Here is a 144,179-nt window from a genome sequence, read left to right as displayed (position 1 = left end):
TGTATGACGAGTCGATAATTTCATTGTCACAATTTTCATCTAACTGAGTGAGCTCTCGTTCTTGGCGGGCCAATTAGTTCTTTTTCTGCCAATCAGTAAGAGTTGTGGAGTTTGGAGTGAGGGGATGGTAAGCTGGCCAAGCGTGCAAGGACCTCCTTGCAGGAGGGAGGGAATGCTGGCCCACATTCTATCCCCACCGATCAGGAACATGCCCCGGGGTAACACTCTGGAATGATGGGGTGGAGGCAGAAAGTGTGCTGCTGGTGTAATTGCACCTATCAAATTGATTGTATTTTGTCATTTGGTGATGCATCTCTCATATAAGTAGATTTTTGATATTTTGCAGCAGGCCATGGCTTACCTGGTGGGCAGTAGTAAAACTTAATACAATATGTGGCATTGGAAGACCCCAAAAGCTCCAATTCTTGGGGCTCCTCTGGTGCATGCGGCAAAATCCTCGTCCACTCGTCCCATGTGTCCACCAGACTGGGCTCCTTCCCTGTGAAGGGATACTCGTTGGGCTTCAGGGGAATCCCCACCTGTCGCACGTCCCAGCTGGATGGTGACATGGTGGGGGCAGGAGGGCAACAGTTCCCCTCTCTCTGGCTCCACAGAATCCCAGCTACCAGTGGAGGCACAGTGCAAAACAAAAGGACAACAGCACGGACCTGGGGTGGCACTAGGGTTACTTTATTTGATGGTAAAACTCCCCGAGTCCAGGGTCCCAGGTGCCAAACTGGGGGCAAAAGACAGCTTATAAACTGGGGGAGGTCTCAGGGTAGGATACAATCTCTAGCTAATCAGGAGAGCTGGGGGGGAAACACAAGACAAGGCATACAACGTGTAAACCAGTGAAGGATTTCGAGGGAGGGCAACAGCTTGGGATAGGAAGGGTTAACAACTGGATAGGGGGAGGGGGTTTGAAATTTGGTAAGGAAGTAGCTAAGTAACAAACATATAAACCGACACCTGGCTCAATTAAATAACAAAGGCAGGTCTGTGTCACTCTAAAAACGGGGAGAAAACCACAAAAGGACTATCAAACCACAAATCAATAAACGTGCCAAATAAAAAAACACAGTACAACACCTACTAGGCATGATGGAAGGGGATTGGTGGCACTGCCCATGGACAAGCACGTGTCGTTCTGTTGGAGAGACTTTGCGAGGGTGATCCATACGTTCTCCTTGGGCTGTGCTGCTAGACAGGCATCCATGGTTGCCATCATGAGAAGCATCCAGTGGGTCAGGAACTGCGAATGGGCTCTGTTTTCCATGGTACCGAGTAGTTGGGTCATCTGTGGGAGGGTTGTTTGTCTCTGTCCCGCTGGGAGCCTCTCAGGAACCCCTGGCCAGCCCCGAGTCGGCAGGCAGCGGGGAGGCAACCCCGACATGGCTGACAGTGGGGAGACAGTCACTCGTGCCCCGAGGGTCCTGAGGGCAGCTAGGCCAGTTGCCTTTGCAGCACAAGAGACACCAGAGACATAGGTAGACGATAAAGGGCGGACTCTTAGCAGGGGTTAATCCAAAGTTTTACTCAGGGGCTCCGGCGAGCTCCTACACCTCAGGGGGCTTCCTGCAGAGAGCCCCAGGAGATGTGCCAAGATCACATGTAAAGGGAGGTGGAAACTGAAAGTAGGTAACATTTTTCTAACCAGTAAGTGACCCTGAGGGATGGGTATGGGGGGATAGACATTTAGGACAGTGTATGAGGCAAGGCTTGGGGGACTGACCCCTAGCCTCTGGCAATCACTCAAATGTCCTGGACCAAAGCTTCTAGATGGAGTGATTGACAGAGAGCCAGGGTGGGGATTTGGGGATGATCTCAGCAAGGGAGAGGGATTGCACAGGTAAAGGGAGGGGGGTACAATCTATTTGAGAAAAATACAGGAATACAAAAATGAAGCTACTTCAAAATATTACAAAGTATAAAACACACTACAACAGTTGTTAACGACTGTTAGTCTTGAAGGGGGAGGGGGGCTCCTACGTTTAATTCTCCCATTCTCCTCCCTTCTTTTATAAATTTATAACTGAGTAAAACCCAATGTTAGTAATAGGATAACAATTAATGAGGTAGATGATGGCCGGTGGGACCGTTTTGTGCAGTGGGGGCATATAGTCAAGCATCGGCTGTTGCAGCTTGAAAATGGCTTGCATTGGTGCGTTGGCATCATTAATTGGTGGATGAAGTGATGAGGGAGTGGAGGAGAATGAGGACAAAGACGATAGAGAGGGAGGGTAATTACTGACTATATGAATGAGGAATGTGGCAGTGTGTGGCTGCAATGACGAGATCATGTCCAGGGAGGCCACAGCTGATGGCAGGAGAAACAGATAAGACAAGTTTCTTCCTTGTTTAGCACAGGAATCCATTTTATTTCCCCCCCACCCTGTGCCCGGGGGAGGAGGGGTCAGGAGGCGGAGGCCTGGGAGCCCAAACAGAGCCCCAGAGAGCCAAGAGCAGAGAGAAAAGAGAGCAAAGCAGACCCGTGGTGGGGGTTTTATCAGGTATCCCATGGGAGGAGTCTTAGTATCAGATTACAGCCGCCTCAGAACAGGAAAACTCCACAGAGGAATACTGAACTGGGAGAAAGGGTATTTGCTGCGGTGCTGAGATGGTGAGATTGCCCGGCTCACGTTCAGCCCCGATCAGCAATGGAGGGGCGCTTGAGGAGCCCGAAGCTCCTATCGCGCCTATGGGTCCTGAAGAGATCCACGAGACGAGAGCGAAGGAGGGCGGCAAACGCAGGGAGGCACAGGCAAGGAAAGAGGGACTCAGCCTTCGGGAAGGGTTGGCAGATTTATTGAAGGGAGGTCGGTCGGGGAGACAAGCAGGGTGAAGGAAGAAGGACTGAGCCCCGAACTGAGGGCGAGCAACAGCTTATAAGGGAGGGGGGAGGGCCTGGGAAGGGCAACACGACAGCCAATGAGGGTACGAAAGAACAGATACATAGTTTGATGAACACATGAAACTGACAAATCGGCAAAAAACTGGGGAGGGGTCCCCGCCCTTGCCCAATCACTCGACACCCTGGGGAGAAGGTTCTAGAAGGAGAGGCAGGGCTGCCGAGTGATGGACAAAGGGGCAGGGGTGGGGACAACAGGGTACATTTGATGGGCAGGGGAGGGGAAACGTGATGGACAAATAACGACTAGAACTTGGGGATTTCCAGGGAGAAGGGGGGAGCCTTTCAGGACGAGCCAAACTAAATTGAAACAACGCTACACCACGCACCACCACATCTCCCCCTTTCGCAAACAAACAAAAAAGGAAAGGGGGGGACGGGGGGACTAACTTATTATTTTGTTTAAAACAACATTAATAACTATCTGAATTAATGCTTTCAAGGTTCAAATTTGCTGTCCCCAGGGCTCTCTTCATAGGACAGTTCTTGGTCCACGGGCCCCATACTGTCTTCTTCGTCAGGGTCCTCCCAAGAGTTTTCCTCCGGTAAGTTGGGGGGTGCTCGGAGTCGGAGGACTTCCGGAGAGGAGAGGGCTCGGTTAATAAAGTTTTTCAGTACTTTCCACAGTATTGAGGCAGCGAGCAACACAAGTATAAGTGAGAAACATAAATAAACGGTTGGTTTCAGGATGGCCACTGCCCAGTTTGACAGCCCCCACCCGCGGAACATGTCCCCCAGCCAGTCGGTAGTTTGCGCTTTGATATTTTCTAGATGATCTTGCATGCGCTCAATGGAGACCCTCGCGTCTTCAGCCCTGGATGAGAGGTTGAGGCAGCAGAGACCTTCAAACTCCTCGCACTTGTGCTGGTGTAACAGGAGGAGGAAATCGATGGCGGCTCTGTTTTGGAGTGTGGCTTGCCTCGTGACTTTCTCATCATAAAGGAGGTCCGTTAGGGCGGCTGACGTAAGATTGGCCTGTTTTACAACCCAACACTCTAGGCGCCCCAATTCGCCTAGCGACTTCGCGATCGCTACCCAAGGAAGTAAAACTGTGAGGGCAGTCGCTTTTGTACGGTCCCAATGTTCAATCACAGAGTCGCAGCCTTCATCTAAATTCTTTAGATCTCTTTTGGTACGTTCCGAATCGGAGGTCGAATTGAGGCTTGCGCTCTTATTCTGCCAATCGACAATATGGGTCAGGTTGGGTGTAAGCAGGGACAGCCGGCCTAATGCACATGGTCCCCCGATAGGATTAGATGGGATTCCCGCCCAAGCTCGGTCTCCGCAAATTAAGAACAGACCATGGGGAAGGGTCACTGCTTGGTCATTCGGGGTGGTGGCTAGAGGGATTTTTTCAACACGTTTGCACCATTGGTTTGGAAGATAGGAGGCATTGGAGGGGTTCAACAGGGTCAGAGTACGTGGATATCGGAGCGAGGCGGAGGGGGGGTGTCGGGAACCTGGGGCTTCTCTAAAATATAAAGGATTGCCGGGGCTGGGGATGTATCGGAAAATGAGACAAACTGGGGCAAGTGCGGAGCCGAGCAAATGGAGCTCTGGAGGGTTCACATCAAGAGTGGGTTGTAAGCGGAGGTGGTCCCTCCAGGCGCTCCAAAAAGCAGTGGGGGATTCCGGGGTGGTTTTGAAGGAGTAAACATAATTGAAAGGGGAGGGAAGTTGGGAAGGGGGGAGCGGGATCCCCACGAGGCAAGACGCCATCGGGTCTTCTGCTGCCGCAGTGTTCAGGCAAAGGTGATCTTGCCCCAGGGCCTTCGCGAGGGTCCGCCAAACATTAGGTTTCGGCTGGGGGAGAGTCCATGCGGAGCAGCAGGTGGTGAGCGTGGCCCAAAGGAGGTAGGTGGCAACTGGGCGTGTCTGGGGCTGTGCCATACCTGAAAAACTAAAAAGGGACAGTATCAGGGAAGGAGAACTGGACTTTAAGAAATGTGAACTAAATATTCGAATGGTTCTGGCTCGTCACTGAATAGAAAACAGATAGGCGGAAGAAGGGGGTCAGGGGGCTTTCTTCGGCGCCTCCAACTGGCGACACGGACTTGTTGCTCTTTCGCCCGGTGTTTCGCTTCCCTGGGCACAAAAGGCCGAACCCACTTTGAGGGCACCCACTTGGGACCAGAAGGAGTGAGGACGCAAGCGTACCCTCTCCCCCAGGTCACCAAGTCAAAGGGCCCCTGGGTCTGCCAAGTCTCCGGGTCCTTAATGAGGACCGGAGGCTTGGCTGTAGGTTGCAGCGCGTTGTGGCTCCCGAAGTGTCTAACCATGGGCGGGTTCAGACTCTCAAAGGAACAGTTCAAAAAATTCAAAGTAAACATCGCCTTTGAGAGTCTGATGTGAGGGGGCTCTACTTTTGTGGTGGATTTCTGACGTTCTAAAATCTTCTTAAGACTTTGGTGAGCCCTCTCCACCATGGCTTGGCCTGTCGGGGAATAGGGGATGCCTGTTCGATGTTCTATTCCCCATTGCTGCAGGAACTGGCACAGTTCCCTGGACTTGTACGCAGGCCCATTATCAGTTTTGAGCAGCCTAGGGATGCCCAGGACAGCAAATGCCTGAAGTAGGTGTTTTTCGACATCTGCTGCCCTTTCCCCCGTGTGGGCGGAGGCGAATACCGCGCCGGAGAAAGTGTCTATCGAGACATGAACAAAGTTCAACCGGCCAAAGGAGGGAACATGAGTGACGTCTGTTTGCCACACTTCACAGCTTGAAAGTCCTCTAGGATTTGTTCCCAGGCCCAATGATGGAAGCTGGTGGGACTGGCACTGGGGACATGTCGCCACGATAGCTTTGGCTTGTTCACGCGTTAGATTGAACTGGCGAACAAGGCCAGGCGCGTTTTGGTGGAACAGCTGGTGGCTTAGCTTGGCCTGACCGAAGCGATCAGGGAGCGGGGCCACCTGAACAGGAGCGGCAAGGGCATCAGCGCGCCTGTTGCCCTCCGCAATGAACCCCGGCAAATCGGTGTGTGACCTAACGTGCATTACGTAGAAGGGCTGCTCTCGGTGGGAGACTAAATTTACAAGTTTGGAGAGTAGCTCGAAGAGGCGAACGTTCGAAACGTCCTGGAGGATTGCTCCCTCCGCTCTGGACACTACACCGGCTACATATGCCGAATCAGTTACTAAATTGAAGGGCTCAGAGAACCTCTCAAAAGCTCGGACGACTGCATCTAACTCAGCCACTTGTGGCGATCCTTCCACCACAGTGATGTCTGCCTCCCACCGCTGAGTTTGAGGATCCCGCCAAGTCATCACTGACTTGTGGGATGCTCCAGATGCGTCAGTGAAAACGGTCAGGGCATCGAGGGGTCTCTTGCTCTGTACTGACTTGATGATGAAAACAAATTCTTGATTAAACAATTTGTGGGCCGGCCGATCTATCGTAATTTGGCCCGTGTAGCTGTCCAGAGCTAGTTGTAAAAGTTCGTTCGTCTGAAGGACGTTCTCAAACATTGCTAATTTGAGGTGGCCCGTGCCGAATTTAATGGGAAGATGAATGCACGTCAAGTCCTCACCTGCCAGCTCCCTGATCCGTGATCTCGCTTTCCGGATCAGGTCAGCCACCAGCTCCAGTGGCGATGTCATTCTTTTGGACCTATGGTGGCTCAGGAATACCCACTCTATGATCAAGAGAGGGTCCTTCGCCCCGCGGTCCTTGCTCTTCCCGATGACTCCGTCCCACTGGAAGAGCATGCCGTGAAGGTGTGGCAGTTTTCCCAAAACGATGAAACGGAATGGCAGGCCCGGTTGGTACCGGTGGGCCTGCCTGGCCGAGATTAAACTCTGAATTTTCTCCAGAGCGGTTTTGGCCTCCGGGGTGAGGGTCCTGGGAGAACTCAGCTCCTCTCCTCCCTTCAACAAATTGAAGAGAGGGGCTAGGTCTTCCGTGGGAATACCCAGCCAAGGTCTCACCCAATTTAAAGAACCACACAGTTGGTGGGCATCTGCTAGGCTTTGGATATTATTTTTTATTGCCAATTTTTGCGGAACAATGGTCCGCTTGGTAATTTCAAGGCCGAGGTACCGCCAGGGTGGCATCCTTTGAATCTTTTCCTGCGCCAGCTCAAACCCTGCAGCAACCAACGCTGTGGTTGTCAGGTCAAGCGCATGGGCCAACAGGTCGTCATCTGGCGCACAAATCAAAATGTCATCCATATAATGATGGATGACGGCTGACTCCACAGCTGCACGAACAGGGGTCAGCAGGGAAGCGACATACCATTGGCAGATCACCGGGCTGTTCTTCATGCCTTGTGGCAATACTGTCCAATGATAGCGCTTGCCTGGGGCTTCACGGTTGATGGATGGAACCGTGAAGGCGAAGCGCGGCGCGTCATCAGGGTGTAGGGGAATTTGGAAAAAACAGTCTTTTATATCAACAATTGCCAAATTCCAATCTTTAGGGAGCATCGCAGGGGACGGCATCCCTGGTTGGAGGGGTCCCATATCTTTGATAACTGCATTGATTTGACGGAGGTCATGCAGGAGTCGCCATTTGTCTTTGTTGGGCTTTTTGATGACAAAGATGGGAGAGTTCCAAGGCGACATGGACTCTACTAAATGCCCTTTCTGTAGTTGTTCCTGCACGAGCTCGTTGAGCGCCGCTAATTTTTGTTTGTTTAGCGGCCACTGCGCCACCTGTACTGGTTCATCCGAAAGCCAATCCAGCTTCCAGGTGGGGCGCTCAGCAGTGGTCGCTGCCCGAAAAACCTGGGGAGCCACTGGTAGGTCAATTCGGGCTCCCCACTGGGCCAAGAGATCCCTCCCCCACAGGGGTTCCGTATAATCTAAAACAAACGGACGAACAGAAGCCAATTGTCTGTCAGGCCCCGTAATTTGTACGATGCTCTTCGATTGCCTTGCCAATTGAAGCCCTCCTACACCTCTGATGTGGCCAGGGACGCTTTGCAATTCCCAACGCGACGGCCAATCCCGAGAGGGAATGACCGTGACGTCTGCCCCTGTGTCCAGCAAGCCGCGTAGAGCGACTTGCTCTCCCCCCTTTTTTAATTTGCAAATAAGTTTGGGCTTTTCGTGCCCAAGAGCTTGAGCCCAGGCCACTGTAGGTATGTCTGGAGCCTGGTTTGCTGATTGAAGTTCCGGAGGTGGTAAAGCGGAAACAGTAGACGATTGTGACACGATGAAGAATTGGGCTACTATTTGCCCCTTAGGTAGGAAGAGCGGGGGGTGGACACAATGCAGCATGAGTGAGATTTGTTCCGAGCCAGCGGGAAGCAGGCTCGGGACAACACTCACTTCTGGTGGGGTCGCCTTTGTGTCACCTAGGACGAGGAGACTGTGGCTTTGACGTTCCCAGTTTGTCAGACCCTCCGGGAGGACAGCAACGTGGTGGAAACCGGCGGAACGGAGATGTAATGGTTCCGCAAGCTGTAACCTACGGGAGGAAACACAGGATGAAAGAGCATGAGTATTAATGGGTGGTGTTTGTGTCAGTCCGGCATGAAAGTCAAGTCCAGTTGGAGGCATTATTTCACTGTTCTCCCTCTTCTCTCGCCAGGACGGATGGTGCGAACAGGCCTCCGCATTTGTGTCCTGGCGCAGGGGGCCGCTGCGCTGTTTCATTAGTTTTTTTGAATCGTTTGCCCGTGGGTCCCCTGCACGGACTTTCTAAACTCATAAAATTGCTGTTTGAGGGGACATGCGGGCATCCAGTGCCCCAGCTTCCCACACAGGTGACACGGTGTGGCTGGAGGCTTGGGCACCGGGGTCGACGTTGTTGGCAGCGGCTGCGCGGTAGTGGGACAGACGTCGGTGGTGGATGGGGGCTCCTCGACGGCGGCGGCGGCAGGGCGGAAAGGTGTTCTCAGGCGGGCGGCTGCGGCAGGTGGTGGTCCGGTACCTGATGGGACTAATACCTTTTTCCCACACACCAAAAGCATGTCCCGCAGGGTGGGAGATGGCTCCAGAGGGAGGCTGTTGATCGCATCCTTGCAGGCCGAGTTGGCATTGAGGAATGCCATCTCTTTTAACAGCTCGGCCTGCAAGTGTTCTCCTTCAACTTGATAGTTGATGGATTTTCGGAGCCGCTCCACAAACTCGAGGAATGGTTCCTCGGCACCCTGCAGGACCTTGGCATATGGGACCTGGGGTGCGGCCGCTCGCAACCCCAAGAAGGCCTTCTCGGCCGCCCGGGCAGTTTGCTGCAGGACCTCTACGGGTATGGCTCTGGCTTGGGTTGCTCCGTCACTCCAGTTCCCCGTCCCAAGCATATGGTCAATGGAAATGACCTCTCCGTCTACACCCGTCCGGGAGTGGAGCAGCGGCCAGGAAATGAGTGAAATGCCCAGGCTAGGAGAGAAGTCCAGCCGGTCTCCAGCCAATAGGGCACTGCCCAGACTCGAAGTCCAGGCCCTGTGCCCAAGCGATGTTAGGCTTGAGGGCAGTTGGTCGCAGGTGGGAAAACTCCGAGGCTGCAGGCGTGGAAGAAAGGGCGACTCAGATCTTCGTGGGAAGGAAGGTTTTATTGGAAGGGGTAGTGATGGGTCGGGGAGCCGAAGTCTGAGCCCCGAGGCAGGGAAATGCCTCGGGTTTTATAGGGAATGGGTGGAGCCAGGAACAACAAATCAGAAGAGGGGTACAAAAGATACATTGAAGACTGACAAACATAAACAGCCAACTGGAGAAGGTTGCGGGTGGGGCCTTGGCCCCTGAACCAATCACCCAACACCCCAGCCAGAAGCTTCTGGAAAAGGAGGCAGGGGTGCCGAGTGACGGGCAGGTAGCCAGAGGAGGGGACATGACAGGTTACTAGGGGAACAGGGGAGGGGTACAATGACTGACAAATACCCGAACACTGGACTAGACCATAGACTTGAACCAAAGGGGGAAACCAAACAGGCAAGTGCAAACCACAACATCTCCCCCTTTTTTGTTTAAAAAGAGAAAAAGGAAGGGGGGGAACAAACGAGTCCTTTAAAACTAAATGGCTGTCATCTCGCGTGCTGTCTCAGAGTCCAAACTTTCGTTGCTCGCACTGTCAGAGCCCATCACTGAGGCAAGGTCCTCCTTGACCTCCTGGAGCTCCAACTGATTTGCGCTGATTGTTGTTGCCTTTAACAAGAGTCTCTTAATCAGTCCCCACATTAAGGAACAAGCGGCAACGATTACAGCCACAACTAAAACTACATACAGAACGGATCTGAGCACGGACCCAGCCCATCCCGACAGTCCCCAGCCTTTAAACAGATTCCCCAGCCAGTCCGATGTTTCATTCTTAATCTCATGGACGAGTTCTTTCATCTTACGTATGGAGACCCTCGCATCTTCGGCTTTAGATGATAGGTTCAAACAGCACAGGCCCTCGAATTCCTCGCAGCTATGGTGGTGAAGCAGCAGGAGGAAATCGATGGCCGCCCGATTTTGTAGGGTCGCCTTCCTAGTTATCTCCTCGTCTGTGAGGAGGTCAGTCAAAGCAGCTGAGGTAAAATTTGCTTGCTTCGCCACCCAACACTCTAGGCGGCCCAATTCGCCCAGAGACTTTGCGATTGACACCCATGGCAAAAAGATGGTGAGTGCAATCGATTTTGGTCTGGCCCAATGTTCGATTTTGGAATCACAGTCTGGGTCAAAATCTCGGAGATCTCTTTTGAAAACGGCCAATTCAGACTGCGATTTTTTGTATTTCCAATTCCTAATTTGGGTAACGTTGGGGGAAAGCAGCGTCAGCTTGCCGGAAGTACAGACGCCTCCGGCCAGACGAGGGGGGATGCCTGCCCACGCCCGGTCTCCGCAAATAAAAAAGGTTCCTCTGGGCAGCGCTAATGGTTTTGTGCCAAGGGTGGAGGCGAATGGCAACCTGATGGTGAAGTTGCACCACCGCGCTGCCTGGTACTCCGGACTAGATGGTCTGATGTCCGAGTACCGCGAGGAACCGAACAAGGGGGCATACTGAAACCAAATACAAACAGAAGATTTTGCGGAGCCAACTAAATGAAGCTCTGGAGGGTCGGACTGCAGGGGGGTCAATTTCCTGAGTCCATCCCTCCAGGCGTTCTGGGCGTCAACCATTAAAGGAGGGTTGCGATGAAGTAAGGAGCTTAAAGTAACATTAAAAGGAAAGGGAAACTCAAAAAGAGGCAGAGGGATCCCCACTAGGCAAGACGACATCGGGTCTTCAGCCGAGCCAAGGTCCAGGCAGATGTGCTCCTGGCCCATGGCTTGAGCGAGGGTCCTCCACACGTTCGCCCTTGGCTGGGGAACTATCCAGGGATTCGCGGATGGTGGTAGAGTCCCGACGAGGAGGACTATCGGGAGAGCCACAATGACCATCGGGTCCATGCGGGCGGAGAAACAACTAAAAGCAAACAGAGATCAAATGTGAGAAGAGGTTGAAACAGGAGGTGTCTAGTCCAGGATGATGGAAACTGAAATCAGGGTGGTTCCTTTCCTATGGCTTCCGCCGCCGCCGCCAACACGCTTCACTGACTTGGTTCACTTTTTCTGGTTTCGGACCCCTCTCAGGGCGGAAGGGCTTCACCCATTTAGATGGAATCCATTTCGGACCCGAGGGAGTGGACACGCAAGCGTACCCCCTTCCCCAGGTCACGAGATCAAAGGGCCCTTCCGTTTTCCAGGTCTCCGGATCCCTAATGAGGACAGGAGGCCTGGCCCTGGGTTGCAGCTGCTCGTGCTTCCCGAAATGTCGCACTATGGGTGGATTTAAATTTTCGAACGAACAATTTAAGAAATTGATCGTGAAAAGTGCCCGTGCGAGACGGATGTGGGGGGACTCCACCTTCACAGCCGAGCGTTGTTGTTCTAAAACTCTTTTTAGGCTCTGGTGGGTCCTCTCCACCACGGCTTGGCCTGTCGGGGAATAGGGGATGCCGGTCTTATGCTCTATTCCCCATTGCTGCAGGAAGCTTCGCAGCTCCCTGGATTTGTACGCTGGGCCATTGTCAGTTTTAAGAACCTTCGGGATGCCCAGGACAGCGAATGCTTGAAGCAAATGCTTCTCACAATCCGCTGCCCTTTCCCCTGTGTGGGCGGAGGCGTAAACTGCGCCGGAGAAAGTATCCACCGATACATGAACATATTGAAGACGGCCAAAGGAAGGACAATGAGTGACATCCATCTGCCACACCTCGCAGCTGGATACGCCTCGGGGGTTCGCTCCAAGGGGGATGGTCGGGAGCTGGTGGGACTGGCAGTGGGGACATGTGGCCACAATGGCCTTGGCCTGTTCGCGCGTGAGATGGAATTGCCGAACCAGACCAGGCGCATTTTGATGGAAACGCTGGTGGCTGATCTTCGCTTGACCAAAGAGATCAGGAAGCGGGGCGGCTTGAACAGGAGCGGCAAGGGCGTCAGCACGCCTGTTGCCCTCCGCAATGAACCCCGGCAAGTCAGTGTGCGACCTGACGTGCATCACATAGAACGGTTGCTCTCGGTGGGAGACTAGATAAACAAGTTTAGAGAGCAAGTTGTATAAAGGAATGTTTGCCACCTCCTGCAAGATAGCATTTTCAGCTCTGGATACCACACCGGCGACGTAAGCCGAATCAGTAACTAAATTGAATGGTTCAGAGAACCTCTCGAAAGCCCTGACGACTGCGTCTAACTCGGCAACTTGAGGCGAGCCCTCTACTTCTGTGACATCGGCCTCCCACCTCCGAGTTCGAGGATCCCTCCAAGTCATTACCGACCTGTGGGATGCTCCAGACGCGTCCGTGAAAATGGTCAGAGCCTTCAAAGGGGTTCTGCTCTGAACAGATTTTGTAGATAAAGCAAATTCTTGGTTAAACAATTTATGGGCCGGCCGATCAACTGCAATCCGGCCGGTGTAACTATCCAAAGCTAGCTGCAACATTTCGTTGGTTTCCAGGAGATGGTCAAGCATTTTTTGTTTTAGTTGGCCCGATTCGAATTTCAGAGGGATGTGAATGCACTCAAAATCGACACCTGCCAGCTCCCTGATCCTTGATCTAGCTTTTCTGATCAGCTCCGCCACCAGCTCGGCGGGCCTCGTCATCCTTTTGGACCTGTGATGGCTAAGGAACACCCACTCTATGATCACGAGGGGATCCCTTAAGCCCCGGTCCTTGCCCTTGATGTTATTGTCCCATTGAAAGATCACCCCGTGGAGGTGCGGCAGTCTTCCTAAAATAACAAATTTGAATGGCAGGCCCGGGTGACATCTGTGGGCCTGCCTGGCCGAGATGGACTTTTGGATTTTCTCCAGAGCAGCTTGGGCCTCTGGGGTGAGGGACCTCGGAGAACTAAGCTCCTCTCCCCCTTTCAATAAATTGAAAAGGGGGGCCAGGTCTTCAGTTGGTATACCCAGCCAAGGCCTCACCCAATTCAAGGACCCACACAGCTGGTGGACATCTGCTAGGTTTTTTATGTTTGTTTTAATAGCCAATTTTTGGGGAACAATGGTCCGCCTGGTTATTTCAAGACCCAGGTACTTCCAGGGTGGCATCCTTTGAATTTTTTCATGCTGGAGCTCAAACCCTGCAGCAACCAATGCATTGATTGTCAGGTCAAGCACGTGTGTAAGTAGGTCTGTGGTCGGGGCACACACCAAGATATCGTCCATATAATGGTATATGATTGCGTCTTTTGTGGCTGCGCGAATTGGGGACAGCAGGGAAGCGACGTACCATTGGCAGATCACCGGGCTGTTCTTCATGCCTTGCGGAAGAACCCGCCAATGGTAGCGCTTGCCTGGGGACTCACGGTTGATGGCGGGAACCGTGAACGCAAAACGCGGGGCATCGTCCGGGTGTAAGGGAATTTGGAAGAAACAATCCTTAATATCTACAACTGCCAAATTCCAATTTTGGGGGAGCATCGTTGGGGACGGCATCCCTGGCTGGAGGGGCCCCATATCTTCTATAATATTATTAATTTGACGGAGGTCGTGAAGGAGCCGCCACTTATCCTTGTTGGGCTTTTTGATGACAAAGACTGGGGAGTTCCACGGGGACGTGGTCTCCACCAGATTGCCCTTAAGTAACTGCTCCTTTACGAGCTCGTTGAGCGCCGCCAATTTTTGTTTGTTGAGCGGCCACTGTACTACCTGTACTGGTTTATCTGATCTCCAATTCAGCTTCCAGGTAGGGCGCTCATCAGTGACCGCTGCCCGAAAAACCTGGGGAGCCACTGGGAGGTCAATTCGGGCTCCCCATTGGGCCAAGAGGTCTCTCCCCAACAAGGGCTCCGTATAATCTAAAATGAACGGGCGCACTGATGCCAATTGCCCATCCGGCCCCGTAATTTGCACGATGCTCTTCGATTGCTTAGCCAATTGTAAACCCCCGACACCGCCGATGTGTCTTGGCGCGTTTTGCAACTCCCAATGTGACGGCCATTCCCGAGAGGGAATGATCGTCACATCTGCCCCTGTGTCCAACAAGCCTTTGAGCGGCTTGCCTTCTCCCCCTTTTGAAATATAACAACTAAGGTGTGGTCTCTCTTGTCCCAAGACTTGGGCCCATGCTACCATAAGATTTTGGTCAGGTGGTGGATGACCAATGGCCCAAGTCACTTCAGGGACAGGGATTGCTTGCGCAATCACCTGCCCTTTGGGTAGGAAGACGGGGGGTTGGACACAATGCAGCCCGACAGCGAACATCTCCGGGTCCGATGGCAAGAGACCCGGGATGATGTTCACTGCCAGTGGTGTGTGCTTGGTGTCGCCGACCACGACGTACCTACATCTGATCCGTCCCCAGTTACCTGGGCATTCCGGGTTCACAGCAACGAGACGAAGGTCGGAGTTTTGAAGGTGTAGCGACTCCGAAAGCTGCAACCTGAAAGGTCCGAAAGCAGAAAAGGTGGTTAGGATCGGCTTAGCCTGAAGTGTGTTTGCAAAAGTCACGTCCGGTAAAGAAATGTCTGATTTTGCAGGCGGCGGTCCCTGATTTCTCCCTTCCCTGCGCGTTGTTACATTCCCCGCCTTATTTATGTCTTGGCGCAGGGGGGCGCTGCGCTCCGCTTTTAGTTTTTTGGCGGGAGTGTCCCCCTCTGTCCCCTAGCTCTCTTAAACTCGTAAAATTCCCGCCGCAACGGGCAGTCTGGCATCCAGTGCCCGAGCTGGCCGCACAGATGGCAAGGTGCGGTGGCAGCGGTAGCTCCAGGGGTGGGTTGACGGCTAGCGGCTCCGGCGAAAGCGTCTCCCGGTGTCTCCTCTGCGGCGCTGACTCGGGGCGGTGGTGGTCTTCTCCTCTCTCCCTCTCTAGCTGGTATGATGTGGACCTTCCGGGCGCAGACTTCGAGCAGGTCATGCAGCGAGGGGGCCGGGTGCACCGGGAGGCTAAGGATGGCGTCCCTACACGCGGTGTTGCAATTGGAGGACGCCACCTCCCGGATGATGTGTTCCCGGGCACCTTCGTCGGCCACCTGCTGCTCGACAGCTCTCCTCAACTTCTCAACGAAGTCGAGGAATGGCTCTTCTGCGCCCTGGAAGATCTTTGAAAATGAGAGAGAGGGGGCCGCCCCCGGCAGCGCCAGGAACGCTTTCTCGGCCGCACGGGCCGTCACCCGGAGCGCCTCCTGGGGTAGGGTACTCGCCTGCGAGTGCCCATCTTCCCAGTTCCCGGTCCCCAAGAGCTGGTCAATAGCCAGGACATTGCCCATGAGGTCCACTCCAGTATGGGGTTGACCCCATAGGCCCGGGAGAGCCTCTGTCACTCCCCTCTTCCAGGCAGCCTCCCACATCGCCCGCTCGGTAGGATTGAGCAGGCATGTGAAGAGGCGCCGGATGTCATAGGGGGTGACATCGGCCTCGGAGAGTGTCGCCTGCAACACTCCCCGGAAGTACTCGTTGTCCCGGCCATAGTCTTTTTGGGCCTTGACCAGCTCTTTGATTTGAGTATGGTTAAGGGGGACCCACTGCCTGCGCACCCCACCGTCCCCCTCAGGGTGGTAAACGACTGGGGCTGCCGATGGTATGGCAGCAGACCCCGGTCCCTGGTTCCCAACCCCCCCCCCCCCCGGACCCCGGACCGTGGGAATCGGAAGGGGGAGCGCGGGAACCGGAAGTGAGGGAGGCAGGGGCGTGGCTGGGAACCTGGGGAGGGAGGTCAGATGTTGAAGGACCCTCCCAGGAGGCGGAGTCAGGAGGTAGGACACGTTGATCGACAGGAGGCGGAGCGACAGGGGGTGGAGTCATGGGAGGTGCCAAGGGAGGAGCCATGGTGGGAAACGGGGGAGGAGAAATGGGTGGGTAGGTGGGAGGAGGAGTGGGAGGTACGGAGGAGGGGTTTGGGAAGGAGGAGGGACTAGGAAAGGGGCAGGACAGAAAGGCGGGACTATGGGAGTGGCTGAGTGGCAGGAAAGGGTTGGGACTCTGTAGGAAGGGGTTCTGGGAAGAAGAAGGGGGTTTTCCCGCCAACTCAGCCATGTGGTCGCCTCCATCTTGGGCTCCCTGGGAGCCATTCTGAGTCATTGGAGGCAACCGGGGATAAACCGGGGATTTAGCAACTGGGGAGCCTGAACTTGGGGAGCTAACAACCGGGGGCTGTGAACACGGGGGACTAAAAACTGGGGATTTCGGGACAGGGACTGGGGAACCAGGAGAAGATGAGGAGTCCCTAGGAGTCTGGCCAGGACTCTTAGGGCGGGGGGACGGGGAATTCCGAAGGGGGCCAGGAGACGACTGAATCCCCTGCGCCTGGCTGGAAAGGCGAGCTGCACCCTTCAGAATCCCGGACTTGCTTTTAGGGGGATGGGGAGGAGGGTTAGGGGTAGAGGGAGCCGAACTTGAACTGGGGAGACAACTAAACGTAACTTTTGGTCTCTCTGAGTCCCCTTTTGCTCTCAAAATGTTTTTAATTTGAGCTGCCAAAAATGCCAATTGGGAGAGCGAGGCGTCCCCTGACCTGACCAACTCCGAGAGTCTCTTAGAGACTCTCCGCCAAAAGGCAGGATCTTGGATCAAGGCAGGGGAGACCTCGGGGAACTCAGAGGAGATCCATTTAACTAATTTCTTAACTTCCTTTTTATTAAACGAAACACCCCCCCTAACAAGGACACCCGCAACTTGGAAAAAGAGCCCTTTCTGGGCTGCTGAGAGCTTAGCACCCATAGCTCTATAAGGTGTTACAAATCAGCAGCCTCAGCCAAGCCTTCCCCGCACCAGTTAAGGAAAACAAAAAAGCAAAAAGGGTGCTACCCACCGGCCCCTGTCTGGAACACTAAAGGGAAGGTGACAGAACACCGGGGAAGAAAGGAGGCGACAGGGAGAGAGACAGAACACTCACCAGTCCGGGGGGTGGCAAACAGAAAACCGGGGCGGAGAAGGTCCTGCAGCAAGGACGACTCCGGGTGCTGGAGCTGCCGTCCGGGGTCCCCGGGGAGCGCTGCCTCAGAAGTGAGGTCTGCTCAACCTCGGGGTAGTTCCGCGACCAAGGGATTTTGTAAATCCTGCCCGTGGGGTCCGCGGGCCGATGGTCTTCTGAGCTCTACTGACTCTGAATGCTGGTCAGGAGCTGTTCGACGTGGGGGGCCCCACGTTGGGCGCCAGAACTGGAGCAGCGGCCAGGAAATGAGTGAAATGCCCAGGCTAGGAGAGAAGTCCAGCCGGTCTCCAGCCAATAGGGCACTGCCCAGACTCGAAGTCCAGGCCCTGTGCCCAAGCGATGTTAGGCTTGAGGGCAGTTGGTCGCAGGTGGGAAAACTCCGAGGCTGCAGGCGTGGAAGAAAGGGCGACTCAGATCTTCGTGGGAAGGAAGGTTTTATTGGAAGGGGTAGTGATGGGTCGGGGAGCCGAAGTCTGAGCCCCGAGGCAGGGAAATGCCTCGGGTTTTATAGGGAATGGGTGGAGCCAAGAACAACAAATCAGAAGAGGGGTACAAAAGATACATTGAAGACTGACAAACATAAACAGCCAACTGGAGAAGGTTGCGGGTGGGGCCTTGGCCCCTGAACCAATCACCCAACACCCCAGCCAGAAGCTTCTGGAAAAGGAGGCAGGGGTGCCGAGTGACGGGCAGGTAGCCAGAGGAGGGGACATGACAGGTTACTAGGGGAACAGGGGAGGGGTACAATGACTGACAAATACCCGAACACTGGACTAGACCATAGACTTGAACCAAAGGGGGAAACCAAACAGGCAAGTGCAAACCACAACACGGGAGTTCGGGGAATCCCATAGGGACGGGAGCACCTTCAAGGCTTCTTTTCTCCACGCTGCCTCCCAGAGCACTTGCTCGGTGGAATTGAGGAGGCAGCGGAAGACTCGGCGGAGGTCGGCAGGTGTAATGACTGACTCCGCCAGGACGGCCTGAAGGAGTCCCCGAAAATATTCGGAGTCCCTCCCGAACTCTTTCTGTGCTTTGCACAGCTCCTTCATGGACGAATGAGAGAAGGGGACCCATTGAGCCAGGGCTGTCCCATCTCCCGCGGGATGAAAAACGACCGGGGCTGCTGATGGGACTGCAGACAGCTCCGGTCTCCGGCTCGGGACCCCCTCCCCGCTAGCCCCCAAAGCGTGGGAACCGGAAGGGAGGGCGTGGGAACCAGAAGCGGGAGAGGGAGGGTCCCGGCGTGGGAACTGGAGGGAGGGTCCTGCAGCAAAGTGCCTCCCCTTATGGGAGGGGCCCATTGACGTCGTTGCGGAGGCGGGGGGTGGTGGGAGAGGAGGGGAAGGGGGAGGAGTTGCAGGGGGTGAAGGCGGGGGAGGAGGGGGAGGAGTTTCGGGAGCAGGGGGCGGAGGAGGAGGGGGAGGAGAAGGGGGAGGGGGAAGGGGAGGGGACGTGGGAGGAACCCGCGAGGGAGGAAGGGGAGGGATTTGGGGAGGGGCTCGGGAAGGAGTGGGGGAACTCTGGGAAGGGGAAGGGGGTTTTTTAGGATTGAACACGCGGTCCCCTCCATTTTGAGATGATTTGACACCATCTTGGCGAGGGGACTGCGGAGAGTTGAACCGAACTTTGGGTTTAACAACTGGGGTCGAGGGGGTGCGGGAAGAGGGAACAGGGACAGTCTCCTCCGGAGGTTGGCCAGACCTCCGGAGGCTCGGGGACCGGGTCGCCCGCGAGGAACTCAGGGACGGGTGACTCCCTGGCGCGGGGCTGTCGCGGGCTGCTCCCCGCAGGGACTCGGTTCGGGAAGGAGGGCGCGAGGAACGAAGGGCAGGTGCATGGGGACGGGGAGAACTGGGGTATAACTGGGGGTCCGCTGGCTGGGTCCGGGAGGAGGGTTTAACAGTGAGGGCAGAAATCAAAAGGGATATTAAACAAAAATGGCTCTGAAAGGATTTGCTGCCAGCTTGGATCTCTCTCTGAAGGCGGGATTGGACCCGCCTCAGGAATCTGGGATCCAAGACTGACTCGGCATTTAAATCGGGGTAGGTATGGGTCAGCCAGCGGACTAAACTTTTAACTTCCCTTTTATTAAACTTATAATTCCCACCCCCCAGGGTACCCACAACTTGGTAGAAAACCCCTTTCTGAGTGGCCGACAGTTTAGCACCCATAATTGCTGATAGAACACGCAGGGGTCAGCCACTCGCTCTACCACTAGCAACAGGGAAAGCGAAAAGAATCTGAAATAAAACTAAACGGGGTCCCCACTGACCCTGACCTCCCCCTCCCACTGGCCGAGGAGAGGACCGGGATGCCTACGCCAGGTTTTCCGTGGGGTCAGGTGGTGGGCTGTACAACACAGCCGAGAGACTCACCAGTCAGGGGGAACGAAACAAGGCTGCTGCTAGCGGGAGCTGCCTGTGCCGAAGGCGGCCTCTTTAGGGTGCACTGGGAGGGTGTCGCCTTCTTCTCTCCGGAGCACCGCGCCTCCCGAAACGAGGGCGTGCTACACGGAGAGCGGTGAGTCGCCCAGAGGATTAAAACAATCCAACCCGCGCGTCGTGGGACTCCTGCTCCGAGATACAGTCCTCCGAACGGTGTTCCAGGATCCGCAGACTGCCTCAGATGCAGAGGTCTTCACGCCACGCGTTGGGCGCCAAACTTGCTGCGGTGCTGAGATGGTGAGATTGCCCGGCTCACGTTCAGCCCCGATCAGCAATGGAGGGGCGCTTGAGGAGCCCGAAGCTCCTATCGCGCCTATGGGTCCTGAAGAGATCCACGAGACGAGAGCGAAGGAGGGCGGCAAACGCAGGGAGGCGCAGGCAAGGAAAGAGGGACTCAGCCTTCGGGAAGGGTTGGCAGATTTATTGAAGGGAGGTCGGTCGGGGAGACAAGCAGGGTGAAGGAAGAAGGACTGAGCCCCAAACTGAGGGCGAGCAACAGCTTATAAGGGAGGGGGGAGGGCCTGGGAAGGGCAACACGACAGCCAATGAGGGTACGAAAGAACAGATACATAGTTTGATGAACACATGAAACTGACAAATCGGCAAAAAACTGGGGAGGGGTCCCCGCCCTTGCCCAATCACTCGACACCCTGGGGAGAAGGTTCTAGAAGGAGAGGCAGGGCTGCCGAGTGATGGACAAAGGGGCAGGGGTGGGGACAACAGGGTACATTTGATGGGCAGGGGAGGGGAAACGTGATGGACAAATAACGACTAGAACTTGGGGATTTCCAGGGAGAAGGGGGGAGCCTTTCAGGACGAGCCAAACTAAATTGAAACAACGCTACACCACGCACCACCACAGGTATTATAGCATTGAGATTTGGAATTGGGATGGGGAGGTGTCACCCTGGTTTTTTAAGATTTTCTACGCCTTCTGATGTTTACATTCTTGTAGTGAACTTTCTCACACACTTTCTGTAAATAACTCATTGTTGTGCATTCCTTTATGGAGGAGGAGACGGTTAATGGACTGTTGGTTTGACCAGTGTTGTTGGAGAGGTGGCATTGTCACCCTCCAATCCACCGTCCCTTTTGGAAAACTATAAATGTTGGAGTCAGAAAATAAACTTCCCTTTTTTCCTTCACCTTGAGAACAGCGGTGTGCGCTTGTGTTCTTTTGTGTCCTATAGTGACAGGGAGGGGGTTTCACGAGCTTTGCTTGTCTTGGGAAGTGTCGGCGTCGTGGTGGCTTGGTCTTGTTTGGGAGCTGGTGACAGGTCCATTGGCTCTCAGGGGCAGTGTTCCCCTGCGGCCCATCCTGACAAACCCCATGCAGGAGAAGATGTTCCCCTGCCAGTCTGCAGTCTCCTCTTTCAAGTCTCGGACCATATCTTGCATTTTGTCAATCATCTTCTGCACGTTCTTGGTCTTGGTGTCAGGTTTAGACAACAAAGAGCTTCAAACTCCTCGCACTGATGGTTGTGCAGTAGGAGAAGAAAGTCAATATAGGAATAGGAACAATATAACAATCGGAAGCTTTGGAAGAACCAAGTAATTTAAATTCTAGGGGCTCATTATTTAGTGGGGTTACTTTTCAGACCATGCTTCTCTAGCCAGTCATTGGGTGAGCTACAGAACTTTTACTTCTTGCATCATGAAGGAAGATGCAGCTCTTTGGGGGGACTGGGGAGTCAGGGAATCAGCTAAAAAAGGGGGAAACTCATTCAGTTTAAAAGGGATTCCCCACAAGGCAGGTTGACATAGGGTCTTCTGCAAGGTGGCGAGGCAAATGTGGTCCTGGCCAAGGACTAGTGCGAGAATCCTCCAGACATTGGCCTTTGGCTGGGGAACAATCCATTGGTTTGTAGGGTGGATGTTGGACCACAGGATAACGATGAGGGCAAATTCCGCAGTTCAGATCTGGGCCATTGGCTCAGGTCACTAAACAAAAGCACAGGAAGTTAAAAGGGTAACTTAAAAGGACTTGGTTCTGCCATTGTTTAAAGGGATTAGGGTTTGCGCCTCCTTCTCCACCAGGCCTCTTCTACCTGCACCACAACTCTGATTTCAGGCTGTTTCTTAGAGAGGTACGGTTTGACCCATTTGGAGGGGACCTCCTTCAGTCCTGAGGGGGTGGGCACTCAGGCATACCTCCTCCTCCAGGTAACCAGATCGTAGGACCCCTCTGTCTTCCAAGACTCTGAATCTTTCACCAGGACTGGAGGCCTGGCATTCAGGTGCAACTGAGAATTTTGTTTGAAGTGCTGGGCAATGAGTGGGTTTAAGTTGTCAAAAGAGCAGTTTAGGAAATGTAAAGTGAAAAGTGCTTTGAAGAGCTGGACCTGAGAGGATTCCACTTTCATTGTCTCTTGTTGCTGTTGGAGGGCTCTTTTGAGACTCTGGTGAGCCCTCTTGACCATGGCTTAGCCTGTTGGGGAATTGGGGATGCCGGTCTTAAGTTTAATTCCCCATTGCTGTAGGAAGCTCTGGAACTCCCTGGACTTGTACACAGGCTCGTTGTCCGTTTAGATCACCTTGGGACACCGAACACGGAGAAAGCCTGCACGAGATGTTTTTTCATGTCAGCTGCTTTCTCCCCTGCATGGGCTGAGGCATAGACAGCGCCAGAGAAGAGTGTCCACTGAGACGTGGACATAGTTGACTGCCAAAAGACAGATGTGAGTGATGTCTGTTTGCCACACCTCGCAGCTTTGCAGCCCGCGGGGGTTCATGCCTGAGCTTAAAGATGGCAACTGGTGGGACTGGCATGAGGGGCATGTGGCTACAATCACCCTGGCCTGTTCTCAGATTAGGTGGAACTGCCGAACCAGGCCAGGGGCATTCTTGTGGAAAGAGCTGGTGACCAATGTTCACCTGCTGGAATACCTTGGGGAGTGGGGCCATCTCGACAGGGGCAGCAAAGGCATTGGCTCTGCAATTGCCCTCTGCAATGATCCTTGGCAGGTCTGTGTGCAACCTGACATGCCTTACATAGAATGGTTGCTCTCGGTTGGAGACCAGAGCTACTAGTTTTGAGAGCAACTCGAAAAGAGGCGTGTTGGAAACCTCCTGCAGTACCGCGTTTTCTGCTCGGGATACTCCACCAGCTACATTTGCTGAATCTGTTACCAAATTGAATGGTTCAGAGAACCTCTCGAAGGCCCTGATGACAGCGGCCATCTCAGCTACTTGAGGTGATCCTTCCACCTTGGCAACATCCGCCTCCCACCACTGAGTTTGAGGATCCTTCCAAGTCATTACCAACTTACGGGGTGCTCTGGACGCATCGGTAAAAACTGTCAATGCCCTTAGAGGTGTTCTATTTTGAATGCCTTTTAGAGATAGGGGAAATTGAACATCCGAATCAAAGAATTTGTGGGCTGGCCAATGAAGGGAAATTTGACCGGTGCATCTATCCAATGCAAACTGTAGGGCTTCATTCTCCTGAAGCAAATGTTCCACCATTGCCTTGTTTAGTTGGCCCGAACCTAATTGAAGTGGCAAATGGATGCAGTCAAGGTCACATCCTGCTAACTCCCTGATCCGTGATGTTGCTTTGTGGATCAATTCTGCCACCAGCTCTTGTGGCTGTGTCATTCTTTTGGACCAATGGTGGCTGAGGAAAACCCACTCTTTGATTAAGAGTGGATCCCTCTGGCCCTGGACATCCTTGTCCTTGGATGTTGTGTCCCATTGAAAAATCATCTGATGGAGGTGTGGCAATTTCCCCAGTACAATAAATTTGAAAGTCAAGCCTGGCTGATACCAGTGGGCCTGCCTGGCAGAGATCGTTTCCTGGACATTCTCCAGTGTGGTCTTTGCCTCCTGGGTAAGTGTCCTAGGAGAACTGAGCTCCTCTTCCCCCTTCAATAAATTGAAAAGGGGAGCTAGGTCGTCAGTGGGTATGCCTAGCCAAGGTCTCACTCAGTTCAAAGACCCACACAGTTGGCAGATGTCCACTAGGGTCTTGATGTTAGTTTTGATAGCCAATTTCTGCAGAACAATGGTCTGCTTTCTGATTTCAAGGCTAGGTACTTCCAGGGTGGCATCCATTGAATCTTCTCTTCCTGAAGCTCGAACCCTGCAACAACTAACACATTGATTGTGAGGTCAAGCACATGGGTAAGTAGGTTGTCATTCTGAGCACACACCAAGATGTCATCCATGTAATGTAAAATCACGGCATCCTTTGAAGCTGCACGGATGGGAGACAGCAAGGAGGAGACATACCACTGGCAAATCACTGGACTGTTTTTCATCTCTTGTGGGGAGGACTTTTCAGTGGTACCTCTTCCTTGGGGCTTCTCAGTTGATGGTAGGAACCGAGAAGGTGAACCGTGAGGCATCCTCAGGGTGTAGGGAAATTTGGAAAAAACAATCTTTGATATTGAGAACGGCCAAATTCCAGTTTTGGGGGAGCATCGTGGGGGACAGCATCCCAGGTTGGGGAGAGCCCACGTCTTCGATTATGTTGTTAATTTGGTGGAGGTTGTGGAGGAGCCACCACTTGTCTTCGTTTGGTTTTTTAGTGACAAAAATGGGAGTTCAATGTACTCGTGGTCTCCACGATGTTTCCTTTGCGCAGCTGCTCCTCTACAAGCTCCTCAAGCACCTTTAATTTTTATTTATTGAGTGGCCACTGTTCTACCCATACTGGTATATCGGTCTTCCAATTCAGTTGTTGGGTAGGGTGCTCTTCAGTGGCCACCATCCCAAAAACCTGGGGGGGTCTTAGGTAGGTCACTTGTGGCCCCTCACTGGGTCATGAGGTCTCTCCCCCACAAGGGTTCTGCATAATCTAAAATGGATGTATTTGCGTGTGGCCAGAGTAGCTTCCCCAGGCAGGTGCTGTTGGGGTGCCTGCAGCACTGAGAGCGTCTCCACTTCAGGCTGCCTTGACAGCTCCCCCAGCCCCCCAGATGCCTGAGCCCGGATGGTGAAATCAAAGCCTTACCAGAGAAAACAAGAGGACTCCTCACATAGCACATCCAGCTGGGTTCATTAAGGGAAAATCCAAGGGTCCAGATGAGGTGAGGGTGACGAGGGAACCAGGAGCAAGCAGGAACACAACCTCTGCTGAAGGGAACCAGGGACGAAGAGCCAGGAGCAGGGGTGGGGCCGGCCAGAGTATATAGCTGGGGGAGGGTAGGAGGGGTCAGGGTACCAGTTATCCAATGGGGAAGGGAGTCAGGGCTGGAGTTAAGGTGGGGTGACACGGGACGCACCAATGGGGGAGCAGAGTGGGAGGGGTCTCACAGGGAAAGCCAATGGAGGAACCAGGAGCACAGAACTTTCTGGAACTGGGGGACAAACAGCAGTCGATTGACAACAGCACATTAACATTAACAAGCAAAGAACCATGGAGAATTGTGCCAGTCTCTCACCCTAACTTAAACAGTGATGTCCTCCCATGGCATTCTAGGTTTCTCTTCTCCATGGCTGTCTCCCACATGTATTGATGCCAATTGCCCTTCTGGCCCATCAGTTTTATACGATGATTTTCAATTGCTTAGCTAATTGAATGCCCCTTATACCTTGCACACGACCAGCCACGTTTTGCAGCTCCCAATGTGACGGCCACTCCCAGGAGGGAATGATCATCACATCTGCTCCCATGTCTAGAAGTCCATCTAGGTATCTATGTTCCGCACCCTTCTGCATTCCGCACTTAATGCGGGGCTTCTCTCTCCCCAGCACCTGAGCCCATGACACAGTGTGATGAATGTTTCGTCAGAGCAGATGGGCTTGCTCTGGATCCCAGGTCAGCTCAGGCACTGGTATGGCTTGCGCTATTATCTGGCCTTCTGGGAGGTAGGTGGGGAGGGCGGGTCAATACAGCCCAAGAGAGAATTATTCTGGGTCTGATGTTAGGAGACCCGGAACGATGTTGATTTCTACCGGTGTGTATTTTGCGTCTCCGATGACAACATATTTAAATTGGATCTGGTTCCAAGTACCTTGAGATTCCGGGGCACACCGACACAAAGTGGAAGTCGGAATTCTGCAGATGAAGCAGCTCCATCAGTTGCAACCTGAAAGGTTCAAAATTAGAGTGGACAAAATGGGTCTATGTTTAGTAGTTGTAAGGTGAGACAAGTCCTGGTGTCATCTTATTGCAAGAGTCCTATACCTTCTTGGTATACCTTTCTCATAGGCACCTCCTCACAGCACTAACTCCTTCACAGCACAGCCAACAAACTCTTAACTCTCTCCTCACCCAGCTAACTCACTCTTTTCTAGCACTCGTCTTCTTGTTGGACACAGCTGTGACCTATTAAGAGCAGGCCTGTTCCTAATCTTTGGTGATTAGTACAGCTGCAACTCCTCAGGTGTGAGACTACCTTCTGCACTATATTTTCTTACTTCTATCCCTCCACAAAGTCTGGTGAAGTTGTGGTCACAGGTAGGCTCTGCTTCTTAACATTTTCTCCTCTGCTCCCCCTCTGTAGTGTAAATGAGCCCACCTCATTTATATCACGGCACAGGGAGGGACTGCGCTCTTTAGTTAGTTTTTTTGTTGGGCCTCCACAGGAGCCTTCTGCCCCCTTTTAAAGTCTAAAAATTGTTGCCTCAGTGGGCAATCAGGCATCCAGTGTCCCTTGTTCCCACACAAATGGCACAGTTTGTCTGGGTCAGTTTCCTGGGAGGTTTTGGGACGCGAGGCTGATGTGCGGCTGGTGTCGGTGCTGAACCAGCAGTAGACTTGACAGCGGTGACCCTCCAAGGTGGCCAAATCTTGTTGTCGTGTTCCTCCAGGTAACTTTGTGAGCACAGACTTCTAACGTGTTGCAGAGTTGGAGGAGGATCCAGGGGCAGACTCTGGGTGGCGGCCTTGCATTTTGCATTAGCATTGGCCAACACCACTTCCATCAGGATCTCGCGCCGGATGTCCTCACTCCACACCTGCAACTCAATCGCCCTGCAGAACCTCTCAAGAAAGGTTAGGAAAGATTCAGCTGGTGATTGCATAATTTTAGCGTAACTGCAAGCCGGTGCCTCAGGTCTCAACATGAGAAAAACTTTCTCTGCTGTCTTGGTGCTTTCCCGCAACACCTCCCTGGGAATGGATCGCGCCTGTTTGGAACCCTCTGCCCATTCTCCTTGCCCACAAAGATGATCTATCGAGATGGTATCGCCATTAACATCAGAGGCCATGCAAGGATTATCCCATAATGATGGGAGAATTCTCCACAGTTCTTTTTTCCGTGCTGCTTCCCACATTGGGAACTCGGTGGGGTAGAGCAGGCATGAAAATAATTGTTTGAAGTTGGCTGGGGTGACCTCTGATGCTGATAACGTTGCCCTCAGGAGCCCCTGGAAGTATTCACTCTGCTGGGAAAACTCCTTTTGGGCCTTACACAACTTCCTAGTCATGTGGTAGAGGAATGGGTTCCACTGGGGCCTACAATCTCTCTTCCCTCTTCAGATTGTGTGTGACTGGAGATACAGACAGTGTGGGAATGGGCCCTGGATTCCTATCTCCTGACACCCTCCCAAAGACACTGAAGAATAGGAACCGGAAGTCGAAGGGGAAGAGGAGTGGCTGGGAACCTGGGAGGGGACACATGATGGGCAGGTCCCTAACTTTGGGCATGGTCAGGAGGCAGGTCTTGGGAGAAGATGGGAGGAGCTGAAGGAGGAGCCAAAGGAAGAGGAGGGACATAGGAAGAGGAGGGTTCACGGGAGGTGTCTGAGGACAGGAAAAGGTTGGCAGACTGACAAAAAAGGGATTGTGGGAAGAAGAAGGGAAAAAGGCGGAAAAAGCCATGTGGCCTCCGCCTTGTTGAGCTCCATGGGAGCCATTTTGTGGGGAGCTGGAGACTGGGAGACTGAACTGAACAGAGGGTTTTCAGGACTGGTTTCTGCTAACTGGGTAAGTAGGGGAAGGGGAAGGATCCTGAGAAGTCAGGCCCGGACTCTTTGGGCAGGGGGTTTGGGAGGCTTGAGGGGAGCTGGGGAGGTGGTGGCAACCCCGCACTGAGCAGGAGCAGGCAGCTCCTCTCAAGAGCCCAGAGTGAGGGGGAGCAGGTGAGGGAAAAGGGCTAGGAGAGGGAGAAATGGGGAACAGGTTGTCAGAGGATGGCTGTTTCCTCACTCTCACAGTGGATTTTCAAACAGTTCTAATTTGAAAACTCCAAAATGTTTTGTTCCCTGATTTGCCTAGTTCTGCTAACTTATTTCCCACCAAATCCCAGAAATGCAAATCAAAAATTTGTTCAGAGGATGCTTTGGAGACATGAGAAAACAGCCACCTGATAAACTGCTTTAACTCCTGTTTCAAATATGGAACTCTTCCCCCTGCAAGGACACCCACAACTTGGACAAAAATTCCTTTTTGAGCTGCTGACAGCCTAGCACCCATGTCTGAGATGATAAATTGAGCAGCCCAAACCAACCTACCACCCTGGAAAAGGAGAAAGAAAATCAAAACCCCACTGCCGGTTACCACCAAGAAAGAGAAAGCTGCGCACCAATGGGCAAGAAAAGGAGAGGTCCTGGCCCTATACACACAAAAAGGCACTAGGACAGATTTCCTCAACAAGAGAAGTTTAAGAAAAGGCAGGGAAAAGACCCACCCCATAGAAAGGGGGATTAACAGGGTAAGTCACGTATCCGGCACTGAGAAAGAAAATCTGAGGGTGATGGCTCCTACCATGGAACAACTCCTGCGGTGCCTCCAGGAGCTGCCATTCTCATCCCCCAGGAGTGACACCCGCTAAAACTGGGTCTGTTCCCACTGGGAGTAGCTTGCTGACCAGGAGGCTTCAAGGGCACTCCAAGGGATAGATCCAAACTCCAAAGCAGTGTCCAGAGTCTCGCCCGTGGGGTATGGTGCTGGCCTCAGGCCCTACGTTGGGCGTCATCTGTCGCTATGCCCCTCCAAGTGTCCCCTCGGAGTCACCCCGGCTCACTCTGGCACGGGGAGTGGTGGGGGACTCTCTCCCATTCCTCAGGAGGCCAGGAGAGCAGCTAAGGCTTTTTGCCTTGCACGGACAAGGCTCTTTGCCACAGCAGCAGAAGAAGGAGTGGACTCCTGTTGAGGGTTCAGTCCGGGTTCATTGGAGAAGCACAGGAAAGGGTCCAGTCAACCAAAGAGCCAGGGCTGAGCTGTGCACCATTTTATAAAGAGGGGAGTAAACGAGAGGGATTTGCCCACGAGCCAACGGGGATATAGGAGGGTATGGGGAGCAGGGAAACAGGCAGTTAGGGGAACCAATGAGGGTAATCCAGGGGAGGGGCCCTGGTGCCTGAACCTATCACTCAACGCTCTTGGTGTAAGTTTCTAGAGGGAGGGGATGGGCTGTTGTGTGACGGACAGGACACTGGGGAGGGGTTGGGGGAATGACACAGCAATTTTATGGAATTAGGGGGAGGAGGCAGGATGACTCACAATGAAAGGGAGAGAAGAGGCAACAGGGGCAGAACCATTACAATGGCGGTGGGGAGGGGGAAACTGGAACAAACCAAGGCATAACTTATTACAATTAAAATATACAAAAACCACAGGATAACATCCTTCCACAGCAGGTATTCAGCTGGGGACAGAAGGCAGGAGAACTAATCTTTAGGGCTTTGATCAGTCCCTTAAAATATTCACTTTCACTCCTGAATTATTTTTGGGCCTTTGTGAAAGATGGTCTGAAGTTCTCCTCATCTGTCTCACAACCAAGGGCAGACATCGGGACCCTGAGGACCCTGATTGGAATTCTGGCCTGCTGGTGGTGGATGAACACCAAAAATCCTGAGGCCCCTGAGCCAAGTCCTGGCCTGCCAAGTGATTGTTCACAGCTGTGTCTACAGTGACTGCTTCTACCAGGGCCTGCCAAGGGGCAATGCGCCCTATATGCTTGCACGTGCGACAATAGCCCAGGAGTTTTCCCACCTCTTGGTCAGATGAACTTGCTGGGGCAACTTTGGTAGCCCCCCCCCATGGAAAATCCTTCATCTGCTCCACTACCACCATGATGGATGGAGATTGAAGCCCCCTCCCAAGGACTGAGACCCCCGTAATTCTGATCTAGGGGTGCTGGCCTGAGTGAAGCAGGATGCCTGCTAAGTGTTGCCTGCAGATGTGTTCCCTGGACCTAGACTGGTTTCCCATGGAAACGAGTGCTGAAACAACGAAGTCCCACTCACTGCTGATATTGACTTATCCTCCTGAGAATGTGGACTGTCTGTACCTGTCTTGAATACCTTTTTCCCCTGCCTGCAATTTCAATAGACTCATTCTTTTTTGTATCTGTTCCCCCTCAATGATTTCAAGATCTGTTCGCCCCTCAGCAATGGACTATAATATGAACTACTGTCTCAAGTGCCTTCAATCCAGACACAGAGAAACCAACAACTGGTACTGCCACACTGCGCAAACCTCCCAGCATAAGGGAAGGCATTCAGGGAGGCAGGGAAAGGGGTAACTGGGGTAGAACTGGGCTGTGGCTGTTTCTCTACTTCCCCCTTCTCAACTAAGGCACTCCCCATTAGCCAAATTAAAAGATAAAATTTTGACACTGAGGTGTCTCCCTGGTTTAACAGAGATGAAGCCTTTGCTCCCACTCTGTCCCAAAAGGGGGCAAAGACAACATCCATGGGAGACACCTGAGGGAAGTGAAGAAACAGCCACCTAAACAATTTCTTCAACCCCCCCTTAGAAAAACATTTACCCCTACCCTTCAGGATTTCCCTAATTTGGAAATAAATCCCCTTTTGTTGTGTGGACAGGTGAGCACCCATTTTCTGCCACACAACCCTTCACCCACACCCGCAGCAAAAGGAAAACTTAGAGAAATCAAAAGAAAGGTCTAAGGAGCAGACCAGGGAAGGGCACCACTTTCACACAGGGTCCCCCCAGTCGCACACACACTATCCCCCCACCTGGAGGATGCTTGCCTGCTCCAAGGATGAATGTGAATGTGGTCCCATCCTGGAGACGATCCCTGATGCTGCGGGGGTTGCCATCTCCGTCCCTGTGAGCGCTGCCAACTAAAATGCCGCCTGCTGCAGCCGGCATAGCCGCCATCCAGAGACTTCTGCTGGCTCCCTCAGAGGAAGTCAGCCAGTCCTTCGTGGGGTCTTGGACCATTTGGGAGGCCCCACATTGGGCGCCAGATGCTACTGCCTGCCAGAGCCTCGGCTAGCTCTTTATTATTCTGGAGCAGTGATGAGAGTGGGGAACTCCCCTGGCCGGGGTGAAGCCACAGGCTGAACCTTCGAGCTAGCAAATTTCCAATCAGAGAAGTGGTGCTGCTACGTGGCAAGACAGGGACTGGATAAAGAAGCAAGAGGAGACTCTCCAGTCTTGAAGCTCCAACGAAACTTGAATGAGGTCGGAGGGGTCAGGACAAGGAGAGCCCTGAGCACCTCGGTGCACGGCGTTTTAAAGCATAGCAAAGTGGGATGGATACAAAATGATAACCAGTACGGCGACAATCGAGGTGGAATTTTGGGGTAACAACCAACCAGGATGGGGGAAGGAGAGAAGGTTCAGTTAGGGATTGGTTCAGGGAATGAATGGCAGGGAATGTTCCAGAACAAGGAGCAGGGTTGCCTTGACAGGGAAAAAGGGGCAGGGTTGCCTTGATAGGCAGGGAAGGGTCTGGAACAAGGGGGGGGGACACCTTGAGGGACAGCTGGAAGGGAGGGCACAACTTAGGAAGAAACCAACTTGGGGAAAATATGGGGGATAACAGAACAGACATTTAACAATCAACTTAATAAAATAAACATAAAACACAAACCTCAACAAGTGCCAACTCTCCAAAGCTTGCCAACAGGCCCCAGTGGGGACCTGACACTTGCTGGTAAGCATCCTTTCTATCTAATTTGATGATGAGTGTGTGCATCTGGAGCGGTGTGGCCGATGGAAAACATGCCCAGGCTAGAATGTCCAGCCCATCTCCAGCCAAGGGGGGCGCTTCCCCAACACGAAGCCAGGTATTGCGCCTAAGGCAATAAACTGCCTTCCGGACGTTGGCCGCTGTAAAACTCCGAGCCGCAGGATGAAGAGGCGTCTCTCAGTCTCTTTGGTTTTATCGGGTTTATTAGGTCCCGGGGGACCAAACACTCCCAATGGAAACAGGGGGTAGGAACAGAGAACTGAGAGCCCCAAGGTGTGGAAAACCTCGGGTTTTAAAGAAGATGGGAGGGGTGAGGGGTAATAAATCAGGAGAGGGAAGGGAAAGATACGTTGGGGATTGACACAACAACAGAACCAATCACGTACAACTGAGGGAGGGGCCCCGGTCCCTGGGCCAATCACCCGACACCCTGGCCAGAAGCTTCTGGAAAAGGAGGCAGGGGTGCCGAGTGACAGGCAGGCAACCAGGGGTGGAGAACAAAAAGGATACATATGATAACCATAGCAACTGGGGAGGGGTTTGGGGATTGACAGTTAACTGGGATTGGGCAGGACCTTTCAACATGAACAATGGGGGTGAACAGAACAACCGAAAAACGAACCACAACATGCATCAAATACCATCAGGGAAACTTTGATCTTCTGATAGGCTGAGAGACATTTTAATCACTGGAGATTCTCTCAATGGAGTGGACAATTGCCATGTACTCCCAGTCCTAGAAGTCCAGACTGTAGGAGCAAGGGATGAAATCACTGTTAAGGTTGTGTGTCTGGAATCACCTTAGCATGCCCCCCTCCCACTCGCATGGAAGACGAATGAGCCAGAGTCTGGGTGGGTTGGTGGCCACTGCCAGAAGCAAAGTTAAGGGTGCTCGAGTGCCTTGCACAGGAGCAATTGTCCAAGGGCCACATTTTACCATCTAACAGCCCTTGGAACACCCCTGTCTTTGTCAGAAAAAACCCCAGCAGAGACAGGTGGCATCTCCTGCACAACCTCTGTAGGATCAATGAGGTCATTGAGGACATGGGTGCCCTGCAGCCTGAGCTGCCCTCAATCTCAATGCTCCCCAGACACTGGAGACTGGCAGTGATGGATATTAAAGATTGCTTTTAACACCTCTCTCCATCCCAGAGATGCCCCAAGGTTTGCATTCTCAGTCCCATCCTGGAGCAGGCCTGCCCCTCTGAAGTGGTACCACTGGCGTGTTCTCCTGGAAGGGATGAAGAACTCTCCATCTGTTTGCAAATTATTTGTCACCCATGTTCCTTAACCCATTTGGAGGAAATTTTCCTGACACTGTAATACTTCATTATACAGATGATATTGTATATATTGATTGGATCCTGTATATCAATAGGATTTGACTCCTATTTAAAAACCTTGTTTGAGAGCACCATCCAAGCCATTAAGAAGCAGGACTTGAAATAGCAACTGAAAAGATACAGCCTGTGGACCTACCTTGGACTCCAGACTGGCAAGCGAAACCAGCACGTCACCATCAGAGATGACCTGAAGACCCTCAGGGATCTTCACTAATTATGCAGAAGCATCAGCTGGGTCCATCTGCTGCTGGGAGTCAAAACTGAGGACTTTGTGCTGCTCTTGAACTTCCTACAAGGCTGCGAGGACCTCAACTCACCGCGAGCCATCCTGCTGGGTCCAGGGTAGCTATTGAAAGGGTTTCAGAAGGATTGTCCACAAGTGTTGTAGTGTGTTTTTTATTTGGCATGTTTATTGTTTGATTTGTGGTTTTGTGGTCTGTGTTTTTCTCCCCTTTTTTAGAGTGATACAAGACCTGCTTTTGTCATTCAGTTGGGCTAGGTGTCGGGTTATCTGTTTGTTCCTCAGCTACTTCCCTGCCAAGTTTCAAACCCCCAACCCCCTATTCATTTGTTAACCCCTCCTATCCCAAGCTGTTCCCCTCATTTGAAATCCTTCACTGGTTTACACATTGTATTCCCTTGCCTTGTTGCGGCTGCGCTGGCTGTTATGGAGTTGGTGGAAGCCCGGCGGATTCACAGCCCAGACTGCAGTGGGGAGCGCTTGCCTGACACAAAGTCAGTTCCGCGCTTGTGGGTCCAAACCGCACGCAGGTGGCCGCCAAGGAGAGCGCGGAGAAATAAAGGAGGGACTCTAGTGCCAGTAGACAAGGTTGGGTTTATTCTAGCCCAACCAGGGCGAGAGCAGGAACGGGGAGCGGGAGCGTCGAGGGAGGGGAGACACTAGAGCAAGCAATAATGGGATGACATGAGCTTATAAAGGCAGGGGGGTGGGAGTGGGCGGATACAGCCGACAACCAATTGGGGAATAAAAAAAAAATTGATACATGGAAAACTGACACGCCAGGCTAGCAAACCAGACAAACCTTGAGGAGGGGCCCCAGCTCCTGCCCAATCACCCAATGCCCTGGTGAGAAGATTCTAGAGAAATAGGATGGGCTACTGAGTGACGGACAGGGAGCCTGGGGTGGAGTGAACAGAGATACATTTGCGAAACCAGGGCAACTGAGGAGGGGCAGGAGGATTGACAAGTAACAGTCAGGGGTAGGGGAATTCCGGAGCAGAACTACCCCAAATGAACAAGGGAGAACTGGGATAAATCAAACTGAGACACCACACCTTGTGTTTCCCCCCCAGCTCTCCTGATTAGCTAGAGATTGTATCCTCCCCTGAGACCTCCCCAGTTTATAATCTGGTGTTTGCCCCCAGTTCAGAGCCTGGGACCCTGGATTTGGGGATTTTTACCATCCAATAAAGTAACCCCAGTTCCAACTCAGGCCCGTGCTGCTGCCTTTTTGTTTCTGCACCAAACCTCCACTGGTAGCTGGGAGTTTGCAGAGCTCGGAAAAGGGGGCCCTGTCGCGCTCCCCGTTATCATCTAGCCGGGACTTAGTTTACTGTGATAACAGTCGTCTCTTGGCCTGGTGCTGGGAGCTGGCGGGTGGACTCTCGCACAGCATCACTTCCCATCTTCTGTGGGAATCTAGAAGCACTGAAATCAGAAGCATCATGGTCCTAGATCTGCTACCACTTTTACACAACCTCTTCCTCTTACTTCTCCCTCGGTCTTTCCTGCATGTAGGACATGGGATAAATCTGTAAAGAGATGTGGACGAGTTACGACAACTCCGCTATCCTGTGTGCTCCTCCGCCTCCTCCACCCGGGGCCCAAAATAACAACGGCCATGACATCTTGGATCCTTCCCGCTCTGCCCTACCGGTTACCATGCTTTCTCCTTAACCTCCTTCTTCCACCAACCACCATCTTGTTACACCATCATTCTATGCTGCCATTTTACCCTAAGGCTCCTCCCTTGGCTCCACCCCTTCTTCTTTGGGCCGTACCCTTTCCAGAGGAAACTGGAACCATGCCCACCATAGTTCCAGGAGTACCGCCTTCCAACGTGGTGTGGGAGTTGGGCAGCCAGAGTTGGATGGCAGGCTGACCCTGGTTGACAACAAAGTAAACATAAATCTAAGGCAGTGAGAAACATCTGTTTAAGTTATGGAGAGGAAAATGGAATTATGGTGTAGTTATGCTGATGTGTTTAAGCCAAATAAGGTTATGTTCTGGTTTCTGGAAATGATTGATTGGTTAGGTTTTACATATATGGTTACATTATTGTTCATTGGTTCGCTGCCCTCTGGCAGTTCCCTATCAATTGTTGTGTTCACCCATTTTTAGGGTCTTCACAGGACACCCCATACTGTGTGCAACTTATATTTTTTTTTTACTCCTTTATTAAAGTTGTTTTCCGGGCTACCTCGTCGATCCCATCCCTATTTATTTAATTCTTTGCCACCCTGGCTGGTGCAAGGATTGTCACAACACTGGTGACAATGTGGCAGTGCCCTTGCAGGCCGTGCCAATGCCAATGCCGGAGGCCAAACACCATCGTTGATACCCTGTTCATAATAAAATTGTGTTTGTGTCAAGTCATTCCTCCTCAGAGGAAGACCTAAGTCCTTCTAGATCAGTGACTCCAAAGACCCCTGGGAGAGGATCTGGAGGGGGATTGGGAAATGGCATTGAAGTTTACAGTAGCTCTGGTACGGGAGAGAAGGGGGAGGTATGAATCCAAGAGGGGAGTCATTGTCCTACAGGGAAGTAAAGGAATTGTGCAAAGCAGCAAAGGACTATGGGAGGGAATCACTTTAAGAGCTTCGTTTGGGGTATCTTCACCACCCAGGTTTTGATGCCACATGATTTGAAGTACATAATGACTATGTTGCTATCCCCCACACAATACAGCCTGTGAGAAAGGGGGTGAAAAAGATTATTAAATCAGTTTATTGTGGAATATGTTGATGTTGGGGTTGAATAAAGGTACCAGGACCAGAACAGAAGAGTGTAGGAAAATCCACCTTAGTTAGAGTGAGAAAAGTAGTCCAGTCCCAGCATCCCCTGCACATGTATGTTAATTACCTCCAGAAACTGCCTTCTTCTCTGTTAGATTATTGTTTGTTGCAAAGTTTTACATATTTCTAATCCCTTTTCCATATTGGACCCTCACCCTCAAACTCCTCCACTACCCTACCTTATATAAATTGTATTCACCCTGGCCCTTGGCCCTTTTGGTGCACCCCTTTGTACTGTGTTTGCCTTCGATCAGTTTGTTATTTTTGCATTAATAAACCATTTTCATTTTTTGGGTCACCAATTTGTGCGTATTCCTCATCTATCAGTGCTGAGTTTGGGGATCACTCACAAATCTCCTGGGTTCTGTCCATCTGACCTGGACCCTGAGTGACCACAAGCTGGTGATCAAGCACGGAGAGCACTAAAAATTGAACTAAAAATCGACCCACAGCACTGAAAATCGACCACCTTGGAGGAGAAGGGGCACAGAGCCAACCTGTTGATCAGACCACATCACACCTCCCAAGACCTGTATTGGATAATACCAAAAATGCAACCAGAAAAGTACTCATGCAGGTGTGTGACGACAACAGACTGGCACTTCATTTTGTGGGCATAAGACGAGGGTCCACTGAACATTACATGCAGTTCATTGACTGCCTTAAGCAAGCCCTTGAAAAACAAGTTAAAGATGAAAGGGCAAAAGACAAGTTATTGAGAATGTTGGGAATTTCAAACACCAACCCTGAATGCAGAAAGGTGTTTTGTGCTCTTCCACCAAGGCCTGAGCCAGCATTGATGCAAATGATTGAGGCTCGTAATTGCCTCGGAAGACCAGAACGCTCAGCTACTTTACAGGCACAGATGGTAGGACAAGGGATTGCAGAGGCTTTAACTGGAATGTGAGTCATCCCTCAAGGGCAACAACACGGTCTGAGACCATGTTAGGAGTGTGGCAATGTAGGACATTTTGTAAAGGACTGCCCCCAGTGAGGAGCGAAACTTGCTCCTAGGACCTGTGGGTGCAAAAGGGATTGCCAACACACTAACCACATTTGCCCAAAGTTGGAAGGTTGTAGCAGGATGCTGCTGGGAAGCTTCCTGTGGAGCGCAGGATGGCCCCTGTGCAATGACACAGATGCCCCAGCCATCCATGACTGCAACTACCAGAGGCCAGGTGGCCCAGAAATTCAGCATCTCATCACAGGGCTACCAAAAACTTGCCTCCAGGTGCCAGGCTGGACTTGGCAAGTGCCCAACTGGAAATACTGACTGACTTCTCCATTCATAACTGTATCAACAGGACAGCTTGGGCCCAAAGACCAGCCCTGTGAGCTGTTAATTCTTGGGAATTGAAGGTTGAAAACTGAGGGATTTTTTGTTTTACCGTTGGTGCTGTCTTTAATATCACAACAGAAAATTACAGAGTTAGCAATGTGTCCTGATCCACCCTGTTTTATTCCCCAAGGATTTATAATCTCACCAGTGATTTTACTCCCTGATTCGACCAATGACAACACGCCAGAATCCTTAGTAAAATAAAAAAAAAAGGGCAAGGGGATTTTTCTCCTTTTTAATGCGTTTTTTAAGAGTGACCAGCTTGGGTGGCGCGCAAGCCACCGCTGCTTCCCGGAGTGGCACGGAGGAGGAAGAGTGCAGCTTTGGCATAGCCAGGGATTCCATCCTCACGGGAGCAGCAGGGGATTCCAATGTTCAATTTGACATTTTTGCTCCTCTTTCCAGCCAACATCTCCCTGGCTCAGGGTGAGAGGTCAGCAAGGTCTCAGCAGGCACTGAACTCAGTTGCCCACCCTTAGACGTCACCTAGACCTTTTAATTCCATTTTAGGGGTTTTCTTTGGTGAAGTGTTTCTATATTTGCATACAATCTCTGATGTCACTTCCTCTTCACAGTCCCGGGTGCCATTTCCTAGGAAGCAGCCAGGGTGAAAACCCAACCCCCTGGAGAGGGATTTCCAACATGTAATTAACAGGGGATGAAGAACAAGTAATTGATTATCAACAAGGTAACAATAAAGACTGGTAACAGTGGGTTTAACTTTATCAACTCTGTAACTTTTAATAAATGGGTGATTTCTTATTCCTAACACTTAGTAGTTGTGATGTGTTTCTCTTTAGGTTTACTTAATTTACCTACTGTCTTATTAATGAGTTTGTAATCCCTTTGTACTATGTTATCTTTGTGCTGTTAGTCTTTGGACCTATCCTCCCCCCACCTTTTAGAGTGGTGTCAACTCTTCATCTGTGTCATGTGCTAAAATTAGAGCGCTACCCTGATTGTTACTCAGTTCTGTTACATGTCAATCTTTCAGCCACTCCCTGTGAATCCCCTATTGGCTCCCATACACCCATCTCCTCCCTAATCTCCTCCTCTCCCGAGCTGTCAATCCTCCCTATCACTATCCTTTTCTCCAGAACCTTCCCTGCCAGTTAAAAATTTGTCTCGAGGTGTACTCCCCACCGAGATAAAACATCTCTTGCCCACAAAACTATCGGGGCTCTTACCATAAAGGGTCTGAGGCCTGCTGAGTCACTTAGATGCTCACAGGTGTATGGGATTGGATGGGATCCATCCCAGGGGGATGAGGGAGTTGTGGATGAGCTCCCCAAGCTGCTCTCCATCATTTACCATCAGTCCTGGCTCAGCAGGGAGGTCCCAGAGCACTGGAGGTGCCAGTGTGAGCCCATCCCCAGGAAGGGCTGGAAGGAGGAGCTGGGGAACTCCAGGCCTGTCAGCCTGACCTGGGTGCCTGGCAAGGAAATGGAACAGAGCACCTGGAGTGCCATCACAGGGCACCCACAGGATGGCCCAGGGATCAGAGCCAGCCAGCAGGGGTTTAGGAGGGGTAGGTCGTGTTTGACCAACCTGGTCTCCTTTCATGGCCAGGTGACCTCCTGATGGATGCAGGAAAGGCTGTGGATGTGTCTGTTTGGGCTCCAGCAGGGCCTTTGGCTCTGTCTCCCACAGCTCCCTCCTGGAAAAGCTGCAGCCCAGGGCTGGGGCAGGAGCACTCTGTGCTGGGCTCAGAGCTGGCTGGACGGGCCAGAGAGTGGTGGGGATGGTGCTGCATCCAGCTGGGGCCAGGCACCAGGGGTGTCCCTCAGGGCTCTGTGCTGGGGCCAGCTCTGATCAATGTTCTTATTGATGCCATGGATGAGGGGACTGAGCCTTTCATCAGTAAATCTGAGATGACACTGAGCTGGGAGCTGTGTCCATCTGTTGGAGGGTAGGAGGGCTCTGCAGGGAGACCTGGAACGGTTGGATGGATGGGCAGAGTCCATAAGATGAAGTTTAATAACTCCAACTGCCCAGTGCTGCATTTTGGCCACAGTAACCCCTGCAATGCTCTGGGCTGGGGACGGTGTGGCTGGACAGTGCCCAGGCAGAAAGGGACCTGGGGGCACTGAGGGACAGCAGGCTGCACATGAGCCAGCAGAGTGCCCAGGGGGCCAAGAAAGCCAATGGCTCCTGGCCTGGGTCAGGAATGGTGTGGCCAGCAGGAGCAGGGAGGGCATTCTGCCCCTGCACTGGCACTGCTGAGGGCACACCCTGAGTGCTGTGTCCAGCTCTGGGCCCTCAGTTTGGGATAAGGATGATTTGCTTGATAAGGTGGTGTTAGGTCGCAGCTTGGGACTTGATGATCTCCAGGGTCTTTCCCAACCTGATTGATTCTGTGATTCTGTGAAATGTCCCAACCTTTTTTTCCTTATGTGGAATAATTTAGACTCTTTATGGAGAATGCTAATTTATAACCAATGATCATTTACCCTATGTAGTTAATCAGGATCAGTCTTTGTTACTTTTTGTTAATAAGATGGCCATTTGAATGTAAAACAAGTCAATTATTTAGGATTAAGCCCCCTTTCAACTGCATTGAAGGAATGCTGAGTTTCTCAGATTTGCACAGAAAAGCCTGGAAAGTAAAACTATACTTTTACAATACTGGATTGCAGCTTTTTAAATCTGAAACATTCGATATCTATGATGAATTTTTCTGGGTTTGTATTACAATCAGTACTGGTAATTTACTTTATTTTCTTCCAGTTATTAAACTGTTCTTATTTCAATCCACGGAGTTTTGTTTCCTCTGTTTCTCCCTGGTACCCACATGGTACCCAGCTGCCAGCTGGGATTAAACCATGAGAGCAAAAATGACATTTCATACACTGCCTGTGCTATTTCAGGATCTCCTGTAGGCAAATGAAAAACAAAGTAAAAAAAATAAATCAAAGCACTTCTCAGTTTCATTAGAAACTTTATTGTATTAACCTACAGGGATGTGAAGTGAAGTGAAATATATGGTAGTGAAAGGGAGAATGATGAACATCAGTCATCTTTGGAAAAAATATATATGTTTTCACAACAAAACACTTTTTTTGTTACAACTAAGAAAAAAGAAAGCCAGGCATACTTGATAGGTTTTCTTTAAAAATATAATACAGTTCAATCATATCAAAGTGAAGTGTTGTGGGCTAAAAAACAGCAAAGTTATGTTCAGTGCTCTAGCACTAGCATGAGTGTATCAAATAACAAGATTTTCTCTATAGTAATTGATAAACATACACTCATTTCAGTAATTTCAGATACTGTATATACAATCTTTCATATAAAGCATTTTTTGTCAAAACTAGCTCTGTGATGTTCAGTCTGGACTTTGGAGCTTCGGTGTAAGAATTACTATTTGGACACATATTGGATAAAAAATTGCTGTTAGTTTACTTGAAAATCCAAGATATTTAGAGTAACACATTCCTTGCTTTTGATTTTATCCTAACTTCACTTCAGTATGAACGTGCAGATTGTCTCAGCAGAAAGTGTGAGCACAATGAAATCTTCCTTCCTGTAATCTGCAGGTGCATCTCCAATTAAAGTTAATGGAAGTTCTCTGGGTAGATCAAGATAAGGACAGATTTTATGTGTAACAGTGTGTTGTGATTAAAATCTTGGACATAGCAGAAAGCTGTGGGGTTTGTTATGCTTCTAAGTGGCCTGAATTAATAATGCCTACAGTATTTAAATCCTAAAGTTTATACTCACTACTTTAAAGACAGCTATTGACTTGGTGTAGCTTTTTATTGAAATGGTGACACGTTGCTAGGGGAGAGCTACCTCCATTTTCAATGCTACGTTTTGTCCCTACTGAAACGTGAACATACAGAGAGGCAAGGCATCCCTCTCCATTCCTGTCTGCGGTGAAGTGAAGCCACTTCTCTGAGTGCTGCCTAGAACTGCTCCATCCCCTGGGCCCTTCAGCCCCCTCCACCCTACAGAATGCACCTCCAGAAATGTCTGCATTGTGTGAGGACCTCAGGGGGATCTACACGAGAGCTGTCTGGATTTTCACCAGGATTTCTGCTGGGGGCCTCTGGAGCTGAGAGCAGAGAGCACTCCAGGAAATCAGTGTTCTGAGCACCTCACCAGGCATCATCCTCTGAAGTAAATTCACCAGCCATCTGCTGGTTTATGCAGACATTGCTGCTGCTGCTGCTGGCTACACGGCAGGAGTTGCACCCACATGCAGGAAGGCAGACCTCAGTCATGTGCACATTTAGAACACACACAATGAGCAAAATCGCAGTAAACTCATCTACTTTCATTAGTATTTGACTATTTTACTTGATATGCGACGTGTTGGAAATTTAAAAAAACCTCCCAACATTTATTCAGCTCTTCCCTTTTCTGTGTGAAAAGAATTGTTTATATGATGAAGATAGTTTACCTAGTGGTCTTCAAAAAGAGCAAGAAGTTTCTGTGAACTCCCAATTGCTAAATGCAGTATTTTCTATTCATGGCTTTAGAGAAGAAAGGTTTTATTTTAAAGTCTGTTTCACACAATACAAAAAAGAAAGTATATACCAGTAGCTCTACATTTTATCTAGATGCATAGAAAGCCAATCAATACTTCATTTTAGACAGGGATTAAATGGCAAGGAGCCTTAGAAATCTCCTAGCTAATATCTGTACTTTCCAAATCCAAAGGTAATGGAAATCTTTATTCCAAGGATGTACCAGAAATGCCCAGGGAACTGCAGAACAGCCAGGATCCTTCTCCCCATCCATCAGTGACACAGCAGCCCTCAGTGCAGCAGAGGCACTGCCAGGTCACATTAAATGCTGGCACCTCACTCTTAGCTTCCTAAAAATATCTTTTCTCTGGGAGAGGATATCTCATCTATAACAACCATGTAATCTTCAGGTTGATGTGTTTGGGGAAAATTCTGTCCAATGGACGGATCCCTTGCTGAATTTAATTTCCACCGAATTGTGCAGCTCATAATAGATTATTTTGGAAGGACCGAAAGCCTTTTATGGGAAAAGGGGCTGTTTTGGGAAGATGATCTCCATCCACATGATCAGCAGAAGAAGCTAAACTTCAAGGAGGAACTGGTTTTTACTTTGTTTCTGAGTTCCTGTTGTCATTCTCAACAAAAAACACCTTGATTTTCTTCCCCCGAATGAATGAATCAGTCTGAACTGTTGGGTATTTTTTAATCAGCCCTGATTGACATCACTGTGAATTCTTACTTTGATCCTCTTGCCCTGCCCAGAGGTCCCTCGAACCGGACAAACAAAAGGCCAGTTGGCAAAAATGCATAAGAAATGGACACACACACACTAGAATATTTTTTTTCAGTTACAAGCTAGCTCACTAAAAACACAGACACACAGCGTAAAAATGGAGAGAGAAGTTAATGAAGGTGAGGGGGGTACATGTGTCACATTATTAGCAATGCAAAAGACCAGCTTAAGCATGTGTTTCCCTACATCAACTATAAAAAAAGAAAAGGTGCCTTTTTAGCAAGTATGCACAGAGTTTGCTTAGTTATTTTGAAGAAAAAAAAAAGTCAGAACACTTGACTATCTTTATCCTATATTACAGTAAGTATTACTACCTTTTTATAAAATGTAAACCCTTCCTTACAGTTAAGATTTACAGAAGTCATCACCTTTGTCCACTCCTTATGTAATCAGTCCGTGGTGACAAAAATAAACTGATTCAATTTACATATTTTTTGAAGTAATAACTGATATGTTTTGGATTATTAGTTCGTGTGTGGCAGAAACAGTGGTCAGAACTGCACGCATGAAGCTGAACTGTGGCAAAATACTTGTTGAAGACTGGTGCTGGGTCTACAGTGCTAAGAGATCTTGAAGCATCATGTAAATATTGATGTATGCAATCGTTTTATCTCCAGAACTATTCAAGCCAAGATACATCCACCACCTGCAATGGACAGCAAAGCCTGATGGTGGATTTCCCAAACAACTGCAACACTGTGCTTTCCTTATCCCCATCAGATCTTGTTTCTTGTAATATGTCTTGACTAAATATAAGAATGGAAGGTAAAGTTTGGCAAGGCAGTTTTCCTTCTACTAGTGAGTAACTGGTGAATCAGATCACCTGTACAAAGTGGTATTTGGTAAATTGCACTGTCCTGGGAGTATTACTACTCTGGAACATGACAGACATGAAGCCTATATTTGAAGTTGCTAAAATGTGATGTTATCAATACTAATCTGCAAACTACTATTTTTTTTTAAGCCAGTATACTACAGTATAAATGTGCTGCATACCTGTTTCTATAAAATTTACTGCCGTGAAAAAGAGAAAAAAGAAGAAGAATCAGGATCCCCAGAGTGTGGCATTTGTCCATCTGTCACTTGTATACACAATACAGACCTCGTGCTGAGATTCTGCTAAAGGTACAGCAATTATCTGCAGGACAGATCAGGAGCCGAGAGCGATGGTAAACGAGAGAGGAAGGAGCACGACCGTGCCACTCTGCCCCTTGAGAGAGTCCCAGGGCTGCAGGAATCGGCTCCTTGCGGGGTCATTTGCTGCTGACCCCCTCTGTGGAGGGCGTGGGGCTCTCTCTGACGGGGAGCAGGTCGTAGTGGCAGGGAATGTGGCTGTTTTTTGGCAGGTCGTAGGGATCCTGGCCGAGGCGCCCGCCGCCGAACGCGCCCTGGACAATGCTCACCGTGGGCTCTGTGAGGAGAGAGAGCATGCACTCAACCCCGGGCAAAACACTGATATTTTATTTCAGTTTATGCTTCAGCAGGAAGGTTCCTCATCGTGCTGAGTCCTGAAATGCAGCTGTAGAAGCACAGGTTGGTGTTTTTGCCTCACACTTGCAGCAGGGCGCTGCCATGAGTTTACTGACAGAAACAAGACAGCATCTCTTCTTTATGTGCTTTTAATTTCAGCAAATTAAAAAAAACCCAAACCAAACAACAACCTGAATTTGAAGGTTTCAATCAAGAACTTTGTAACAGTCCTTAAAAGCAGAATGGGTATGTTGATGGATTTCAGTGATCTCTAATTGCATGCAGAAAAGGAAAATACATCCTGTGACACAGGACAAAATTTATTACAGCCCAGAGATGATCAGGATAGCTACCACTCCACAGGACCCCAAAGTTCTCTGTAATTAGAGAAATATAGCAACTAGGTAGGGCCCATATTAGTGGAATACTGTGTCTGTGGGTGAAGATGCTATTTTATTCTGATCAAGAGAAGGAAACAGAACTTCAACGCTCCCATGGATAATTCTTCAGTCTAACCTAGAGCTGAACTACATTGCAATCAAATGCTGAACTTACGCTGTTGGTTAAAGGAAAGCTTTCACACCAGAGTAATTCAGAGGCACCTGCAGGTGACAGAACAGAGCTGAAGGTACTTCACACCCTGTTTGTGTGAATTACACCAAATAAGTAAAACCACTTTTTTACAGCTTTTGGGCAGAACACGGAATCTGAACGCGTAGTTTTGTTCTCCCAGTGGTTTTCACGTGTTTCGATGAAACTGAATCGAAGATTAAAAAAGCCCTTTGTGCTCTTTGCTCCTGACCCCCAGCATCCAGGGGTGGATTTTGTACCTACCAACTTCATAGACGTTCCTGCTGGCTGTGGCAGAGCCGGCGATCTCGGCGTAGGGGGAGTCGCGGCGTGCCGGGGACTTCATCTCCACGTAGCCACATTCTGAACTCTTTGGCACCAGAGCTGGTGGGTCTTTGATAGTAGCATAGGGGTTCTCAGAGCTGCTCAGTGAGCAGTTACTTAGGTTGTACTCCGAGTTCTTCACCAGGTCTACAAAGAGAAAAAATATGTTACTGTCTCGGGCATGCTGTGTGCCATGGACATGGCTACCAAAAAAAAGAGGGTTTTTGTTTCATGCTGAGTTCTAAAAAGTCACTCAGCAGTGAATATTTAAATGGAAACCAGTTGTAACGCCTCAAAATCATTTGCAACAATCAATGAAAACGTCTCAGCTGCTATGCTCTTTAATGGACTTCATTTTGCCACCAGCAAATTACTGTTGCAAAATCCGAGCATCTTCAATTCTGGTTAAAATAGTGCCTGGCATTATACAGAGATAAGCTGAAGAATCAGTTCTTAACAAGCACTTCAGAACAGTTCCTGCCCCTCCAGGTGCTGAACTCAGGACACTTAAAATCTGAGACTGTTCCCAAGAGCAATGTCTGGGTGAATATTCATGATTTATTTATAGGCATGGCTTGGGTGGTGCAAAGTTTGGGTATCTGAGTACACAAAAAGAATAACCAGCTTCTTCTAAGTTTCTGTAAAGCACATACAGGAAAACTGGCAAGGAAACATCAGGTGGCTTGTGATGTCAGGATTAGACTGAAGGATGAATAACTGGTTTCAGAGATGTATTTGCTTGTGCTGGGAAGCAATTTTGTGGTGTTTGTGTTGCTTTGTGTTATGTTATTTAACATGAGACTTCTTAGCTCATTCCTGACTCCATATCCAACATGAGACTGACCTGGTGGACCTGTCAGTGGATGGGTGCTCATGATTTTGTGACTAATTTGAACTGGGCTTTCTGTAATCACAGAAGTGTAGAATTGTTTAGGTAATAAAAAATCTTTCAAATCATTGAGTCCAGCCATTTCTGCAGCTCTGCCAAATCCATCACTTAACCACATTCCTAAGTGCCAAGTGCCAGCAGGGTGGTACAATGTAAAGTCTTGTGAGAAAAGTGGATAATTCAGAAGATCAAGATACCAGATCACTACCCTGAATTTCGGAAGCTTTTCACTCCTGTCTGTATTTTGATATCCTTTCCAGGGGCCTGCAGTGGATGTGGTGAAGGTTTGTGGTCATGCAGACCAGGACCAGCTGCAGCTGGAATTGCCTTTTAAAGCCTTTCAGCAGAGGCAGCATGTGTTCTGCAGTCTAGAATTGAGCTGTGTTCTGACTTAAGAATGACAAAAACCATTTGATCTGTGTGACACACAGGGGACTTAAAATGGCTTGGTTTGTCGTTTTGTTGGTTAAAAAAAAAATAATCCAACAACCTCCCTTCAAAAAAGATAAAAAACCCACATCAGCAAACAAACCAATCATGCATTGATTCAGTGTCGAGGAAAAATTTAGTTCTAGAATGATATTTTAATATTTTCTTCACCTATAAACCAAAGGTAATTTGGAAGAATAAAAGGCATGTCTATGTAGTTCCATCTAAATACATCAGAAAACAACCTCACCTTTCAGGGACTTCCCCACATATCCCCTATCAAGTCCAAATGCACCTGAGGAGAAAATGATACCAAAAAGAACAGAGTAGTTTTAAAATCAAAGAAAACAAAAGTGATTAGACAACAGCTTGTAAATGTTTAAGAATTGCCTTGGGACTCATTTCTGCCCTAGCTGAATAATTCTCTCATAAGGGCTGTGGAACTGCCCAGGATGGGTGTACAGAAGCACTTGTACTATTTGCTTCCACATTTTCCAACAGGAACAGGGGAGGTGGGTCATAAGGGACCATTAAATTATCTGAATTTATCTAAAGTTTGACCTCACATAACACCAGTTACTCATCTTGCTCCAATTCTCATTCCTCTGCTTCCAAATTTAATCACTCCCAAATCAGCCTGTTCCAGCCCCAGTGGCCTGAACACCTTGCACCTGAATCTACAGCTCTGCAATTACCTGTTACTCTCTGATTTCCCTCAATTAAAGTAAACAGCTGAGCACAACAGCTGTCTTCAGAGACCTGGCACTTTCCTGGTTACTGATCTATTCAAACAGCTTTCATTGATACTGTGGAGAGCTCATTTTTAATTAGGCTGTATTGTGGTACTATGCTAGAAGCATTATAAAAGCCTAAAATGGTTTTATCCATGCACCATCTAAACAAAATGAGTAGTTTTCAAGAGTTAAGTGGTATTATTTTAAGGAGGCCTAAACATAATTAGTTTTATTCCTACCCCATCTTTATTTACTAGATCTCATGTCACCTGTGCTGTTGTTTTCACAAGTTTAATGCCCAGGTCACCAGCCTTGAGTTACCCAAGTAATTCCATTTTATTTTCTAGCAAACAGACACAATATCAGCATTCATCCACTCCTCTGGAACCTCCCCGTTGCTCACGATCTCCTGCCTTGGGTTAACCACAGCAAGGGTCACTTGGGAGCATTTAGTGCAAGTTCAAATGCTCTAAGAAAATACAAAGCTGAATGTTGAGCATTATGACTGAAATCCTTTCCTGAAAAAAAAAAAAACTAACCAAAAACCAACAAACCAAAAAAACACCAAATCCCAAACCAAACACAACAGATCTGAGCTTGAACTGTGGTTTAACCAAGGTTGGGGAAGAGCAGTGAAAAAAACAAACAGTGCTGCAAACGTTTGTTCTGAATCCCAAGGTCTGATATATGTAAACACCAGAAATGAAGGAAATTAATTTTTTTAAATTATACTGCCACTGAAAGCCCTTTTTAAGGCTTTCACTGGGCAGTGCAGTCCAGCATTTTTGAAATGCATGAGAGTGGAAAAGGGTGAAAAGCAGGATGCAGCAACTCTCTCACCGTTTCTTGGGAATTTCTCTTCTTAAAGACAATTCTCTTTTAGCAAACAGGAGGCTTAGCTGTAAAGATCTACTATTTACACCTGAAGTGGCTCAGGTAATGAAAAAATATTTGTAATTTTGTCCAAGCAGATCCTTACTATAAAAACCCCATTTGTCAATGAAACTAGTGAATAAGCAAATCTTTTAATAAAAATGAGATATTTTACACGCCATGTCTGCACTGGGCATCAAAAACTGTTCCACATCATTCCTCACAAGGGGTCACTTTTTAATCTCTTCCTGCCTTAAGGGATGCATCCCACATACAGTGAATAACATTCTCATTCTCCTCCTCCCTTTTTTTTTTTTAAATTTTATTTTTACCAAGCTCATTGAGGTAGCCACCGTGTTTCCAGTCTGCTGGCAGTGTTCCTGTGTAGTCCATGACAGCACTTCGTTTTCCAGGCTCCATATTTTTCAGGTTCACAAACAGCTGGCTGGTTTTTGCCTATTCCAAAGAAAGAGAGGCAATAAAACTGAAATTTCAGGGAAGATGCTGAATTTCCAGGTGGTAATCAGGAAGAGCAAAAATAAGCCAGGCAGGAGAGATGAGGGAACAATGTAAAATAAACTAAAGACTGCCAGCAGTTTCCGTGTTTTCCTTGCTTTACCTTTGCCAAGGTCAGTCTCTCCATGTTGGTGACATGGGGTGGGCTGGAGCACTGGGTCAGAGTGTGGTAACTGGGGTTAGAGAAATAGCGGCTGTTGACATTTCCACCATTGGTATGAGGGATGGTTTCTGGAAAGAAAAAGAAAGGAAAATCAACAAAAATATGGAATTCCTTTCTTAAGACACGTTTTTGGCAGAGCTGCACTGATTTCCAAATCTGACCTAGGGATCCCTAAAAAAAAACAAAAACCCAACAAACACAAAACTAAGTATTTTTTATTCATTCCAGGAAATGAGAGATGCAGGGCAGTGAATGACAAGTCATGTCTTCACTTTTAGCAAGGAGCATTCACAAGTGTAACCTGCTAACTTAACTCTTCTCTCAGAGCTGTGGTCCCTTGCTCTGTTTTTCCTTTCTAGCCATCATTGCAGTCACTTGTACCATCAGGTCTGCATCAACATTTTCTGGTGCTCCAAGAACACCAGGACCTTTGCTGATTTGCTTTTCCTTGACTCTGACAAGTCTTCCTGCTGCCTTCTTCAGCTGCTGCTTTCCTTGACAGTGGTGTTCAGAAGGCACAATTGTCCCAGGTTTCATGTACCCATTGAATCCCAACTCACAGGCACTACAGTAGGCCAAGAACTCTTGTTTGTTCCATTGCTCCTTCCCTTAGTCAGTTTCAAACCTTTTTCTGTCTGTTTCTCTGCAGACTCTTGCTACAGATAGCACGAAATCCTGATTTGCTAAACTCTTTCTCTATTCAAGCTGTTGGCATTGAATTTGAAGTCCCTTGTAGAAATCAGATTTTCCCACATTCCAGCTGTATATAAAAGCAGGCACAGAGGACAGAAATGTCCATGTTTAATGCAGAAAAAAATTTTCAGGGTGTGAAATGTTGCACAGGAAGGCGAAGTAAATGGTCACTTTTCTTTAGAATTAATGGTCAATTTTCTTTAGAATTTTGCCAGGGTGTGCCACCTTCATGGTATCAAAGAGCAGAAATATGTGAATTCAAGCCCTGTTAGGGGCAGATCTGAGCACAAAGACAAGAGATGGAGGGGAAAAAAAAGCCAAAAAAACCCAAGTATTCTAAACATGACATACCTGAAATGGTGTAATCTGCATTGATGACCCTCATAGCAGGGGTGTAGGTCACGGTGGGCATGTGTGTCTCCTTCCCTTTCTGCTTCTGCCTGTAAATGATGAACAGCACCAGCAGGAAGAGCACAACCAGGACGAGAATGATGATGCCAGCTATGGCTCCTATCTGGTAGGAGTCAGCAGGGAGGGCAGTGCTGGTACGGCTCAGGCTGTTCAGGTTCCCCACTATAATCACACCAGCTGGAATAGAAGAAGAAAATGGAAATAAATGGCATAAACCCAGGGGGGGTCACGTGTCAGGAGCAGGAGACAAAATTTCACTTCAAAATATGACTGTATTTAGTAAGGATAGAACAGAACTCTGTCAAGAATCAATCCTAAATTTAAGGAAGAACACTTAGAATCTTCACAGAAAGGAAAACCACTCAGAATGTTCACAGAAAAGAGATGTTTTCATGAATTTGAAAAAGTAAGAACATTTTCTGGGCAAAGGAACAGGGCTGGTAAAGCCCATGCTCCATCATCACCTTTGAGCAGCACTGCCCTGTAATTTCATGCAAATCTAAACTCCACTTATTTTGCTCTGGTTAATTATCACTAATCTAATTTAAAGCCTCAAAAACTTACGTGAATTAACAGAATGGGCTACGTAAAAAACCACCCCACCTGTCAGATTTATTTAATGAATGACACAGAGATGGCGTTCAATAGGTGAAGCCAGTTTCTGTGTGAAAAGGTGACAATAAAATTTGATTATGTCTCGGCTTTACCTTGATCACACCTGGCCCCTTTCCAGCCTGGGCTGCAGTAGCAGGTCCCTGTGATGTGGTCACAGGTGGAGTTGTTCAGGCAGTCACAGATCTGACGGCATCCATACCCGTATGTGCCCTGGGGACACTCTGCACAGGACAAAAAGCAAGAAAAAATCTCATTGAAGTTTGGAGTTCCAGGTCTGCAGCACCACGGGAGCCCAACCCCACACGTTCCTGTCCCTGGGCAGCAGGTGGCAATGTGTCATCAGCATCAGATCTCTCCTGGAGATGCTCCTAAGAGGAGCATCCTTCCTCCTCGGTGTGCAGGAGGGAGAGAAATTGTGCTCAGATGTGTATTCATGCTTCACCTGCAATGCCACCAAGGCAGTGCAGCGAGGAATCAAGGGGGCAAAAAAAAAAAAGGCAAAAAAAGATAAATTTTTAGAAATTAGAAGGCAGTGAAGAAATGGGCAAGGTGTGAGTAAAGAGCCAGAAGACTCAGATCCCAGTGCCTGAAAAATCTCATTATCATCCAGGTGGAACCAGACACCTGGATGGTGTCCTGTGGTGTGACAGGTGTGCTGGGGCAAAACAGCAAAAGGAAAGGGCCCTAACAGTGAGTCTAAAATGCACCACACATTTACAGAGAAATACAACTGCTGCCCATTGCATGCTCTGATACTGCAATGTATACACTGAGAAACTAGCGACAGGAGAAAAATGCTAAATTATGGAGAATAAGGTGACTGGGGAAGTTGTACTTAATTATGAATTACTTGAACGTAATACTTAATTACTGATCAAAGTGTCTCCCATGTTATGTAGGTGTCCTTGTAGAGAATTACCCTACACTGATAAAAATGATTTCTTTTATCCTGCCACCTCTTGGTACTACGTGGCCTGGCACATTACAGTCATTCTGATGGTTTTAGCAAGTGTAGTGTTTCTTCATTTTTTCTGAAATTTCTTGAGAGTTCTGCACCTATATTTACTTCCTTTTGTCTTTTTAAAAGAATCTAACTCATCTTTCATGCATTCCTAATTTGGAAAAATTTAAAAAATAAAGTAAAACAAAGTGTGCCAGAGAAGAGTCTTGCAGTCTTAACAAATGTCAACTCAAGTAAAAAAATTCATGTTTATGTACCTCCTCCTTCTCTTGATTACACTCAATAAAACAAGATTATAAATACTGAGGTAAATGGGTGGCCAAAACCCATCATGTCGCAATCTATTTTTGCATTTCAAGATCTGAATTAGAATGAATACCAAAACATGTAGCTTAGAATTGCTAAATCATTATCATCAACTTGTAGGATAAAATACAAAATCCGTAACAGAGTTAGATTTGCCAAATTATTCAAAGTGATGTTTTGACATCAAGAGACTATCTTAAAAAGTTATCTTTTCCTGAACATCAGCGATGTTCTGAGGAGAAACACAGATGTCATTTGAATGCACAAATTTGGAAGGAGAGCCCTGTAAAGTCAGCAAAGGTTGGACAAACAGTCCTGTGCTCATGAGCCTGATTATTCTTTTAAGGTTGCAAAACATTACACCACCAGTGATGTCAGTGGTGTTATCTCTGATCTTCCTGAGGAGAGAACCATACGTGTGTGTGAAAACATGAAAACAAAATGCCACCTGCGACGCTTTTACAAACCAGCTGCGCTTTAGAACTACACTGCGAAGGTTAATTTCATCCACCAGCACTGATGCGTTAATTCTTGCCTCCAGTTTTCCATCTCTTAGCTGTCACTGTGGTTTGTACTAATGGATACATTTCATTACTTTCACAGGATTCTAATGACAATTCCTTGGATTCATTTTGTTGCTTTTACGCAACGGAGTAAGCTGGGTGTTCCTTTAGCGCTACGCCCAAAGCGACCAAAACACAGTGCAAAGGAACAGAAACCTCAATTGTGACAGCTTAATTCTGTGGGGTTTTAAACAGTTTGGAAAAGCCTGTGGCCAGCTCTGTGCCCATCAGAAGAGGCCCTGGAGGCCAGAGGCTGTGTCCCAAGGCAGAGGGAGGGAGGGGTGTGCTCACTGTGCTCGCAGTGCCGCCCCATGAAGCCCGTCCGGCACGTGCACTGCCCGCTGATGTGGTCGCAGTCGGCTCCGTTCTGGCACTGGCAGATCAAGGCACAGTCCTTCCCAAAAAAGCCCAGGGGACACCCTGCAACACAAGCAGAGGGAGGGGGGAGAGGGGTGAAGCAGCTGCTCTGGGAGTGGAAGGCAAACATTCTGCTGAGGGCTGCTCCTGCAGCTCCTGAAACGGAGAGTTCTGTCAGCGCAAGGCAGCGAGGCAAGACTTGCCTCGTGTGGAGTGGTTTAAAACACACATCAGGCAAAAATGAATTTGGGAAATGGTGCTGGCAGCAGAGGTTCTGAAAAGACAGCTCCTTGAAGAAATGGGCTTCCGAAGAGATTTGAGGGCACTTTGGGAGTCTGCCCATCAGTCAGTGACTCTCTGGCCGTATTTCCTTCGTGGTTTGTACTGAAGCATTAAAAAAGCCAAAACAGCAACATATTGTACCTGAGCTACTCACAAAGAAACCATTTCAGTATGAAGAAGACACACCACTGCAAAGAGATCATTATTCACCAGCAGGAAGCAAAAAACCCCTGATAGCTGACAGCTGAACCAGCATAGTGAATGTCTCCCAGAACTGCATCCATATGGTCCTGTAATGTATCTGTTATTTCCTGCCACTATGACATTACTCATTTGAAACAGCAAAGTTCTGATTTTATGAAAAAACATGTATTTGAACACTGAATGCAAAACACAGTCAGCAGTCCAATTTTTCTTGAGGTTACATGCAGGGGTTGTGGCCAGGATCACAGTCAGTGATGGCAACCTGAATTGAAGGTAAACCAAACCAAAAGTGTAATACGAAAAAGATAAGAAGTCAGCTTTACCCACATTTATTTCTAACAAATGTTTATTTCTCAAACTTTGTAAGAACTCTTAGCCTGCATGTAATGAATGACACATATCTACACCCAGTCACTGCACAGCTATTTTACTTTAACAAAAACCTCTTAGAAGAAAGAAACCCAAACAGTACTAATGTATTATTACATGAAAAAAATTCCAGAAGAAATTATGTTACAGTCTAGTGAAATACTCTTTCAAGGTTCTAAATAAAAACATCTTCTGTATCAGCATTTGAATTCCAGGTTCAAGCTGTTCTGGAGGATAACTGTGTCACTGAAGTTCAGACTAAGGACGAGCACAAAATTCACTTACTCTGTGTGCAGTAAAGGCCAGTCCAGCCCGGGGTGCACTTGCACTCCCCATCGTAGGCACTGCAGAAAGCTCCATTGTGGCAGTTGCACGTGTGGATGCAGTTTGGTCCCCAGTGGGAAGGTGGGCAAGCTGCAACAACCCAGAGCAATTAATTAACCTCAGATGACAAAGGTTCCTTGATGCACATGAATAGAGCTGCTTCCATTCACACACCAGCACTGCTTTGTTTGCTGTTCGCTGTTTTTCTCCCGAGTTCATGTTTTGGGTTGCTCTGTTCTGAGCAAACAGCCATAGATTTATTCATTTATTTCAGCTAAGGAATCATTTTACTCCAGGTAAAAAGTGCTTAAAAATATTAAATGGGTGAAGAATGCATACTCAGTACTCAGTAAATAGGGCATTCACAGAACCTTTCTCACAGAGAAAGCCATTAGGTTTCCTTTCTTCACTTATTTTTTACTCTGCAAACAGTCAAGGTGATACAGCTTTTAAACTTCAAAAAGTGAAGGAAAACAGAGAAGGTGGAAACTCCTATATAGCCTAAAGCTTTAGATCCTATACTGAGCCTGCTTCTTGTGCTTCCACTGTTAAATTTCATGTATTTCCCTAAACGTGGTGAAGATAATCAGGTTTGTACCTTAACCTGGTTAACTCAGTTGCTTCCGTGGGTCCAATAATCAATAAAATATTTTTAAACACCAAGTAATTATCCAATAATCAATATAATATTTCTAAACGCCAAGTAATTATCCACAGAATGGAGATTATTTTTTGCACAATCATGTAGACTCATTATGAGACAGAATTTACTGGCTGCTTTGCAAATGTCATGATGGATGAATCTGATGCTATGTGCTGCCACTAGAACTGTGAAGTGGTTCCAAAATACTAATTACTATTCAGAGACAGCAAATGATAATTTTCTTCATGGTAGATATCACTAAGTGAAGAGGGTACTCTAAGAATAGACCCTTTCTGTTGAGTAGGATTCTCATCTTGAGGAGTTTCTTCCTTTAGTAAAGAAAGCAGTACTTTAAGTAGTAGTTAGTATTTTAAAAATAAGTAGTAAAAGAAATAATTCTTTAGTACTTTAAAAATATTGTTATTGAAGTACAGTGTCAGTATTTTGTAGGAGAGAAGCAGGAGGTCAGACACTGAAGCCTTGGTTTTATTCCTGTGTAAATTTAAAAGAGTAACTCCTTATGGTTTTGTACTGATCTGGTTTCCTGAGACCAATAAAACTCTTGAATTCTTTAAACATTTGCATAATCATTCATGCATAAGTCAGCTGTACTTTTCCAAAGTATCACGTTTTTTCCCCAAATTTCAGTTCATTAAAAATTATACTATGATGAATTAAAAAAACCCCACTAAGTTTGTTTTTTTATTACTTTCACACTGTAGTTGTGCCTTGTAATTATTTTTTTGTTATTTTTTTTGTGTTTGAAATTAGTGGTCAGCTAGGAAGGAATGTAAATCACATACAGGCAAAAGGTTAGAAGTTTAAAAAAGGTCGCTGGTTCTGAAAGAAATTAATGGAATCATTATTTTCCATGTGAACGAAAGGCCTTTATACAAAGCAAATAAACTTCCTCTGTTATGGTCTCTGAGCACAGCCTCAATAAACACTTCCATTCATATTGCTGGCACCATTTTCTTGATATTGATGCAGTGAGTAAGTCCCTCCTCTTCCTAAATACCCCTATTCTGCTACTCTCCCAACTACCTACTTATTTTACCATAAAAACAGGGACCTTTGTCGCCACTGGCTTCTACAGGAATGGGCCCAAGATTTATTTTGGTATCATAGTGGACTGTGCATGCTAATCACTTCACAGAATTTAGCCAGGAAAGTTATTTTTTGGGTTCTTTTCCCAAACTGACCAGATGTTACCCTGCACTTGTGCAGAGCCTGGTAACCTGGGCCAGTCAAACCGTAAATGATATAAACCAATGAGCCATGTCATTAAAAAATGCACTTCCCTGGAAACCCCAGCACAATGTCTGACATTTCAGGGTATGGTACAGCAGCTTCTTTTAGTCACAAAAGTGGGTTGAGTGAAATTTCGGCATGTGTGTGTTTCAGACTGCGTGGATTTTAGCACCTTATGGGATTGGATATGCTTCTTGTGAGAGTCTTCCTTAAAACAATTATTTCCTCTAATTAGTAAATCTCATAGACCCATGCAGGCATATGGGGAGTGACTACTTAATAAAGTAACTTTACAAAAAAACAGTAAAATTAGGATCTTCCCTTCTCCTTTCTTAGGCAGTAATGAAGAGTCCAGTGAGTTCAGCACAGGAAGACAATACTCACTGAGTGAGGCAGAATTACACTAAAAATGTCTATCTGTGAAAACACTTATAAAAGGAAGAAAGAGGAAAATCCATCACAGAGTTACAAGCACTTAAAAAAAAAGGCATAGTGAAAAATTTCTTAACAAAATGTTCAAATGCTTAGTGAGAACAAGGATGGTTGTACAGCCAGAGCACTAACCTATGTGTGAGAAATTTTCAGCTTTGTTCTTGGCCTGGACAGAAAAGTTTAGGATTATTTATCTCTCCATTATTTTACCATGAAGTCCTAATTTCTGACTTAAGAGAGTGTTTCTTTACAAAAAAAAAAAAAAAAAAAAGGTATTTTAAGTAGCTGCACCCTGACTATTTGTCCTAAAATAAAAGGTGAAAAAAATCCAGGTACTTACGCTGAGAGCAATCACTACCAATCCATCCAGGGTAGCACTGACAGGATCTATCAATAGGATTACAAGTCCCATTATTGGTGCAGGTGCATATTCCAGCACAGTTCTTCCCAAATCTGCCACTGGGACATACTGAGAAAACATTGTCAGAATTAGAACTCCTTAGTGATCAGAACAAGATTTCATTTTCTTCATTTCAGGAGAAAACGACTAATATTTGGATTGAGAGAGGTGTAAGGGTAAAGTGAGGTATTGTAAGTTACAGTGAGCACAATATCCATATTCACTACACAAACAATTAAGAGTACAGAGAGTCTCACACTGAAGGATGAAACAACCTAAGACTGCTGATTTATAAATGAACACTCCACCAACAGAAAGTATCTTTGGTTTGACAGCCCCCAAGTGATGGAATGGAAACCATCCCATGGGGGGTCTCTATGGCCAGCTGTACCTTCATTGCAGAGGGCTCCTGTGAATCCAGGCAGGCAGTCACACAGGCCAGTGATGTGGTGGCAGGGGCCACTGCTGTGCACGCACTGGGGGCAGGTCTGGCTGCAGCGGTGGCCGTAGAACCCCGGCGAGCAGACTGGAAAACCAGAGAGGAGACAAGCTGTCCCTGCTGCTTCTCCTGCCACCAGCCACCCTGCAGGCCTGGCTTGGAGCTGGCTCTGCTCTCCAGCCCCAGAGGTGGTCGTTGTTATCTGTGCAGCTCAGTGATTTACACTCCCAAAACAAGATCTGCTCCCTCTCCTCAAGGATTTGGCGTAATTCTGCTTCATCGCGACTTTGTTGACATTCCATTACATGTCAAGCCACCCTGAACTTGGATAATGTTTGGAATGCATACATGCTTTTATTTTTTTGGCTAAACAAGGACATCTTTTGAAGCACATCTGAAGTAACAGAGAGAATAGTTTTATCTCCAGATGTGTAAGGTCAGCTTAGACCTTGATTCCTGATGTGTTTTCTAGCTTGGAATTCAAATAGCCACAACTTCACTGGATAAAAAGCACAGATGTTTTCCAATCAGCCTTTCTTTTACAAGGTACAGGGTCACTCTAACTTTCAGGGAACCTGAGACCAGAAATACAGAGTTGTGCAGTTAATTGTGATGCTAAAAGCACGAGTTCTCAAGAAGTAAAAGTAAAAAAGGGGAGGAAGAAAGGCTGCTTCTCCTTCTTTGTTGATCTAATCCCTTTTGGCATTTATTTCCTGATAAATTAGAATATTAGGTAAGAGATCAAGAGAAATACCTGAACAGCTGCAATTAGCACTGACTAAACTACCTTGGAATCTTTTCAATATTTCGATTTCATTCAAGATTCAGTCTTTTAATTACACACTTGATACAAGTTATATGGCCAGGATCTCTCCAGAGAGATTAACTTCTCCAAGTGAAACAGTGCCAGAAGGTCTTCCTGTTTACTGAAAAGGCAGTTTCTGACCAGGATCCAAATTATTCCTATGACCTTTGTCTTCCCAGCCTGCAGACCGTGCCTCAGAGGGGCACTGGGCTGGGAGCCCCTTGTCCAGGTTATAGGCACAGTTCCAAAACACCAGGGAACATTTTTCCATGGCAGTGCTACACTTTGGATGCACTGATTGACTGCAGGGCCCTCGGAGATTAGATAGTGAGAATAATTAGTGCTCACAGTCAGGAATGCTCAAGGAATACTAATGCCACACTGATGTGGGATTTAGCAGTGCCACGACACAGCCTTCAGCTGGAAACGCTGCTGTTCCTGGACTGACAGAACTTCACCTTCCTCTGGTTTTCCTTCTCCTGACAGTGACCATTTCAGGTAATCTCCTGCCTTTTAAGCTTCTTTTGGAAGAGCCAGGAGCATCTTTGCTTGTCTTTAACCCACCTGCTCCTGGACCCTGTTTCTGGGAGACCTACTCTGGAAACTGGGCTCCCCTCCAGTTCCAGAGAAATCACATTTCTCTTCCCTGAACACCTTTCCCTCACAGCTTCAGAGGTTCAAACTGAAGACAGCTGAACCGCTGGCAAACTGTGACAAATCTTGGGAGGGCAGACTTATTATTTACCTCCCTAATTCTGGCACGATTTTCCTTAGTTCATCTGTATCTCTCTTTGTGAAATTTGTATTTTACCCAGACAAGTTTTTCAAAAGGAGCCATGGGTACATTTGACATTCTCTGCTCATTGTGGGGCCTGATCCCACTGACTATTCTTACAAAACAAGTGTTAAAGCCCCAAATATTAACTAAGCTATTGGTTCCTAGCAGACAATGGGAAGGCTTTTAGTTTCTGAAACTCAAGTATGTTTTATTTACCTGTATTACAAACTTAACACTCATCAATGCTTTAGAATGGAATCCCCTATGACACGTCTTGGAAAGTCATGTTCATAACAGTGCCACAGGACAGACAATGAATAAAAGGAAAGCTGTACCATAACAAGAAGAGCACTACTAGATGGACACATCTGTTAATTTCAGGTAACCTTTTTTTTTTTTTTCTGAACATTCATGTGTTTTGACAAAATGTCCAATCAAGGAGGGTGTCCTACCCTTTCAGACTGCAATGAGCAAAGCATTAGGATGTTGTATGATATGTTTTCCAAGCAACTGGGGAGAAACAGAGATTTTTGAAGTATTTATGTTGTCCTTACTTCTCTGGCAAGTGGTGCCTCTGTATCCTGGTGCACACTCACAGATCCCGTCATCTGGAGAGCAGGATGCTCCATTTTTGCAGTAACAAGGCAAGGAGCAGTTTGGACCCCACTGTCCCTCAGCACACACACTGTCACAGTGAATACCTGCAACCACAAACAAACAAAACATCTGTGAAGAGCTCTTGTGCACAGTTAGGTTAAACCTTTGCTGAACTTTAATACACAGCTCACAAACCTGTTTATCAAAACATCACTAACGTGAGGAAAGTACAAGATAAACCTCCATCTCTGTTCCTGCCTTTCCCAGAACAGTGAATTTCCCTCATATTCCAGTTTTGGTGAGAGGCACAGAAATGGCTTTTGCTTCCTCCGTAATGGCTGCTTCAAAACAGCAGAAGGTTTTTGGTTTCAGATTTTATGTTTGGGAAAAGCACGACAGAAGGTATTGCAGGAACTTTTCCCTCTGAGCATTCTTTGTGTCTGATATAACTTGTGTATAATAATGGGGTGCAGGACACGGAATGATTTCTAATTAGTGGTGAGCTGATTACTGCTCAGCCTCGTACTGAACAGAAAAATGTAGTGCACACAAAGAGTTTCCAAACACACCACGTGAGCATTCCAAAATGCTGAGCTGCCACAGTGTTAAGGATGCTGGTCAGCCAGTGCTTTGTTTAACCTGTTTCAGTATAAAATTGATTGTAAAATGGCCACAACTTGAATCTCTACACACAGATCCTAATACACACCACCCATTACAATCATCCAATCAGAGTTTGTTTGCTGGGTTCTTTTGTTTGTTTGCCTGTCATTTTTCTTCACAATGCAGCAGCATTAAATATAATTTCCCTGCTTTTTAAGAAGCGCTGTGCATGTTAAATGCCAGCAGGCACCACCGTGGAACTCAGACCCTATTGTGTCTGCAGCACTTTGCATTAACAATCAAGTTTTATTGTAATGCCTCCACTGAATGAACTCTCCACTAAGGGAAAAGTGGACTGGATCCAACCACAAGCATGTCTTGCTTTGTAAGTACTTCCAGCAAAATATGCCACAGGTTCAATGGCTGCCAGGGTCCTACAAAAAGCTAAACAGTTTTACATGTGACAAGGAAAAAAAAATCTTTTAACTTTGAACCCACTGCTTGTAAAAATCCTGAGAAATAATTACATGGTTTGCTGATAGAGCAGACTAAGAGGTGATTCCTCAACACCCCCAGCATGTGCCTTGCAAAGCTGCCCATACCTAAAAACCAACTCTCTAATTAGAGGAAAGGTGGAACTCCAGACTCTTGAACTGTTTTTCTCTGCAGGACAATCAACAGACTGAAGAGTCAAATATGTGTTTCAACAGATTGCACCAACCTGTGCCAGCACGATAGAAGAACACCTGACTTTAAAAATCCAGATACTGACAGACTGTACCCAGGCTACCTCAAAGCCCTAACTGCACAATGGTCATCAGTACTGACCTAAACCAAACCTATTGTCAGAAAATGAAAGGCTGCTGACATCACTCCTTTTTCACTTTCTGCCTGCCTAGAGAGTGTCTGTCGTTCTTCTGTCTCCATCTACATTTGAGCATCAGTGCTGACTCGTTTCCCAGCAGTCTACTTCAAACTTTTCATCAACTCATTTAAGCAAATTAAAGAGAGAGGTTTGATTTTGAGATATGCTGGTGCACAAGGGCAGTTGTGACATCACTGCATTTAACTAAATTTTTTTTTTTTTTCCCCAGAAACAAGACCACTACTACTTCCAGCTGCTGCTTTTCCTGGTGTTCCCAAACTTGAGAATTTGGGTCTCCAAGTCTGTGAAAACACAGGCAGAGCCCCTCAGAGGGTTATCTGCCATATCACACATAGCTGCAGAAAAGACACTTTCCACAGCCTCAATGGGGTGTCAGCGGTGCCCAGTGTATAATGGTCACTATTAACAAGCCAGTGGTTGCCAAGAGCTACCAAAGTGCATTATCTGAGATTATGTAGACCAGTGACATACAATAACACCAGGCTCAATTATACTGCCTTGATCTGTGCACAGAGGATACTTTATGACAGCAGAGTGTCCGAGGGTGATGCGGGCACGCTGGGATGGGGAAGACAATGGGTCCCATGCTGCACAGAGCCACGGGGCTTAAAACAGAAAATACCACTAAAAATGGAAAAAGGGGGGGGAAAAGGCTCCTTCAGTACACATCAGGGAAAACCATCCCTTAGGGAAACTGAAAAAAACCTGCTTTTTATCTCCCACTCTCATCCCCTGCGAGGAGGTGAAGAATGGCATCATTCTACTTAGCAAATAAACAGTGTGCACTAAATGTCACTGGGTAACAGTGATGACAACATAACACACTGAAAGACTGCTGAACACAATTCTGTTTCACTGTAATTTTATTATATTCACTCTTGATCATTAGGAAAATCAGTTTTACTCCTCTGAGTGTAAAGAACCAATGCAGCAAGGCCGAAATAATTTAGTTATTTACTGCATCTCTACTTATTAAGATAGTTTTCAGTCTCACTCACTATTTATTTATTTAGGTAAGTTCCCAAGGCACTTAAAAATAACCAGGTGAGTTTTGAATCTTATGGTTGTAAAAACCAAATGTGTATTTTTGAGAAAGAACAGGTTAGAAATATTAAAGCATTGAAAAAAAATTTAAAAATTAATTTCCAGAGTGATGCTTTCTATGAAATTTCAGCAAAGAAAGCTATGCTTTGATAAAAAAGCCACAAATTATTCAGGGGAAAAAAAAGCATTTTTACTAGAACTTGCAAAGCAAGATTAGACTCACTTTTTACAACAGTGTTACCAACTGGTTGATGACTGCCAGAGTTTCGTGCAAGTATTAATCTCTTGATACAATAAAATTGTTTTTATTAAGTTTTCATGTTGGTTCTGATACTGATAAGGATATCGGCGAGAAAATGTTTTTGCCAGAGCTATGGACAAAGAGCTCTTTGATGGCCTTCACAAGTTGCTAGGCAATAGCTGAATGGTCATGATAAACTTCAGCTAAGCTGCTCTGAAGAAATGCTCGTGCATTTAATGCCCAGTGCTTTATGCTGGGGGCCTCACATCCAAATCAGCATTCCCCCAGCATTCGTAATTGCATGAATGAAGTGAAGAATTCTTCAGGGATACCACTCCTTCTGCCCATGCTAGCAGAGCATTTGCACACTCCCTATGCTGTGTTTTTAAGCTGAGACTCGGTGATCCACCCGAGTCAGATCAACAAAGAACTGATTTGCTTTAGCACTTGAAGCGGGGGGAAAAAAATTACCAATTATTTCTTACTATCTTCCCAGGCAAATTTACTATTGGAGTAAGTGCTGTTTTACACCTTATTATGTTTCCATTAGTCTGATAAAAGGTTATCCGAACTTTAAGAAGAGTATTTTTTTTTGTAAAGAACTTGTATTTGCAGTGCAATTTATGTTAACACACAGGGAACTTTCCAGTATAACCCCTCAGCATTAAAAACTATTTATATACTGTCTACTTCCCATGTGCCAGTGCAAAACTGGGTATGTAACAGTCCAAACTAAAGAAGGAACAAGACTTTCAAAGGCTGGAGGAATCCTGGTGTCATTAAAGCAAATGATGCTTTCTCATTATGGTCCAAGAGCTTGCCCTTCATATTTGAGAAAAACTAACATTTCTTTTCAAGGCAGCTGCAACTTCTGATGGGTGAGAATTACTTTCCTAATTTCTCTGTCAAATAACGGGCAGCCCAAAGAAAGAGAGGTGGTGAAAAATGTCCCAGGCACTATTTTAAAGCACCCTCACTGTCTTTGAGGGAGGGTGGCACCTTACTCCACTGCTGAAGGTAGCAAGAGGAATTAATTTAAGTGTCCCAAACTGAGGAGCTAATGAGAGGATCAGAGATTTTTCTCTAGAAGTTCAGATTTCAGCTGCCTCCCTGCAGCAGTAGGAGAGTCATGGCTGGAAATTTTGGTAGGAAGCCAGCTAGAAAAGGCTGTCAACAAGGACATCTGAGTTTGAAGGCAGAAATCCTTATCTGCAAATTTTAGTAGCAGAGTCCCTTTTGAAGTATTTGCGGTATCCTTCTGAAGGCCACACTCTTGCTACATACTGTTATCCACTCCAGAGGTGCTCTTCTTTTCATCTATCAATCCCTAGGTAGCCACCAGGAAATAAGACTTCTCCTTTTTTCAACTTCTTCTAGGCAGAAAACAGGTACACCTAATCAGTGATTTAAAGCTATTTTTTTTTTTTCTAAAAGGGTGGTATTTCTTCTGCATAAAAATCCACCACAGCAGAGAACAGGCACAGAGAACAGACATACAGACACAGTGAAACCCAGATGTAAGGTGGAACCCAACCTCTTATTGGAGAATTCCTCTCCCCAAGCTTGAAAAGCAAATTTGTCATTTATCATGAGAGAGCGCCCAGAAGTAATTTCATTTTGCAGCTCACTGAGTATTCCTTCCAATGGGGCCTCATCCTTCAGGAGGCTGGGTGGAACTGGTGGCAGTGGAGGGAAAATTATGTTTTCACAAGAGAATCCTGGCTTGGGTGCACTGGTGCTACAGCAGCAGCTCATTTTTGCTCCAAAGGTGAGCAAGACCCACGAAAGAACCCTTCCAATTCTGTTTTTTTTTGCTTTGTAGGACAGGGAAAAATGCACACTCATGGAAAGCTGAGGGTGAAGGCAGAGCTGCAGACCTGGGTGTTTCCACCAGCGGGGTGGGTGTCAGATGGCAGACCTCCCCTTTATAATCCAGCAACAAATGTGCCTCTCAGAAATACTGTCAGAGGCACATGGAAGGACACAGAAACAACACATCTGGTGATGGCTGAGCTGAGTAATGCCAGCAGGTGTCCAGCACAGAAAAAGTCACTGACACCCCTCCTGGTGCAGCCTGTGGGTGAACGCCCTGCCCGCTGGTCAAATGTGGGCTGGTATTACTGCATCTGTCTTTTCCACAAACCACTGCCATTGTTTTGGTACTAGATAGCAGACTGGTGGTATTTCATAATCCCTGGCATCACGTAGCCTTTTAAATCGATTTTGAGAGTAACAAATGTCGCGCCACCCCGACGTGACATCTCCTCACAAATGCAAAGGTGCTGCACCAGGGGGAGCAGAGCAGTGATGTCTGATCAGGAACACCCACAACACTGCAATTACACTAATAAACTGTCTGGAGGGAAAATGCTTTTGCCGTTTAAATTAATTAATCATATTGCTTAACTTAATTGATTAATGCTTTAATGCATTTAAAACCTCTGCAAGAATATGAGTTCCTTAATCTTTCAGGAAATTTGGGAGAAATTTGACAGCTGCTTGCAGAACAGGTAAGATTAAGGGATGAAACTATCACGGTGCTTGCTGGTTTGCTTGTTGAGAGAAGTGTTAGATATACCTTTGTAGTGGAAGTTAACCAAAAGTTTTGGTATAATTTAATAGGAGAATTATCATTAACTATCAGGAGAGTATATTTTCTGTGTGTTTCTTCTGCTTTCCATTTTAATAGTTCTTACTCTTTTCAACTCTCTGGCTACTGAGAAATGAAAAAGAATTTTCCCTCCAAATGAAAAAGAAGTTATTTATAAGATGCAGTGAAAATGTCAAGGGATGAGGGAGTTTGGGGCAGACATCATCCTCTGTGTGGGCGGATGTTTCTCATTTGTGCCATCCCGTCATGTGGCTCCTGGAACGTGAGGGAATGGTCAGGCTGCCAGGAAAAAAACATCACCCTTAACTCTTCCTTCCCTAAGCAGAATTAAGCTGCTGCAGAGGGAAAACATTTTGCGAACTACAAAAGAGCACAGGATTTCTAACAGGGGTCCTGTAAAACCTAAGTCGCTTTTGTTTAGCACGAAACAGAACCCCAATGAAAACCAGCAACCCCAAATAAAAACAGAGATCTAATGAAAGTTAATTTTAACTGTTTCTTGACTCTTTTTAACACGATAATAGTGTTAAAACTATTTTAACAAAAAATAGTTGTGTCAAAAACTGAACTTTTACTCCTATGTAAGTAACCTAATAAGGTTACTAATATTGTTAACCTAATAAGGAGAACACCCTGGGCATGCTCAAAAAGACACTAAAAACTACTTAACAAAACTAAACCTTAGAGCATCTCTGTGCTGACCCAGTGGGGAGGCTGAGGCCAAGCCCTTGTGCCCACGTCAGCAGCCCAGAGCTCCCTCACACCCCAAGGTCACCAACCCACCCTCCCCATGCAGTGTTTCCTGCTCCCCAGCCTTGTGGGACAACTGTGTCACTCCATTTGCTTCTAAAAAGTTACATAAACTATTCCCTCTAAAGAAATTCCCCGGGGGAAATGCAGATAGCTGTTCTGTTCACAGGGCTGAGGAAAATGCTGCGTTTAAAGCACCCTCTTGGAAAGTCTGTGTTATTTTGATGGCATCAAAACATTTTGGGAAGTTCACCTGGGCATCATGGATTTATTTGTGCTTAAAACCAAAAAATACTCACAAGTTGACGTTTTTAAGCTTCCTCAAAATGTATTTATTTTTAAAACTGGTTTAACACCAATGGTTTTAAACAACTAAATCCTTCATTTGGGTTAGATAAGCATTAAACTGACCCAAAATCTGGTTTTCCCTCTCTTTGTTTTTCAACTAGGTAGGTAACACTACCCACCCAAAACTAGTATGTCTGATGGTTACTTTCACAAACCCAACCCAAAAACAAAACAAAAACAAAGGCCAAGCCACATAATTTCTTTCATTTTAGAAGCTCCTGGATTTTCCACACATCCTCCACCTGCTTCTCCACACAACCCTATGCACAACCGCCCCTCTTAATCCTACAGTCTTCTGCTATTCCTGCAATGCACTGTTACAGCACAGCCATTTGAGAGCCCTTTCCTTAAGTATTCCCTCCTTTTTTTTTAATCATTCCAAATATAAGCATCTGCACAAAGCCTGGATTCCTCTCTGGGTATTGCTCTGACATGCGAAGTGTGGGAGGAGGATTTTTTTTTTCCCAGACACTGAGTATAAAGTGAGCTATGCTGTGGATGTTGTAAAGTGTGTCTAGACATCACCAACATGTCAAAACTAGTCTGTCACACACATGCTGTTCTGGTGACATCATCCAGGGATGGGGGGCTCCATTTTATCAATAATTAGGCCTCAAGTCTCTTTCTTGTGAAGTATTTTTCCTTTTAAGAACAAAGGCGAAGTAAGATTTCACTACACAAAGTTACTGTATTATGTCTTTATCTTATTATATGTTATACAATCTATATTATTGATATATTTATATATATATATAAATATATATATAAAAATATATATTTAATATATTTATATATAAATATATATTATATAAATATATAAAAATATGTTTATATATTATATATTTATATAAATATATTTATATTTATATATAAATATATATATTTATATTTATATATTTATATATATATATATATAAATATATATTTTATATATATTATCCTTTTCCACACCTGAATCCAAGCACAGCCAAGGCGCACTTGAAGCCTCTGCCACACCCTGGGTTAGTTATATCACACTGGCCAGGTAATTTTTATAACCTGTTATAAAAAATGCTGCTAGATTTTTAATCTGGCCTTTCAAAACTGCCTGTTTTAACCTGGATCCATTCATTAACACGTTCTGACCCTGATTGTCTGTCTCAATTTTAGAAGACTCACAGGATGTACTTCAAGCTGTGCCCTTAGGACTTGTGAACCTACCTGCACCATTATGGATCAGCAACTCTTCACATCTTTTTATGGTGGGTATTCTTTGATTAGTACATTTAGTAATTTATGAGATCACATTTTGAGCAGATTCAAATGTAAGTTCGTGGAAATGTGTCCAAACACACACACAAAATTACCTGAAAACTACCTGAAAGTTAAGGACATTGACATCTTAACAAAATAAACATGAAGTAGTGTCTGAAAAAACAGCAATAGCTGGTATAAGGCTAATAGTATTTTTTTGTAATTTACTCAGGTAGCTTCTACTATTTTCTGCATTCCTGAGGCATCTGAGTGGCTGATGCCAAGTCACACTGCAGCCTGTGGGAAGAGAACTGAACCAAAAGTCCTGCCTTAGTTAAGTGAGTGCTGGCTCCTAAAGCTCCTCTCACTCACACTGACAGGAAATGGTGAGACAGGCCTTCTCAAAGAGATAATAAACAGAAAAAGTGAGTAAATAGCAGAGAGGTTTGGTCTTCCAGAGCAAAGCAGGAGCTCTTTGTGCCACCTATGTATCTGTATCCCCTAGAGATTTCTACTTCCTACCCCCAGTAATCATAAAAGTCATGTTCATCTGAACAGAAAGGAGAAAAAACAGCAGTAAGCTGTAATCAGCTACAGTTAATCAACCTGAATAGTAGACACCAAGTATTATGTACTTCAAACAAGATGCTGGCAATCCATCCACAGAGCTAGGAAGAAAGAGCATAGAAAAATAAAGGTTTGGGAAAAAAGCAATAGCAAGACCGTACCTATCTGAGGAGGTTATAAGCTCACCTCTACCTACTTTATCTAAAAGCACCATTAAAAAAAAGAAAACAATTTCATCATGAACCTACAAGTCAGTTAGGCTAAACATTAATTTATAGAAGAGTGGAATAGATCTAAAGTCACAAATAAAACACAAATCACTGATTTTCAGAGCACAAATATGCTTTGCTCATTTAAGGTTTGCTTTTCATGCTGACTCTTCATTACTAAATGGAAGGAGCCCACACAGACAGGTGATGTGAGAACTGTGTGATCCTTAGAACACTGCAGCATCACAGAGAGGCAGCTGGAACACTCCAAGGGGGGAAAACTTAGAGTGTTAATTAAACTTTACAGAAGATCAAAGGGCTCTTCCAAATTTAAAGCTTAGAAATCCTTGTGAGACCCAAAACTCCCTCCTAGAGAAAAAGGGAACATTTCATGATAGCTGCCTTTCTGCACAGCTCCACCACGTTTTCAAAAAAATCTCGCTCTCCACTAGCAAGAGGATGCAACAACAGTGCCCAACAAAAATTTTGGTGAATGATTCAACTGACAATAATCCTTAAAATCATAATGTTAAAAAAAAAAAAAATTGTGAGAAAATTTTTGTAGAGGACGAAGTATCTGCAGAGAAACTAAAAAATGTTTGAGACACTGAAATGGCAGCACAGTTGTCTTGGTTTGAGACAAGTTAGGAGGCTGACAACTTGGGACAATGGTTCGTTCTCTTCTTGGCTGCCTGAACGAAGCTTCCTGAGTTCCTGTACATGATGCTTTACCTCAAAGCTGCCAGAACAACCTTGGATATGTACAGCTCATCACCACTTTTGTAAGGAATTGTGTAGTGGAGGTGCCCAAGCTTTAAAGTTTCCCTTTCCATTCCCAGTTTTCTGCAGATCACACTGGACAAAACTTCCCCGCCCGTGAGTCACAGGAGGGACACAGTGGCTACAGAATGGGGGGCTCTTTCCCCTTCCAACCTCATAAACTCTTCCTTTGCCCGCAAAACCAAGTCCCCCTGGGGGGAAACTCTTGTTTTTGTGCTTCCCAAGGGTGTGTGCTGTACCTGACCATCCCGGGAGGCAGCGGCAGTAGCCCGTGACGGGGTGGCAGCCGTCGGCGTGGCTGCAGTCACAGCGCTCGGCGCAGTCCAGGCCGTAGGTACCATCCTGTGGCAACACAAAAAAAAAAACACAACACCCCGGAGATGATGGCAGCTGGGAGTTAGAGGAGAGACAAGGGAGGGTCAGCCCAGCCTCAAAAAGCAGCCACAGACCTCTCCTGAATCTCCAGGCTGTTAATAATGTAAAATATTTGCGGTGTTTGGAACGTGTCAGCATCCTACACTTTCGTTTTTTCATTACAGCGGGGAAGATAAAGAATGAATTATGCTCTCTTGAAAACTCCCAGACTAAAGGAATTAAGTCTCCCTTCTGCATCAAACTCTGAGATCTCTGCTTATGGGTCAAAATGGGTACCACACAGAGGTATAATTTTAAAGGAAATGAGTGAAAACCACTAAATTACAAGATACCTTCAGTGTGAGGTTCACTGCATAAATCAAGCAAACTATCACTTTCTTTTAATTAGAAACATTTCCCTTGATTAAAAACATTTCTCTCTGCTTTACAACATATACTCTATCAAAAAGAGATAATCTTTGGCTATGGAACATTGCACAAAATCAAACTTTTATTTTTACCTATGCAACGTTTTTTGGACCAAAAAGAGATTAAAGTCACAAGTTGGATCACCCTGTTGGTGTATTTCTTTTTTCATGGGAAACATCTAAACATTTGATTTTGCTTTTCCTGCTTCTTCCATAAGAGCTGGCACACAGATTTGTGGATAATTTCACACAAAATCAACCCAAGAAACTGAGAAGAGCAGATGCTTTACAATCTCCAAACAAGGCAAAGTATAACAATCAACTAGTCTTGAATAAAAAGTCAAAACCAAATTAAAAAAAAAAAAAAAAAGCATGGAAAAAAGGCCAGTAAAATTTACAGTAATACTTCAGGGTTACCCACAGCAAAGGCAAAAAAAAGAAAAAATGTCAGGTTTAAACCCCAATAATTTACATTCAAAGCTAAAAATTGGTGTCAGTCACATTAAAAATCTGAATAAAACCTATATGAAAATTAATCTACTGTGCTTTGATGTTCATGCATACATTTCAACTGAGTGCCACAGGATTTAAGCTATTCAACTGCCAGTCTTTCAAGTCTAAAGTAGAACAAAATCTTACATTTCTTCACTGTAAGGAGCCTTTCACTCATCTCAACAATACATTTTTATATACAGAAAAGATTAAGCATTTCCTTACATATAATCAGATTTGGAATGAAAGGAAATCCTCAAATATGCTGTTGAAAAGCAGTATTTTTAGCCTGCTATGTACTTGGACTGAAGTCCAAACTGTAGTTCAAATCTTGAACAACAATCTGAGCAGTGATAATAATGTTCTGAAGTTACTGAAACAAACTGAAATACATTGATTTAAATAAAGTCCTTGCTCAGACATGAAAAACATTTCAGACAACTGGAAGTATCTGAACTATTTTTAAATAAATTATTCTATTTATTATTATTTGAATAAACAATTTCTGTTTATTCCCCTGCTCTGGAATTTTGAAGCAGAATTTGCATTTGAAACAGGTAAATGCTTATGGACATTGTTTGATACAGATGGAGAGAGGGAGAGGAAGACAGTGAGCTTGGGCATGCTGAATTATCTGATACAGAAATATTTTTAAGCTTTATTTTACTAAGTTTGGGATAGAGATGCAATTGCTCTGAAATGATACATCTATTTTTTAAATGTCAGTTTTGGAAGACCTAATGCAGCTTGGGAGATCTCATCACCCTTCAGAATCAGGCACTAAGTGATAAACAAAGCTGCTTGAGGAAACAGAAAAATCAGTCTTCTGATGGAGATGCATTGCTGGAAACACTGCACACAGGTGGTACTGCCATCAGCTTTCCAGAATATATTCCATTTTCTTTGCCACTTTACTCACTACAGGAGTGCTTCATCTTAAAAACAAAAGCAAAGACCCAAAAAATCACTCCTGAGCGTTCCTAGTGCAGTCCAGCAGAAAAAAATTTCGTTGAAAATGAGGTGATTTCTGGTTTTCTGCTGTAGTTCAGCTACTCTCCTCATGTCATTGCTCAGTAGAGCTTGTCCAAACTGAAAGAAGCCTAAATGTGATATTTACAGGGTGTGTGCTCCTTTCAGGTGATTCCTTTGTAGTTACACCAAACCAACAACCTGCCCTGCAGATACATTGCAGAAGTTAACAATTGACAGGGGAAGGAAAAAGAAGGGCAGAGAGCATTTATTTTATTAGTTTTGTTACAAGTTTCCCAGAGAATTTAAGCCCATCACTGAAAACAGTGGACCCTGGAAAAACCCACTTTTTATAAAATATTTCTTTTCAGTGTATAAAATAGAATTGAAACCAAAAAGTTACACAATAAAACAAATCCACTTGGAATTTTAGGGTTTAAAAGCTTCTGAAATTATGTATTTGAATTTATGTATTTTATTTCCCCAAAGCTGCAGATTACAAGGTGGAACAGAACTGATAGGGAGCATGCCATTGTCCTCACAATGATTTCTGATTTTCCAAAGTCTGGGAGAGAGCAGAAGCCAAAGCCCCAGTAGAAAAGCAAAGACCTGTGATGGAACTGGGTGTGAGAGTAGCTTCTCACTTTTGACTGAGAGGGAATAAAAATTCTTTGTTCATGTTGTAACACAGACATAAGGAAAAAAGTAATTAAAATTACATTATTTGATTTGGGGTGTATTTTTTTGTATTTTTCTCTAATTATTTACGCTTAAAAGTAGCAGTCTGATAGCATTTGATGAAGAAATGTTATAAGAATTTTTAGTGCCTGTCCTTGACCCAGCACCCCATCCTGTGTGCTCCAAAAGGACTCATCCCCATGGAGACAAAGAACGGCAGATGCCCCTCCCTGCCCAATATTCTCCTACAAAAAAACTCGAAATTCAGTGGAATTATTAAACTACCTGGCAAGGGAGTTCACATTTCTCTCCCCTCCATCCTGGGGCACAGGTACAAGTTCCATCCAGAGCATTGCAAGCCCCTCCATTAAGACACTGGCAGGTCAGGTTACAGCCCAGTCCCCACGTGCCACTGGGGCAATTTATGGAGCAATCCACACCATGCCAACCTGCCAAAGAAATGGGATTAAAGTCAGAAATTAATCAGGTTTTCCCCCATTCCTCTCAGACGATGTTTCATGTCTCTAAGATGGGCAATACTGGGGTAAAATTCACTGCAGGATTTATCAGCTGCTTCAGCTGAGGGCCTGTCCAGGTTGGAACAAAGGTGTTCAAGGGCACCTTGTAACATCTGTGCACAGCACACATCTGCAGATGGGTGCCAACAAGCAAAAGAGACTGATGGAGGATCTGAAATGGAAATAGAGACACCTTGACATTTCACTGAGAAGCTCTAAACTACACTGAGAGTGTTAAGCTGTAGCCTGAAAATAATTAGGAATATTTTCCCTAGGCTCAAGCTGCTGCTTTTGTAATTGTTCCACCAGCATTCAACTCAGACAGTCTGCAACATGGTTTTAACATGTATGTAACCAAACAAAAAGAGAAAAAATACAAATATTGCATAAACTAGATCCTTTGAGGAAACACAGAAGACCTTTTAGATGATTTTTGTACTTCTCTCCAAACACAAAAAGAAATGTAATGGAAAATAGCTGTAAAATGCAGCATTCACCACTGATCATGCCCAATAGCAATGGTTTGCAGACTGGATAGACTGGGATGTGAATAGATTTTTTAAAATGTGATCATCCATCAGATTCAAGAGGAACAGTGTGAGGCAGTCAGTCACATATTACCATCACCAGTGACACAGGCCAAGTTTCTAATTTTGTACCTTGTTTACAGTAAGTGGAGGGAAAAATAATTCTGCACTGAGACTGATCAATAGGCTATGCAAAACACATGCACAGCAATCAGGCTGCCTCGTGCTTCATTGATAACTTCAAATTCAGGGGTCATTTCAGGAAAAAATGTAGTTCTTGTAATTTGACTAGGAAATTGAGACACTCTCCCTCTGCTGCCTTCCCAGGATTTATTATCTTCCTTTGTTTACATGACAAGTACCTAGGATCAGTTAAATTTTACTTTTTGCTGTCCTCTTTCACTGTAGTGTGATTAAAAGTCCATGGGGTACAGGAAGATAGGATTCTGCATTGCCCAAGGAATATTTTTATCCTCACGACCTAGCTGCTTTGCAGTATCAACCTGAACAGGGTTAAAGTAGCCATACTGCCTCTGTAAAGAGCAGAAGTTCCACATTTGCTGCATAAGTGATGTAACAGTTATCAGTCTCTGAAAAATTTAGTGGCTGTTTTTCTAGCAAACTCTATTTAGATGGGATATTGGGAATTAGAAATTGTTCTCTGGTAGGGTGGGCAGGCCCTGGCTCTGTGGCTGCCCCTGGATCCCTGGCAGTGCCCAAGGCCAGGCTGGACACTGGGGCTTGGAGCAGCCTGGGACAGTGGAAGGTGTCCCTGCCATGGCAGAGGGTGGAATGATGATCTTCCAACCCAAACTGTTACCAAAATCAATTGTTATAAATAAACCCCTCTAACACTGTTCTGTGTCAGCAAGTCAGGCATTAGTCTATTCCTGGTCAGGGTCTGTGTGTGTGTGGCTGAAAAAATTCTGGCCTCTACACAGATGCAGACACTAAACTTTTTCACTTATTTATCCATTTTTAGCAAACAAAGAAATTATTATTCATTGGTTCTAAATTACGTAATTCTCTTTCATTATGTAGCATTCTATCCTCTATTGGTAATAGATTCCTCACTTCTCAGGCTAATTAATCTTTATTTTTTACTCTTTTTATTATCTTTTCCACAGGTAGGGAGCTTCCAACACACATACATGGAGTCTTAGTTATCTTGCTGTCTTCCTCATCTTCTGGTTTCTGCGAAATGTCTTTGTAGCCCATAAATTCTGCACTTCTTGTATTTGTTTTAAACAACACATCTCTCTCTCTGCCCCTTCCCCAGGCTTTGTTCACTGAAGCACATCAAAATTAGCTAAGGGAAACTTGAAGTTCCAGTAACTTTTCCCAAGTATTCCCACAACAGCTGCTTATGAAAAACTTTGCTAAATTGTGGCTAAAAGTGATTCAAAACTAACACACTGCTTGTAGTCAACATACGGGTTATGACTTATTAAAAACAAATTATTAAAAGTTAATGAAAACCATTAATTAAAAAAAAAAAAGAAAAGTTATGTAATTCCAACATAAAAAAAAACTGTTCTGGGATTCTGTATGATTTTGATTAGGAATGCTGACATCAGATAAAGGGTACATCCCACAGACCTCCTGACAGAGCAGAGAACAAGTTTTCTTCCTTGAGAATACATTTTCCTTGTTTTCACCTCCCAGAGCAGCAGAAGCATCAAGTGTCTGCTTCTTATTAAGTTTCCTCTTCTCTACTTCAAAAACCCAATTTCACTTTACAGTTACAGGGAAATGAAATCCATCTGAGGAGACACTTACCTGCTTTGCAGGCACAAGAGCCATCCACAGGTGAACAGGTGGCCCCGTTTTTGCAGCTGCACACGGAGGAGCAGTTCACTCCATATGTCCCAGGGAGACAAGGGGTACCACAAGATGCACCCTGAATTATAAAAGAAGAGTCTAACAAGAGTCTAAAAACCAATTGAGGAGGCTCAGAAAATACAACTGACTCAAGTTATATAAAAGCCAGCAAAAATACAGACCATGCATGTCCTAGGCTGTCATTTTCTTTAATTTAGGGGAGAAGGACACTTTTTGTGCTTTTGAAGTATTTTAAAGTCTTTTCAGTAAGTATTAGTTTTCTATTGCTTGCTCTGAGAGCTCAAGTCACATAGCACCTGGTTAGATCAGGTGGATCAGAGGACAGTAATAAAGAAGCTCTTTATGAAGTCAAAACACAGTAAGAAAGAAGTCTAATGGTAAATTATGTGGGTATGTAAAATATTTTTAAGAGCTAATTTGGCTGACGTTTTCAGTTATTACTTTCACAAGAACAGTCGTACTGTAAAATGTTAGATTAGCATCCAAAGCACATGTAACAGCAAATGTGTGTAAAAGTTGCAGAATAATCTGTCCTGAAGTATAAAAAGAAGTGCTTTTGGCTGAAGTTTCTGTGGATGGAGCGTGAGGAGTTGATGACTGAAACCCATCATTCCTGCCTTTACTTACACCTCAACAGCACGCCCTCATTCTTACCAACATCTTAGAAATCAAATCAACTTCTCCTCCTAAAAATGTTCTTACCAACATCTTATAAAGCATATAACTTCTCCTTCTAAAAACGCCTCCATTGCAGCAGTGAGAACCCACCAGAAATGCTGATTTCTCAGCGTCCTACAGCACAAGCAGTGCTACCCAAACACCCTCACTTCCCTTGCACTGCAGCGGAGGAGAAAGGGACGGGGTGGCACCCTCAAGAATTTGCTGCACAACTGGGGCTGAAAACTGTGAAACTGTGAAAGTGAGACCTCTTTTACCTTAAATCCGGGGGCACAGGTGCAGGTCCCAGTGACGCTGTCGCAGTCGGCCCCGTTCTGGCAGCTGCAGATCTGCTGACACGACTCCCCGTAGAAGCCTGGCGAACACGTCTCGTTGCAGTACAGCCCAGACCAGCCTGGCATGCAGGAGCATTCCCCAGACATGGGATGACAGCTGCCCCGGCAGGGGGATGAAAGGTTAACTCAGTAATTCAGGACTAAACGTGGTGTAAATACTGTTTTCTCTACATAAGACCAAAAAAAAACCCCAAAAAAACAAAAAAAAAAAACCACCCAAAAAACCCCCAAAACCCCCCCAAGAACCAAAATAAAAACCCCAAAAACCCAAACAAACAAACAAAAAACATAAAACAAACAAACCAAGACAAAAAAAAACCAAAAAAACCCAAAAAAACCAAAACAAACCACCCAAACTGCCCCCCCCGTTGCAGATGGGTTGCATGAAGGGCCTTGCGTGAGATGATTTTACTTTCCACAATTTGGTGTATTCATATAAAAATACGTTCCAATTAAGATAGGAAATGTAACATTACGCAACATACAGACATTTTGGGATGACACGGAAAGAAATAAAGGGGTATAATTTTTCTCTATGCGAGCAGAAACCTTGCTGAAACACAGTTTTTACCATAAGACAGATATCCACGGATCACGGATACGAACACTAAGAGGATGAAACCATTAAACTCCCCAACATTTGTTGTTAGATTCCCACTCTACCAGGATAATTTCTGTAACCCTGCAGAAGCTCAGCAGCGTATTGTCTGAGAAACATGATCAAGGAAAAAAATAGCATGGCATCCAACAGGAAATAAAAACACAGCACCCCATCAGCAAAGCAAGAACGTTCTCTTCATTAAACTAGTTTGGAAGAGGACAACTGAGAGTGGTAAAAAACCACCAGCACTGGGCAGAAGCCAGCTATAGCATGAGAGCAGTGACCTTTTGGGGAGAATCTCCCCTCTCTGCTGGCCATACCTGGTGGCAGAGCAGCTGCCTCTATACCTGGAACAGCAGTTTCATTGAAGGGCCACGCAGGCAGCTGCTGCCTGGTAACAAATGGACATCATCAGCTGTGCAAGGATATATAGGCTGGGAGAGGGGACACAATGGGGAGCTCTGTAGCACTCTGGCAGACAAAGCATTTGCTTAATTCTCACCAAAGGAAAGCCTTAGTATCCAAATCCAATGTATTTACAATGGGAAGACTGTTTGGAGATATTTGCCTCCCTTCACTGATTGAAGTGAAGCTCCTTTAAGAGTGCTGGAAGGACCAAAAAAAAAAAAAAAAAAAAAAAAAAAAAGCCTTCCTCCAGACAAATTAAATGACCCATGACAAGAGCCTGGTTCTGCAAGACTTGCTGACTTTGTGTGTGGGGTTATTTTGGAAACTGAGTATTTTTCTGACCATTTGAAAGTCTGAAAAAATACCTGCTGCACGTTTTTAACATTACAACAGCAATCTTTGAAAGAGCTGCAGTGCAATATGGGAAGACAACATTAGTTGCAACTGCTTTTGGACTTGAGGGCTGCTCTTGTCCAAGTAAGAGTTTAAAATTGCTGAAAACAACCACTGCTAATCAGGGAAGGCATGGATTGTGAAAGCTTGGAACATATACATGGAATACATGGAACATCACCATGTATTCTGCTTTCTGCATATTTAACACACACACTATGGCACCATAAAAATTTGTGGGTCTCCAGAGTATTAAAATACCTTTGACAGCGTTGACATGAAGTGAGAGGAAAGGCCTTTTCCTGCAGAAATGGTTCAAAACTCATGGTGTTCATACTGAACAGCCCTGGTTATTTGTTAGTTACGTGCATGCCAGCCATGAAACAAGATGAAATTGAGATATTCTCACATAAAACACGGGCAAAACTAAGAAGACACATGATGGAGCAAGATAATCAGGTTTGTCTCCTGTCCTAAATTCCTGCAGGACCCCAGAGCTCTCACCAGTGGAAGAATACAGAGCAGGGAAGATTAAAAAAAAACAACACAAAAAAATCAATTCACAACTAGAGAGTTGTTAGGATAAGAACCAGAATACAATCATAACATAAACTCAGTAGCACTGACACCTGACGACAAGAATCCCAGCGATCACTGGGAATCCTGTAAATTCCCGACTGGAAGCGTGGTTTGATGTTGGGCTTTTCTTTTCTATTTTTTTCCCCCTCCCAGGAGAGGGGGAGCCCACACGCGTGAGGGAGCGCTGGATATGAGGCAGAGGCATTGATATTCTGTGCCCCCCAGTGAGTGTCACCGAGGCGCCCTTGCCCACGTATTGATTGGCGCTGAAATTAGTACTCCGTGATTTGTAATTAGATGTAGGAAGCCAAAGCACTTCTGGAGGCTTTTGATGGGTTCTCACGCGGTTATCTTAATTGGCAATAATGTTTAAATATTAAGGTAGGGATATAAAGAGATGCTGGAAGATACTTTCAGTATATCCTCTTTTATTCCTGGTTGTCAGCTCACAGTTGCTGAAAATACAACCCTACTCTGTACAGACAAAAAAAATTACTGTGGGTAGTTCATATTATGTATTTGAAGGACTTAGGTGAAAAGAATTATTTCTATATGCTTCATTTACATGTTTTGCTTTCAAAGTATACAACCAAATTGTGTAGTACTCTAAAAAATAAATATAAACATAAATATGAATAAATAAAAAATTTCCATTAAAAGCTCTTGCACCTGTACATACAGGCCCATCAGAAAAATGGAAATTTAAAAAGCCCTAATCTTTACTTTAAAAACAGAGCCAAATTACATGAACCAAACATGAATTCCACCAATAAAACTACACAGGTATCTCAGAAAGGGCATGAGACAAGAAAAAAAACCCCCACTAGTGCTCAAGTCATGAATAAATCTTAATTGCAGGCTGAACTGCACCAATGTTGTTGGTACAAGAAGGTCTTTACCTGTTGCTGTCCTCTGGGCCCCTCAAACAGATTAAAATCTCTCAAGTATAGCTATTTTTATGCTCTACAGAGCATTTAATAAAGGCTGCTGGTACAACCAAGAGCAAGGAAGGGCTTGCCTTTCATCTCCAGGAGCTGCCATCAAGCAACAGCAGCAGCAAAATCCCTACAGCTCAGCCTACCCAAAATGCAAATAATGAATTATTGTCAGAGCTGTTTTGATGCAATTTTTCGGCAGTCCTAAAACAGTAATAAAAAACAAAGAATGTGCATTTTTCAACTATGTATGTGGAGAAATATATGAAGAAAACAGTTGTATTCTGGAACTTATGCACACTTTCTTTAGAGCAGTATTTTTTGGAGCTAAGCTTTTTTTTTTTTTAAATTAACCTTTCTGTTAATTTCTGTATTGATTAATACCAATAACCTAGCTCTAAGCCTACCAATAGCTCCTCTTTGATGATATCTAAACCAGTGATCACACCCAGATGAAAAAAAGCTGTTATGGTATCAAGGGCTCCCAAAACAGAACCCCAGACCTACAGACACACAAAGTTTATTTGCAGAAGGAATTCCACCCCTTTTTTTTTTTTGCATGCCCTGAGATTACTTTGCTGCTAAATGAATTAGTGCAGTGCTTGTGGCAGGCAAGAGAGGGTTGAGGGTATTCCCTGACACGATTGAAGAGTTGCAAAGCGAGGACAACCAGGCACAACTGGCTCCTAAAAAGATTTTCAGAAGATACTCAAAAGCCTCAAGTGCCCACAGGGAGTTTTGTCTTCTACACGATTACCCTGCTTCCTGATATTTATGGTCTTGGGCACTTCCTGACCCAAGGGGAAGGAACATATATGTAAAATTTGTGATGCAATGAAAATATTTGTTTTTCTCACACATCATGATGCTCTGGCAAATATGCTCCAGCCAGCACCTTCAGGGCTGTTAAGTGCCATTGGATTTGTCATTCAGAGGGGGAAATGTCCAAAAAAAAAACCAAAAAAAAAAACCAGTCAAATGCTGTTGTTTACTTGTGAACATTTGTGATCTGATTTGACCACGAGCTGTCTCTTCCAGTTGTATAAATGAAGGAACAGCTGTGTGGGACATGAATCAGAAGTAATCCCTGTAACATTAGAAATGGTATACAGTGCAGTGCATTCCTGTCAAACCAGGCTGCTGCAACAGTCTGCAGACAGATTTTCTGTAGGGAAGTAGCTAACTATAATTCATAACACAATAGTGTTGGGTGTGCTAGCCTAATCTGAGAGCTGGAGGGCCCTGAATTATAAAGACATTTATTCCTGAACACACTGCACAAATAATAAATTGCTTGATTTTACATCGAAACAACTCCGTATTTTTTTCAAGGTATTTCAGGCAAATGGGATGAGCAAAAGCACAAGTACACAACTGCAGAAGTATAGGACTGGAAGGGGAAAATTATTCAGTTTGTCAACAAAAGGTGTGCTGGACAACTGCAACAAAACACAAAATAATTTTTCACAAAGAATTAACAGAGTAGCTATTTCCATGCATGGATTTAACATCGCTGCTAAATTCTGACTAAAGGCTTTTGTTTTGTCTATGAGAAAAAGTGCCTCTTATATTAATGCAGAGCAGCATTCTATGTGACACTCAGTAGTTCCTGCAAATTACCCTCACATCTTCTTTCAATAGCAAAAATTTAAATTGTGCTCATGACCCTTCTCCAAGGTACTGTTATTAGCAATGCAATTAAGTATGAGTGAATGCACAATGACCACAGTATCTAATCAGAAGAACTGTTTTGTAGCAAGAGAAAGCTGTCCACAATTGTTCTATAAATATGCTGGCTTGCCTCAACTGACATCTGAAATCCCTCCCTCACAGCTGAAACTCTGCCTGCAAATAACTAGTTTTTATATTTTCATAACAATATGCTCAGATGCTGTCAAAATCCACAAAACCTCATAAAACAGTGCTCATCACTTCCTGAATGAGGAGAGATGTGTAAAAGCTAAGCTAATGGGAAAAATATTTTCATTTGATTTCCAGGGATTGGATTTTACCTGCTCGCTCAAAAAAGCTCTTAAATGACAATAAATGTATTTTCCCAGATTTACAATATGTAAGGCTTTTGGAATTTTGTACTAAAATCAGGCACCCACTGAAATTCTTATATAAAGAGACTGAGAGAAATGTCCAAGCTTCTCATGTCCTCACCAGAAGACCTTAAACATCCATTGATTTAAATCCAGTTATTTCTCATCTACAGTAAACCAGAGTATGTAAGAGGCAGCCCATGTGCACTGACTTTATACAGTCACAGGGAACAACGTAATGATTTATTCAGGTGGCAAACATAGATAAAGGTCATGCTTTGTCTTAATATTTATTTCATGGGTCACAGACCAAACACAGCAGTGAATATCACGATCAAACACGCTTGCAGGTAAAAATTCAAAGCATCTTTTAGGATGGTATTTTCTTTCTCATTGCAGTCAGAGAATACCAAATACTTACAAGCCTTTAGCTGCTTCAGTGTGCATGAAAGTATTAGAAAAATCAGGAAATACTCCTTTTCAGGTTGTATTTAGATTTCTGTGTCCTGTTCAGAAAAAAAAACAACAAAGCAGGGCAGAGGGTGCAAAGCCTACCTCCAGGTGTTGGGCATGTGGCAGGGACACTTTTTATCACACTTGAGGCCATAAATCCCCTCGGGGCAGAGCCTGGTTTCACAGTGTTGCCCTGTGTAGCCTGGCTCACAGAGGCAGGCACCACTGATGTGGTAGCACTTCCCACCATTCACACACTTGCAGGTCTCTGCACAAAGCAGCCCGTAGCTCCCCACTGGGCACTCATCCTGGCACCTGTGAGGTTAAAAAACAAAAAACAACAAACAAACAACCAATAAACAAACAGAAAAATTGTTATATTTCCCATAAATGGCAGCTTCTGGAGGTTTAAAGGAAATTTGGTTTATGAGGAATGTCTTCTACTGGTCAAAAGTGCCACTTTAATAAGAGCGAAAATCTGCATAACTTGGAGAAACCTTCAGGAGATCAAACCCCTCCTTTTCATCTAATTTTTCTGACAGATGAAAATGAAAATCAGTGAAAATTTGAGTTTAACCCACACGGGGGGAAGTAGCAATGATTTTTGTTGCTGCTTAAGGAAAATATATCTTAAGAAAGAGACTTCTTCACCAAACTCTTCCTCTCTCATTCACAGAGTCTTGAGAAGATAGACACTTTAGCCAGATTTATCTCCTTAATTTTTCATAGATGGTACACATTGTTTAACCTAAAGATCAGTCTGTATCATTAATCTGACTACTAGAAAATAAAATTTCAGTATCCTGCTTCTCAAATTTGCAATTCATTAACTGATGATTTTCTGGATAGAAATTTCATTTGGCTATGTCTTATGAGTTTGATGTTTTCAGCTTTGTCTTTCATGTGTTCTAAAAACTGTTAAATACTGAATGCCAGTCAAGTTACATGTTGTAAAAAAATACTATTGATAATGTAAGTATCTGTTCTGTTTTCCTTCTTTCTTTCTTCTGTTTTCCTTATAGATTTGGGGTTTATTTTGTTTTGGTTTGTTTTCGGGTATGACTAGTAGTTCATTGCATTAAAATTTCAAAGACACATGATACAAGGAACTGCAAAATGTAACAGAAATTAGCAAAAGCCCTCTGACTGAAGTAAAATTAGTAGACATGTTTGTTTCATGCTTCTACAGTACTTTTCTCAATGCATCTCTGATGCAGATACCTGGAAGTTTCAAGGTATTTGTAACTCTGTCCTAACTTTTTATCAACAAAACCTTCTTTTCTCCCGAGGTGTAATATAAAAGTAGAGCTAACAGCATAATAATAGAGCAAATTACCCTGTATCAATGTGTCCTGATGAAGTTATACAAATAAAGCTGTGAAAGAATTTTCCTCAAATGGCAAACAGGAACCTCAGCCAAAGTAGACAAAATTTAACCCAGATTTTTTTTTTTTAATTTAACTTGCAAAACCCATCTCTTTGGAGGAGGTGTGTATGGGCTACCTCAGACAGTGCACACACAGCTCTCTGACATGAAATAAGGACCAAGTCCTTATTTAAATAATAACCTTGCCACTGACTCCTTTCCTGCCCTTGGAACCATCTCGAAAAATGAAAGAATTGAAAATACAGCCTCTTTTGAAGGAAAAGAAGGAGGCTAAGATCTGCAAAAGTGATCACAGTGCTGCAAACTGTAAGGCATTTCAGATGAAAGTCAGATTTAAATTATTACAATACGAAAAATTTAATTACTTTTAGAAACACCAATGTTTAGACACTTGTGCGGTTACTCTTTTGATTTTCCCTGGAGCCCCTGTCTATGTCTGCCTAAATGCATCTACCACCTTCTGCACTGTTTCCTCACAGACACAAATATAACTTTGGCATGCAAATGGCTCTGGGCTAATTATTCCTCTTCTTCTTGAGGTCTTTTTCCATATTATGTCTAGCAGAGCACTTCCCACGTCCTGTGAACGCTGGTGTGGAGAGCGCACATGGTTACAAAACCCACAGCTGCTGGCAGGGATCCCCTGGACTGACCCCAGTGATCAGGCTGCTGATGACTCCTGAAAATGAGTTGTGTGCTGCTTAAAATACATGCAGGAAAATGTTCTTTCATCACTTTCCACTGCCTTCAAAAGTGATGTCTCACTCTAGTATCTTGCCAATCTGCCAAAGCTGACTTAACAGCCATCAGAAGATGAAATGTTTCATTTCATTTGAGCGGAGCATTTTTAGGAGACAACTCTCCAGCCTGCAGCCTTTGAAGAGGGATTGAACGAGCCTCCCTCGCTGCCGTGAGTGCCAGACATCTGCACGAGCCTCCCTCCTCACCCCTCCACCTCGGCCCAGGCTGCACCATTCTGCACGACTCTCCAAGGGAGGAAGACTCACGGGAAGTGCCAGGGAAACACTGAAACCCAGCAGTTCCTTGATAGGAAGTGTTCTCTCACATGGACCTTCAACTCGCAACCCGGCATCAGCTGAGTGACGCGGCTAGCATTTCATCACCAAAATCAGCACTTTCAATCATATCTCAGATGCTTCCACTGCTCCTTCTACCAGCTTCTGAAGTTGCCCTGCTGTGGCAGAGCCCTCCAGGCTGAGCAGCCTGGCAGGAATGGGTTTTCCTTACCGTTCCCCTGTGTAGCCTGGGCTGCAGTGGCAGTGGCCCGTCGCCGAGTCGCAGGTGCCTCCGTTGTGGCACTGGCACTCCTGGGAGCAGTTCTTCCCAAAACGACCCTCAGGACAAGGCTGACCACAGACCATGCCCTGGGAGTGCAGAAGAGAAATCTTAAGAGCTGGGACTGCAGCTTGAATGGACAAGGAAGAAGTGAGGGAAGATCAAGGACATGCTGTATTACTCTCCCAGTGCTGATCTTGGAAATGCCAGACCCTTTTCCAGCTTTAAATGTGGGGCATGTTCCAGCACTGGAGGAATAATCTTCTAGGGTTTGCATGTTGGAAGTAAAACACTCACGAAAAACACTCTCTCTAAGCACCTGTGAAAACACTTACACATAAAAGACTAACTGATGTCAATCTCTTCCCAATTTATTTACCAGGAGTGCTATATATCAATATACCCAGGAATGCCCTCCAGTGAATAGAGGTGTAAGAATCAGCAGCTGCTCTAATGCCCCAATTATTCCACTTTATGGTAAGTTGGGGTTTGTTTTTTTTTTTTGATGAATGATAAAGCTGTTTGCAATTTCATTTAAAGCAGCACATCCTAAAAGCTTAAGTAGCATGATTGCTCCTTTCAATGGGTTTTGAATTTCTGCACTGCCTTTTACATCCTTGGAATTAATTGCACCTGGGTGGTGAGGGAAACATCAGAACCTAAGACTTTTAAGAACCCATTTCAAGAAAAAGGTATTTACAAGCAATTCAACAGACAAAAGACATCCAGGTATTTCATCTAATGTAAGACACTGCAGAATTTGCACCTGGCTACCTTAAACCTCCCTTACAAAAAAAAGCAAATAAAAAAGGTTACACTGACAAAATAGTGTTTCACAAAACTGAAAATTCTAAAATTAAAACTTCTACTTAAATAATTACTTGGAATGGAAAATTAGTCAAAGGTCTAAATACTCATGTATTAATTAACACACATAGTAGTTTTCCTCACTGCTTCATGTGCTATATCTCATTTTTAGTAGCTCTGTTTAGGCAGATAAAGGGGAGTCAAGAATTTATGCAAACATTTGTATTCCATTACCAATAATTTTGCTCTTCTAGCATGAAATGCAACAGAAAGTAAAAACGGCCATATTACAAGCTGGGTAGTCAGGTGTGCTACAGAATCTCACAACTAGAGATTGTATTTTATCACATGCTCTCTAGTTGGTGAAAAACTGGCCTCTACCACAGCTTATTCTCAGTATAATATAATATGTAATTAAATGATCAGTAAATATGAATTTTCACACAAAAGAAACATTTAAATGAAAAATATTATCAAATGCTCACGATCAGTATTATCAGCAAATGTACTTAAAGAATTTATTTGGGCCTTGATCACCTTCCAATTGCATTATTTTCCAACTCAGAGCAGGGAGCCTGATAGCAAGGGAAGGTAATTTGCAGCTGCAAGGTCAGGTCCTAATTCCCTAGCCTCTGATAAAAGGGAAAGAAGCCTAAAGATAATGTCAAGGATCTGATGTCCCATCTCCTCCCCAACAGTGAACCCACTAGGCAAAGGTTTTGGACTTTTTTCCATGCACATTGGACATGGAAAACCACTATTTTTTCCACTATTATTAAACACATTGGTGTTATTAAACACAATGGTGTCATCTCCCTATAATATCAACCTACACGCACAAACCAAAGACTCCCAGGCAAGACCTAAAGGATATTGCCTTGTCACAGCACAACTCATGTCTTTTGCTCCCCAGAATCTGATACAGTTAAAAAGGCAGTGCAGAACTGGAGCATTTTCAGTAACAGATGGTTTCGCAAGCATTTTATTTCAGTCCCCTATGCTAAAATATGTTTCTCATTACTCCTGGCTACAAGCAGACCACATTTGCTATCCTCGTTTGCCACCCTGTTTTTTTCCCCCCCCGTTGAGATGTACAAATATGGAAGTTTTGGGGGGGTTGTGGGGGTTTCAGGGAGCATTTTTTTTTACCATCCATCCCGGCGGGCAGGAGCACTCCCCGGTGATGTGGTGACAGACGCCTCCGTTCTGGCACGGGCACCTCTCCTCGCACTGTGGGCCGTGCTTCCCGGGGGGACACAGGTCCTCACAGCTGTGCACAGGGTGGGGACAGCACAGACACCCGTTAGCACAGGCCCCAGCTTTGCTTCCAGCGCTATCATCACCAGCTCTTCCAGCCAAAAAGCGTGGAGCACACATCTCAGAGCAGAGAGATGCGCCCTGAGTGCTGTGTGACACCCGCACAATGGATCTAAGGAAACAGACCTGGCATTCCAGGAATTACTCCTTCCCAAGGCATCTCTTTACACGCAGTTTGGCACTCATTCCCTGCTGCTCACGCAGCTCTGGAATGACCCAAGGCCAAACAACTCCACAATTCAATGCCATTTCCCAAACCTGTGGGAAGTGGCATTGAATTATGGCCAGATTGCGACGGCCACAAAGAACCCTCTGCTGCTCCTTTTTGTGCGTTTTTACCCATCTGCGTCAAAGATTTTTTTTCCTCTTGGCCACACACCTGAATGCACCCTCCTCAACACGGCTCTGCCCGAGCCTGCTAGCTCAGAACGCAGAGTCTAAATGGAATCTAAACTCCCCAACACCCCAAAAAAAACCCCACAACACGGGCACTGCTTACAAGGCGCCGGTGTATCCGGGGGGACACCTGCACTCGCCGGTGACGTGGTCGCAGGTGGCTCTGTTCTGGCACTGGCACTTCTGCTGGCAGTCGTTGCCGTAGGAGCCGGGGTCGCAGCGCTCCTCGCAGCGCCAGCCCTTGAAGCCTGCAGAGCAGTGGCAGGCCCCCGTGATGGGGTTGCACAGGGCCCCGTTCTTGCACTGGCAGCGGCTGCTGCAGTGGGGTCCCCAGTGGTCGCTGTCGCACGCTGGATGGGGAGAGGAGAGAAAGGTTTTAAAAGGAGTTTTTTGTGGTTACGGCGCCGGACGTGCTGTGAGATGGCAGTGCAGCGATAAGAAAGAAGCGTAGGGGGATACAGTATGGGTAAATGAAGGTGGTATAGAATGTAATCTTACCCCCTAAAGAGTTGCAGCTGAGTTAATTACCAAGGATAAGGAGTAGGCCTGATGTTAACAGGCCACAGCTGTAGCCAACAGGAAGAGTGTTATAAAATAGTAGATTGGTTTGTTAAAGGGGGATTGGAGTCAGTTGGCTGCTGTGAGGACAAGGAAGAGTCAGTGCCTAGAGGAGCTGCCTACAAGAAACATCAAGAAGGTACAAAACTCTAGCAATATGGAACCCTTGCAATGTAATGACAGTAGAACTCTTGCATTATAATGACAACAAGAAATTATGGAAGGGAAATGGTTATTCCTTCTTGGTCCTTAAGGATTGTGGCAGGCAGATCAGGCTTGGTTTATGTGGTTTATGCAACTGATTCTTCTTGAGAAAAGCCAATACTATAAACACAAGGCTGAAAACTAAATACAAGTTCAAATCTCTTAATTCTCAAAACTCTTCAGCGTGACTGTGTTCACAGGGGTCTGAGGATGAGGGAAGAGATGAGGATCTGACTCCATGTTTCAGAAGGCTTGATTTATTATTTTATGATATATATTATATTAAAACTATACTAAAAGAATAGAAGAAAGGATTTCATCAGAAGGCTAGCTAAGAATAGAAAAAGAAAGAATGAATAACAAAGGCTTCTGTCTCAGACAGTCTGAGCCAGCTGACTGTGATTGGCCATTAATTAGAAACAACTCTATGAGACCAATCCCAGATGCACCTGTTGCATCCCACAGCAGCAGATAACCATTGTTTACATGTTGTTCCTGAGGCTTCTCAGCTTCTCAGGAGGAAAAATCCTAAGGAAAGGATTTTTCATAAAAGATGTCTGTGACACTTCATTATAACTCTCCATCATCAAGCCACGAGCTTCCTTTACAGAGGGAAGTCTAGCTAACTTAAAAAATGTACTCTAAATCCACCAACAACTCTCTTAATCCCAGAAGGAACTTGCAAAACTTGCTCAAGTCTAGACTCATGACTTTGGGCAAATCAAAGAATTCCTACTTGTTCACGCAATTGCAAATATTTCCTTTGCAATCTTCAAATATACTGACAGGGCAAAAGAAAACACAAGAAGTACTTCACCAAGCAATAGGAAATTAACAACTACGGGGTTAAGCTTCATCTGGATGTTACAAATTTGATTATCCAATGTGTCTTTACGATCATTCAAATCCATCTTTTCTTGTTCTTGTCTGCCCCAATGCATCCCATTAAAGCCCTCTAAGCAAACCATTCAGAGGGTATTTCAGCATCAAAAGAAGATCTCAATGTAAAGGAAGAAATTTTATCCTAACAAACACAGGAGGTTCTGTAGAGAGCCAGGAGATTAGGGTCACCTGGAGTTCAACAGGAATGTGTTAATCATATGGTCAAATGATCTGATTTTATCTTTATGTTCTGTTGATAACAGCAGCACAATGGGAAGGCTTCAATTGCAGGGACTGTAAGCCCAGGCTCTCCTCTTGGAGACTGACAACCATTGTTCTCCCAGTCTTCTCCTGGGGCAAAAAAGCCAGGCAGAGAACAGCCACACTTTCCTAGACTAATGCAAAGTAATTCAAGAATGCTCCTCGGGGTAGGAATTATTCAGCTGTAAGAGCTGTTCACCCAGGCTACACTAATAAAAAGGAATTAGGGTCTTTTCAAGAATCTACTCCTCAAGGTTGTTTTTTTTTTTTTTTCTTTTCCCAGTATAGGTCACTAGAACATGCATCCATAAATGGAGATACTGTGAGCACTTACACAATGAAACAGAGAGCAACACAAAGTAGTGTTATGTATTATGAACACCCAGCAGTGCTGCTGGGCTGTAAGGACAACTACCCATCTTATTATTGGCCTCTGTCTTTAAAGATGTGTGGGTTTTGTTGTGGACAAACAACAGGCCTACAACAGTTCTGTAACACACTGCTGCCTACACTGCATCTCTCCAATTGCCTTTTGCCACGATAACTTTAAACATTTTCAACATGTCTGCATAGAGTAGAACGTGTAATCCTCCTGTTCAACTGGGCAGGAAACTAGCTATTTTGGGTATAAAAAATACATGTATGGCTGTCAAGATGCCTGAGACAGTCACTGTTCTATCATGACAGAGCAGAAACCCTGAATTTTTTCACATATATATATTTTTTTTTAACATATCAGTCTGCATTCAGATGAAACTCTTCTTCGTTTCAGACAAAATTTCAATTTTTACCATTCCCCATGGAAATATTAATTAATAAATCAAACAAATAATAATAATAGTAAAACCAAAACCCAAAAAGCCCTGTCCAGACATGTCAGATAAACAGGAGAATTCAGACTGATTGCCACATCACAGCTGTTCCAGTGCAGAGCTCAGGCAAGGATGGAGGCAGCCAGAACGTGCCCTTGCTACAAAGATGGGTCTGGCAAGAGATTTATTCTTGGTGGTGGTGTTCTTTTACCAGCTGCTGGGAATGGGGTATTTGGTGCAGCCAGCAACATTCCTGCAGCTTCCTGAAGACTCAGTGCAACGAGCCTGAGAGCCACAGGGCCCAGAAACTGCTCCTACCAAGCATCTGCCCCTACATCCAGCACCCAGCCTCACTTGGGCAGGATTCACTGCCCAGTGCACAACCATTAATTAGTTTCCTGGCACGGCCTTCTCATTATGATTGCAGGAAATCATTAAAATAAAAGCACATCCTATGGCTGGCAAACACCTAGCCTCAGGACCACTCTCCCAGCAACGATCAGGGGAATAACAAATATTGATTTTGCAATCTTTCATGACATTCCAGAGGTGGCCCCAGCACGGTGCAGTTTTGCCACAACCCTTCAACACTGGGTTTGTCACCAGCCTTCCATCCACCTGTGACTTATGGGCAGAACTGTGGAGAAATGCGCAGGATTAAGGGGAATAAATAATAATACTGAACAAGATGGATAAATCATGTATTTTACCTCCATTCCTCTATTTCCCCTGACTGATCATCAATAAAACTCTCCACAGGAAACCACAGTGATTTGTCAGAAACTGATGCTCAGTTTATTGCTATAAAAGAAGGCAAAGGGTAGAAATATTTCCTGTGGCAAGCTTGGATTACTTTTATACAATTACTGCCTCAGACTAGTTCTAGGATTCAAACACTGAGAAAGCTGGGCTGGAAGTCACACGTATCTGCTAGTTTGGTGGAATGGGATATTCCTGGAGTTAGTTAATGACTACTGCCACGCTACAGGGTGTCAGCAGGAGTTTAATGAGCAGAGTGTGCTGGCTGCACCCAGGTCACAGGCACACATGCACAGGGCACACACCACAAGCAGGCATCTGAAAAATCCTCATACACTGATTTTCTAACAGATCCAGAGCTGCGATACCATCTCCCTCAGCACAAGGGGAAAGGGGAGTAACACACAGAGACAAGGGAACGTTCAGATTTATTTCAGCACAAGGACGGTGCATCTCAGCCCCAATCAAAGTCTGAACCACTCAGAGGTGCCAAACCCAGCCAGGAAACCAGTATTAATTTTCTGTGTTGATCCTGGAGAACTGGCTTATTGTTGCTCTGTCTTACACAGAACACCTGCTTGACAAAAGGCCTTCATTGCCTTTCACACATTATATTCACCCTCAGGTATTTTTTATGTTTTAAACAGAACTAATTAGTTAGTCTCCCTGTCAGCTATTGTATCAGATTCACAGGGTCCTTTCTGCACTCACCTTATGCTGTAGGGGAAAAACAAAATACACATAAACACCACTTTAAACACTGTGATATTAATGTCACACCTTCTCATAATCTTTTCCTTTTATTAGTCATCTGGGAATACCTTTTCTTCTCACCACAGTATGCACTGTGCACATCACACAATGCCACAGACACCCGAAGGAGAACTTTGCTCTCTGCTTTGTTGAGCAAAAGCAGGAAATGGAATAAGATAAATTCTATTTAAATAAAATTAAATTTAAATAAAATAAATTCTATAAATAGAATTTATAAATAAATAAATTCTATTTAACATGAACACTAATGGTAAGACTCTCCAAGACTATGCAGGTCTACCATAATAAAAATTCTTGGTGACACTGAGGGCCAAGTGACTCGAGAAAGAGGGAGAAGATTAAGGAGTCAATGGTAAAAGAACAATCTTTGAGAAAAAACTGAAAACTGTGATGGAAACTGCTACCAGTTTGGGGCCTTTTGTAGCATCTTTGAAGATGTAAAGTACTCCTGTATACCATATGATTTCCTTGTAAAATAATGGTAATGTACATTGTTACTGTGCTGGGCTAAATTTGGTTTTGTGCAAACAGTTTTTGTAATTTACAAACTGGGGTGGTAGGAGCTCTGATATTTAATTTATCCTTTTTTATGATTTTTTTCTAACAATCTGGAACACATGGGCAGAATTTGGCAACTACTTTATTGTTCTTCATAAACAAAAAACACTTTTAACTAAATATGGTCACACGCTTGTAAGGTTTTTTCCTGCTTCTTAAAAACGTTGATTTCATTAAAGGGCAACAAAAAAAACTTCAAACAATTCCCAGTCCATCCTGATAAACCCACCCCGATCACCTAAAACTCTGCACTTCTCTAAAAGCTCACCTATAATAAACAAATAAGGCTATTTGTTTATAAAACTAACTCTAACTTGCAACTACCTTTTAACTATGCCAATAGTTAACAATTTCCCTTATAACTTCATACTCAAGCCAGACAATGTTTATTGCAATGCTATTTTTAAAGATAACTTCTTTTTGTGCCATTGGGGAGGGAGAAGAACTACAGCAAAACTAAGATTTACAGTCCTTGTTGTCAGTTTCTTGCAGGTGTCTCATATGCAGTACCAAGACAACTAAATGAGATTTTAGTCTATCTTGCCCATCTTTCTGCAAGACACATTGCAGTGTGTTCCTGGAAATACATACCACTGTTTGAAAACAGAGGAGATTCTTATCACTTCATTAGGCTTATGTATTTTTATGGCCTTTAAAAAAACTGAAAACAAAACTCCCTACCACAGACAGCAGGGAGTAAATACTCCCTCCCTTGGAATGCAATATTGTGAAGTATAAATTTAAAATAACCTAACACTGGCACATATACATATTCCTGTCTCTCTGCCTTCAAAAGTCCCAACACAGTTTCTTCAGAAAGTTTCAAGCAATTACAGCCCTTCAGTAAGTGAAAGGTGATTTCCCTTGCTTCAAGCATGTAAAACAAACTGAAGCTGCCCATAGCTTCAACATCCTTCCCTGTTCTTCCCTTCCCTGTTCTTCCCTTCCCTCACAAATGGCCAACCACAGACAGTGTGAGTAAAAAAAGGAATAATATTGAGAAAACTTTGATTTATCCAAAAGAGCACTCCACTGACAGTCTTGTTACTAGAAACAAGACTGCTAATCCCTGGACATACCCCAAGGCGTGACTTCCAAAAGTCAACAGAAGGGAAATCTGTTGATTTTATAAGCAAAAAATGACAAAAATATGGATGTTACCACTGATCTATACTCACATCATACCTATTGGAAAGTTTGGAGAGTATTCCACCCTCTGCTATTTCCATCTGCAGATCTAAACGGATTGCACTTGTTTCCCTTAGGATATTTCTGCAGGGTAGGAAACAGATAATAATTCTCCCAACTGGAATTAAATCCAAGTAAAAGTAAATTCCTGCTGATTTTGAAAGCTATAAGTACTCAAAGTGTGTTTAAAATTTGACAAGATGCATTAAGCCCCCGGTGACATCAGCCTGTCTGTCAGCTTGGACAGCAAATGTGGAACATGGCAAACAGAAACCTCAAGATGAGTCAAAAAAGCCAGGAAACAAAGCCAGCTACTCTGAAAACTAGAATAAAAACATCCTGTAGAAAAACTTCAACGTGTTATTTCATTTATTTCATGGATTATTCTCCATGTAATTCTTTTTTATTTTGCTCTGATCTAGTAATCCCAAAATGCTATGAGAATGACACATGCATATTAATAAAAACCCCCATTTTTCCTTCAGATAATCACTCATAATAATTATAAAATACCAATGTCTTTTAGTAAAAGACCTACTTTACCTACATCCCAGATGCAAAAATGCATGGAATTTTGGGGTTTTTTTCAGAATGCCATTTCTATTGGATGTGGAATTTTCTTTCAGTCCTTTGTTTCTCTCTGATTGCATTTTTTATACTGTAGGCCTTTTAGCCTGTGGCGTAGTTTTCATTGTTACTTTTTGTTTTGTGTATAAGAAAGGATTTTTATTCAAAACGCTAAGCTTAAACTTAATTCAGGGTTTTTTGTTGTTTACTTTATAAAAGGCTTTTGATCCGTGAAGTGGAAGAACAATGAAAATGTGTTTTTCAGATCTTATGAAAGACTGGAACTATATGCCTTTCACATGCCATAAATTTCCAAGACTCTTTAAAGTGCTTTGGACAGCAGAACACAAGGATGGATAATTGATAAGGAAAACACACACAGATGGTTGTTGGTGTTCATTTTATCATGTTACTGAGATAAAACCTGTTAAAAATAATTGTTATTATAGGAAAAATTTTAAGAACTTGCCGGTACTACATCCTTCCCATGACCCTGATTTTGCACAGATATCCATAAGTTAGCTTTTTTCCCTTTTTTTTTTTGCAATGACTTGAAGATCATCTTAATTGTTTTTGTTTTTTTTTTTAATTGGCTGCAAATGGTATCCCTCACATCCTTGAAAACCTACTAAGCGAGGCACTGAAAATATATAAGCTCACCAATATATAAGGCATATTGAAATGAAATGAGCACTAAAAATACTTAGGCACTGTTAGTAGGGGGAAAAAAAAAACAACACGGAACTTAGTCAAAAAATCAGCTTAGGCAAACAGTACGAATTACTGGGTTTCCAAAACGTTGAAAAGCAGAAATGAAAAGTTTCTCCGGTCCAGAAAAAATTTACAAAGCAATAAAACTATCACCATTTACTGGAATGCCTTCCTTTAAGTATATCTCAATATAAGTAAATTTAATAACTCTGCTTTGTAGAAAGCATTTTTTTTTTGTTTCTACTTTTGCTTAAAGAGTGACACTGTAATTAAGCAAAATTTTGACACATCGCCATAAAACTTATTAATTTCCCTAGGACTTCCAAGCCAGAACGGTTCACAGCACCAAAGATATACTAAACATAAAAATATCGTTATTTCAAATGCATAGTTGTACTGAACCTCAAGACAAGCAGAGGTGCTATGTAGCCCTGGAAATTTTGATGCTACCTACCACAGTGACACTGCAGTGACTGTTAAAATTGAAGGTGATGGCAACTGCCATTAATACCTGTTTTTCCTATTTGCACCTCATCTGACTTGCTGGTGGGTTAGTTTCTCAACTCAAAGATATTCAGCCTCCTTAAAGGGGAAAATGAAGTGTTCAGCTGGAAAAACTGAGGAGAAGTCAGTCAGGGAAGTTACAGCAGCAATAATTACAGAAGAATTATGGGCAGTGAACATAGGGAAGACACAATAAATATGAAATTTAAGATTGTCTATGACCTGCTGGCACTTTCGTTTGGGAGCTGGGCTGGGGGGCAGTTCTGCATTACTTGAACAAGCTATTTCTCTACATTTTCCATAAAAGTAAAATAGCTGTCTGCCAGGACACTCTGCAGTTTTGCCTGTGTGTTTACCAGCTCCCCAGTTCTGGGAACCAAGCCTTCCTAATGCAAGGATGTGGTTAAAAACCAGAACTTATTTCTGCAGCCTGCTGGATGGCCTGGAAAACTCAGGGATGAGCTAACTCCCTAAGCGTATCTTGCAAGCTGCATTAGTCAAAAAAAAAAAAAAAAAGGAAAAAAAAAAAAAAAGGAAAAAAAGGGAAAAAAAAGAAAAATAAAAAAGGAAAGCAATGCCCTGGCCCAGAAAAATCTCAGTTTAGGAGGACTGTGTGCCATCAAAGTGTGCAAGGTGGCTCCGGGCAGGTTCCACGGGGGCTGTCTCACTTGGAAAAGTCACACATCCACCTCTGCAGGGTTAAAGGAAATCCAGGGCTGCACTGGGAAACTGGCACTGCCCGTGGCTCACGTGAGTGTCTCACACGCAGCAGTGCCAAGGGATCCAGTTTCTGCCATGGCCTGCATCTGCCAAGTCCCATGAAGAAAACAGCGAGATTTTCACGGAATTTGCGAACTTTACAAAACACCCACGGCTGTGAAGGAAACCTGATAGTAGCAGAGCTACTGTGGTTTAAAAGTTACCTTAATAATACCCATTTAAAGGTAAAGGTTTCTCTGAGGTGCAAGCCTTAGGCCTGCAGCTTAATGTATTAAGGAAAAATCCTATTTTCTTCTCATGCTTCACAAAACCCTGGAGACAAATTATGTCTTCATGCCACTTTTTCTACTCCCGTGACTTCAGACTATAGTCCCAATAAAGCTCTGCTAATCACCAACAGAATCAAATTACAAATTAAAAGCCAGTGATTCACACAAATATCAAGATTACTTCAGCACAATAAATATTTAAGAATCCCACTCCCCTTGTCACAAACCAAAGACATGTCACTCCCTTTTTTGCTTTACCACTCATGCCAGCTGGGGGGGATCACAAGGCTATAACCATTTCAGACTAGTCAGTGTAATATTGATTTTTGCCTCTGCTCCAGCTTATCCAGAAAGTGCCCTATTGATTTTGAAGGAATTATCTGCGGACTGCTAGGCATGAGAAGAAAAACAAAGTGGATGTCCTGGTTGTGGACAGGACACCCACTGAACTGCACACCCACTCAAAACTGACAATCAGGTCCATGTATTACCCATTATAATATAGATAATAATATAAATAATAGCATATATATATATATATATATATATATATATATATATATAAAATAGAAATAAATAAAATTTATAAATAGATATGATGGAAATTAATCTGAACTTCACACTCACCCAAAAGTGCCAATCAGGTTCATGTATTATCCATTATAATACAGAAAACAGTATAAATACTACCATATAAAATATAAATAAATAACATTTATAAATAGAGGTAGTGTTGTAGGAGTGTGAGCAGAAAACATAAATTACAAATGTACAATAGGGTTTGATCATCTCCACATCTACACAGACATTAGCACATAATACAACTATTAGCACAACTTCTACAGAAGACTATTCTATTCTCAACCTGTACTCAAAAGCATTCTTAAAAACAACCCAATCAGACACGTGCCAGTTAAAAATTTGAGAAAACAGTAATTTAGTTTGGGAGGGAAATGTTGTGTCAGTTTGTTTGTTCTTCAAAAAAATCTATTTGTTTAACCTACATTTAGCACTCTGTGCACTTTTGTTAGTACTGCACTTGTCCCTAGCCCAGAAATGACCAACGTATATTCCTGGAATTCACAAGTATTTCTTCAAAGGGGAACTGATAACTTATGGATTGTGCTGATTGACTTGCTTCTCTCACTCAACACATCTTCTGTCCACTCCCTTGTCCTGACTAATGTGTTCAGCCAATAAATCTGTATTAGAATAAATTGTTTTGCATGACTGTCATCTCTCCCACCAGAATGCAATGTTCTGCAAAGGAGTGATCTCTTAATCCAAGTGGTGTTTCTCTCAGATATATCCACATTATCATCACTTTCTTGACCCACCTCACACTGACTTTCAGTGCAAGCAAACACTGCCTAATACACTCTATTTTCTTTAAATAAAAAGAAAATACCTCAAGAAAAATTACACCTTGTGCAGGAAATGTTTCCCAAGGAAACATTATTTAATTAAAACAAAACTCCTAGGCCACAACTCAGGTTTTCCTTGCTGAAGAATAGATCCAATCCTGTTTCCCACTCAGCTGGGATGTAAATTTTTCAGAAAGGCAGAGGATGTGGTGAGGAGCAGAGTTATAGTCTGGGTTAGAATTGAGCACTGAAAAAAGACAGGCTCAGCACTCTGGCCAAACCTTAGGCCTCCTCTCCCTAAACTGAGAGCAGCCACTAGCCTAAATCATTCAGGAATTGGCAAGGAGTCGCAGCAATAAGGAGGTAATATTTGCTACAAAAGCAAATGGGAGTCACCCAAAAAATTTATTCCCTCCTGAGAAACAACTGATAACAATCAGTTTGGGGGTTGGCAGACGCTGTAACAGCACTAAATCTGTTCTCAGATGCGTGCAGATAAAATTCCTTTGTAAGGAGAATAAACAATTCCAATAGAGATAGGACAGCAATTTGGAAGAAAATGTTTAGTTTTGCAGTTTTACAAAATGTTTGGTCCCGAGGTAGAACAGTTCCTTCCCATATGTGTGAATCAATGAAAATGAACAGATGACTACATCTGGAAGTTGGCCTAATACCTCACACTTTGAGGATAATATCTTCTTTTGAGACAGGGCATTTTATCTGGTCATCAGAAGCCATAAAATCCCTGAACCTTTGCTTTACAAAGACAATGGCCTGTCTTTCAAACATGGTTCCACCATTCAGTTAAGTAATGAAAATGATTACTTGATGGACATTATTACAGTAGGGCAACATGCATATATTCCTACTGAATTAATAACTTGCTGTATTAAAAAAGTTATTAAAAAAAAGCACAGATCATTTTTTTGTATCATTGTAGCTTTCTGTGACTAAAACTAAAACCAAGCTGGGGATCACGCAGAAAATACAACTGAAGACAGAAATCAAAATCTTTTACATAGGGCAAGCAACAAGAAAGCTCAGAAAGCCAAGCTCCTCTCACTTTCTGTTATTTCCAACAGAATTATTATCCATTATTCCTCAATTCAGTTTGACCTGTGCTGTTGCTCTTCAGATAAGGAAATCATGAACAGATAGCAGCAAATGTCAGCTCTCGAGCTCAGAAGGACAAACGAGTGAAATCAGCAACTTTCTTAGGTTTGTCCATGCAGAAGGGGATAAATCCCAGAACAAATGTTCCTGTAGCACATGCACAGAAATATCTCCTTCCTCAGCCTACCCCCTTCTCCTATGGCTACACCAGTAATCCCTAACAAATTTTGGCAGTTCCAGGTAGCCCTAAGGTCACCCAGGAGCCTTCAGGGGATCACCAGCCTCTCCAGAGGTCACTGTTCAAAGGTACACAAAAGGCAACCAGCTGAGGAAGAAGCAGAGGAATAGAGCTGGAGGTGTACCCAGAGTGAATTATACCAGACAGAAATCCTGTGAGAGGAAGGGTTACTTCCAAAGACAGATTTAGAGGTTCCTATCTCATCTAAAGCACACTTTCAGGCTTGAAAATCTCAGTAAATAACAGTATTTTTGCAATCTGTGCTGTCTAATGATTCACATTTCTTCTGCATGTTTGATTAGTTACAGAAGAGCTTAATGCATAAGGTTTTCAGAAAGAAAGATAGCATGTTTTGACAATTTATTTTGACAATTCAGTACATTAGATTAAGACCAGTCTTACAGCAACACTCTGTTGTGGAAGAACAATAGCTCTTTCAGTTTGAAGCCTTATGCAAAACTTGGGTGTTTCTTTGGAGCTATACATGAATCCCATGTAAGCATACTCAAAAACTACACAACAAATGTAGTAGTTAATTTTAAAATAGTTAAATTCTTCCTCATGCCAACAAATATGCTGCTGGAACAACAGATCAGTTCCAGATGAATTATGATAGCAACATGTTTGAAAACTGAAGAACATTTCCCTTCTTTAAAAAGAAAGATAATGGGAGTTGTTAATTTTATAGGAATCACGTACTAAGTAAATTAGCAGTGTAGTATCTTTGCAATTTATTTGTTAGAGATTTACAAGGTCTGTGGACTTTAACTTGTAAATACAGTTGTTTTTATTGTTGATTAAAATATGCTTCTTTCAACTGCACAATCACTAGCAGAGACCCACCTTGAACTTGACTGTAAAAAAATATGTGGTTTTATGTTAGCCTCAAAAATACATTTTTAAAGATCTTTAAAAGATAGCCATAAGGCTGGAATAAATAAAGATTTATAATTAATTGGAAAATTACTCTGAGAAACTGTATTTCAACAAAAGGGAAGAAAAGATAATGATTTGTGTTTTGCACAATTCTACTCTCCTCATCTCCTGCTCATGCAAATGGAATGAAGAAGGAAGTACGAGAATTTTGACCAGAGTACAATGGAAAGACATTGAGAGTTCTGGGAGTGAAAAGTGAAGGGAAAAATGGTTGAGTCAGTGTCAGAGTGAAAAAGGAGGACAGAGTTGCTAGGAAGGCTTTCCTCATAGCTTTTAAATGTGAACTGGCACCATCGAACTTCACACATTAGTAAAATAAAAACTGCGAGATTTTCTTACATGTAAAATAAAACTGTCTTTACTGTGATTCCAGATACTGTGCAATCTGCATGTCTCTGAGCACAAAAAAGCCAAAAAAAAAAAAAAAAGCTCATTAGTGCTGCTACATGGGAACAGTGTTTGCAAGTAAATGAAGAAAAATCAGGTTACACAGAGTAACCTGATAACTCAGAAAAAAGCCCTGATTAGAGAGCAGAAGCCCAAGCACAGAACTGATGATTATCTGTCCAAAAGAGAGGACAACACCATGGAAAGAGTACAAGACAGGCAGAAGCAGGTGAAAACTCACCACTGGAGCAGTTGGGTCCTCCCCAGCCAGGCTCACACTGACAGGTGTTGGGAGCAATGCAACGGCCATGGACACATTTGTCAGCACAGTGAGCTGTCAGAGAAGGGAATAAAACAAACAATTACAACTCCTGCCACTAGGAAAAATATTCTTTAAAATACTCTACAACAGTTCTAACCCAGTTCTTTCATGTCTCAAGTACCTCTTAAAAGCACAATAAACACCAGTGTATTTGGTGGCATCTATTAAAAATATATTTTATTTCAGTCTCTTCTATTTGCCCTAAGCTTGAAGATTCCAACTAAAATTGTGTTAGTATTACTCAAATACTCCCGAGGAAATGGTCCCAATTTAACGAAAAAAGAGCCAAAGTATGATCCAAGCTGGGAACCCATCTGACCATGGTCCTGGGCAAGAGGCTCTGGTTGGCCCTGCCTGAAACTTGGATGGGATGACTTCCACAGGTCCCTTCCAACCTCAGCCATCCCGTGACTCTCTGCAGCAAACCGTCATGCCAAGAAAAAAGAGGGGAACTTCAGCAGGCATCCAAAGAAATGCTCTTTTGCAACAGCATGGATAAAATAAGATTTGCAGCACACTGATATTTTAGTATCAACTTTTCCAAATGATTGCACAGTTCAACTGAAGAATAAACAAACAGTGACAGCGACTGAAGTAAAGCATGACATACAAACCTCACGAATCACTGCAACCTTTTTTCTAAGTGCCAAATGGGTGCACTTATTTTCTTTTATTTTTTATGATTCGCAAACATGTTTCTAAGATAAGTCTTACTTTGAAACAGACCTTTTGTTTGAAACATCTAAGAAAAAACTGAAATTTGATAAAAACTGACTTTGATATCCAGCATTATCAATGACAGAATACAATACACTCAAGAGGAAAAACCTCTGACCAGCAACAATTTGCTGTCATCATATTAATCACAAAGTACCCCTAATTTTCCAAAATACATGCGCTGTAATAATTTCCTTCCACTTTAAACAACAATAAAACTTAGAAAATGTGTACAGGATGAGATTTTTCTTTGTACCAACATTTCCAGAGAAACTGGAAATCTGATTGATTGCTATACAAATGAATGTAAAGTTATCAAAGGGAAAAAGACAAAGCGGATGTTAAAAAGAAGTTTAATGGGGCTACATATGAATCACTGTGGTTCTGAATGATTGAAAATGTTCTGGAGAATTAGGTATTTAGGTAAAACACTTGCAACTTCTGGGTTTTTCTCAGTTAAAGATGATAAAGCACACTGGTCATCTTTACATTTAGTATGTCCAAGAAAAAGGAAAACCACACAAAGATCAAAAAAATAAAAAATTTTGATTATATGGGATCCCAGCCACTAACTGCTTATCTTTATAGCCTTTAGTTTTCATTCTCAACTATTTCTAACAAGCCGCTTTTCAGATGTACATTAAAATGATCTTCATTAGAAATCAACAGGGACAATAATAATTTTTAAACATTTGATGAAGCAAGGCATTAACACAGAGCGTTGTTGCCTATTTATGTGTTATGGAAAGACTGAGTTTAAATAATACATCACAGCTTTCCATTAGTCTTGTAACTTGACGTGAATCGCTTGTATCTTTGAAGATTCCTTCCTAGTTAGTGCTGCCTTGGGCACTGAGGCTCTCCACAAACCAAATGTGTGAAAAACCTTGCCAGCAAGCTGTGAGGCAGCAGCAGGTCACCGTAAACACGCAGTGTGGGGCCTTGTAGGAATAACCCAGGGAATGCAAACATCCCCAGCCCAAATTTCTGACCACTGAGTCTTAAACACAATGAGGCAACGCTCCACCACCTCCTCTGTGAGGCAGCTGGAGCAGAACAGAAAAACAAAGAACTTGCAAGAAACCAGACCTATCTCCTTGCCCTGCCCCTCATGCCGCGCTCAGAACATGGATCCACATTCTGGATAGACATAAAAACCTATTCTCTAACCAAAATAAATTATTCTTTTGGAAAGACACCTTCTGGGATGACTCTTGGCAAGTGAATCCTACAGCTGTAAGAGACAGAACACGTTTAAAAAGAATATTGCAGCGGACACAGGGATGAGAGAACCAAAATTTACTACACAGAGCTACAAAGAGGTGAGGACAACATAAAAATCACCTAGAAGAAGCTGAAAAGACATGAATAACACCAGGAACAGATAAACTACTTTCTCTTGGTTTTCCATGGAATTGTTGGGCATGGTATTAAAAAAAATGCTTATATGCAGGTGTAGGTGAAAAACTTAGCATGAAGGGTCTTCTGTTTTTTACTGATGAGTGTGAAGAAGCACCAAAAACTCCCTGGCAGAAATTGCTATGTCTTCTTTTTTTTGCAAGAAAAAGCTCAATTATTGTATGAAAAGCAATCTGGGTTTACTCTTGCACATTGGCCTTTACATCTTATTTGCCCTTATTTTTGTGCCTTATTGTTCTTTCAAGATCTTTTCTACACTCTTGCCTTCATTATCTGATGTTAAAAGAAAATTTGAACAAATGTACTTTTATCTTTGATGTAAGTTTATGCATGCATTTTAGGATCTGCTGCTTTTTCACATCGAAAAGCCAGCCATTAACCAGTTAACATAAAATTGAAACACTTTGGATGTGATTATGCACATAAATTATATTACTGCAAGGTTTAACTCCAACTTCCTCCAAATTAATTGAAATGAGCATTTGTCGTGGGAAAAAATAAATTATCTATTAAACTACATTATAAACATGTTTTTTTCAAATAAATCCTTCATTTTTACACTGTATGCTAGAACATACCCCTTGTTTGATCTTTGTTTCCTGTATTTGATGGCTATTTGCTAGTAAAGTGAGTGGTATCCAGTTATACCTTAAGATGGATGGTGCATTTTCTACTTCATGTTTTGAGGAAATTCAACAGGCATAGTTCTCCACTAAGGTTCTTAGAAATATACTACAATGTTAGAAACTAAGTGAGGTAAATGTTCAAGCTGTCAGGAACAACCAACCTTTGCTTGTGTGCCCATCCTCAAGAAAGCCACTAGAAAATGTCTTAAAACCTTTGAAATCTTCCTTTTCAGAAACATGCTAAAAAAAAAATTTGCACTTTTTGAAAAAGTTTCTTGTCTGTAGCTGATCCTAGCATTCATATGCCAAATCTCCTAGGGATTGCCACTCATAGTAGCAGACAAGTGGCAGGAAATCCTTTGGAATAAATAAGAAATTTAGTCAATCACTCAGCCTGGGGTGGAGCTGCCAGGAGTCAGCTCCTTAACAGAACTTCACAGAATTACTGTTCTGCCTTTGTATGTGCATATAAACTGCATTTAGATTATCTCAGAAAGTGCATCAGGTCTAAACGTAAGAGTAAAAACAACAGCTTGAGGTCCAGTTAACCTACTGCTCTACAGAGGTGCTGGCAATAGTGGAGACAGAGGTGAGAAATTTGTGCATTATTTATATCCTCTATGAACAGGAGTTTCATGAGGACAGCACAAAGCACATTTTTTAGTGAATTAGTACTCACTAACAAGATATCTACACTCCTACAAACAGTCCAAGTACCGACCCATAAAATGCTGGAATTAAAATTAAAATACACTTTCTTGTCAACCCACCTAAAGACAAAATGGCACAGATTCCTATTATTTTTGAGAAGCAGCAATGAAATTTCAATTCATGCAATGTTGAGTCACACCAAAACCATCTAACAGTAGACTTTTCTAATTTACTTTTCTAAATTGAGAAGTCAAATAAAGGAACAGACAAACAACAAAATATCAACAGCAACACAAGGATTTTAGCCTTTTAGAGGCATCTTACATCCTTCTACTAGGTAAAGAAAATAATCCACCCAGCATGGAAATAAAATTGCAGTAATGGAAATGCTCCAGCTGGAGATTATGAAAACTGAAGGTCTCTCTCTTTCTTCCAAGGTCAAATAAATGCAAACTCAGCTACACTGAAGGACCTGAATTTTCACATAATTTAAAGTCTAAGGCATTCCAGAATCACTTCAGAAGTCAGAGCAGATATGTCCTGAGTATCATTATCAGGCATATTTTCATGTAGTAACAGAAAAAATTGGCATGTCCAATGGTATTTTAACTTTTCAGGTTCTGAATATCATTGTGTTAACACAATGAATTTACTACATGTGCTATAGCTGTGTAAAAGCTGCTGTCACATAAGAGAATCACCATCACACCTGTCATCACATCACGAGTCAAACTGTAACACACTTCAAAAAATATTCTACCTAATATTACCTACTAAAAAAATTAAATATCATTATTCACACATGCTGTATAATAACCAAATGTAGTCAGAAATTGGTTCTTGTAAGTCTAATGTGTACATATTACAAAAAAAAGTTAAAATCATTGCCAATCTGCTATCAGATATATTAGTTTTCTAAAAAATATTTTGACCTTGCTTTTTGCACAAGCAGAAAATGTTTTGGATCAAACCTTTTTTTTTTTCCAATTCCAGGACATAAAAAATGTTCTTATCAAACACCATTTTAAGACCTCCCTAGGTCTGCACAAGGCCAAATGAGAGAGAGAAAGAAGTGAGCCAAGGTTGCCTCCAGACTCCCCGGCCACAAATTTTCCCAATTTTGGGTTAGATGAGGAGACAGAGGAATGTGCCACCCAGAAAAGGTGCTGAGACCTCCCGAGAGTTGTTACAAACCCCTGTATGCCCAAGAGAGGTTCAGCATGAGGATCTGCTGGGGTCTGCTCCGAGGAGAAAAGTCTTCCACGTCCCTCGTGGTTTTAAACCTTGTGTTCAAAACACTGATGCTTGCACAGTGCACTTTCCACACGATCATTAGCTGGAACCACATGAAAGCTGGCTGGCCACCTAAGACACCTGAAATCCAACCATTCCTTTCACCTGCATCTGCTCAGCCCCAGCTGGCTCCAACGAGAGCTGCAAATGCATCACTGGCGAGTAACCGAGCTCCTGGAACTCTGGGAGCAACTCTGGGGAGTCCCACCAGCACAGCGGCGGAGTTTCAAAGCCAAAAAAGTGACAGCGAGAAGCTGAACTTACGGACACACATTTCCCTGCTCTCATAGAATCCGGGGCAGCACTGGGATTTGCGCCTGTACATCGTTTTCTCACCGTGTCTGTAGGCAGTGCGGTAACTGATCCTAAAGAGAGGAAGGAGCGTTGGTCACATGCCTTGGTTCAGAAACAAGACAGGTTGCGTTCTTAGACATTTTAAAAAGCATTCAGGTGTCATAAGAAAAGAAAGGAAGTGCTCCAAGTTGTCTCGATTTATCTGTTGCTAATCTTAAGAGTCCAAGGGTTTCCCTGGCATGCCTTAGGTTCATGGGTGCCAGGAAACAGGAAAAAAATGGGGACTTTTTCACTTGTCATGGTTCATACCCATGGGCATATTCCTCTGAGGAAAATGCTCTTTACAGATGTCACCAGTTTTTATTCATTCAATCCTTGCTTGCTGCTTTCTGCTTGCACAGGAAGTTTCCTTCAACAAATCCTTTTACTTTTCTTTCAAGCAGCATACACTCACTTCCCCCAGAACACAACACTGCAAGCAACAAGGGTTCCCTGTGATATTTCTGAACAAATACACCTTGCAGGGTCTGGAGAATTTAGTTTTCCCAAGCTGTTTGCTTTCTGTTAGCACTCCATGGGATAGAACACCCCAACCTGCTAATAAAATGTATGTGACATTGCTTGGACAGGCATTTTCCAGCTGACACAGATCACAGCAGTTAGACAGGGTTGGACACTACAGCTAAAAAATCCTACATACAATGCTTGATTTTGAGTCAAGAATCTTAAACATGTCAGCAAATTGACAATATTAGGATTTATACATCACCTGTGTCGTGTGCACTTGAACCAGTTTAGGATGTCAGTACAACTGGTGTAGTAAATCTGATCAAAAGGATGTGGATATGACTCTTGCACTGTAACTGAGTAACTGGGGAGAGACAGAAAGAAAAACGGGAGATCATCAAGCAAGTCCTTTTAGTACAGTCTCATTTAATTAGGTCTTTTACAGAATCCTGTTACAGAATGGAAAAAATATAACAAAATACTCATGTCTAAAAAAATGACACGGAAAGCTTGCAAAGAAAAATAAGCATGCAGAGAGTCATCATATTTATACTGTGTAGCACATTTGATGAAATTCCACTACTCGACATTTAAAGAAATGTAATGTCAGCCTAACTTTTTCTAAGATGAGAACAGCTGTAACTCAAATAGGCAGCAAATGGAAGTAGTGCATATTAGGTGTTCTCCTATAGAAAATTTTATTAATCAACTGGATAATTGAACAACTAGTTAAGGAGACAGAAAATGAGGTTTCTTCTATTATCATTCAAAATAGAAAAAAAAAGGACTTTTTGAGAAATTTCTTGTAAAAAAACTTGATCCTATAGGGATCAAGTTTTTACAAGAAAAAAAATGGGCCTATAAGAATACATCCAGTGCACTTATATACTAAGTGAATGTTAACACAGAAATATACCTGAGTAGTAATTACTGAAAAATTACATTACAGGCATACCACCAAACAGTCTAGTCAGCAATCAGAAATTAATGAATACTGAAGACCATAATTTCTTCTGCTTACTGGATAATTTTTAACAGAGAACCACCCACACCACACCCCCAGAAATACTATACGAAATCCTACTATTATTTTTTGCCAAGTTACACAATTATACAGTGTCCTAGAAACAAATCCATGCTGAGAGCTTCCAAAGCTGCCAGTAGGACAAGAGGAGCAGAGCCCTGTCTCAAAAGGGGAAAATATTGAATCATCCTAGAAAACTCTTTGAGAGGCTGTTTGTGCTGGCAGCCATTCCTGGGTTGCGCAAGGGAGCTTGAAAATACAGGAATGCGTGGCAAGCTCCTGCAGCAGGACTGATTCCCAGGACCAGCCAAAACACTGAACAGCTCACCCAGCTCTCCCTCTCCTCCCCTCACACCCTCTCTGAGCTCTGAGCCCTCGGTGCAGGGTGACAGCCACGGTCTCCTCATCCTGCTGTCACCGTCTACGCCTAAGGGGAAGCACATCCAGAGCCACTCACCCCTAAATGCACACACCCTGCTCCCTGTTTTCCTGTAAGAAGGGAAAGCAGGAATTAGCAGCCCTAATCCACCCAGCTGTCCCAGCCCAACAAAATATCAGTGGGATGCTGGCGCTTGCCTGAGGCTCTGCGCTCTTACCCTGAGGCAGGGCACTCTCTACCCACCCCTTCTCACCATTTTAGTAGTGACTGAGGTCTGTTTTTTATTTAAAGCATACATCAGTGACAGGGGCAGTCAAGAGCTTCTGTCTGGTGCTTTGCCCTTTCATACTTCTGTCCATTTGTCACCTGCTTTGGGCAGCAGTGTGAATGTTTCACTGAGTTTATTTGGAGCTCTGCTCTGGTTGTGAGCACAAGAAGGAAAAAAAGTTCATGCAACAAAGTGGGCATGCTCACTGGATACATTTTTGGGTGTATTTTTCCCTCTGCAGACTTTGATTGGCTTGTTTTGAATTATATTATGTAGTGTAAATAGTTATATTTGGGGTTTTTTTTTTTCCATTTTGCTTTCGCTATGTTGTAGCTTCCCCCAAAACCACTTCTATCTACAAAAACTGTAAACAAAGCACACAAATACAGGACAGTACCCAGTAACACTGCAGACAAATTCCTGGCTACTGCAAACAGGTATTTAATATGGTGACTACTTCATACACACACAGTTGCATGAACTGCACACAGCAGCTGAGGCAGAGGTGCCAAATCCTTTACCTGAAGCTGAGGTAAATTCCCAAGGAATATTCTTATGTGCTGGGTTTGGGTTTTTTTAATAGAGAGACTTTATTAAAAAGTAAATACAAGTTTCAATTCTCTTTGTAAAGATTCAGCTATAACAATCAAAAATAAATGTACAGTGGCTCAGCAGCACTCCCCATGAGTAAGTACACAACACAGTTTACATTAAGTGCAGGAAATACTAATGTCCTCAAGTGAACTGTGAAAATTAAGATTTTCTCATGGACCAGCTGATCAATTACAGGCACAACAGTTATAATGACACCAGAAGTCTTGTTTCCACTATCATAACCTTTACACAAGGAAAGAAGTTCAGCAGATGCTCGAGGCTCAACCTCTCCCAACTCATCGTGGCTTTTTGCAATTCACATGAAATTGGATGAACAAGCAAGACCAACTACATTGATGATGAATTTCATTTTGCATGTTATAAATTTTTGAACCTCATCAAAATAATTAAACAACAAATCTTAATTCAGATCCTGTGAGTGCTGAATAGGAAGGAATCAGCATAATCAAATTTGGCCAAATTCCAATATGGTTAATTATATTTTGCATATGTAAAACTTCTTTTCACCTAAATTGGAAAGAGCTATTTTTACTCACTTCTAGTACCTAGATGGTTGTGTAACATTGCTAGTACTGGTTCTTTGCATCCTGACCCCCAAGGCAAAGATGCATTTCAGCCCACTGTTAAATAGTCTTTTACTTATCCATGAACTCACCTGCCCCTGCAGTAAAATGAATTCTTTTCCCTTGTTTTTAAACTCAGCTAAAAGCCTTCAATAATTTGAAGCATGCCAAGCAAAGCAAAGCAAAATTATTACATCAGAATTTACATCACTTATTTTTCCAAAAGGAAAGCATTACCTTTCCCAGTGGCTACACACATTGGGATCTTCCAGATTCAAAGACACAGCTGAACCCATCCAGTGGTACAGGAGGAGTATGACAGGGAGGCCAAAAAGGGAGTTGAAATGAAGAACCATCTTTCCAAAGAGGTGACTGCGAGGAGAAAAAGAAATAGTACATTAGCAATACCATACAGAATTTAAAGAAGACTACAATGTTGATCCATCTATCATTAATCTAAAGGAAGGGGCGCCTCAAGGAACACACACTGCTTTCCCAGCAGCAGCAACACCATGCCCACTTTGGAAGGAGAGCCCAAATGGAGGCGTTCCCCACGAGGTCAGCTGGTGGCAAACTGCCCCTCAGAGGTCCTGCTGTCCCCTCCAGATGCAGCCACCCAGGCTGGGAGTGCTCAGCCAGGCTCTGCCCACTCCCAGAGCCAGAGCTGAGGTCTGGAATAAAGGCTGGCACTTGCTCAAGACCACAAGAGTGGAGAGGCTCAGCTGTGACACAGCACCAGGAGCCCTGCACATCCCTCATTTACAGGAAGGGTTTGTGCCTTGCCACGGCCACCACAGCCTCACCCTGCTCTGTCACTGCTCCTTAAACTAGAATTCCCCAAAATTTAATTCCCCCTCCTCAGCCAGCTGTACGGTTTCCAAACAGAATAAACATTCATTAAAGGAAGCTGTTGTAGTAACACGAAGGTCTGAAAAGATTATCCTAACACTTTTACTAAGTAAATTATTTTAATTTGCATGCTGGAAACACTCTTAATGCAACTGGCCATTAATCCACAAATGCCAGAAGGAATGCTATTAACATGTAATTTATTTGTAATGACTTAAGCTACATTTCTGTTTCAGTGAACATTTGACCTTATTTCCTCACTTACACACTGATTCTAACAGATGTAACAAAAAAATTAGATTCTTCGGTCTAATCTGTAGTAAATGAAAATAATTCAATGTAATAAATGAAAATAATTAGAAAATAATTTCTAATAAGTATGTTTGATTTAATAAAAATATTTTTAACAGAGCAAATTAATGCAGAAATAGCAATTTCTTACTTTAAATATTATGGAACAGAATAAAGCAAGTTATAAGTCAATCACTTTATTATATGAGAAAGAAGACCACAAGACCATGGGAAAAAAAAGAGACAAAACTTACTTTACTTAACTCTTACTTCAGAAGTCAACATAAAAAAAGCTCACAACATGAAATTATTATATTTAAGGTACTGGAGGATACAGAGATGATCCTATTATGCTGAATTGTTCTTTAAAAAGCAGGCTGCTGAAAGGTATTTCATGGTCTGTAACTATTTCTCTGCATGCAGCAAAGCAGTCAATGTGCAGTTATTTCAACAGCAGCTGTATTTTCACATAATAATTGCAGTGAAGTTGTGATTTCATTGAAAATATTCACTCTGATTAAGCAGACTGTAAATGGTATTTTCCCTTTTTTCTTTCTTTTATTCTTGACTTCAGCAACTTTCCTTTTGCAGGATACATTTAACAAAATTTAAAATAAAAAAAAAAATTTGCATGAACCCCCTAGAGTAAACTTGATTGCATTCCAGATCTTTTGCTTAATTATTAAGGAAAATCAAAACAGAAAATCAGTACAGCTGATTAGCATTGCTGAAGTGTTGATATTAGCAATAAAAGATGTAGATGACTCATTTAACTCTTGCTGCCTATGGTTTGCACCAAGAACAACTGTTCAGAGATTCACTTTTCATACCATATATTGCTCAAATTATCTCACCCAATAAAACATGAGTATTTCAATTATCTACATGTACACAGAACCTGTAGTTTAAGTACTGAAAATGCTCATTTTGAGGAATGCCTTCCCTGTGCAAATTAGTATATACACGACACAGGAAAAAAAAACCCAACAAATTTAAAATAATCCTTGGTGTTTCACCACCAGGACTTCCTTCCACAACAGAACACTAAAATCTTATTGTCTGTTAGTTTTTTCTACAGCATTTGAGGCAAAACCTCTCGTTGACAAAGCTGTATCTTTATTCCTATTTCAGGCAGGAACTTCAAGGCAGTACCAGTGTCTGCTCAGGCCAGACTTCTCTGTTTCCCTCAACTTTAATCCATACCCATGATTTAAAAATTTTAACAGGAAAGCAGTGTATCTCCATGAAACAAATGTAGAGTACTCTCTTAATCTCCGTCAGCTAATTAAGGAAATTTAACTCATTTTATATTTATTTTATAAAAAAATCAGATAATCAATAACAGTCATTCTAAAAAAAAATAAACCTGATCACCCCAAGGTTTATTATAATTACTAACAAGCTCATTTTAAAATGGTGTAAAAAGTGTACAAAATATACTCCCATAAATTACAGGTACTCCCCTGAAATACATTCAAACTTGAGCAACTACATAAATTGCATTTGTCTCACTAGTAAGCTGATGCAAAATCATGTATGTGCACTATGTATGTGTAAACACAGACAGTTAACCATTAATACCCAATATCTGAGATTTTTAGGCACTTTCTCTGCCACTAGTAACTGTGTTGACAGTTTTTATTTGGTTTGAGAGTTTTTTTTCCCCCATGGAGATTTCAGGATCAAAACCAGAGAAAGAACAGATGACTAAAAAAAGAGGCAAAAAAATTATCCTTCTTTATGAGGTGAAAATTACAACATGCTCACAAAATTAATCTCTCCACCCACCCAGAGCAGAGCCACAGGCAAAGCTGAGGGTGCACAGATTTCTTGTAATAAAAGGTAGATAAATACAGGTGGAGCTGAGGGGGGCAGGGGAAGATATGATGGACACTGTGGAAGAAGTGAAGGTAGCTCAAGGCTGCAAACAAATATTTTTTGGTCAGCAAAATCAAGTGCTGCCAGAGAATTAACCAGGATTAGAACTGCATGAGCAGCAGAGAATAGTACGACACAGTGGCTAACATGACATAATGGACCCAAGACCAAGGGAAATGCTGATGCAGCTTTCCCATTACTGTTGCAAAGGCATTTTTACCATTGAAACATGAAAAATGCAGCAGGAACGGGCCATTTAGTTAGAGGACAAACTCCAGAGCAGTGAGAGTTTGTGTGGCATCTCAAAGGTTTTACAGCATTCAGTCCTGCCTTTCTGCAGTGGTAGGGCACAGGGACATCAAAATGTTTTTGGGCTGCAAACCTATTCTTAATTGCACTGACATGGCATCAACCTGCATGTATAGCATGTGCTACTTCAAAAGAAATCTTCTCCTCAAAGATTTCTTCAAATTTCAGACTGAATTGTAAACCACACAGTGATCTGTTCAAAGCCCCTTGCCGGTGTCCTTGCCCTCACTCTCTCCAGAGGTGCCTACACAGACTTGGTGACTGCAATTGGAAACTACAGCTCCACATGAGATAAAAGAGTTTTTTAAACCATTTTTGGGTGAGGAATTGTTTGGTCTTTCACTTCCTACAGAGTCTTTTCCACAACACTCTTTGCTCCTGAGGCTCAGCTCCTCTACCAGGGACACAATTTGCTTATAAAAACATCTCTCTCACGACTGATGTCAGGCAGAGCAAAATTTGAATCTGACCTAATCTTGTCAATGATGATTAATCCCGTGTTAGCTTCTGTGAAAAAAAAAAAATCCACAACTGATTGCTTTTATCGATTACATTAGAGAATTAATGGATGAAGAGCAGAAGGCGTTTTCCCTTTGGAAATCAGTAAATCAGTTTGACACCTTGTCACATGAAATCTCACTCATAAAGCAAATACAAAATAACCTGAATTAGGAGCATTATCACACAGACCCTAGGCTGGCTGAAGATGTACAGTCACAGCAAATGGAAACTGACTGGTCTTTTCCCAAATCCTCAAAACATATCACTCCAAAGGCAGCATTGATTGTCACTGTCACGGGGAGCTCAGGACAGACCAAGCTGGCAGGGCTGACAGAAAATGTGTGGGATCTGCACAGCCAGCATGAGAGTTTGCTAAAGGATAACCCAATAGTGCCCTAGACTGAAGGGCCCTAAACTTTAACACCCTCCATGGTCAGAGATGATAAGAGCCCTTCTTGATGCCGCCTAATCAGATCTGACCCTCTTCACCTGGGCTGCTTTATTTCAAACCTCACTGTGAAACAGACTGACACATTTGTGGAGTCCAAAGTTGTTGAGGATGGGATAAGCATGGATGTGAGAAAAGCAATTCACTTAGATTGGTGTCTGAAGAATAAACAAATCAAAGGCTGAGTGAGCTGGAACAAGTCTCTTTGATGGAGACAGATATGCTGCTACTTTTTTCAAGTTACGCTGCAAAGAAAAATAAATCAGTAATCAGTGACCATTCTTCTTTGGTTATTAGATTAGGTCATTTTTATTTTTCAGTCTCTCTTTAATTATCAGAGGCTTCTAAGAAAATGAGGTTTATGTAATCACAGTGTTTGTCTGTGTGTTCTGGCCTCATGCCCAATAACTTGTAAATTTATTGGTCACTTAAACAGGAAGCAAGAGAGGGAAAGAAGTCCTGAATTGTGGAGTTCCAGAGAATCCAGAGATAATGCACAAGTCTGGAGGAGACCAGGCTTTATTTGCCCCTGAGTGATGCAATTACCAGTTTTGAAAGCTACAGCATCACAGTCCTTTATTTCATGGTAATGCTGTAATTTCACAGAATGAATCTCTCTACCATTCCTACAAAATATAAATGCAACAATATATTACCTGATCTTAAATAACAGAGAGCAGCCTTCAAACTATATTAAAACTGTAAACTGGAGTAAATTTTTGAGTTAAACTTTTTTTTTCCTTCTTAAACATTTTCTGGTGGAAACCTGGAGAGGTTGGGAGTTGCCACAATGCACATTGTTTTGTAAGCATCAAACAACCTCTTGCATTGCAATTACAAGCACAGAATGAATTAAGATAATTGCAAACATGGGAGGAAACAGGAATCTTTACCACCCAGCAAACATGTGGATTTGCAGTAGTAAAGCCACACAGTTCCAGACGCAATGGGTGGCTGGATAGCATGGATCATGCTGCAGCACAGACCCAAAAGCATGGGAATGTTGCAACAAGGTCCTCAAGCACTCTGTCCTTCCCTGCAGAACACTCAGCAGCATCTTTTACAAGACCTGTTCTTACTGCAAAAGATCGTGAGAGTTTCTTCTAGGAATTGTCCTCTTGAAAAGCAAGATTGTCCTTGGCCTGCTGACTTCACTCACTGCCATTCAGTGAGAGTTTGTGAAGCTGCTAAGCTGGCAGGGGCCATATATCCACTTACCAGTCCTCTTCTCCCTCAAATTAGCATTAAAAGGGCAGGAAAGGACAGTTCAGTGCAAGTCAAGTCTGCACAAGGCTTGGTAAAGGCATGGTAAAGACAGATGCCAGCATGCCAGATACTTTGCAGATGGACTCATTATTATTCCTCAGAGGAAGGCTGCCAAACATCACAAACATGGGGTCACTTCACTGTAGCTGTCATTGTCTGATAAATTAGGGCCTTTTCACTTGAAAGTATTTCCCTTTTTTCCAGGCAGATAACAAGTACAGGTGTTGAACCATTAAGGTTACCTATAGACCATGGTATTGTATGTTTAAAGATTACTTCCACAGGTAGCCAGCAGGATAAGTTGTTGACAAAAATCTTTTGACTAAATACACTGCTTTTTATTTTTTGTTTCCCACCCAAATGAAAATTTACCAAATAAAGACAGGTAAAACTGTGTAGAATCCAAACCAAAGTTTCTGAAAAGCACACTTTGAGAAGATGAAACAGCACCTTGAACATAAATTCTGATTTGCTTGTTTGACACAAGACATTTCAGGTGAAACATGAAAAACTGTGTCAGGTCCATACACAGATGTCACCTCTCAGCCCTAGGCATCTTTCCCAGGGTGGATGCTGGGAGTTAAAAGTTCTCAGCAAAAAAAGGCAAATAACATAATTTAATAGACTCTGTACATTATAGGCTTGAGACAAATATCATATCCTCCTCTGCTTCCCCCTCCTTCTTTTTTTAAATTAATATATTTTTAAATGTTTTTTTTTTTTCAAAAAATGTATTCCTTATTGAAACATCTCTTTATTTTAACCCCAAGTCTATTTTAATAGTACAAGGCTAGAAAACTATAGAATTAAGTGAAAATGGTTAAATGCATGTCTTAAAGGAGAATTATTTCTGAAATAAGCTATTACTACCATGTATGAAAGCTTTATTACTGAGTTACCCAACAAAGATATCTGATTCAAACTTTTGTCATAGTCCCTCAGCCATATAGCATATAGATTTCTGACTTTTTTTTTTTTTCCTAACGCAAATAATAAAAAAAGGACATTGCACTCATGGATGTAACTGTGAAAACTTTGTGGTTGCTGACAAGTTGCCTGGGACAATCCTGTGGTTGCCTAAATACACCAATGCCCCGGTTCCACCGCTGTGGAAATTATCATTCATGGTTTTACCCTCTCTTGAACAAAGTTTCTGTGACCCCTCTTTTCCTATTACCAGCCTTCCAGACACCGTGTCACTTCCAGTTTATTGCCAGGATATAAAAGAGCACAGTCAAAGGACTCAGATAATTACTTTAGCTTCCTATGCAATTTAGGATCAATTTCAAATGTTCCCACCTTCCTTTAAAAGTCTTCTGCTTTCCAGCCCTCTTCAAAGACAGCCTCTGTTTCCTTCCCTCCCCCATGACATGCACTTTCTGTTTTTCCATACACATTTTCACCATACATTAGATTCTTCCCTTTCCTAGACACAGCCTCTCTTATCACTGGCAAAATTCTTCAGTCTGCAGCCTTTCTTGTCACAGCCTTTCACTGGACCCTCTCATTATGAAAATCAGACATCTGAACTCCTGCATTTGTTTACAACTTCTAGATGCTAAGAAGATGCTATAGCTTGTGAAAAAAAATTGCTGGCAACTCTGCTTCAGTACATTTGCCCTTGTTAATCATCCAGTGAAATGCTATTTTGCATGTAATGCCCAGCAGAAAACAAAGTTCTCTTTCCAGCTAGATCCTGTTTTCATGATTTACACCAAGCATTACACTTCTGTAAATCTTTACCACAGCTTAAAAACTTCATGTTTCAAATGATGTGCTTAAAAAAAACAGAATTAATTAATTCTGATACCATTTCCCCCTAACTGCTTCTGAAACATTTCAATGCATTACGGATCAGTTTTTCCACCTCCAGCAATCAAAGCATCTGTGATTCACTGCACAAAACCTCACATGCCACCACAACCACCACCCTACAAAGAAAATTCAAAACATTTTAGCAGAAGAATGGGGAAGGCAAAAGCATTTCCTTTGACAGTTCATTCACTCAGTTCCATCTTTTATTTTGGTGATTTGCAGAGGTTGGAACAGATGTAGTGCTCCTGCACTCAAAGGGGAAAATGGAAGAACATAATTCAAAACTGAAAGCGACTGGTTAATTCTAGCTTTTTAACAAACCCACAATTAAAGGGATAAATCCTATCTTTAAGTCTTGAAGAACTTCTGTCTTGAAGAACTTTCACAGGGATTACAACAAAACCTCAAGAGGCCTACAGAGTGAGTAATATGCAAAGTATGTGGTTTTCATGGTAAACTGGCTTAAACACATTACATCCTCTGTAAACATTAATACAAATTTAAAACATGTTTGCAGTTGTCTAATTCTAGTACCTAATACTAGTACTCCCTATGTGCCAGCAGAAGAAAAAATAATTCCTGGGGAGAAATTCAACTTTGCCAGGTGCCAGTGGTGTCTGCAAGTTTTCTGCACGCTGAGGATATATAAACATGCAGGTTTAGATGCAGAATGTAAAAAAAAGACAAAGAATGTACACAGGCATAAACTGGTTCAATACACCCCTAGAGTACCAGCTGCAGCTTTAGGACAAGATGCTGTGCTTCAGTGAATAAATAAAACCTCCAAGAAATAAAACTGCTACTAACACTTGTGGCAGGCATTAAAAAAGCAGATTCTTTCTAGGAATGACCAAGTAAACAACTTTGTAATTTTATGTCTTTCATACTAACAGAGTAATTTCATATCAAAGCTTCCTGTTCTGATTTATATCAGTATCAGTCTTCTCTAACCATAAATTTTAGAGCAACTCAAACCATTAAATTCTTTAATTAAGTTTGTATAATGATGAATCAGAGGCCTTTTTAAAGAGTGCCCAATACATCAGTAGAAGAAACTGATGATGGCAAATACCTTCGAAGCTCCAACAATCAGAAGACAACTTTTTCAGGTTGCAATTAATACTGTTCATCAAGAAAATTTCTCTTACTTTAATATGTTAATTTACCTGCATTACACAGATTATCTGAAATCTTTTTAAGTGCCTGCTGCTGATTTCAGTTGAGGGCAGTGTAATTTGAACCCAGAAAAATCAAGACCATGTTCTTATCAACTTGAACACAAGGCCCTAAATCCCACAAAATATCATCCTTCAGGACACATGTTGACTTCTTTAAGCCTGTACCTCTGCAGCGTGCAAAAGGACAGCAGTAGCACAAGCACATATCTGTCATAGAAAAATGGTCTGTCCATATCATTGTCAGACAAAGCACCTTTCGTAACAAGGCACCCTATTCAGAGATCTAATTTTTGCAGACATTTGTATGCCAAATTAAAAAAAAAAAACCCAACTCTATGATGCTGGGTTTAATGAGGTACTCTGTTATTCTCTGTAATAAAAATTAAGCGAGAGAGACAGAATTCTTCAGCTTAATTGCCACATCTGTTATTAGGCACTTTACTTTGATTGACTGGAGTGTATGTGTCAGAGACTGTGCCAGAAAACAGGGAAACTTTGTAAAGTAGACTTATAACTTATAGCCCAACTGGCACTAGCAGCATCTCTGTTACAGCTTCTGCTGCCTCTCAGTTAAAACTACAGGAACGTTGGCCTTGGTTCAGTCATTCATTAACAATTAAACTAAGTATTGCAAATTGTGCCTCCTTTTTTCTTCCTTTCTTAAAGATAAATTAAAAGAAGTCCCCATTTTCAGAAGGAAGAGCAGTGGTTACCTCAATGTGCGAATGTGTCATCTCTCATTAATGGATGAGAGCAACCCAGAATTTGGAAATTGCACCCTGTGAAATTTCACATTCAGTGGTGCATCTACTGCCTTACCTTGCCAGCAGATGAGCAAAGGACTGAGGGGACAGTGACAAACAGCACAGCATTTGCAAAGGGACTGGACCATCACAGCGAGGGAAGAGCAAAAATGGAATGGACACTCTCCTCTGATCTGCACGGAAACTTGGGATGAAACCTGAGCTCAGGAACTGCCTTTCTCTGAAATCCACAGATCATGATACCAGGTGAAAATCCCACCTACCTTGAACTGGCCAATAACTGATTTTATGACCAGCTGATTTTCTTTTGGCTCTAGAACCCAAACTCTTAGCACCTACTGTCCTGACATAGCAAAATGACACTTTCTCCCTCAGCTAACTTCTTTCCAATTTCACACAGGCTTTCTACCAAGAGCACAGAAATGTATGTTGCTATTGTAAGCATGAAGACAGACAGGCCAGCTGCAGTATTGCTGAAAACTACTTTTCATCCACATCACCCAATAAGGAGCAAGGGATTATTTGACCTTCTCTTACCAATTTTCTCTGCTGCTTCAGAGAGTGCAAAGAAAGGTAAAAGTACGTGTGCACGAGCAACAAAAACTACACCAATACCCATTGCATCCACTCCTGAGAGGCAGAAGGATGGTTCTGTGCTGGAAGCTGAAGCAAAGCTGTCCACTGTGGGCTGGGCACACAATGGGCACTCAGCCTGACCCAACCTGTCAGCTGCCCACTGAACTAATCCATGTGTAAATCTGTCTTCTCTCTGGAGGGCAGACTGGGATACTGATTCTCCCCCTCCAGGAGAGCAAGTGACTGTTTTTTTGGAAAGAGTCTGCCCCAATGGGTGAGACAAGCCAGGGCAGATGCTCTTTGTCACTGTTTGAAGGTTTTTGTTGCACTCTCAGCAGTTCAAGGCTGCTCCATGCCACATGGGGGTCCAGAAAGTTGCCACATGGCACTCTACTTTGAGATCTCTTTTCTTTTGCAAATGTCTGTTTCCCTCAACCTAGTGAATACAGCAAAAAATAGCACTCACTTAAGCACATTTATTTGAGATACACATTATGTAATAATCTCACATACAGTATTTTAATTGACATAATTCCCTATAAGATCTACAACACTTCTTCTAACACTAGCCTTTTATTCTTGAGGCCACACTGTACATGGAAAGTATTCAGCTCCCGTCTGTCTAAGTGTTAATCTTGTTTCACAAAACAAGTCAACAGCAGGGCTGAAACAGAAACAGAATTTAGGTCTGTTGGTCTCCATTTTCAACCCACGCCCGGGATCCATGCCTCCAGTTTGATATCCTGCCATGATGGCAATGACATGAGCATCGTGCTGATGGTACTAACTGGGTGTAGCAAATCATGAAACACAGACTTCTGGGTCCTAAACATTTACAAAGGGACCACCACCGCACCCAATGTCATGACTGAGAGAATTTTTTTACAGATTTGGGTCATCTCTGAAGAGGCAAATAATTCCCTCTCGTCAGTCTGGTTTTTTGCTTGTTTTTCCCACTGGTTTTCTTGTTGGAAACAGCAATGAAGAAAAAACACACACATATAAGCCTAAGAGAAAACATCAGTGTACTAAAGCTTTGCTATTTCCCTGAAGATAGGCCATGAAACACAAAGCAGGGTAATTTTCAAAAGTCAATGTAGAGACTCCCACAAGAGAAGAAGATTAAAGTTTAAAGTGTGTATCTAGAAGGCAGGCTCCAGAAACATCACTCAGTGGCACTGGACATTTTTGGAGTGACTGCAATGGATTTCTACTTAATTCCCAAAAACCTCCTCGTACAGACCAAAAGGCAGCAGCAACAACCTCAGGGTTTCTTCACAACTTGTCTCATTGCTAGATGAGAAAGGGCATTTCCTCCCTGCATCCCCACACGACTTCAGCAAACAAGCCAAACAAAAATCTCTTTTCTGAAGTTGATACACTCTCAAAATACACACAGAAAGTTTGGCATCTGCAAAAGCACAAAAAAAAAAAAAAAATCTTCTCCTGCATATTAGTGGTGCAGACCAGAACCCCAAACCACTGCATCCTTTGAGGTTCACTTACCATGAATGCATATCCTGGCTGTCATTATTCATATATAATGCAAATTGGCATGAACTAGTGTTCAGCAAGAAAGAATGTAGCATTTCTAAAAAGTGCATTAAAGTTGCAGAAGAACAATATTGTTCCAGAGATGAGATTAAGTCTCATAGCTCCCTGAAATGGGTTATGCAGATTGAAAAATCTACTGACAAGCAGTGGGGATACTTAAAACAAGGAAGCTTTTCTCTTGCTGTGTTTTTGTTTTACTCTCTCAACAACTCCTCACCCTATCCTCTTATTCAATAATTAAAAATGCAGTCTTTTGTGGGTTCAGAGTGTAAACAGGTTCCCTTGAAGTAGTGATTTTTTCCTTCAGAACCATCTTCTCTTTTAAAGAACCTGCAATGTGTAGTGCCTTTAATCCAAACCAACCCCAAAGCACAGAGAGCACCCTATGCACTCTCAGCAGAGTCCATCACAGTGATGGCAGTTCCACTTTTTTCTAAAAGAAAAACTTAATTATCTATTAAATGAGGCCAGTTGTTCTGGCTTTGGTGGAGGCAGCTTTGGTATATTTGGATGACACAGATGTGTGTGTCTTCATAGATCCTAAGATGCACAAACAATGGGTCTGGCATCATGAACTCCACCTCAGCTACTCTGATCTCACTTGAGTCACTCCTGGTTTACTCAATGCAAGTAAGAAAACTGGACTCTCAGCTTCTCTACAGTTACACCTTTTATTTTGAAAGAAATGAAACTGGGTAAAATAATTTAAAAAAAGAATAAAACAACCCAAACAGAAGTGACATTCTTTGCAGACTGATCAAATCTTCATGAACTCTACCCCTCAATTTAAAATACACATTTCAATCTCATTGGCAGGTACCCTTCAGAAACAGTTGTTATCTGCAACATCAGTCTGGGGAGGGGGAAAAAAAAAAAAAAAGATGAAGGACAAAAAAAAAAAAAAAAAAAAAAAAAAAAGATTAAAAGATCAAGTTACTCTTCACTTCCAAACAAGCCCGGCCACAGCTGTACATCAGCTTCCGAGCAACTGCTCTACAAACACACAACAGGGCTTCTGTCTTCCCACAGGGTTTGCTCGGGTCACCCGCATGTGGCGCGGATTAAAAAGGCAGGAAAGCTCCATTACGGAGCGAGCAGAGCCACGAGTTAAACGGGGGAGCCGCTGGTAAATATCCTGTCCAGGGCTCCCTCCCGAGGGGGCTCCCCCAGATCCGGAGGAGCCCACACACAGCTCTGGAAAAAAGGGCCCCAAATCATCATTCTGCCTTCATAGTTTCGCTGTCTAAGCAGGAGGAGGTGGGGAGGGAAGGAGACCAGAGAGTTAAGTGGGGTTTTCACAGGCAAGAGGATATGAAAGAGGCAGCCTCGGGTTTTTGGTGGTGACAGAGGGATAGATTCAGGCAGCCTGTGCAGATTGTGAAATTTTTCTTATGGTAGGAAAACAGTAAAGAGGAAAGTGACATACAGCAGTAGTCAGGGAGTAAGGCCAAACCTCTCTGCAGGGTGTGATCTGGCCATCATCAGGTGCCACCTCCCATGTGATGGATGTGCTGGAGAAGTCAATCCATCCCTCAAGGTTGCAAAGGCAAACCAGCTGTTTTTGAACAAATACTTTTCTAATTGAAGAGCTCTCCACTCCAGCTGCTGTATCCTATTTACTCAGTAGATTTCCAGCCCTGCTGCCTTTGGGACCAAGACTGCCACAGCTCACAACTCATCAGGGTCATTTCTTCATGTATCAAGTGCTCTTGAACCCTTTGAAGAGGGTTTATAAGACACCAAACAGATGCTTCCCACAAACACACATAGTCATTATTTGTGCTTAAGTTCCAGTGATCGTGAGATACGTGTATTGACAGACCAATGCGGTCTAAAATTTTGTAAACACTTCAGAGGAAATTAAAACTCAGCTACAGATGCCCAAAAGCACACAGAAGGAAGCAATGGAGGAAAGAAGCAAAGGAAGTGGAAGATCCACTTGGCCTGTTGGCATACTCCATCTTATTCCCACTCCGTCTGCTCTCAATGCTATGTTACATGTTTTTTGCTGATTCCTGACAGCAGCTTCCAAAAAAACATAAACAAACCAATTATGTCATTTTGTACTTAAAACTCAACCAGGCCTTGGCGGGCACACACACAAACACACATGTTCTTTTCTATTTTTTTTTTTATTTTTTTTTTTTTATATGCAAGTGCTTCCAGTGTGTTCACATTCTCAGGGTGATCAAGCTTGGTCTGACTATTGGCTTTTGGAGGATCTGATGCCAGTCAGCCGTGCATAATGGCCTCTTTGTCTCACTGTCACATGAGCAGCATTGTGTTACAATCATTGTCACTCTGGGCTCAAACTGCAAGGCATGCTTTCGCACAAAACACTCACTTTGGGGGCTCCTTTTGGCAGAGCCCTGCCATCGAAACTCTTTTGCTGCTCTTTAGTTAATCAGCCCAGCAACGCTGAAACTTTAAAAGTCAGGATTCAAAAGCTCTCATCCAAATCAACCGATTATGAAGCTTCTCTATGGGCCACATGAAGAGCGGGGCAAGTAATGTAACATAGCCATCATTTATTTACATCACTTTAAATCACTTTTCCTAAGCCCTATGACAGCAGAGAATTGTGCTCCAAATAAAAGTGGGGGATGGGAAAAAAAAAAATCACAAGTCCAAGTTATCTCCGCCTTGAATATTTGTCTGCAAGATATAATCAAAACATTTTCACAGGACAAAGACAAGTAACTTGCCAGGTGACAGTGTTATTTTACTACTTGCTCTCTAAATCTTTTAAATACACCAAGAACACCCAACCCTTCCCCTGCCAACAAAATATTCTGAAAAATATATAGAGAAGACTTCTGTATAGAAGAAACTTCAAAAGTTGCTTTAAACATGCTGAACTCATTGAAACCCTGTACGGATGTCTCTGCTTTCATTAATGAAAAGTAGTCTCACAGGGCTGAGACCAAACCATATTAAGAAAAACATCCTCCTGCCCATACTGTCTCTTGAATAATTTTGCACTGGAAACTTTTGTCTTGTACTACTCTTGAAATACAGCACTACTCACTCTGAAGGGGACTTACAGGACCTACCTCTGAAGAAACAGGCACTGTGTGGGAAGAACTCATAATGAATTCATAAAGAATACATAATGCCTGTGATGTGCAGGAAACTTCGGGAAGCAGTGGCTTCTTCCCAAAAGGAATGGGGCAAACAGCAAACTAGCAGCTCACGTACCATCTCCTGTCCAGTTCATTCTCCTTTCCTTTGCAGTCCATCAAAGTAATGTTAACTTCTGAGCCCTGCTTTGGTGTTCCACCCTGGTACTGCCCATAAACATGCCCTAAACACATATTACCCTCCTCTGGATAATTTTTCTTTATTAAGCAGCCTGAGCCAGCCTTCTTCCTTCTCCACACCCTCCACTGCTGCTTTGAGCAGACCCTTCCAGATGAGCACTGCCCCAGAGAAACACCACCACAATGGTTCAGGGCCACCCTGACTCTTGCCTGGACAATTCTACCCAGACCACAAACCCCTGCTGGTCCCCTCTCGTCCAGCCTGACAAAGACATCCTCTGCATCATCCTAAGGTCATGACTTCTCTGAGATGTCCCCTTGCCTTTCATGGTCCTTGCCCGTGCCCAGCATTCCCAGTACTTTACAAGATGCTGGCCCTTTGTTTGGTGAGGCCTTGGTTCTAGCCAACACTGGCAATATATTGGCATTGCAGAGAAATAGCTCTTCGCTGTCTTTTATTTGAAGACTCTCATCTAAAAAAGAGCTATTATTAATTCCTTTAAATGTAGGAATTTCTGTTGACTTTTGATGAAAAATAGCATGACTTGAGCTTGACACCTGTCTTCATTATCTCATTGTTCCTCTTGCCTTTTGTCTTGGATGTAGACTATAAAAGGAAAGATATTTTTTTGCTATTGTTCTTGTGCTGTTGTACATCTCCTGTGGCTGCAGTGGTGGACACTAGAGCCATACAAGCTGCAGCTCTTTGTGCCAGTGATCCTAAGTCTAAAATGACACACCGATACAAAGTCTTTACGTTTCTTTGAAAAAATAATTTTGCACACACTTGCACCTCTGCGTGTTCAACAAGAATTATCTGGTAGGCTGAGAAGGGTGTTCTTTTACAGCAACAGAAAAATTATTACATTTCTCTCCTGAGGTCACACAGCAAGTCAATGTCAAAGTCAAAATTATGTTTTCTGCTGTATGTTTTCATTGTCTTGCACATCAAAAGAGCTCAGAATTGGTATCTCACTGCTGACTATAGGCTAATTTCTTTGACAATCAGATACAAAACACTGATAAAACTGGAAGAGATGGCTGTCCACATTTTAATATAAACTTAACGTGTACATCCAAAGGCATGAACCACAAATCCTTACACAGGCAAAACATCAATTACAGACCAGACAGTTTGAATGGGTTAATTAACATGAATGCTGACACAATCAATAAAGCTATTCCAGTAAAGCAAATCCCACCCCAGAACATTTCTCCTAGTTTTCTGACAGATGGCTTTAGATGATACATACTCTTTTCACAAGTAAAAAAAAACAAAAACCAAAAAAACCCAACATTTGGAATATCAAGACACAGATTTTTCTCACAGATGAAAAAATACTGCACTTATATCTACGTTTATGCTATGCTGACTGGAGCATATGAAGTCAGTACTAATTACTGACAAACTAATCTGTTAGTATTAAAAATCAGGATCAAATTCCTGGCAGTGAGTCAGTAACATAACTACTACATACTGAAATCTGATTCCACTGGCATCATTCATCAAGGAAGACACCACTTAACAGGAGTAAGGATGTCAGAATTTTGTCATTTCACTACACCATTCCTGTCTATACCTGAGGAAACACTACTCACATACACTGTGTTCCATTAAAATAATTTTTTTTAAAAAATAGGATCACATCCATCTTACAGTACTATCTACATAACTTTGGGTTTTTTAAAGCAACACATCTTTGATTAGACTAAAACTGTGGCATGTACACAAAGAAGCTGGTTTTTGACTTCCTCAAAAGCCACTTGCTCTCCCTAACAAGAAATTAAAATGCCTAGACAAGAAAAAGCAACATACAGAAACCATGCAAAACTCCTGCCAAGTAATCTGAATATAAATTCAAGGGATCCTTACCAGCTGCAGTCAAAAGCCCACTCCAAACTCTGCTAGATGTTAATCAAACTTAAGTATGGTAATGCACAGTTCCTGTGTTCTTTGCATAGATGAATTAATTGCTTTTGTTAACTGCACTTGCTTCATTGGGGGGGGGGGTGAGTGCACCCGTACAGCTGAACAGCTGATTGTGGAAAACATGGTTATGCAAGTCACCAAAGGACTGTTCACTTGGTTAAACCCTTCTGCTCACCTCAGAATAGCTCATTTAACACTGAAACCCCTGGAGAGGTCCTCCAGGTGCCCACTCCCACCCTACCACTCACATTCAAAATGACGGCATTAGCTATCCCAGTTTTAAGGAGACATCTAAATGGTGAAATTTATATACAAAGGGCTAAGGCATCTTCCCCTAATGCAAGGGTAGTACAGTTTCCATCTGCGGGGACTGAAACCTGGTGTACACGGCCCTGCCCTTGGAGAGCTGTGCCACCTCTGGACCATTTTACCACCTGATACACCAGAAAAGGGGAACTCTATTTCCAGGGAAAGACACAGCCAGCTGACTTCACACAGGTCACTGAGCTGCCTGCAGTTCAGAAATTTTTTTTTTTGCCAGATATGGACTATAATCAGTGAGCAAGAACACAAATTTCATAGCCTGTCCTGTGAACTGCTCTGTCAGAGACTTTTAACACTCCAGTCTCTAAACCACACGCCAAGGAACCACACACAAAGCCAGGGCATCTCCACAGCATATTAACAATCACTCCTAATATGATGCCACTGATTCACCCCCTGTGGGAGTGACACACGCTTAAATTTGATTGTATGACAAGGCCACATGGTTGGCTCTGTAAGAAAATTTAAATAAAATTTATTACATAGAGTGCCATATATTGATGCTGCACAGGTGCATGAGTTACATAGGCAAACAAGTAGAAACCTGGTCCTAAATTAGAGTTTGTCCAGCTTATTAAAAATCTGGAGCACACCTGCCCAGCTGGATTTTCTGATTTGAGATGGGAAATCAAACCAGACATGCTAATACTGCTTCATTTGCAGGGCCAGTAACTAGCAAGCAATAGTTATTTGGCCTAAATAGTTACTTGGCTAAATTCTGTCTCCAACTCAGATGGTTGCACCCCCCACTCCCTCCACTTCAAGAAGAACACACATACCTAATTACATATGCTTTCCTCCAAGTATTGTGCTGTTGGGGACAAATACCATTTAGGGATGTTGACAAGGCAACTGAAGCCAGCTTTCAGTTTCAGCCTCACATCAGACATGCTGCTCAATCAAAGAATCTAAGACTTTTCAGCAAAGGTCTGCAGCTTATCTGCTGGGAAACAAATGTTACTCTCCAGACTTGTCTTTTCAGATTTTTTTCCTTTGTTCTTCCAAGATGCTGGAATAAAACATTTTTCCTATACAGAGTCATTATGTTAATCAGCTTTCTAAAAGACTGCTGCCAAAGCTCAGTTACCAACTTGATAAAATAATCTATGAAGCATCTTCTATACCAAAGACACGTTCCAAGTGAGGTTTTAAACTCACTCTATAGTGAGAAGCTGGTACTTTGGAAAAACTTCAGAGCTGTGAGTGATTCTAGGAGATGCATGCTCAATTTGACTACACTTCAGTACTCAATGACTGGCAGCAACATTTAAGTAATTAATAAGATTACTGAAAGTTGTCCATTCCCAGCTCATTCTAGGAAAAGCAGCTGCGTATTTTTCCTAATTGATTTGTGCCTACATTTCCAGATTGAACCTACTCCTTGGCTGAAAGACAAAGTAGGAAATGTTTACGCTACTACTACTGTCGCCAAAAGAAAATCTGTGCAGGATACCACACAACTGAGAATTTCTCTAGGCAGCTTCTGCTGAGGGACATATGCTGGAACGAAATCAAGGTATTAAACAGATGTGCATTTTCACGTGCGGGTCACGCTAATTTACACCTATACACAAGCATCCCTCTATTCCAGGGTGTGCACTCGCTCCAGTCTCTGCTCAGGACAGCCAAAAAAGCCTTCCTTGTAAACGAAGGACAACCTTTAAAAACAGGCACTTTGCGGAAAATAAATAAATAAATAAAAGTACTCTGAGGAGAACCTAAACCGACTCGCCCGGGCTCGGGACCGAGCGAGCGCTCCCGCATCCCGCCCCACCATCCCGGTCACCCCGCACGAACGCGGGGACAAACACGCCGGGATGCTCCGCAAAGGCGGAGGCACCTCGGGCAGTACCGCATCCCAGCGGCTCCCCGGAGGATGCTCCTGCCGAGGGCAATCCCCGCTCCGGGAGGGAGCGATACCGCCTCAACCCCGCTGCCGTACCCGGCACCTGCTGCTCGGGACGGGGACGGGACGGGTCCGGTCAGTGCCTACCTGTCCCGCGGGCGCCCTCCCCGTCCGACCGGCCGCCGGGAGCCGCCGCCGCCGGGAGCCCCCGCCGCTGCCGCCGGGAGTAGAGCGAGGGGCGGTGTGAGCGGCGGGGCCGGCGGGGATCAGCCCCACCTCCGCCTGCCCCGGACCGCCCCCGGGCAGACCCACGGACTTTTTTAACCACTTACCCGCGTTCCCAGCGCCGCTCTCGCTCCGGGCGCGGTACTGGGCGGACGGTGCGTTCCCTCAGAACCGGACTCGCCGCTCTTCACTCAAGTGCGAGCTACATAGGGACCCCAGAGGTCGTTCTATTCGGCCTAGTGAAAGATAGATAGTACCTACCTAGCAGATGATCGAGGAGAGAAATCGTCTTTTCAAACAACTGAATGCTTAGGTCCCGCAATGAGGGGCTGAGCCTCCGCCCTCTCAGGAGACGCATTTTTAGGGAAAGGGAAACGTCATGTGCTCCTCTCCAGAGCTGCTACGGAGAGGAAGGGCATGGTGACTTTTGCACTTCAATATATTAAAGTATATTGAAGATTTTTGCTCTGTAAGAAGCATTGCTCTTTTTTTGGTTTATTTTTTCCATGTTGGCAGAGGCGTTAATGGGATCGCTGCTTGGCTCACTCTTGGCCAGCGGCGGGCCCGTCCCGGAGCCGGCGCCATTGGCTCTGCGGGACAGGGAGGAACATTCCAGCACCTTCCCAGAGAAGCTGAGAACTTAAACCAGACCTCCCGCTGTTAAACCCGACCATGCCGCCCCATACAGCTTTTCCCCCATGCCCATGAGGCGTGAGGGGGCTGAGGGTGGTGTGGGGCTCCTGGGATCCGGGCTTGCCCCAGCCCGGGCTGTGGGGAGGCCGAGTGCCCGCGCCTGTGGGCGCTGCGTCGGGGCTGCGAGTGTCCGCTGTGCGGGTGCCTGGGTGCGGCTGCCGCTTAGGATCCCCGTCCCGTTCGGGCTGTGGATGGGCACTGCTCGCAGCGGCACGGGGCAGGAGAAGAAGAGGCACAGGCGGGAATCGGAGATGGCCCTTTGAGCTCCAGGCGGGCCTGCACAAGGGGGACCCCGGCAGTGGGAGTTGGTCCCCATGGCGGGACCTCAGAGTGTGCAGAGGTGCCTGAAAGAGCTGGGACTGTCCGTGGCTGGTGCTGGGGGTCAAACCACATCAAACCCGAATGATACTTCTATTTGCCTATGCCATTCTCCGATCCATCCCAAACAAACTAGGAGGCGTACTAGCCCTAGCTGCCTCGATCCTCGTCCTATTCCTCACTCCATTACTGCATACATCAAAACTGCGATCAATAACTTAGCGCCCCCTATCACAAATGTTATTGTGAACCCTAGTCGTTAATTTCTAACCTGAGAAGGCAGCCAAACAACAAAGGTGCTGGATGTGAAGCACCTTTGCTGGTGCTTCTGGTGCCAGGGTGTGAATCAACGGGCTGAGCCTGAAGCAGCTCTCCGGAGCTTATCTGAGGCAGAATGAGCAGATGCGGTGTCAAGGGAGATGATGGCAGCTACACCATAGAGGTGTGGGGACACCAAGTGGCCGGACGGACTGCATAGGTTTGGGATGGCCGTGGGGTTCAGTTGGCACTGAAGTGTCCTGCATTTTGAGGGGATTGCAGGCACACTGGGATGTTGAGCAAAGTGTTCTGAAGCAGGTTGTAGGTCCCATCCGGGTGTAAAAGGGTTGTGGATCTCCCAAGATTTCTTGCAAGGTTGGGGAGCTTTTCAGAGCTAAGTGTCATTGAGGTCTGTGAGTCCCAGTGCTGCCTGGTAAGGCCAATGGCCATGAGATGGAAACCTGACCATCAAGTCTGTGTTTGCTGATCAGGGGGTGACTGCTGCATCCCCAGTGTCCATTTCTGATGGATTTCTATCCTGAGATAACTCTTGACTCTTGTATAGTATTACTGTTTTAAATGACTCGGACACCAAGTGAGAATAAGTTATAAAGGTTTTTATTGAGAACTCACAAAAAGTCAGCGAAGCAAATGGGACAGTGTTGGGAGGCTTGTCCACATAATGGCTGTTCCACCTTTTATAACCATGGTTTGGCATCAGCCTTTAAGGTTTTAATCAAATTACATTAACTGGTACGGCAGTCAGAGTTGGCGTGTCTTGTATTGTGATTTTACTGCCTTTATTTCAGTTTGTAATGGTTTCATCTATGTACCCGTTGTCTCCCAAAGATGGCTTACCCCAAGTTGTTTTCCTCCTCCCCTATGTCAAGCCTCTCTACTCTCCACTTACCACCCCCAATTTTCTGCTGAATTAATTCCCCAATCTCCTCCCTGAGCCTCTGTCAGTCACTTGGCCCCCCCATCCCCTCTTTCCAGAACCTTCCATCAGGGGCATAGAGGGATTGGTCAGAGTCAGGGCCCTCCCTCAAGGCGCTTCCCAATTTGTGCCTCCTGCTATCTGTCTCCCTGTTTTCCACACGCACAGTTTTCCCCATTGGTGGTTGTATGAATCCCTCCGTTGTTTCCACCCCCCTCTAAAACTTGTTTAGAGAGCTCGGTCTGTGCGCTCCGTACCTGGTCATGCTGAGGTGTGGAGGAACTCCCCCCTCCCAGAGTTCCCAATAAACCTTGGATTAAACCCTGTGAAGAGTCAGCTCCTTCCTCCTCCACCATCATCTGCCAGTGCCTCCTCTGACTTCTGGCTCACAACCCTAGTCCCCCTCCTGTACCTCCTGGGCACAGGAGAGTGTTCCTGCCATCCAGCATGTCAGGGCTGATTGGGAGTGACCGGATGGTCTCAAAGAGGACATGGGGACAGGGGTGCCTCCCCCCCATTTGAAGGGTCCTCCCTCTGCTTTGAGGTCCTCCACCTCCATTTGCTGTGTACACAGCCCCACTGTAACTGGCAGCTCTTCCAAGTTTGCGTGTCCCCTTTTCTTTGTGCACACCAGGCCCATTTTGGGTACAGCATCAGAGTACTGTGTGAGACCAGCCTGGAGCAAAGCGCTGAGCAGCATTTTGCTCCTTTGTTGCTGGCTTGGTTGTTTCTGGTTTGGTGGGGATCTATGTAGTGATTCTTTCAGACCATGGGGCACTGTTGGATGTCAGAGATATGTTTGTGGATCTTTGTGGGTTTGGTGGCTGACAAGTTGCAGGTCTGTTGGCTGCTGCTACATTTGTGAAAGATGTCAGGGTTTGTGGGTGTTCCTGTGTGTCTCAGGTGTAAAGTGAGTCAAGTGGAGTCAGTGTGCCTCCTGTGTGGAACCAGTGGGGACAGGCTGGCCTGTGGGCACCTGCTGCGCCATCTGTAACTACCTTGCTGTGCCCTAAGCCAGCATGGCAGGGACAGAGCAGGGTTGTGGGATGATCCTGCATGGACACTTGCCTGGCCCTGCAGAGGGACTCATGCCAGTAGCATTGGCTCTGTTAATTTCTGCATGTCTCCAGTTTGTGTGATGTATTGGTGAGGGGGACGATCTGGGTATTTGTGAGTGCACAGACAGGAGGAACAAGCGCTGTGGCCACACCTCCTGCCAGGTGAATTCTCATGGCACTCCCTAAAGCTTTGGGTCGAGAGGGAGCTGGGGCTCCAGGCGTGTTTGGGGCTGTGCTGTGGCAGTGCCCCATCCCTGCCCCAGTGCAGAGCCGTGGGGTGGCCATGCAGCCCCGAGCGTGCTGCTCAGGGGCTGCTGTGGTGTCTCCAGCGCTGCTTCGTCGCTGCAAGATGGGTGTGCCCTCGCCTGCAAGATGAGCGGGTGAGGCGGCAGCTGCTGCTGCCCTGTGACTGTCAGGTTGTGGATGCTCTGCTGGTGTCAAGGGGCTGGGGGTGCCCGAGATTTCTTACAGGGCTGGGAGCCCTTTTCAAGCCAGATGGTCACTGAGGACTGTGGGACACAGTGCCAGCCTGGTGACCCCAGATGGCCCTGAGATGGAGACCTGGCCTTTGAGTCCCCACTGGGAGATGAAGTGTTGAGTGCTGTATCCCCAGGAACAGGCAGCAGCTGGTGGCAGAGGTCATGTGTGAACTGCAGGTGGAAGGGGATGTGTCCTTGCTGAGGCCCTCTAGGGGCAGAGTGGAAGTTGAGGTGCAGATGTAGCAGCAAGGGAGATACAGTTGGAGATGAAGACGGGATGTATGTAAGGGAGACTCAATGGGAGGGAAGATTTGGTGCAACCATAGTGTGAGTGTAGGTCTAAAAGGGAATGGAATATCATTTTTTCTAGACACAAAATTGAAACATCAACAGTGACAGTAAAAGTGATATGAGCTCCTGTGGCCAGGCCGTGGCTCCTGGACAGCATCTGTGGTCTTCTGGGCATGGCAGGGGCAAGTGCCAGAGATCTTGGCACTTGTCCTTCCTTTCTGTGTGCCTGCAGGTTCTCGTGGCGGGTGCTGCATTCTCAGCAGCAGGTGCAGGCCTGGCCAGAGCAGGAGAGGACGTGCATCATGTACCTGGGACTAGGGGGCAACGCAAGCTCTTTCTAAACCCTGGTGTGCCCAGCACATGGTGATGCATGGTTCCATCGGAGCTGCACCCAGGGACAGGCTCTGCATTCTGGCATGCTGCTGGCATGGCATTTTCTCTGGGCTGTGCCAGCGGCAGAATGAGCGGTTGGTTTGGGCAGTGCTCACCATGGGGATCTGACTCTCTGAGAGCTTGGATTGTTTTTCTTCCAAGTGGTCAGGTGTCGGGCACAAGGGCAGTGTTAGCCCAGGCCCTGGTGCCTTCTGTGCTGTGGCTCTTGTGCTCTGTTCCATGGAGGTGATGGAAAAGGGACGGTCAGAGGAGCAGGCAGTGCCTGGCTCTGGCTGTTGCTGGGGCACTTGAGGCTGTGTCTCCTCGTTGTCCAGCAGAGCCCCAGCCTGGGAGGGCGCCCAAGTTCAGAGGCATGGCCAGGGCAATGCTGGCACGTGCCTTTGCCAGGGAGGCAGGGAGGAAAAGGAGGGAGAGGGCTGAAATGCCAGAGGCAGCAATCTTGGGCTGTACACAGGCTGTGTATTTGCCCATGGGCTTGGGGAGGAAGGCTGAGCAGAAGGACCCATCTGAGGCACATCTTGCTTGGTGCACTTAGTGCTCACAACCAGTCCCTTGTTAGCTTGTCCTGGGAAGTGCTGCTGTGCTGATGCTGAGGTGCCCAGGTGAGCCAGTGAGGCTGCTCCTGCCTGTTGGGTGTTGCAGATGTGCCTCTGGGCTTGTGTGTGTTGGTGGTACATTTAAACTGTTGCCCTTGCCTGTGTCTCCCCAGTGGCTTAAGTAGTGTAAGCCCTGCCTTGTGTTCCTTCTCCATCTCCTCCCTATTGGTTAAAAAAATGGTACCTGCCCGTGTATATAAACATTCTCTGTATATAAACCCCTTCAGACTCGTATTCTTTGTCTTTCATCCCTGACCTTTTATGAGAATAAACCCCTTTGAAAATCACACCAGAAATACCTCTCTCATCATCATTGCCTCTGTCCTCAGCAGTTGTAGATACTAGTATGCTGTAGAGAGCAAGCTCTGCTCTATGGCTGCTCAGACCAGTCTTGGTCAGAGAGTGGCCACTCTGGGCAGCTTGCCATGAGCTGGCGGGCAGACTCTGGCAGCACAGCAGCTGTCACCCACCCAACGTGTGGCCCCTCAGGAGGGAGGGGCAGTTCCCTGGATTTTTTGGGATTTGAGCCTTTTGGAACGTCAGTGTCCCACGTGTGAGCACAGCACTTTCTGGTTGGGGGTGCTCTCAGGGGTGACGTGTCAAATCTCCGATGCCCAGAAGGGTCACTTGGGGAAGAGAACCTCTCCTGTGGCTTTTAGTTCCAGGGACTGACTGTGGTGAGTTTTTGGAGGGGATGCAGGTACACTGCTCCCAGGGATAGGTACCACGAAGCAACAGGCTATGCAGTTAGCTGCATGTAGCAGCCTGACACCCCAGTCTGGTCCTTGGGCCGTTCTGTTTTGTGTTTACATTTTTCCACAGGAGAGGGCGCATTGTTGCTCTGCAGACAAGGATGGGGGTGTGACCGTCAGTACAGCAGAGGGAGTTTTATGTCCAAGTTGTGGGTTCCCTGGTGGGAGGTGGGAAGAAGTTTTCAAGGCACTGATTCAAGTGGTTTTTTCCTTGGCTGTTCCTCCATTTTCTGGTGTGTCTGCTCAGGATGTGCAGACTACCTCCTTTTGGGACACTCTTAGTAGAAAATTAACTGATATGATGAACTGTGGAGACTACACAGTGGCAGAGTTTTGTGGGAGGGGACCACAGGGAGAATGGGGCAGAGATGCCCTGGGAGGACTCTCCAGTCTGATTGTCAATCAGCTGTGGCCCACTCCCCCATTTCCAGACGGTTCACTCATTCCCTCATTGGGTTGTGCTGTGAGACCACCCTCTCCTCCCATTCCCATTGGTGTACCCTTTATCACCCCCCCTTGACTTCTCCTCTGATCCCTCTCCCTGTTGGTTGTTTTTTATCCTGGCCCCGCCCACCTTCTTCCTGTTATAAACCCTGGCCCCACTGCTGTTCTGGGCTCTGCTACTGGCTCCCTTTCAGCTCTGGTGGTGTCTCTGCTCCTCTCCCTTCCCAGACCCTCTGACTCTCCTATAATAAACCCAGCTGGACCCTCAGCAGTGTCTGGAGCCCTCCTTCTTCATCTGGTGGGACAGAAGACTATCCATCTGGGCCTGAGTGCAAGGTGGGCTGGGAGGGCTGCTCTCTTGAATCCCGAGGAGGTTGCTCTGACTGCACATGTCCAGGAACTCCCTTGTGGGGAGGACAAATCCCGCAGAGTTTCTTCTGTACATATTAATTTGGTCAGCAGTGAAAGATCAAGGGAAAATGATCAAATGGCCAGCACAGTTGTCCTTAGTTAATCCCCGTGTCCCTCTTTCCCCATCCCGTGCTGTCAGGGACCCTTGCCTCATCCTCCAGTCTGTTCCCTGTTTCCCAGTTAATAGTCCCAAACTGTTCCCCAAAGTGGTTTATTCCCTGATCCCCAAGATGGTTCCTCTAGGACACATGATGGCAGTGGCCACATGGCATAGCCCCCCGCTTGTGCTTCTTCTTCCCAAAATCCTTCTCTCTTCACCCTCTCCCACTCATCTGACCCCTTCCTGTCCGCTGAGTCCTCCCACCCATTGGGTATCTCCCTTCATGTGGGCTCTTCCGTCAGCCCTTCCCCCAGTGTGTTTTGTCCCTCCTTTTCCTGTTGTAATCCCACCCATGTCTCCTTCCCGTGCCCTGCAGCTCCGCCTATCCTCTTCTGACTTCAGTTCCCACACTCTTCATTCCAGTTCCTACGTCACCGGAACTGGATGTGACAGGCCCTGGAACCCAGAACAGGAGGCCTTTCTTCTTGCCACTCCAGTTCCTTACATTCGCAGGGAAGCGCACCCTATCTGGGAGCCCTTCTCCTACCAAAATAAAAAGAGTTCTGCGGGACCCAGAGGGAAATGGGGTGAAAAACTGTGGTGCACGGAGGCTGTGGCGCAGGCAAACCTTGGGGCGCCAGGTGGGTTTTGGCTGTGCTGTGGCAGTGCCCCTTCCCTGCTCCCAGTCCGTGTTGTTTTGTGTTCATTTATGTCCTGTTGTAATGTTTTGTACTTTAGTTTGTTCCAGTTTCCCCCTGTTGGAATGGTTCTGCCCCTGTTGGAATGGTTCTGCCCCTGTTGCCTCCTCCCTCCTCCTCCTTGTCAATCTCCTTGCCTCCACCCCCTGCACCCTGGAAAGTGCCCCCAACCACTCCCTGGCGTCCTGTCCATTACTGGGCAGCCCATCCCTTCCCTCTAGAAACTTCTACCAGGTATTGAGTGATAGGTTTGAGCACCGGGTCCCTCCCCTGATTTACCTTTAGTAGGGAAACTGTCTGTTTTCCTACTTTCACACCCCCATATACCCTCATTGGTAGATGGACAAGCCCCTCCTCTGCATCCTCCCCGTTTATAAACTGTTGGCACTGCCCAGCTCTGGGTCTTCTGTTGCTTGGCTCTGCTGGGTTGTGGATTCTTTTGATACCATCCTACAATAAACCCAGAATGAACCCCTGACAGGAGTCTGCTCCTTTACTTCTACCAGGGTTGTTCAGTGTCTGATCCACACAAGATGAGAGCCTTAGACGCCCTCCTGGCCTCCCGGGGGAACAGGAGAGTGTCCCCTGCAATCCGCTGTGCTGGTGTGAGCCAGGACGCTTGGGAGAGGCACAGCAACACTGTGCTGCACAGAGGCTGTGGCATAAGCAAGCCTTGGGGTGCCAGGCGTGTTTGGGGCTGTGCTGTGGCAGTGCCCCATCCCTGCCCCAGTGCAGAGCCGTGGGGTGGCCATGCAGCCCCGAGCGTGCTGCTCAGGGGCTGCTGTGGTGTCTCCAGCGCTGCTTCGTCGCTGCAAGATGGGTGTGCCCTCGCCTGCAAGATGAGCGGGTGAGGCGGCAGCTGCTGCTGCCCTGTGGCTGTCAGGTTGTGGATGCTCTGCTGGTGTCAAGGGGCTGGGGGTGCTGGAGATTTCTTACAGGGCTGGGAGCTCTTCTCAGGCCAGATGGTCACTGGGGACTGTGGGACACAGTGCCAGCCTGGTGACCCTAGTGGCCCTGAGATGGAGACCTGTACTGTGAGTCCCCACTGGGAGATGAAGTGTTGAGTGCTGTATCCCCAGGAACAGGCAGCAGCTGGTGGCAGAGGTCATGTGTGAACTGCAGGTGGAAGGGGATGTGTCCTTGCTGAGGCCCTCTAGGGGCAGAGTGGGAGTTGAGGTGCAGATGTAGCAGCAAGAGAGATGCAGTTGGAGATGGAGACGGGATGTATGTAAGGGAGACTCGACGGGAGGGAAGATTTGGTGCAACCATAGTGTGAATGTGGGACTGTGGTGTGCTGTTGTATTGTGTTCTTACACGTTTTATTTGCCTTAAGCTCTACTTTGGTTTATCCCAGGTTCCCCCTGTTATAATTGTTCTGCCCCTGTTGCCCCCTCCTTCCTTTTTCATGTCAATCTCCCTGCCTCCTCCCCCTGTTCCCTAAAAGTTGCTGAGTCATTCCCTCGACCCCTCCCCATTATCCTGTCCGTTGCTTGATGGCCCATCCCCCCACCTCTAGAAACTTCTACCAAGGGTGTCGAATGATAGGTTCAGGCACCAGGGCCCCTCCTTTGAATTGCTCTTATTGGTCTCCCTATCTGCCTGATCTCCCTGATCCCACGCCCTCCTGTATCCCCATTGGCAGGTGGGCAAACCCTTCCCCTGTTCACTCCCCGCTTTGTAACACCTCTCCCATTCCCATTCTGGGTCTTCAGTTGGCTGGAGCCCCTGGGTTACAGATCTCCTTGGAGCTCTCTAATAAACCTGGACTTTGCCCCCAACTGGAGTCCACTCTCCTTCATCTACTTGCATCATGTTGGTGTCTTGTCTGCAAAGCGAAAGCCTCAGCCGCTCTCCCAGCCTCCCAAGGAACGGGAGAGTGTCCTCCACTGTTGGGGAAGATGAAGCAGGAAAGCCTTATAAATACGATTGTCTGGCAAAAGATTTTGAGAATATGGAAACTATAAGAGAGATTGAAATGAAAGCAACCTTTGAGATCCCTTAGCTACTGAACAACTGGAAAACAATGGTGTGGCTGGACTAAAGATAATCCTCTTTTGATGGAACAACACCCTTTGCTTGCAGACAGGTCCAAGGGGCAGAGCAGACCCTACTAGCTTAGCAGAAGGGGTCTAAAGAGGAGTTTTTAGGGTTTAAAATGTAACACATTGGAAATGTAATGATTGGTTGTGTAATGTAATGATTCTTATAGGCTGTATGTAAATGTTACAAGATTTGTATATTGTACTAGATTGGTTAGTGATAATTAGAATGTTCAACACAGATGAACATTTATTATATTGTAACGGGAACCTTTCTCTCTTACCCTTTTTACTCCCTTAAGCTCTGACTCTCTTACCCTCTCACCCTCTCTACCCCTCTCTCCTCTTGGTCGTGGTCTGAGCTGTGGCTGGCAGCTCCCAGCAGGGCCCTGCACCCAGGCCCTTTCCAATAAACCCCAAGTTCCATGCCCTGGCTGCAGAGATCTCTCGTCTCCCTCTGTCCCGGCTGTGCTGCCCCCCAACGCTCCTACACCCCACTGCTCACTGTGCCAGAGCGAGCCAGGGTGACTCCAGGCACTCGCTTGGAGGGGCACAGCAACAATTGGCGCCCAACGTGGGGCCTGAGACTAGCATCAGACCCTGCGATGAGACCTCGGACACTCCCCTGGACTTTTTACCTTGGAGTGCCCTCAAAGGTTTCTTGGCCAGCAAGCTGCCCCCAGTGGGAGCAGACCCCAGTTTAGTGGTGGTGCTCCTGTGGGACGGGAATGGCAGCTCCTGAAGCACTGCAGGAGTCGTTCCCTGGTAGGAGCCATTGCTTCCGGATTTTTCTTTTCCACTTGCTGGACAGGTAACAAATCCTCTTTCCTCCCCTTTTGTGGAGTCAGGTTCCTTCCTCCTCACTCTCTCTGCCATTTGTATAGATCCCTTAAGGGAACCTGTCCTTGTGTTCCTTTAGGTTTGGAGCCAGGATCTTTCTTTTTCCTGCGCAGCCTTTATTCTTTCTCACGGGGAACTGGCAGTGGCGTTCTGCTTCATTTTTGGTTTTTCAGGGGCGGTGGGTTGGTTTGAGCTGCTCAATTTGTTATATCAGCCATGGGTGCTAGGCTGTCTCAGCAGCTCAAAAAGGAGTTGTGAACCAAGTTGTGGGAATCCTTTCGCAGGGGGGAGTTTATTATTCAAAAAGGGAATTGAAATAGCTTGTCCGATGGTTGTTTCCTCACTTCCTCAAGGTGTCCCCTGAACAAATTTATGACATTCATTTTGGGGATTTAGTTGGTATTAACAGAATGGGGCATGTCAGGGGACTCCTCCTTGTCTAAATTTACTTTCTGGAGTCTCCAAATTAGAACAATCTTAAAATCCAAATTTGGGGTGAGAAAACAACCATCTTTTGACAGCCTGTTCCCCAGTTCTCCAAATTTTCCCTGTCCCAGTGTGCAGCCATAGTGTGAGTGTGGTGTGCAACTGTGGTGTGAATTGTGGCAGCACGATTCTACAGCAAAGCTTCTGCTCTTGCAACATCCTCCCACCCTTCCTGGCTGCCTCCAGCATTGTGTGCTTGCTGTCCCACACCTGAAAGCTGTCCAAGCTCTCATCCACCACAATCACACTGGCCACCAACTGCAGCCAAGGCCTGCAGCTCCTTAGCTCAGTGAGAGGGAGTTATGCCTCAACCCTTGGCACAAAGCTGCACTCAAGGGCACAGCAAGGCAGTCATAGATACCTTAGAGTGGACATCTGAAAGGGAATGGAATATAATTTTCTTTGCACACCTTCAGGTATTAGCAATGACAGTAAAAGTGATCTCAGCTCCTGTGGACAAGCATGAGATATCTTCATAGTGCTCCGTCTTTGTTACTTTCCTGTTGAGGCTGTCCTTGGGTCTGGGGTCTTCAAAGAGGCAAGAGCAGTTGTTGGTTACTATAAAGTTGTGTATTGCATGAATACATCCCGTCTGGAAGGGAAAGAGTTCTTAAGTATTTAAGTCCGTGCTAAAAACTTCCTGGCATGCAGGAAAAGCTGCAGCTGCAACAGCTGCTCTCTGTCACTGAGTCACTGGCATGATGTCCCAGGTTCTGGGCAGGAGCAGCAGCAGCAGCAGTTGTTCCGTGGCAAAGAGTCCAATGTCCTCAGCAGCAGCAGCAGCAGGAACCACAGCCTTTTCTTCTTCTTTCTTCTTTCCTTCTTCTTTATTCCTTCCTCCATGACAAAACACCTCAATACAGGGTGTTTTTATTCATACAACACCCAGTCTGCTAAAAGCATGATTCTAAAACATTCTTTTAAAACCAATTTAAACTTAGTTCTAATGTGTGAAAGTAGTATGAAAGTATTGTGAGTTCTTACCTAAAAAACCACATGTATAATATTACAGTCAGCATTGACCATTGCAGAAAAGCAGCTTCTCACTAGCTTCAATTCCACAGCTGGCAGAAAATGCAGAGTAGTTTTGCTATTGAGAGAAATGTTCTTGCACTTACTGCCCAGGAGTGTAATTTTGCTAAACTTCTGCAGCTGAGAGAGCAGACTGCAGTCTGATTTTCTAACCAAAGCCTCTTACTTGCGGAATTTCGCAGTTCCCATATAACTGGCAGTTTTGTAGAGACTAAAGAGAGACAAATTGTTTGTGCCAGAGATCAAACTCTTACCAAGTTACAAAACACAGGGGTCATGGTAAGACTTAAAGCCAACTTCTACCACCTCAGTTAATGTGGAAAACCCTCCTCTGACTTCTAGGCAGTGTTCCTGCTTGCTGGCAGAAACTACCTCCTGATGACTCTCTGACAGTTTGCATGTCTCACATCATATCTGGTTCTTCCTCAACCTGAATTGCACCATTTCGGGCATCTAGAAAATAAATAAGCCACAAAAGAAGGAATTGAACTGCTAGACTTAAAAATCTAGAAGGGGACCTCACTGATCAGCTTCCCTGGAAGGGATGTTTGAGGAGGGCGAACTCATGGTGGCCAAAATGCGTGAACAGTTACACAACTTAAAAGTTGTAACAAGTTAGAAGAAATATAAGGGTATTCCAGCCTTCCATGAAAAAAGCACTCTGTTCCCTGTTACACCTACCTGGCGCCAAATGCTGCCCTGCCAGCTGTGCTGGGGATCATCAGAGATCCCGCATGTGTTTAGCTCACAGTTAAAATATAACATCCTTTAGCATTTAAAAGGGTGGAGGATTTAACCAGCACTCCCCTCAAGGATTTAGTGCTTTCTTATTTACTTTTTCAAAAGATAATTGGGGTTTGGGATTGCTTCTTTTGCATTTTGAATTCAGTTTAAACATTAAGGGGATGTTCTTCCAATTTAGCACAACTGGTGTGTATTAGCAGCTACATTTTCTGGCAGAGCTGAAAGTCTGAAAGACTAGAAATGCCTGCCAGGCTAGGGAAGCAGAAGTAGGAAATACTGCCACATTCCTTCCACCAAAATTCAGTAGCCTGAAGTTCAGTTAGGTGCCACAGGTTATTGGCTGCCACAGCTTTGCTTTATCTCAGAGCTCATGGAAACAGGATTGCAGGGAAAACGTGGAGATGCTGCTGGAACTCTGAGGCATTGCCAGATGTGCCTGTGCTTAGCACAGCTGTCCTCTGCTCCTGTTCACATTGGTACCTAAGGGGAGAAAAATCAATAGGGCAGTTATATTTACAGCTATGCATTCTTGATAACAAAATCACTGTGCTCTTGGGGGCAATAGATCAGGCACAGAGTGTGTGTCTGGACTCAACAGGTCAATATTAATTTATAACTTTATTTATTACCCATAGGGGTTTGTTTGTTTGTTTATTTCATCCTGGCTTGGTGGTTTTGTTTTTTTTTTTTTTAATTATGTATTATGCTCACACCACTCTGGAAGCTAGGCTATTACCTTTGCTTTCTCCCACATAATAAAGCAGAAATTACCAATTATTTTTACACTTAAGCATCTGAAGAATGCAGAAGCTGATGTGGTGCCTTGCAGGTCCACAACCAGAAAAGATAAAAAAAAACCAGAATGGGAACACTTGCATGGTACTTTTTTGTGTATTCATGCTGTCTCAGGTAGGACTGTGGCCACTCCAGGTGCTGTAACGCATAAAAGTACACACAACAATCAAAATTCATGGAAACCATTTAGAGGCAAGGAAGACTCTTTGTGTAGTTTCTCCAGTTGAAGGGAGTCAGGGCTGTTAATGTAGAAAATACCACTTCCTCCCCAAGGCTGCAGTGAACAAGTCTAACAGAGGAAATAACATATACCTGTACACCTCTGTGTTGAGTTTTAGCTCCAGGTGCTGCAGTGGCAGCCAGATTTTAGGCTGAAGCTGCTCTCCTCTGTGCTTGCAGTGCACAGTTCAGAGGGGCTCTGGATGAAAGCGGGAGTATGGCTTCCAAAATACACTCTAAAGCAGACATTCCTGTCTCATGGAGAAGTCTAGGTGAAAAAAAAAATAGATATTTAAGACAAAGAGTTCTTGTTTTGAAAGACATTTCTCAGTGTTTTTACATCTACAGCAAAAGGATTCTTTTACAGCTTTAGTTTTTGTTATCTGGAAAATCTATGAGCAGATTATTACTATTGTTAAATACATTATTAGATATTACCAGATACTAATTTTTTATTACATAAATACAATAACCACTGTTATATTGAAGCAGAGATATGTGTAGATAAATTATGTTAAGCAGCTATTTACATTTATTTATTTATTTATTTATTAATGAAGTGCAGACTTCTACTGAGTAGAATTCTTGAGGAGTCGTTTTTCAAATTAGGACAAGAATTTTCCAAGCTGCCAGAGTTTGAGGAGTTTTATTCCCCTCCTTCAGAAAAAAGAGAGGATAAAAGGGGATTTTTTTCCTTTCCAAAAATAAAAAGTGCTTTTGCCTAAGATGTTTCTGTGCTTTACCTGACCTGAGTTTCTGATGAAAGATCAATCTCTCATTATTAGCTTTCCTTAAACTGAATGTCCAGGTTTGAATGTGAGCTACTTTCCACAGATTATAATTAGGTTTCTTCCAGTTATGATATGTATAACTGCAGTAGCATTACATATTTTTGCAAACGAACTGGTGAAGTTGTGGTACTTTACATACCTCAATATTTTTTCCATGGAATAACATGTTAAAAAAATACCATAAAACAGATTATGAAGGAAGAAAAAGCAACACATCTTCAGTCTATTAATCAGGAAGTTTTCAGAGAGAACATATAAATCAGAGTAAATTTAAAGTTAGGATTCTCTTTTATTAAATACTTGATGGTTACAAAGCAGCTATAAGGTCTATGAGATTAATACAAACTCCTCTACATACATAAATCAGTTTATAATGAAATTTTTTCTTTTTTTTCTTTCTCCCCCCTCCCCCCCCCCCCCCCCCCCCCCAAAAAAAGGAATCTTTTTGTGTTAGACACTGGAGGAATCTTCATTTAAGTTTCTAACAAATTTTGTAATAACCTAGCCAGCCTGTCTACCAGTTACCCCTTATATGTTGCACAACACAGGAAACTCTACATGGTTGCTCATGGTAAAATATATTTTAACATGAAATATAACTTTTAATTTTGAAAAAAAAACCCCAAATATATATATATATACTGTGTACTGTATTTTGAATATTTGGAGTTCTTTTTGATTGCTACTTCATTATCATCTTTGTAGATTTTACATTAATTGCAAGCAGATTTGACCTAAAAATCTTCTACACCCTTTTCAGACTTTTGGTGTATATTCAGAGGACCTAAATATAGAGAGTTTTGAACTGCTAATGATCCCACATTATCTTCAGACAGGATGGAGCACAGCTACTGAAATGTCATACTGACAGATTTCAGTTTTCAGATTTCACTGTGCTTTCTTCTAATGTGTCAAAATCATTATTTCTGTTCTGCATTAGAACCTAAAGTGGATAAATGGTTGCAGATGTATGTGTGGAAACTGATGTTTATTTAAAAATCACGCCTTTCTTTGAGAACCCCGCTTGAAAATTCAGGAGAATGGAATTTGTTTTTCAGGATTTCTTCAGTAGATTTCCTGCCATGGAGTTGTTTCCTAAGCCTCTGATGGAATATCCAACAGCTCAAACCTGAAAGATGTTACTGGCATCATTGATTATTGAAAATATGAGCCCGTGAGTAAATACTGGCAACAACATCAGCAGCTGTTATTATTTAAACATGCCAATTAACTTGTCATTAGGGCAAATTACCCCCTGAGCTCTGCGATGTTGTATCTCACCTGCTACAGATCCAGTGCGGTAATTTTAAAGCAAGTCAGGTATCTTCACCTTTTGCTCTCATTTTTCTGCATAATCTGATTACTTCAGGTTCAAAAAAAGAAAAACAGAGTCAAAAAACAAAGACAAAAATAAAAGGATCTTCTTTCTTCTCCCTTACACAGTTGTACACCCACCAGCCACTCTCTCTGCACTCTTCCTCCTTGTTTTCTTACATTTGTTATCTGGTTGCTCTGGGATGTCTTGCCTTAGTAGTGTTGCCTCCACCCCGGCCCCAGGTGACGGGGCAATTGCTGTTGTGGAATTGTGATTCTCATTTCAATATATCTGATAAAAAAATGTCAGCTAGCAGGGGCTGTTCAGTGTGTGAGACGAAGCGCTGAAATTCGGGTGCAAAATCAGGATGGGGCACATGAGATAAGCATGTATAAGTTACACAACAACCTGCAGATAGAAGAGATTCACAGGCTGGTCTGGTTCTGGGCAGCATGGCCTTAGTAAAGCCCTGTTTTGCCCTACAGAGCTGAAATTCCACCCAAAATGCAGTAGAAACCCTCTGTACTTCTCTGCATGGTTTAGTTGTAATTTACTCTTCTAGAAATGCTGACCATTGCTTTTATTGCATGGCCAAGGCACATGTCTGTGCTGCTGGAGCAAAACCCATCACCTGGGACTTCTGCTGAGCCCTGCTGAGTGCTGAAAATTTGGTGGCCTGCAAAAACTAGAAAACACATCAACATTTTCACTTCTTTCCAAGTAGAGCACTAACCTCTGCAGAGATTTATTATGAAAGAAATAGCATCACATAGGCTGTGGAGCAAATGGTAGTGATATTAGGGTTGGTTAATAAAGAATTAATTAAACCATAGAGAAGTAAGAGTTCAGACTTCTTTTGTGGCTTATTTTGCGTCGCTGCCTCAGGTTTTTTTTGGCAGGTGTGGCAGGATTTTTTGAAGTTGCTGTGAGTGACAGTGACACTCAGAGGTGTCACAGGGGGCACAGGAGGTGTGGTACTGGAAGGTAGCCAGATCACTGCCTCATTTTTGAGAGTCCTCTGCACCAGCAGAACACTAATTTCAGCAGGGCCTGCAGGAATTAGCAGCAGGCTTCTTATTTGAGAAATAAATTGAAATAATACGTTGGGTTCCTAAACATTAGGGTATCAAGTTCACAAAAACAAGGCACTACTTGAGGTCCAGGTCAGTTTGAATAATTTTACTCCATACTGTAAGACACATAATTGCCCCTAAATACCTCAGAGATGGCTTCAGGGCATTCTCTGAATAATGAAAATAAATACACACAAAATTTGGTTTTAATAGCATTTTGAAGATAGAGCCATATTCTTGGTCCCCGTACACTCTTACCTCATATGCAGAGCATCAAGGTCTCTAAAAAGAAATCTGCTACCTTTCGTGGGCTAGAATAACTTCTAGCTTGTGTTACAATAATAACCAGCGTGCACCAGTGAAGAAGTTGGAGGGATTTTAAAAATTTCAAAGGAAAGTCGAGGGCGAGCCACAGGGTGCCGCTATTCTGCCAAATAACAACATTTCCTGCATTTTACTTGCCCGGTGAATTTGGGACAACGGGAAAAGTTGCGGTGATAACCTCGCAAGAGCTGAGGAGTGGTTTTTGCATCCCGATGACTCCCCTCGAGTAATTACGGGGTGTAGTACGGCTGCTTCAGTGCTGCAATCAGTGAATTGATTAAAATGAGGAGTGAAGTTCGTCATGAGTAGAACAGAAGGGAGTAAAACGCAGAGGCAGAGCCAGACAAGCTCCAAACAACTCTTTTCCTTCCACTCTTAACACCACACAAAATTCTGATCAGATGCCTTAGTCTGAGGTTTAATTAGCGTGTGCTGTATTTAGACAGGCTCCTCATATTTTGAAGTTGATTCCCCCGAGATCTTGAAGCTCCACCTGTTCTGGTGTTATGCAGAGAGTTCCTAATTTAAAATCTGCCTAATTCCTGAGTTGCAAATGCCTTTTTTGGCACCCTTGTCCTTCTGTACCTGGGACAGAGAGGAGGTTAAGTAGTAAGTGGCTCCTCCCAGAGTTGCTTCAAGAAAAACTGGTCTGCACCGACTGACTAAATCTGTATTGAAATGGCCTTGGCAGAGATTGACTCTCCTTGGCCAACAGAAATTATTTATTCTATTGCTTTATAACCAAGTACCTGTTGGGGAAATTGTGGTGCCTTGCAGTTGCTTCTTGTAGTAACCCCGAAGTGATGAAGTGCTTCCTCATCTTTATACTGATTTTGTAATGCCTTGCAGTGATAATTTTCAGGAACAGCAGATTCTCCTGCTTTTTAATAGCTACCTTGCTGAGGAGAATGTAATTACTTTTCCATAACCTGCTGTAAAAATATGACAAATAGAAGATTGTCCTACCTCAGCTCACTGCAGTTCACCTAAATTTTTTGGATTTATTTCTGTTGTTTACACTTCTCAGCTAAGAACTGGAAC

At 44.6% G+C, this 144,179-nt stretch overlaps 1 protein-coding gene across 2 annotated transcripts; it reads right to left on the bottom strand.

The window, feature by feature from the left end:
• Positions 1-40,103: 40,103 nt before the first annotated feature.
• Positions 40,104-126,046, bottom strand: MEGF10 (multiple EGF like domains 10). 2 transcript variants are annotated; one of them, XM_036403587.2, is made up of 25 exons: positions 125,975-126,046; positions 107,276-107,410; positions 104,452-104,553; positions 103,653-103,753; positions 98,602-98,694; positions 85,659-85,905; positions 84,992-85,112; positions 82,988-83,124; positions 80,455-80,667; positions 74,861-75,035; positions 73,863-73,983; positions 71,324-71,487; positions 68,357-68,459; positions 58,803-58,949; positions 56,618-56,752; positions 56,167-56,295; positions 53,462-53,590; positions 52,256-52,384; positions 50,227-50,355; positions 49,460-49,696; positions 48,356-48,483; positions 48,069-48,192; positions 46,380-46,424; positions 44,752-44,958; positions 40,104-43,858 (listed from the first exon to the last, which is right to left on the bottom strand). In XM_036403587.2, the coding sequence occupies exons 2-25, from the start codon at positions 107,392-107,394 to the stop codon at positions 43,701-43,703; spliced, it is 3,393 nt and encodes a 1,130-aa protein (XP_036259480.1). In that variant the 5' UTR covers positions 107,395-107,410; positions 125,975-126,046; the 3' UTR covers positions 40,104-43,700. The 2 variants fall into 2 exon arrangements, with proteins under 2 accessions (XP_036259480.1, XP_036259481.1); XM_036403588.2 differs by lacking the exon at positions 125,975-126,046 and adding an exon at positions 119,894-119,917.
• Positions 126,047-144,179: the final 18,133 nt, after the last annotated feature.

The sequence above is a fragment of the Molothrus ater genome, chromosome Z (assembly GCF_012460135.2).
Source record: "Molothrus ater isolate BHLD 08-10-18 breed brown headed cowbird chromosome Z, BPBGC_Mater_1.1, whole genome shotgun sequence".
NCBI classification, from domain to species: Eukaryota; Metazoa; Chordata; class Aves; order Passeriformes; family Icteridae; genus Molothrus; species Molothrus ater.
This window is presented reverse-complemented; position numbering and strand designations above follow the sequence as displayed.

Coding starts and splice junctions, on each gene's coding strand:
- MEGF10 (XM_036403587.2), bottom strand. CDS start 107,394: ATGGTTCTTCATTTCAACTCCCTTTTTGGCCTCCCTGTCATACTCCTC. Junction 104,554..107,275: donor GTGTGTAGCCACTGGGAAAG/GTAATGCTTTCC, acceptor GTCTCTCCCCAG/TTACTCAGTTACAGTGCAAG. Junction 58,950..68,356: donor CTGCCTCCCGGGATGGTCAG/GTACAGCACACA, acceptor TTGTGGTTGCAG/GTATTCACTGTGACAGTGTG.